General features: G+C 46.0%; 15 protein-coding genes, 2 long non-coding RNA genes, 1 other non-coding gene and 1 pseudogene across 25 annotated transcripts; 9 read left to right on the forward strand and 10 right to left on the reverse strand.

Moving 5' to 3' along the window:
* Positions 1-1,272: 1,272 nt before the first annotated feature.
* On the reverse strand, positions 1,273-6,161 carry LOC112895815 (DDT domain-containing protein DDR4-like). Its single transcript, XM_025963811.1, has 11 exons — positions 5,900-6,161; positions 5,682-5,792; positions 4,632-4,718; positions 4,508-4,545; positions 4,352-4,433; positions 4,097-4,203; positions 3,302-3,464; positions 3,138-3,227; positions 2,852-2,963; positions 2,412-2,454; positions 1,273-2,079 (listed from the first exon to the last, which is right to left on the reverse strand). Exons 1-11 carry the CDS (start codon positions 6,047-6,049, stop codon positions 1,560-1,562), a joined length of 1,503 nt encoding a protein of 500 aa, XP_025819596.1. The 5' UTR covers positions 6,050-6,161; the 3' UTR covers positions 1,273-1,559.
* Positions 6,162-8,745: 2,584 nt separating this feature from the next.
* On the reverse strand, positions 8,746-11,979 carry LOC112895011 (FRIGIDA-like protein 4a). The gene is made up of 3 exons (XM_025962870.1): positions 10,735-11,979; positions 9,625-9,800; positions 8,746-9,341 (listed from the first exon to the last, which is right to left on the reverse strand). Exons 1-3 carry the CDS (start codon positions 11,891-11,893, stop codon positions 8,922-8,924), a joined length of 1,755 nt encoding a protein of 584 aa, XP_025818655.1. The 5' UTR covers positions 11,894-11,979; the 3' UTR covers positions 8,746-8,921.
* A 7,191-nt stretch (positions 11,980-19,170) lies between these two features.
* LOC112895233 lies at positions 19,171-19,846 on the reverse strand. Its single transcript, XM_025963168.1, has one exon. The coding sequence runs from the start codon at positions 19,789-19,791 to the stop codon at positions 19,339-19,341; it is 453 nt and encodes a 150-aa protein (XP_025818953.1). The 5' UTR covers positions 19,792-19,846; the 3' UTR covers positions 19,171-19,338.
* A 2,797-nt stretch (positions 19,847-22,643) lies between these two features.
* LOC112893809 (TSL-kinase interacting protein 1-like) lies at positions 22,644-25,792 on the reverse strand. The gene is made up of 8 exons (XM_025961309.1): positions 25,508-25,792; positions 24,777-24,951; positions 24,358-24,563; positions 24,008-24,246; positions 23,713-23,914; positions 23,254-23,625; positions 23,092-23,181; positions 22,644-22,983 (listed from the first exon to the last, which is right to left on the reverse strand). The coding sequence occupies exons 2-8, from the start codon at positions 24,883-24,885 to the stop codon at positions 22,855-22,857; spliced, it is 1,347 nt and encodes a 448-aa protein (XP_025817094.1). The 5' UTR covers positions 24,886-24,951; positions 25,508-25,792; the 3' UTR covers positions 22,644-22,854.
* Positions 25,793-26,144: 352 nt separating this feature from the next.
* On the forward strand, positions 26,145-28,899 carry LOC112893593. Of its 2 annotated transcripts, none has more exons than XM_025961008.1 (3): positions 26,145-26,444; positions 27,191-27,238; positions 27,911-28,899. In XM_025961008.1, exons 1-3 carry the CDS (start codon positions 26,286-26,288, stop codon positions 28,241-28,243), a joined length of 540 nt encoding a protein of 179 aa, XP_025816793.1. In that variant the 5' UTR covers positions 26,145-26,285; the 3' UTR covers positions 28,244-28,899. The 2 variants fall into 2 exon arrangements, with proteins under 2 accessions (XP_025816793.1, XP_025816792.1); XM_025961007.1 differs by having other exon boundaries at positions 26,146-26,444; positions 27,191-27,271.
* Positions 28,900-29,238: 339 nt separating this feature from the next.
* Positions 29,239-37,962, reverse strand: LOC112893592 (protein GIGANTEA). 2 transcript variants are annotated; one of them, XM_025961006.1, is made up of 17 exons: positions 37,728-37,962; positions 37,038-37,096; positions 35,891-36,121; positions 35,709-35,813; positions 35,529-35,606; positions 35,379-35,433; positions 35,141-35,283; positions 34,783-35,057; positions 34,398-34,456; positions 33,339-33,579; positions 33,117-33,267; positions 32,782-32,991; positions 30,813-32,312; positions 30,627-30,695; positions 30,234-30,452; positions 30,000-30,092; positions 29,239-29,902 (listed from the first exon to the last, which is right to left on the reverse strand). In XM_025961006.1, the coding sequence occupies exons 4-17, from the start codon at positions 35,793-35,795 to the stop codon at positions 29,597-29,599; spliced, it is 3,486 nt and encodes a 1,161-aa protein (XP_025816791.1). In that variant the 5' UTR covers positions 35,796-35,813; positions 35,891-36,121; positions 37,038-37,096; positions 37,728-37,962; the 3' UTR covers positions 29,239-29,596. The 2 variants fall into 2 exon arrangements, with proteins under 2 accessions (XP_025816791.1, XP_025816790.1); XM_025961005.1 differs by lacking the exon at positions 37,038-37,096.
* A 5,837-nt stretch (positions 37,963-43,799) lies between these two features.
* Positions 43,800-46,181, reverse strand: LOC112892849 (annotated as a pseudogene).
* A 1,589-nt stretch (positions 46,182-47,770) lies between these two features.
* LOC112894965 (probable WRKY transcription factor 13) lies at positions 47,771-52,872 on the reverse strand. The gene is made up of 3 exons (XM_025962819.1): positions 52,532-52,872; positions 52,166-52,447; positions 47,771-48,283 (listed from the first exon to the last, which is right to left on the reverse strand). Exons 1-3 carry the CDS (start codon positions 52,864-52,866, stop codon positions 48,109-48,111), a joined length of 792 nt encoding a protein of 263 aa, XP_025818604.1. The 5' UTR covers positions 52,867-52,872; the 3' UTR covers positions 47,771-48,108.
* A 2,030-nt stretch (positions 52,873-54,902) lies between these two features.
* On the forward strand, positions 54,903-56,529 carry LOC112894684. The gene is made up of 3 exons (XR_003229021.1): positions 54,903-55,068; positions 56,065-56,259; positions 56,354-56,529. It is a non-coding gene; the product is annotated as an uncharacterized LOC112894684 (long non-coding RNA).
* Positions 56,530-59,069: 2,540 nt separating this feature from the next.
* Positions 59,070-59,498, forward strand: LOC112892079. Its single transcript, XR_003228660.1, has 3 exons — positions 59,070-59,207; positions 59,307-59,387; positions 59,475-59,498. It is a non-coding gene; the product is annotated as an uncharacterized LOC112892079 (long non-coding RNA).
* Positions 59,499-75,369: 15,871 nt separating this feature from the next.
* Positions 75,370-78,518, forward strand: LOC112891417 (probable choline kinase 2). 3 transcript variants are annotated; one of them, XM_025958265.1, is made up of 8 exons: positions 75,370-75,600; positions 76,268-76,695; positions 76,806-76,927; positions 77,024-77,219; positions 77,397-77,514; positions 77,606-77,653; positions 77,782-77,882; positions 77,974-78,518. In XM_025958265.1, the coding sequence occupies exons 1-8, from the start codon at positions 75,489-75,491 to the stop codon at positions 78,073-78,075; spliced, it is 1,227 nt and encodes a 408-aa protein (XP_025814050.1). In that variant the 5' UTR covers positions 75,370-75,488; the 3' UTR covers positions 78,076-78,518. The 3 variants fall into 3 exon arrangements, with proteins under 3 accessions (XP_025814050.1, XP_025814049.1, XP_025814048.1); XM_025958264.1 differs by having other exon boundaries at positions 75,371-76,695; positions 77,027-77,219; XM_025958263.1 differs by having other exon boundaries at positions 75,374-76,695.
* Positions 78,519-80,809: 2,291 nt separating this feature from the next.
* Positions 80,810-82,321, forward strand: LOC112894557 (cytosolic sulfotransferase 5-like). Its single transcript, XM_025962306.1, has 2 exons — positions 80,810-81,456; positions 81,569-82,321. Exons 1-2 carry the CDS (start codon positions 80,966-80,968, stop codon positions 82,047-82,049), a joined length of 972 nt encoding a protein of 323 aa, XP_025818091.1. The 5' UTR covers positions 80,810-80,965; the 3' UTR covers positions 82,050-82,321.
* A 599-nt stretch (positions 82,322-82,920) lies between these two features.
* TRNAG-GCC lies at positions 82,921-82,991 on the forward strand. Its single transcript has one exon. It is a non-coding gene; the product is annotated as a tRNA-Gly (tRNA).
* A 108-nt stretch (positions 82,992-83,099) lies between these two features.
* LOC112894924 (type IV inositol polyphosphate 5-phosphatase 3-like) lies at positions 83,100-87,489 on the reverse strand. 3 transcript variants are annotated; one of them, XM_025962769.1, is made up of 9 exons: positions 86,872-87,489; positions 86,601-86,709; positions 86,421-86,486; positions 85,719-85,806; positions 85,531-85,644; positions 84,680-85,454; positions 84,387-84,571; positions 84,175-84,283; positions 83,100-84,038 (listed from the first exon to the last, which is right to left on the reverse strand). In XM_025962769.1, the coding sequence occupies exons 1-9, from the start codon at positions 86,950-86,952 to the stop codon at positions 83,691-83,693; spliced, it is 1,875 nt and encodes a 624-aa protein (XP_025818554.1). In that variant the 5' UTR covers positions 86,953-87,489; the 3' UTR covers positions 83,100-83,690. The 3 variants fall into 3 exon arrangements, with proteins under 3 accessions (XP_025818554.1, XP_025818556.1, XP_025818555.1); XM_025962771.1 differs by having other exon boundaries at positions 86,601-86,807; positions 86,917-87,487; XM_025962770.1 differs by having other exon boundaries at positions 86,917-87,484.
* Positions 87,490-100,025: 12,536 nt separating this feature from the next.
* LOC112895428 (nuclear transcription factor Y subunit C-2) lies at positions 100,026-100,861 on the forward strand. Of its 2 annotated transcripts, XM_025963380.1 has the most exons (2): positions 100,026-100,251; positions 100,354-100,861. In XM_025963380.1, exons 1-2 carry the CDS (start codon positions 100,129-100,131, stop codon positions 100,801-100,803), a joined length of 573 nt encoding a protein of 190 aa, XP_025819165.1. In that variant the 5' UTR covers positions 100,026-100,128; the 3' UTR covers positions 100,804-100,861. The 2 variants fall into 2 exon arrangements, with proteins under 2 accessions (XP_025819165.1, XP_025819164.1); XM_025963379.1 differs by having other exon boundaries at positions 100,026-100,861.
* A 790-nt stretch (positions 100,862-101,651) lies between these two features.
* LOC112894755 (noroxomaritidine synthase-like) lies at positions 101,652-103,562 on the forward strand. Its single transcript, XM_025962556.1, has 2 exons — positions 101,652-102,901; positions 103,007-103,562. Exons 1-2 carry the CDS (start codon positions 101,781-101,783, stop codon positions 103,416-103,418), a joined length of 1,533 nt encoding a protein of 510 aa, XP_025818341.1. The 5' UTR covers positions 101,652-101,780; the 3' UTR covers positions 103,419-103,562.
* Positions 103,563-104,764: 1,202 nt separating this feature from the next.
* On the forward strand, positions 104,765-106,683 carry LOC112894355 (alkane hydroxylase MAH1-like). The gene has a single exon (XM_025962039.1). It carries the CDS (start codon positions 104,840-104,842, stop codon positions 106,370-106,372), a length of 1,533 nt encoding a protein of 510 aa, XP_025817824.1. The 5' UTR covers positions 104,765-104,839; the 3' UTR covers positions 106,373-106,683.
* Positions 106,684-107,901: 1,218 nt separating this feature from the next.
* LOC112891344 (60S ribosomal protein L18a-like protein) lies at positions 107,902-110,892 on the reverse strand. Its single transcript, XM_025958175.1, has 5 exons — positions 110,545-110,892; positions 109,405-109,577; positions 108,880-109,012; positions 108,694-108,811; positions 107,902-108,204 (listed from the first exon to the last, which is right to left on the reverse strand). Exons 2-5 carry the CDS (start codon positions 109,412-109,414, stop codon positions 108,136-108,138), a joined length of 330 nt encoding a protein of 109 aa, XP_025813960.1. The 5' UTR covers positions 109,415-109,577; positions 110,545-110,892; the 3' UTR covers positions 107,902-108,135.
* A 3,040-nt stretch (positions 110,893-113,932) lies between these two features.
* On the reverse strand, positions 113,933-116,380 carry LOC112892850 (titin-like). Its single transcript, XM_025959956.1, has 2 exons — positions 114,514-116,380; positions 113,933-114,392 (listed from the first exon to the last, which is right to left on the reverse strand). The coding sequence occupies exons 1-2, from the start codon at positions 116,338-116,340 to the stop codon at positions 114,345-114,347; spliced, it is 1,875 nt and encodes a 624-aa protein (XP_025815741.1). The 5' UTR covers positions 116,341-116,380; the 3' UTR covers positions 113,933-114,344.
* Positions 116,381-117,820: the final 1,440 nt, after the last annotated feature.

Consider the following 117,820-nt stretch of genomic DNA (forward strand, 5'->3'; position numbering starts at 1 on the left):
CCCGTACCACTCCGCGATATCGTCCGCGCCATCCTTCTCTCTCGGCGCCCGCGACGACGACGGCACCGGCGGCGGCGGTGATCATGGTGCCGCGGGCGCCGCCGCCGGCAACTTCGCGCCGCAGGACAGCGGCGTCGGCGCGCTGGCCTCGCCGCGGCCGGCAGCCGAGCTGCCCCGGGGCGCGGTCTCCGCCACCGACCGGTTCTTCGTCTCGCCGGCGCGCACGGCCTCGCTCGTCGACGACGGCGCGGGCGAGGCCCTGCGGGGAGCCGTGCCGGTGGAGGCGTACTCGAGCGACCCCAGGGGCCAGTTCCTGGAGTCCATGGCGGAGATGGCGGCGGCGTACGGCGCGGAGGGGATGCCGGCGCCGGAGTACCGGGAGTTCATGGAGGAGCTGCTGTCCTGCTACCTGGAGCGCAACGACCGCGGCGTCCACCCGCACGTCCTCGCGGCCTACGCCGACCTCACCGCGCGCCGGTGGCCGTCGAAGAGGCGGCGGCCGCTCCGGGGTCTGATGAAGATAAGCCCGTGCGTCTCGGGCTCCTGATGGCTGTGATCACAGCAGTGGAGATTCTTCAAGCTGCTCAGTATAGTTTTGTTACTAGCTCAGAACTACATGCAGTTGTAACAGGCTCAATTAGCAAGCAAAAATGCTTTGTGAAATATAACAGATGATGCTTGTGAATAGTAATTTCTTATGGTGTCAGTCAGATGATGAGGAGATAATTGCTGCCAGAATGGTCATGTTTGGCACTCTGGCAGGCAGAATTCAAAAGAAAAACACTAGCCAACAGTCAAAATCCGAACACCTGTGCTCTTGCACTTAGGTGATTAGTGTTTTAACCGGCTGTGTAATCGAGTAGCTTATTGTACTCGGGTGGCACGAACCTAGATACGCCTCAAGTTGTAAAATCTAACTTTTACTCTTCTTGATACTTTTTATTATACAAATATACTCAGCTCCCGGCATTCTGTGGCCTTTTTCAAGAAAGAAGTCAAATTTGAAAGGAACTTTGGCAGGACGTGTACCAGTGATAGGGGCACCCGGCCATCCAAGAGCTTGCATACACAGATGTGCTGCATGTACCACGGGCACATAGACGACTTATGATACAGTATAAAATCTTGCAGATGCATGAGACTGACCTGCTTATCTGAAGTCGCATAAAGAAGCTGTCTCTCACACAAGACTAGACACCAAGAATAAGCACCATTTTGCTTCAGAGTACAGAATTCATGGATAACATATTTTACGCAGGGTACAAAGAGCAGTAATCAGAATAAACATTCATAAACTAGATTTTTGGTTGGCGTCAGTGGTGATGCGTCGCAGTCTAGACGCATATGTACACAAATCACCACACAAGTGGGGCAGAGGTGCCCACCATGACTTTGTAAAGATAACTCATCAGCAATGGCGAAAATGCTGGTGCTGTCTGAGTCTGATGCCTCCCCCCCAAGCCAGTACAAGTGGAAGCGGCTGGTGACGCTAAACCTACGGAATTTGACCACTTCCACAAGGCAAAATACAAAATATCGCAATGTACCCTCAGCTAAGATTACTCAGATTCATCCTCTGAATCTGAGTAAGACTGTGCAATATCATCTTCAGAGCCCGATAAAGTAGTGTCTGGTTGCTTAGACACCGGAGTGGGCCTTTGCCTCAGTGTTTTCTTTGTCATTGGTGGAGGGGTGAGCTGACCTGGATGCACATCCTCTTCATCACTCTTCACATTTCTTTGACTCCGACGGAGCCCTTGCCTAGGCTTCTCCTTTAGCAAACGGGCAGCAAGACGAGTCCTCTTGCGCGGTACAAACACATCCTCCTCTTCCAAGTCGCTTCTGTAGGTATCAGAAGCATTACTGTTTCCATCACTATCAGCATAGCCACCATCCAGGTCAGTATAGTCTGCGTCTTCCTCATCACCAGAGCTCAGTTCACTTAGGTACTTGGCATCATCCAGTCCATCTTTGTTCTGCTTAGAATTGATGTCAGATCTTCCGTTGGCTCCTTTGTCTCCCAGATGTGAAGCACGCTTCTCTTTTGTTCCTGCCTCATGCGAATCATGTTTTGCTTTCCTGCATACAGGTAAAATAAGTTTTTTAAAAAAGAATGCTTTTGTAGTTGCCTAATAAAGAACGGAACGATACTACAACTTCAAAGATGATTTAGACATTAACTAATTGAGATTGCAATCCATAGTTCATATGTGACGATATTTCTTTGAAATTTAAAAGGCAGCCTTAATTCCCACTTCCTGGAGTCTTCTATACACAATTTTCGCAAACAAATATCTCATCTATCGTGCTTGTTACCATAAGAAGATAACAGATGCTTGTATTTCCACAGTGGTGCTAATGCTATTGATAAGCATAAGACATTATGGAGTGATGGAACTGCCTGAACTTACGATGCAGCTCTTATCGCCTCCTCAATCGAACGATCATAAGAAGCTGCATAAAAAAGAAATCCATGATAAGAAAAAGATGGTCTTTCAAACATTTTTTAATCCAATCATTATAGACACTGTGAGCAACATGCACCAGATATCACAAATGCTACTATATTGTACAGTTTTGTGTTGTATTAGGAGCTGCCAACATTACCGTTCCACTGGACTTGAACTCAATGGTTAAAGGTAGTAAAAGCACATTAATGGATGTATCTATAGAAAATGTCAGAATGAGATTCTGACAGAAGAAACGAGGGATGAAATTGCAACATGACATTCAGCACACCCATCAAGCTGTGACAGTTGGACACCTCTTGGCCAGATAAAAGTAATCATAATAAGATTTGACTTTTGATGCATTTTATATTGATGAAATGATTAACAAAGAAGATCCTTACAGTAATTGTAGTTGACAGGCCTGCGATTACGCAATGAACGGCTTTGTAAACTGTTAGCAAAAGCTAAAAGTTTGTCCTTCTTCTCCTGACGTTTTAAGTCCCTCTCTTTCTTCTGCAGAGTAAATCAGGTAAATTGGAATCACGAAAAAACTACTGGATGCAAAAGTTAGTACAGCTATTTCAAATATAACATAAGCATTCTTATGTTTTTCACCCCTCTTGAACTAATAGCAAAAGTATAGGTGGAAATAATATGAACTTAAGAACTATCTCAGCTGGTATTTACCTTTTGTAACTTCTCCACAGCTGGAATGATTTCTGCCTTAAGATGCTCTGCAATGGCAGATTCAGATCGGCCCTTTCTAGATAACTTCTCCTGTAAATATCTTATGTCAAATATAGTAGTAAAATACAAGTGCACATGAAAAATATATCAGCAGAAACCCTTACTGATATCTCAAGAAACTCCTCCAGGTTAGTTGCAACTGTTTCCCAGTGAATATTGATGTCTGGTTTTGTCAAACGGCCACTCTTTCCCTTCCAATTCTGCTTAAAACTAACCGCTACATCTTCTGTATATAATCTATGGCCAATAGTTGAGTCACCATCATACCTAACAAGCAAAAGGATTTCATATGACAAGGTCAGGAAAAGAAGGATGACAGGATAAGAATTTTAAAATGAAAAGAGTCTATGTCTAGAACTGTCAGATAAGAGGAAGTTTCACATTAGAAGCACATGTATATACAAAGTGGAAGATTTCTCAATGTATACAACTCAAAACTCAGGTTAGCAGCTAGTTGTCTCACTACCGGCCTCATAAAAAGTCATTTAAATTATCTTTTATTTTACCCAAAAAAGAGCATCTTTCTTTAGCATTGAGCATCTGAATCAGCACAACCACATTAACTAAGCATAGAAAACAGAAACACCAGCATAAATATCAAGCACAAATTGATAACCTTTTTGGTGCATTCTAGTTATGAGAATGTGATTAGATCTAACATAGCCCAATCATGATTGCATTTCAAATTCCACCATGAACTTCCTGTTTAAAATTTCTGACGAGTCATCATACCAATCTATTTCACTCCCAGAAAGATACATCATCGCATCAAACTCTACCAATTTTGATTTTGAAACCTACTGATTCTGAAGCAACCTAAATTGTGAATCGCAGCAGCTCATTGACAGGAGATGATAGATCAAGGATTTGGCAATGAAAATGAACAGAAAATGACTTACCAGTATACAGTCCCATTACTGCCACTCCCTAGTTTATCTTTCCGAAAGTAGGAAATATTTGTTCCTTTCTTCATTTCATCATTGACATACCATACTGCATCATTTTGCTGTATGATAGATAATTTCAGTAAGAAAGTGTAGTAAAATACTCACATACAACTTGTGAAATTTTTATTTATTGAACTAGGAAGACTGACTAAAATGCCCAGCTTGCTGAATTTGACCAAAAGAAAACATTTTTCACAACTAGAGTACCTCAGATCGAACTTCGCAAAGCGCTTTCAGTATTAGCAAACGCTTAATTGGATCTTGCTGCTTATACATCTCAACTTCGTTCCTGCATGCACAAATAGGTTGCAACAATAAAATAATCAAAATATTAGATAAATGCATTGGCACACGTACACATACCCTGGATTACTTTTGAATGGGTTTACTCCTTCAGCAACCTGAAACCAAAATAATATCAATGTATGGACAAACTCTATTGCAATCCCATGACAGAAAAGGGTCAAGCCACGCGAACACAACATACCCACGACCACCAATCTGTGAGCTTCTTGGAGGTCACTATAATCCATCCATCCTCATCCTTGAGATGTTTGTTAACTGGAGGTATTCCCTGGCGTATTTGGTATGAAGGTGAGCAAATACCTCAAAGAAACATGACATGGTGCAAGATAAAACAATATAGAGGGTAATTATGTCAGCAACAAGACAAATTGTGCTAAAAATGCCAAGTGACGTAAATGCAGAGCGAGAATACAACATAGAGCAACTGATGCAAAAATTGGTAACTAACATGCAAACAAGGCAAAATGGCCATCATATACACCGAACAGAAACGCTGAGAATGCGTGCATGTTTGGTTCGCAAAACTCAGAGGGCCTTAGCAAAATTGATCAGTTTTGACAGACAGGCAGACAGGCAGACAAAGAGAGGCTATAGTTAGTGGACGACCTTCACCATGCTAGCCTAATTACTTCCAGAATGATGAACAAGGACCTTGCAGTAACTGAAAAAACAGTTACTAAATGCTTTGTTTTTGCCGATGTTTTAGTTGAAATCATAAGTCATCCCACACTATCCCTAGCTTGATACGAGAAGAATGCTCATAACTACAAGGAGTAATCTTGATATCAAATAAATGAAGGCAATCAGGAATTCACGTTATTACGTAATCAAAAAGAAACCTTTCCTGGAATCCATGATATGAACAATCACAACCATGTGCTCTACCACTAGCCATAAGAGAAAAACAAAACATGATGCTTCTGTCTCTGTGAAGTTTATAGTGATTAATGACAGCAAAAACACATCAAGTCATCAACACAGAACTTGTTACTCTAGGCAATCATCAAACCTCCCAGGTCTCTCCAGACAATGATTATGACGATATGCACCTGATTTAAAAGCAAAAATGCAAACACCTGATTTGAAAGCAAAAATGCAAACACCTGATTTGAAAGCAAAAATGCAGACACGCAAAAGCCACACGCACTGGCGGATACCAAATTACGCACACACGAATCTGAAGCAAATATATGAGAGTCCACGCGCACGGGGGAACAGATAAGTAAACCACCTTCAAAACGGCAACGTGGATGCGAGCGAGGTTGCGGTTGTTCGACGCGAGCGCCGTCTCGATCTCCTCCGCCGAGAGCCCCAGGTCCGCCTTGATCACCGGCTCAAACACCTGGAGCCCACGAACGAGAACCCGAATCCCATGAATCGTGCACGGAAAAGCCGAATCGCCCCACGCGATCCGCGGATCGCGAGAGCGGGAAGAAACCCTAGGCTCACCCTGAGGAAGTGGAGCACGGAAGCGAGCTCCCAGCGGCGGCGGAGGAGGACGATGGGGTCCTCGGAGGCGGCTGAGGCCTCATCGGGAGCCGGTGCCCTCGGGGGCTTCGCCGGTGACGGTGCCCTCGCGCGCTTCGACGGCGAGGCCATCGGGGGCAGAGGGGTGGGCGGGAAGGGGAGAAATTTTTGCGTGTGTGAGGCGGGAGGGAGTTGGGTTAAGGGGGATGCTTGTGAGCCGAAAGGGCGAGACGGCACTGTGGGGTTCGGCGGTGGAAGCGGTTTTATCACTCGCGCTCGAGCGGAGGGATGAGATGTCGTGGGCTTTGGCTGGGCTGGATTTCCTCCTTTCTTCAGGCCCGATGTCGGAATCAAATTGATACTGCACAAAACAAAATTCCCTCAAAAAAAAACTACACACAACAAAAAAAAAAGGGGAAAGAGCAAGGGAAGGAAGGGAGCTGAGATCCATTAGGGTTAGGGTTCAGGTTACCTGTGGTGCTGCCGGACTAGGCGGAACTCCACGAGAGGCTGCCAGTCTGGCTGTGTAGCGGATGGCGAGTGGGATAACACGGTGACCCCCACCACGGTGGTGGGGGTTGTGGTACTAGCAGCGAAGGCATTAAGCTTGTTCGGATTCGTGAGCAAGCGATCAAGGAAGGATGGTGGTGGATTTATTAACAGGATACGGTTGTCAGAGCTAATAGAGGCGGCGATGGAGGCGGGAGAGCTCAAAACCAACTGTGGGAGGGGGGAGATGAGGGGAGAGAGCTGGCTTACGGAGGTTAGCGGAGGGGCGGAGGGGAGGAGTAAGGAAGAGCAAATCGGGGAGAGATGGAAGTATGGTTTTATAAATCTAGACGGGAAGGGGAGGGGGTTGTTCTCATGAGAAAGATCTCTCTACCTAATTTGATTAAATCCAGCTGGGTGAGGAAAATCTTAAGAGAGGGATGGAGTGAGACGACACTTGGGCTTCAACAACGGAAGAGGTTTTTACCACTTGCGCAGGAATAAGGTGTCATCACCTTGCTTGGACGAAGTTACAGGTCCAATCAGTGGATACTATATTGAAGAACCGGGCCAAGTCAGTTGGGCTCAGGATTGGACTGGATTTACCATTTTAGGCAGGAATAGCATGCATCATGATAGATAGATTTCTAATCCACGCGGTATCATGTGATTGGCTATAGCAACAGGCTGTCAGCGACGAGTCAGACACAAGTAGTAGCACGGTACTTTTGAAAAGCAACATGCTTATTTATTTTAGAACAACAAACATTCAGGAGGTCTAAAGACCCCTCCGGAGTACATTCAAGAGTACAGCCATATATGGGCAGGAAGCCCCATGAGCAGCAGTATTGCACAAAACCAAGTAGTTGATAAAGAAGCTTTAGCTTGTCTAGCTAAACAATGAGCTTCTGCATTCTGTCTTCTAGAAACCTTCATCACCTGGAATGGATGATTCCTTTGAAGCAGTTTGGTTCAGAGATCTTGGCACGGTATCTTAGGTTCACGTTGGGAGTCCGGGAGAGGATCCTCTTCCGAAGTAGGTGGGTAAGTCAGGATGAATAGGTGTTGCCAGTCGGTCAATGGTAGATAGTCGGCTCCTAGCTAGAGCCTAGAGAGGATGCAACGGTGGCGGTGAAAGAGTGCGGCAGCACCAAGGGTAAAAGGGATGTAAAGATGAGACGAGTAGCTGCAGGCCTGTAGCACAAAAGCAACAAAGGCCGCTCAAAGGGCAAACGGGGGAAAATGAGATGATGCAGCTGTGGTACCAACGGCACGTGGAGCGACACATGAGTGGTGACATCGCTTTTTTTCTGAGCAAATCACAAGAGCTTCGTTAATCATGGCAGGCATTACAATCCTTTACAACTACTTAGAAGTGGACCCGGCCCTCTCGTGCCTCGTGCCGTATCAAATCCAAAACTTCTAGTCACGTGAGGTATATCTGCCGTGCCGCAACGGCACGATAATTTTTTTACTGGACCTAAGTACGTCCCACGGCACGGTGACACATCTTTATGTTGTGCCAGTCTAAACACAACCCTTAGTATATTTGCAGCTATCATTCCGTGGATATTTGTATGTTTAATAACTCGACGCTACGTGAAGAGATCTCTATACATGGAAAATAAAAAATCTTCGTTTTTGAATGATTCTAATGAAGATTTCTATGCATAGAAAATAGAAAATCACCTTTTTAATAACTTTACTGAAGTATGCATAGAAAATAAAAAGTTATCTTTTTTAATGCACTTTACTAAAGATTAATTGTTATTAATTAAAACGTAGCGTAAATTGATTGATATTAGAACAACTGGCTGTGTACAAGTCGACGGGCCATTCTCATAGCGTGCTAGCCCAAGCACGATCACGGCTTAAAATGCGAGCCATGCTATTCGGCCCATCGTGTTAAGATTCTAGGCACGACACACGAGCCATGCTATTCGGCCCATCGTGTTAAGATTCTAGGCACGACACAGCCTCTGTATTTGTATCATGCCGACGCAGTTCAAAAATAGCACGGTCTAAGTCTCACCTCTGCTTCTCATGCCTGCCTGGCTTTTTTTGGAAAATTCATGCCTGCCTTGCAAGGTTGGCTCTAGCCGCACCTTTAATTCTCAATGAAAAAAGAAGGAACAATTTTCAGTTAAAAAAGAAGAAGGAACAATTGAATCCGGTTGAGCCAAACTTTTTTTGGGACTTGGTTATCTCTGTCCAGGCCAGCCCCAAATGCAACCACGGACTCACGGGGCTCCTCAGGTCAAGCTCGGCCTGGCCCGATCAGATCTGCTGATTCCATGATAGAAAAATCTCGCGGCACTGCAGCTTCACCACCACACAAATAATGGACAGCACATAACTCAAGTTTATCAAAGAAAACACGGACCACAGAATGTTTAGTTACTACACATCAATATCTTGCATCCATCGGAAATCAAGAACAAGTATGCAGGCATACACGATCCATCAGCCAGAAATAACGAACAATCAGTAACAACTAACAACAACAGCCCTAGCCCTAACGACGGAAGGGTTGCTGCGCGCCACCAGCTGCGTACGCCCCAGGTCCGCCGAATGGCACACCACCTCGTCGCCCAGGAACATAGTATGGTGGCACGCCTGCTGGGTTTATGTATCCAGCGCGAGCTGAGTAGTTGAAGGAACGTGAGACTGGGTTCTGGAAGGACGGGCCAGAGCTTGAGCTTGAGCCCCTTGCAGCCTTGGCAGCAGGGAAGGGGAAAGGTCCAGCCGCACCCCGTGATCGCTTGTTCTGGAATCTGTTTGGACCACCTGGTTTCTTCCTCTCTGCCTTCTCTTTCTCAAGTTTCGCTAGCTTCTTCTTTATGACCTCGGTGCTAAACACTGACTGCAGTTGGCAGGATTCAACACATCTGATGACGGACCTGTATGCATTGCCATCCAGGTTGTTTGCCTCTTCCTGGAAAAAAAAAGTTGAGTCCACCTTGAGTGTGAGCAATTAATAAAAATTACAAAGAACACAGAAGGGATCACATGGGTTTAACATTAAAGTTTCATTTAAACAGGACTACAAGTAACTTCACAATGAATATTTTTACTTCTCTCATAAATAGACTAAAAACAATAGTATAAGACTCCTGACAGGTACTCAAGCAGAAATGCCTCAGTGCCTCATACTGAATGGTTTATTAATCAATCAAAAACTTGAGTGATTGGAACAAGAGCAGTAGAGAAATTCTTACAAGTGCAGAACTGGAATGTCTTCCACTTTTCAACACAGCCTGAGCCTTGTCATTGGAGTCCCGCAGATAAGCTTTGAGGAGAGGCACAGGTGGAAATTTCTCGAGTAAATCAGACTCATGAGCTACATATACAGCCTCTACAACATTCCCTGACTTTATGAGTTCCTCAACAATATCTGAAAAGAAGCACCAAATTAACTTTTGTCAACTCTTATTTGTCATTTAAACCAGCTCATTTTTAGAGTACAATAAGATGAGTAAAATACTAAAGGAAAGTGTCAGATATTACAAAATCCGAAATAGATTTTAAGAAAAGGTTGGTTCAATTTTCCCCTAAAATAAGAAAACCTCCCTTCAATTTAAAGTATGCACTACTAAGTCTGGTTAACAGATTGGATGAACATATTCTTCAGTAAACAAGACCTAAGACTGGAACAGATTATACTTCAACTTGAAACTATGTAAGCTTTAGTCCATCAAAATGCACTCTTCTGGGAAAAAAATTATTGAAAGCATAAAGCCATAAACACAGTTGAACAGCTTCAATCTAAACTGAGCAATAGCAAATTCCAACCATGTTCTGTAAATGAAGGCCGCTTTGAAATTCACCCTTGAAATCATGATGGCTTTCAGTTCAACTGAAATCTCATGATGATTTCAGTAGTTTACATTTTTCTAAAGCTCTAAATACTAAGAATACCAGTGCTGTTTCAGCACCAATGACAACATTATCACAAAGTAAACTTAGGCATGCTTCACATGGTTATTTAGATCCAGAAATCAAAACACCAAGGCCATCATACAGAGAAGTTGAAAAAATATGCCAGCTAGGCTGACAAGAATCATCTAAAATGTGGTGTTCAGACGGGCATCCTAAACCTGACACATTATGGTTACGTGTCTTTCTCATTCTAGAACAAAGATTATCAATTTGTAAAGTTAACCTAAGAAATAGCTATAATAGTGCTACGCAAATTTCTTCTAACTCTAGCATAATTTTTCAACATGCACACAATCAGTAAATCACAATTCAAAGAACAGCGATCAGGTCCTGAATCAGATAAATAGAACTTATAATCTAATTAACAAACAAGGTTAATTGATCATCACCTCCAAGGCTCTCCTCGAATCCAAGCATGCATGCAATCCTGGCAAGCTCCCTCTTCCGCCCATTAGCAACAAACAGCCTCCTCAAGAACTCCCCATCGAACTTATCTTTCAATCCGAATGCTGCTACCATCTGCAGGAATATCTGTGCCTCAGGTTGCTCTGATGCTCCTTTATGAACATCTCCCTTCTTCCCCTCCTTTGTCTCCTCTCCTGCACCCTTCTCTTCCTCAGGTCCTGTTTTCTCTGCTCCCTCTCCCTCCTCAGACACCTTTCCCTCTGCCTCTTCTCCCTTCGCCTCCTTTGCTTCCTTCTCTAGTTCCTCAGGCTCCTCTGCTTCCTCTGGGTCCCCCTCCTCCCCTGACCCAAGAACCAGATCCTCCGGGTCCTCCTCTTCTTTTACATCTCCACGCTCTTCTTTCTTTTCCATTGCTCCTGAATTCTCTACCCCGTCTACTTCCGCCATCTCCACCTCCTGGTTCTCGGATGCCAATTTGTCCATATTGATCCCAAAACGCTCTTGCCACTCCTTGGTGACCACAACCGCCCTCTCAATCAACGTGTCTCCTATCTCCGGCGGCTTCCGGCTATCAGAATCGAATAAAGAGCGCAGCAGCATGCCGAGCACCCATAATTGTTCCTCGCCGGCGCCCTCGCCAGCGGATAAGAAATCGCTTACCACGTCGAGGACGAGGCGGGGCGGGTCGACCGCGGAGGCAACGGCGGGGCCGGCCTCCCTCCGGAGCGCGGTGAGCTCCCGGCGGCGCGCAGCCATGAAGCGCCAGAACGCGGCTGCGTCCATGCGGCGGCATATCCACCGGAGGGCGCCCCGGATGTCGGCGGGAGGCGGCGCGGCGGACTCGGCCTCGGCCTCAGCCACGGCGGCGGAGAGCGCGGCGGAGGCCTCGGCGAGCCGCGCGGGGACTTCGGCCTCGCGGGCCTCGAGCGCCGTGAGGGACTCGGAGGTGGAGGCGTCGACGGCGGCTAGGGCTTCCTCCAGGGCGGCGGAGCGGGAAGCGAGGTCCTCCTCGAGCGAGGCGAAGTGCGCAAGGGCGCGGGACCAGGCGCCGTGGCAGTCAGCGAGGACCTGCTGCTGGGAGTCGAGGTGGGACAGGAGGCGCCGGACCTCGCCGGCGGCGGCGGAGCCCTCGGTGGTCGCCATGGCGGCGAGGGCTGTGGGTAGGCTGGCTTCAGATTGGAAGAGGCCGTTTAGATGGACTCGGACACTCGGTCTCGTTCCGTGGAGATGAAAGTGGGCTTTGTTTTGGATTTGCCTTCGGATCGAAATGGGCCTAATCATCTTGATATTGTTGCGCGTATCGCGGTGGTAAAGGATTGGCCGTCGTGGATATTTAAAAGGCCCGTGAAGATGGGGGTGTTCCGGGTACGGTATTGGGCTGGAATGGGCTCTTTCTGGAATAACATTGGGCTCAGTATACTGCAGATTTTATTTTTAAAGATCCTGAACCTTGCGGTTCGGCGTACAAGAAAAAAAGAATTGACTCAGTTTATAGGTAAAACGGGTCTGAAAATCATACAACACCTGCAAGATGATAGAACGATATAGGCTACCTGGATTGGGGCATCAGCACGCTCCACACAATACTATCGAACTACTCAACTCAACTTAACGTCACCTGGTTGGATTGGAGCATCAACACGTGCCGAACTTAACTCATCTCCAACAAATATGGCCGATCAGATTGGGACATCGACGGGCACCGCACACTGGTCGGCTTGATTGGGGCATCAACCCGACCATACCACTCAAACATAAAAACAACAACCAGCGACCACCACCTACACATTGATAACCCATCCATGACCGCTCCAGCAAGTAGACACTAGAACTACCGCAGAGGGATCCTCCAAAGCGATGCCTCCAACGAGGGAAACGTCATCCTCAGACGTTACAATCGTTGCTCCGACCGGAGCACAGTTTTCACCTAAAGGACCTCCCGTCGGAAGGAGGGGACAGCGGTTATCAAATCAACTCCTCCAAGGAGGAGTGTGGCACCCAAAGGTGTCACCGCCGCAAGATTTTCACCCGATGCCATGCAAATCCCGCCTGACAATGTATCAGCTACTAACAGAAGGTGGCCCAACATTGCCCACCATGCCTCCACAGCGTCGTTGACGCGTACCCCGCTAAGCCACAGCCAGCAATGCCACCATGGCTCTGCTGGCACACATCTGAGAAGACCACCAGCGGCCACGCCACCACGGCGCAACAGCTCTTTAAGCCTCCGCGTTGCCACACCAGCCATCCGCCACTTGAAACAAGCACATGGCCACCACCTCGCATTGCCAAACTCGCCGCCACCGCTGGGAGCCCCACTCGCACCTGTGTAGGACCCCCACAGGCCACCTCCGTACCAGCACGCGGCCGCCGCATAGGACCGCCACGACCCGCACCTCTGCAGCGCCTCCCGCCAGCACAACCTTCTCCACGCCCCTAGGACTGCCACGCGCCCAGGCCTCCTACCTTGCGACCGCCTCCTGCCCAGCCGGCCTCCTCACGCTCCCACCGGCCACGCTGTCCTGCGGACGCCGTTGCCGTCCACACCTCTGCCGGCGGCCTCCTCATCGCGTTAAATCCAGACCGCGGCCACCAGATCTGGCCGCGGAGGCCCCGGATCTAGCCTCGCTGGCACTGCCACCACCCGCCTGGCGGCCCTCCTGCACCTACAGCGGCCACGCCCGCCAGGCGAAGGGGAGGAGAAGGGCTGCCCCACCGCCGCCGTCCTCACGGCCCGCGCAGGCTTCCGGCGGCCGGCTCCGGCGGTAGCGGCGGCGGGGGCGTCCGTCTGAGTCACCCTATGCGGGGTCGACACGGGGCGAATACACACACTTTCTTTTCCGAAAAACACTACGGTAAGGGGGGTAGGCGTGCAAACTGCAAAGCGGCCTAAACTTCTGTGTCATCCGTAGATTACAAAAGCAACAATACATCGGAATGCAAGAGGGTCACAACAGAGAGTCACGCTAGCAAAATAACACAGCTCCCAAACAAGTCAAAAGGCAAGGCCAACACCAAAAACTACAAACGACTACACCAGTCAAAAAATAATGCTCGTCGACGATAGGCGCCGCTATCGAACAACATACTTCCAGTTTTATAGAGTTATAGTGCTCCATAATACGCCTCGAAAACACACACTAAGACTAGTGCTGATAAATCCTCAAATCATCAAAAAGAAGTTCTCAAGATGACAAAGAGGTTCCCAAACTTCAAATATGTCATATCTTTATAAGTGTTAAGACTTCTAAATTCCCCAACCCTTTTATCGACAGTAGCCCGCACATTTTCTTTTCCAGATTTGTACTTTTTTATAAGTTTGGCGCTCCCATGCCTCGACAAAATGGAGCAACCACCATGAACATAGGCCAAAGATACTGTCTGCTGACGCGTGAGCACAACAGAATGCACTGGCTGCTAGTACTGAACACCGAGTCAGCAGACGCCCACTGCAAGCACAGGACCGAGCTAGCTGCCATCATGAATTCGCAACGTCATTTCGAGCCTGTTCCCAAGTCTCCTCCACCAGATCATGAGCTGTACCTGTGATTGAAGTCTCCAACGGAATCCTCCGCAAAAGAAATATTCAGCGGAAAATCCAGCTATTTTTCTTGACGTTTTCTTCTTGAAGAATAAAAAGGAACAAAGACCAACCTGGTTGCTTATCCAACGCCTTGTCGACTTTGGTGCCGATTCTGCCTGTCAGCTTGGACCAACTGCTGAATTCGCCAACTGTTCAGTTCCAAAACATGAGCTGCAACTTTATGTTAATTCAGAGGATCTTGGTTGTTGCTCAACCCAAGGATAAAAATCTCGTTTTCTGAACCTGAACCCACCCGATCACTTCAAAGTTTCTGAACGCAGGCATGAATCACTGACCAGTCAAAAGCAGGAGCCTTGTGATCAAGCAAAAGGTGGTGATCAGGTGGGCAGGGGGTGGCCGAATCATTGGCGGACGGCGGTTAACGTGTTGCCCACAAGCCGGCCAGAGAGTTTAAGGCATCCAAAGGGGCAGCAGATTCATCAGAACAAGGCTTTCACATGATCACACATGAGAGATCACACAAGCTAAGCTGCGTATATGCGCACCACTCTTGCAGTTGCAGGCATCTGCAAGCAGCAACAGCAGAAGCATTTCCTTATTCATGCAAGTTGCATTTTCTTCACTGCTTGACGACACTTCGTCAGGATTAGCACAGGCCAAGATTCTGATCTCTATTTATTAGAGCAACCGATCAATCGACGGCTTCTGCATTGCGCGTAGGTTTCCCAGTCCTGGGAATTTGCATGGGTCGTGAAGCGAAAATCCCAAGGATCTTTCACCATTTCTCGACAGATTCCAAAAGGAAATGAGATACTATTTTGCTAACGTGTGAACATAACAGCGTACACTGGCTTCTACGGCACACTGAGTCAGCCGAGTCAGCGGAGATACCCACTGCAATCACAGGAGCTAGCTAGTTGCCTAGCCGGTAGGCGGTAGCTGCCATCACAATTCATGGCGTGATTTCGAGTCTGTTCCCAAGTCTCCTCCATGTCATCACTCATCAGCTGTGCCTCCGTGCTCTCCAGCGAAAAAACCTAGCTGGTTGCATTGCCTGTCCGTTTCAGAAGCTGAAGTTCGGATGTCATGCCATGACCTTGATGAACCCAGTTCACTCCTAGGTCAATTGCTGGCATCGTCGTAATCTGAAAAAAATAATAATGACGCTGTCTAAATCCTCCAACCATCAGACAAGAAGATCCCCAGCTCCAACTTCAAAATTTTCAGATCTTTACTAGTATTTCAAAACTCCTAGGTCCCATTTTTCACGTATTTAAAAATAGCCGGCACATTTTCACGCCTCGACAAAATGGAAGCAACCACCATCAACACTGTTGTACTAGCAGGCAGAAATACCCCTATTCGCTGACGTGTGTGCATAACTGAATACACTGGCCGCTAGCACTGTACACTGAGTCGGCGGATACCCACTGCAAGCACAGGATAGCTGCCAGCCATCATAATTCGTAACGTCATTTCGTGTCTGTTCCCAGATCTCTTCCACGAGCTGTAGTACCTCTGACTGAAGCCTTTAACGGAAAAAAAAAGTTCATTTTACTCTTGAACAATTCAATTTGTTCGCTTAATCCTTTGAGCAAAATTTAGACTCAATTTACTCTCCCAACAATTTCAATTAGTCCAATCTACCTTCTAATAATATTTCTCTTTTTTTTTCTCCGTGTATGAATTGACTTTTAAGTTCAAATTTTATGAGTGGATAGATAACGTGATGTCATATGTTAAAAATATATTAAAATTTTTTATGGTTATTTTCATAATTTGAAAATATTTAACACGAAATTAATCACAAAAATAAAGTTCTGCATGAAAAATATTCATAAAAAAATCATAACGTATTTTTCTAGCATAGGGCATCATATTATAAGTTATATTGCAAAATTTAAATTTCAAATTCCACTTGTAAGTGGAGAAATAAAAAAAGAAATCTCATTATGGGGATAGATTGGACCAATTGAAATAGTTTGGGGTAGTAGTTTGAGCTTAAATTTTGTTGTTTAGGGGGTTAAGTGGACAACGTGAATCGTTGAGGGGAGTAAAATGGACTTTTTAAAAAAATTTGCTGTTTTTCTTTACTTTTTCTGAAGAATAAATCTATCTGGTTGCTAATCCAACTCATTGGCGGTTTCAGGAGTTTCAGATGCGACGATAAACCCAGCTCACTCCTTGCGACCGATTCTGCTTTTCAGATTGGACTCAATGAATGAGCCAGGACGAACTTCCTAATTCGTTTATTGTTCATTTCAGAAACATCAGTTGGATGGCCTTCATAACTCTTTCGTCTTCAAAAGAGATGACAAAGGAGACTTTCGTTGAGGTTGCTAGCACTATCAGAAGAGATGAAACTGTTACGGATAGAACTCATCCAATCCGAGAGTGATGCGCATGAACACAAATCTGCAATACGACTGGGGCCTCATCCAGCATTTTCGAAGTTTTTGAAACTGCACTTTTTTCGATTTTCAAAAACTGTTTCTGAACACGGGCGAGCATGATCGCGTAGAGCTGAAGTGAGCACTAACCCCATCAGTGGTCAGTCCATCACTTACCGGTCAAGAACAGGGCACTTTGTTTGATCAAAGGAAAGGTGCTGATAAGGCCGAGAGGATTAGAATACGATGGGATGGATCGGGTGGGCAGGCGGCGGCCGAATCATTGGCGGTTAACGTGTTGCCCACAAGCCGGCCAGCGAGTTTAAGGTATCCAAAGTGGGCAGCGGACTCATCAGTACAAGCAGGCTTTCACATGATCACATGAGAGGAGATCGCACAAGCCGTATGTGCGCCACTCTTGCAGGCATCTGGAAGCAGCAACACCAGATGCATTTCCTTGTTCATGCAAGTTGCATTTTCTTCAGTGCTTTGACGACACTTCGTCAGGGATCAGGATTAGCCAGGCCAAGATTCTGACCGATCTCTATTAATTAGAGCTGATGAATAACTGCTAAACTGATCGACCGGTAATCTTTTTATAAGAACAAGTGAACGATCGACGGCTTCTGCATCGCGCATAAGCTTCTCCCGGTCCCAGAAAAAGTTTGCATGGATCTTGAAGCGACAACACAAGGATCTTTCACCATTTCTCGACAGATAACCAAAGTTCAGCAGAACACCTGAAGTTTTGACGGTCTTAAAATATGGTTCCATTTCCTGGATCAGTCTAGCAGAGGTAGCATTGTGGCCCTAGCTAGTTGGTGAAAAGCAAAAGGGGGAAGAAAGTTGGAAATGGTATGGATCTTTCGTAGGCAATCATGGATGGCGCCGCGCTGATTGCTGATGCACGCGAGCGATCAACATTCAGCAGAGGCACCCCCTGGCCCCATGTGGCACCTGCCTGACCACCTACTAAACTAACCCCAGATCGTCGTCTTCCCCAATCGATTTCCTTGTAATGACGCAGGGATGCATGGGCACACGCGTGGTCACATGCACACCAGTGTGGCACAGGTACTTGCAATGCAACTCCATCATGGCAAAGCTTGTGGCCAGTAGCCGCTGACATGGCTGATGGCTCTGCATGCACTTTGTTATGAGCTTCCTAGCAATTTCTGTTTTGGCTTAATTGTTGTCATCATCTCTCATCTAAAGACAAAATAAGGAGGTACACATAATAGATGTTAACTAATTCATTTCAAAAAGTTAGTTTCAACAATTTAGCAAAAAAAATTCCCGTTACGAGTTGGATACTGTAGCTGGACTTGGGTATCTACAAGATCCTTCGTATATGTTGGGATCGACAATGCAGAACTATACAGTGAATCACTATGCAGATACATGCATGGTTCCTGCCGGTTCACTGTATAGAGTTCATCATGCTGTCCAAGGCAGAAACAAAATTTGAGGTTAGAACAGAAGGACAGAGGAGGGATCCAATGAACTGAACTGGATCAGGATTAATGCAAAGAGTTAACTGAAGAATGCATCAACTCAAAGCTGCAAGTGTTGGAATTTGCGATGAAATCACTCCTGGTTGACATGCACAGTAACGGGCAATGCAAGGTAGTGCCGGTTTTGTGGGGGATAAAATATGTTGTCCAGCAGTTAGCTTGCTCAATGCATGAACGCACCACTTGCAGTTAAACAAAAGACAGTGTACAGAACAGGCACCAAGATGAAGTGCCTACGAAAGGAACAATGAAAGATTCCTTTCTATTGCGTCTGTCTTTTTAAGATGATGGGCACACCAAGATTGCTTCTTCTAGAATATAGGCTGTGACCTCTCGCTTTCAAAGAGAGAGGGACAATTGGTTAAGCAACAACAATGGCGTGATGCTAGGCTCACATCACGTCTCATGAATTTTTCTCAACAAGATTACATTTGGTGAAACTCTGAATTTTTTTCCACTCTACGCTGCGAAAAAGGGAAGCTACAGATTACTCTGATTTGAAGGTGACGGCGTGTGGATTTTTCCTGAAAACGGTCAAATTCTAGCAGCATCCTTTTTATGAGATTCTTAGTATGGTCAAATTTGCAAGCGTTTGGTGGATTGAAAAAGGGGCAAACGGGGGGCAGTGCAGACTCCGATCAACTTCACATGCAGCGACAAAATCGCCAAATGTCCAAGAAATATGTTTGACCAAGCAAGTCTAGAATACTACGCAAGCAGATTAGACAAGTATATAGTATGTAGGTACTTTGAATTTGTGATCTTTTGGATCTTATCACAAAAGATCTCTGAAACTGACAACCATTTTCTGGCAACCTTCAGAAACAAAATGACATTTTTAAAATTCTTTTGAAACGAACTTAACTAGTATTCACATGTTTTCTGTGATTTTGCTGTGTCCGTAAATGCCTCTGTCATGTCTGTGGTTTTTTTTAAAAAAATTGCTGGCAAAGCACGAAATTTACCAAAATCGATGAAAATTTGGTGGATAAATTGATGACATGAAAAAACTGAATGCATTTACAGATGGGATCGATGCTTCTCTTTTCACAATTTACGGCTCCAAAATTGGCGAAGACGAAAGGAAAAAAAAAATTCAAGCCGCCGGCGGCCGTCCGGCGGTCTGTTGGAGCGGAGCCTCTACACGGCGACCCTCTGGAGCACCCTGGAAGGGGCGGCGAAGCGCGCGGAGAAGGATCGAGAGAGGTTCTCTGGCTCCACCCAGGCCGCGCCGTCGTCGAAGTTCTGCGCGTAGCTGTAGGCATCGTAGGGCTCCCGGTGCGGCGGCGCCGCCGCCGGCACGCAGCCGGTGGTGCAGAGCAGGATCCGCTTCTTCTCCCGCATGATGCGGCGCCACAGGCCCCTCAGCCTCGCTCGCGCGGACGGCCGCGGGGCCCCGTAGACCTTTTCGTACGCGGCGGCGCCGCCGGAGGACGATGAGGAGGAGGGGAAGATGTCGTCGTCGTAGTAGTAGTCGTCGCCGTCGAGGTCGAAGCCGGCGCGGACGAACCCGCGGCGGGAGATGGAGGGGGCGCAGGAGCAGGAGGCCTGGCGCTGGAACCGCGGGCTGTAGCCGCCGCCGCCGCCGTCCATGGCGAGGGGAGTGGTTGGAGGGAGGGGAGATTGCTGTGGGCAACTGGGAAGGGAAGAAGCGGGAGGGGGAGTGGCCGCGCCGCGCTCGCCGTGCGTATATATGGGGAGAGGGAGACTGGTGTGGACGGCTGGTGGTTTTCGGGATCGAAATGGAATTTTTTTAGGGCTCTTTAATTATGCGTTGACTAATTTCTTCATCCTAGAGCCCTAGACTAATTACATGTGGGTCCATTTGGCTTGCCATGCAGTTCACAAGCTATGCACATTTCGCCAAAACACTTCAAATACGGCTAGCAAATTATATTTTGTCTCTATGAAAAGTGTTTGATCATTTTTTATAGCATAATAGCTCATGTAGCCTAGATATATGCTCCTTACTGTTGGCTAATCAATGTCTTCTCTATATGAAATCTTCTTGCTTGTACTTAGTCTCTAAGATACAGCTGGCAAGCTACACGCATTACCTAAAATTTAAAATGATTCTTCAGTCAAAAAGATTTCGAGGTATGCTTTGCATGGGTATAAATCCGAATACAAAAAAAGAACATTGGATCCGATTGTTTTTCTTAGAGGTAGGCGCATAGGGTAGAAGAGTGCAATGGGCAGTCTAAAGTTGCAACAGGAGCACAAATCCAAACTCTCTTTCCTGGACGTCACCTTCAAGGAGATCAAAGAACCCAATTAGAAAATTCTTTCACTCGGAAATATATCTATTCGTTTCGAGCGGAAACACGTTCACATAGAAATTTCTTAGTGGAATAAGACTATGGAAAACAGAATCCAAAGGTAAATATATCATGCATAGTACTTCAAGTTGTGAAGTCCTCAAGAACTAAAGAATTTCAATTGTGAGGTACAGAATATCTATTGGTAGCTAGTGATAATTGGAAAACCTTCTTCAGCCACAAGACATAGGTGCAACAGTTGTTGAGAGTAATAGAGTCTGTAGGCAAGAAACTAACCCCATGTGTTTCTTACCTAACATGTTACTCTGTTAGTGCTCAGGCTAAGCTTTTCCCGGAAGAACAAAGCGCATTTTGGCGCGTGCTCAGTCTAAGATTGGCGGTTTGTCCTGACGCTAATCGGTCATCATCACCCATTGAGTACTGGATTACTTTGGAATCAAGAGACTGATCATTTCATGATTGCCAGCTGCCTCCAAATCCAATTCTACCGGATGTACCTTTTGCTCATAAAAATCCTCACCCATGAACACACACACATGCTTGTTTTTTTGCTGTGCCCCTTCTCCTCTGTACGCATCTTCAGTCGTTTTTTTTTGGGCAGACCATTATAGTACTCCATGCTAATCCTTCTCCTGCCAAGTGGTGTAGCAGCTTGAAGGCTGAAGCCTTTTCAGTTAGGCCTACCGTTTGGCAGGTCCAGCTTAGCCAATCATGGGTTTATTTGGGGATCAAATTGATCTTGACCCAGTTGGACATAGTTTATTGCCGTTGCTGTTTCACCGGACAGAAAAATATGGGCACCACCATTGCAGTTGCATCAACTCCATGCTTGGTGCTTTTATATGAAAACGAAAGGCGAAATAGCCAAATACGTCCCTCAACTTTGATCTGCCGGACACATACGTATAATGCACTACGTACTAGCACGTCGTCCACTGACGTCCGTCTGGACTCTGGGTTTATGAATGGCAGGTGAGAGGGAGACGGCAGTTGAGGGTTCCTGTCACTATAATTCTCGATCGCTTTTAAATTCCAGGGAAGTTTGGTTTGGTGAATCACATCATCCAATGTTACTTTGGGCCTTTAAAAACGCGCAAAACGATGAATTGTATCAAGTTTGCCCGAGTCAATTTTGGATGGCATCGGTGATGGATGGGCGTGAGCGAATGCAACCAGAAATGAAAAGAAAAGTGGTTGCTGTTCAGACTCTTCAGAGCGGCGAATTTGACTAGTGGTAGAAGCATGTGTCCCTGCGTCGCATGCAGATCTCCAGGCAAGTTGCAACGAGAGGCTCTCTCTGTCTCTGAAGCTGATTCTGTGTGTGTATTCAATGAGGCGGAGGATCTGAAATCTGATGGTCAAACGAAGCAGGTCAGATTCGTGCAACTTGCCACCAAAACCTTTTCAAACTTGTTTTGACTCGAGATTGCTGGAGTGGAGCCGAGTCATGACATTGCTTTCACAAGGGAGGTGGGGGCAAAGGTGGGCTTCATGATGGATGGCTGTTCAGACCTCTCTGTCCCAGCCTCCCAAGAACTGTCCCCAATCCGGTCGGGCCACAAGGATGAACGGATCAATAGGCGTAAACTAACTTCCGGTCTCGTACAGCTTGAATTTGCTTCTAAAAGGAACATGCATTGCCCAGCGGTGCTCACAAGTACCCCACAAAACAGTGAGATCAAAATATTATCTTCTTTGAAAATATCTGATTTTAAGCATGGGTTATCATGAACTTTCAGTATCCTCTATGATTTCCCCCCTAAAAAAGGGCAACTCCCAACGATATACAATCATACAGGTATGCGACGAAGAATAATTCAGACATCGACGGCATAGAAATATTAAATATGGGCAGCGACCTTTGCATAACTGAAGAGAGCACGAGATAATAGATTTATCATTTACCAAACAGACCAGGCCCTCAGGCAGGCCAAGCTGCTGAAATTGAAAGCAAGGTGCTCAATTTTGAGCATGTTTTGGTTAGATATTTGATTCAAAAGGGACTAACAAACATATGCAACGCCCAACAGTTCACAATTCAACGAAACAGTGAGATTACCACTTAAAATTGCACTAATGCCTCAGCCAACCCATGCTCCCAATATCAGATGTGTACTTGACAAAGAGCACAATGCAATGAAAACGATAAGAGCCAAGACAAACAGATTATCGACATCTTCAAAATATATATTATTTTCCCAAGTAGCAAAGTAGAAATAAGTAAAATGTTTACATGATTAAGATGGGTAATTTATCTACAGAAGTGGCTTCAGCAAAACCAAAATGATTAGTTCTCTCAATTAAACAGAAACCTAGTGAACCTATACCTTCACCTAGGCTGTACTGTATAGCCCCTACATCCTCATGGATGTGAGATTTAAGAAACAGAGAAATTCTGGAATGCATCCAGGCTGTTTGCAAGTAAACCGCTGAGCCCTAAACTGTCAGTTCCACTGAAGGATCCAGAGAAAGATGATCCATGCTCTGGGTCACCAGTGGACTCATGCTGAAAGTAAATAGGTCACAAAATATAAGAACCACATCAGCAGTCGGAGGATCAAAGAAGTTTACCATCTCAAACATAACAATGTTTGCTAGGGGTCTTAATTGGTACCATTGAGATCTCTGGATTTGCATTACGATCACTGCCCAATACTGATGGTTCAGTGGTTGCTTTCCTTTCTTTACCTTTAGTAGAGCATTGCTGCATAAACAAAGGCTGATAAGCAACGCATAACGTTTTTTACAAGACAAAACACTATGAGAACAAGTGTACCTGATCATCATCTGTGCCAGCTTCTGGAATTGCACCCAAGACAGAAGCAGAACCGCTGTTGCCAGGAACTGAACTTGATGTTCTTCTCGAAGCTTGATTCTGGAAGGCAAATGCATGACAAGTTTCTTCAGCTTCCCAAAGAGATGGATTTGACACCTTTGGCTGGTTACTTGCTTGCTGACGAGCAATCAGAGAAGCGATAGCAGCATCAAATGAATCACATGTAGCAGGGATCTGCTGGAAACTCAAGTTATTTTGAGAAGGCAATTGCTTGCTGTCTTGAGAAGGTGCAGCTTCAGATAACAGCGCACCAAAGCTTATATTGGATATGGAGTCAAGCCATGAAAGTGGTGCCACTTTGCTTTGATTATCCTATTTTGGAATCATATACATAATATATCAGGATTCAAGTAAAGATACTACCAGTATTGCAACAAACATGTAACATCTGATACTCACCACTGGTTGTACTGCAATTGTGTTATCCACAATGGATGGTGTCACAAAGTTACTAGGAAATTCACCCGAACCAGCCATATGTTTCTGTTCACTGAAAACAAGATCTGGAGGCTTGATGCCAATAGTGTTGTCTGCAGACTGCACTGATGACAAAGATGGTCCACTCCATTGTTGCTTCAAATTGGGCCCAAACCAACCATACCTTCATAATAGTTAAGTTAAATTAAAAAGTCAAGTTTTATAATTAATGTGGATGGACAGAAATAGAACACTTCTTATGGAAAACAAATTGAACCTCAAACGGAATGTTGAAGGGCTGCCAACCGCAACATGCACATCAGCAGCCGTGCAAGAATCCTTAAGAGTCCATTTTGCACTGTTAGCTATCATATCCACTCTAGCATCATTGGGGAAGAGCATGAGCTCGCCTTTTGCACACAGAGAACTACCCCACTTTGTGTTCAGATGCTGTACAACTGAGGATATCTTCTTTCGAGGAGCCAAAATCAATTCCAGATAAGGGTTGTGTTTTTCCTGCCAAATTAAATGAAGAATGAGCTACTCAAATACAGGAGAGAAAACCTTCAAACAAGAAGATTGTATATAGTGCTTAAATGAAGCTGTTACAGAACCCAAGGAACTCACTTGCTGCATGATCTTTTGAATGGTCTCATCTATTGGGAAAAGTTGAAGCTTCATCTTTCCAGAATGATTAGGTGGCCGAGCAGAAAACTTCATAGAATCATTGTGTGGTGATTCCATAAGACCGCCAGTCTTTGATGCTATCATGCTTTCAGTATATGACTTAGGTGAAAAACCAGCTCCCTTTCTGCGTTTCGCAGCAATATTGCCTGAAAATGATCCCTTGGTGAGCTTCAAAACTCAAAAGTATCCCTCTGACATATTGTCAAGAACTTTAACAAGTCATTCAAATGTTTCAGTTCAATTGCACCTACCAAGAAGCACTTAGTTTCGTACTTCAATTTTGGTCTATGTTTGATTATAATGTCATTATATAACAAATTATGGCAGAGAACAGGAAACTGATAATGCCAACATATCACCTGGTGATTTGTTGATATGAGCACCAACTTTCAGGCTTGGCAATTTATTGCAACAAGATTTGGTATTTGCTCCTGTGCCAGGTGCTAATTGCTGCTTATGAGCTTTCATTGTTTTCCAATACTAGGCAGCAGCTATCCAATCCAATTTTCCTCTTGAAAAAGTCAAACGCTTCTCCTGCAGATAGCAAGTAGCACGATCATTTAGCTCAATAAAGTTTCTTTCTGTTCAGCTTAATATAGGTAAACTTATAGGTCATGCTGTAATGAAACATTGAAGTATCTATTATGACAGAAGTACAGAACGAAAATGCAGACCCCCTACAGTACCAAGGTTTGAGATAACTGTTTAACACAGTTTCTCAATTTTCTTGCACAAAACCAAGCAACTCATCAGAAATTATGATTTCGAACAACCTAAAACTTCCAGGCACTATGGTGTTCGTTGAATAATTCTATAGAAGTTTTCCCCCTCGACAATTCATCTAAGAAATTGTTTCATTTCTGGATGAAGAAAAACTGACAGGGAAAAAAAGAATGAACGCGAAACATGGTTCCTTCACCAGACCACAAATTCGCCAGTCAAAGCCAAAACCTAGCTGCCCTGATCCCCAAGTTATACCCAACATCCGGCAATTCAGAACCCCGAAATCACACGGATCACGCCGGAACCTACCCGCACGAACCCAGCGCCCACACAATCGCAACAATTCGAGGGGGCAGAAGAGTCGTACCTGAGATAGAAACCCTAGATCTCGCCGTCCTGAGCCCAAAGCGGCGAAACCCTAGCTCCGCCCGACGAGACCCAGGCGGGGCGTCGGGCTCCGCAGAGGAAGACGCGGAGGCCACGGACAGGCCCGGAGCGGAACAGGAGACGAGCCCCGCGGAAGGAACCCTACCGCCGGCGGCAGGCCGCCGAAGGATCCAGCGAGGATGCGACGGCGCGGGCGCGTGGACGGAACGGGGAGGAGGCGAGCGAGCCCGCGCGAGAGAGGGAGACGCCGAATTTTTCAGGGGAAATTTTTGAACACTGGTGGCCTCGCTTGCCGCCTCCACTCCTTATCAGCGCCAACCTTTTCTTGTCTGTACGCGTAGACGCGTGCTGGGCCGGGACTCTCTGCGGAGTCAGTGTACGGGCCTACTAAATCAGTGGTCTATTGGGCCTACTTAAATCGTGATCATGGGACTATCTGCTGCGGGCAGAGTACACTCTCTAGGCTTACTAAAATCAGTGATCTATTGGGCCGTTACTTGGGAACCCAGAGAGTGTGTACTCTAAGCCCACTTCAGATTCGGACTCGTGTAACTCGTGCCCACGTGGCGCTTGCCCTCCCCGCCAGCGCGGTGCACCAACACCCGGTCCACGGAGGTGGCGTGGACCAGCGCCACTTGCAATCGCGACACCATTCGCCACAGCCCCCTCCACCCCGGACGCGATTGCTTCCCGTCCGCGGCCTCCTCGCCGCCTCCGTCGCCGCCTCCTCCTCTTCGGCTCAGGGGGGAGAGCCTCAGATGGCGGCGAACGCGTCAAAGAAGCAGAGGCCGGAGGAAGAGGCGGAGGAGGAGATGCACCTGGCGTTCCGGGGCGCCGCGAACGCGCTGTCCCAGGTGTACACGCATGCCGTCGCGCACCAGAAGGCATCCTTCCTCGCAGGCGAGCGCCGGGCCATGGTGCGTTCCCCTGACTGCTCGTTCCCCGGATAATCCCCCTCTGATCGGTGGTCTGCGTCGCGCGGAGGAAGCGATCTTGGCGCGAGTTCTTGGGTCTGGTTGGGGTCAGATTACGAGGAGGGTAGAGGGAGATGAGATCTTTGATCGAGTTCTATAGAGTTGATGGCGGCATATGATGGGGGAATTTGTTGATTTTGATGAATTTTTGCGGAGAATTCAGTATTGGATAGCGGAATGTGGGCCAAACGTGCCGGCTTGTTGTCAGGTTTACACAATGCTATTTTAGTCTGCAAAGCAGATGGGTTTATAGCGCAATAGTTTTGGAGAGTGTTGAGTTCCAAATTATGAGTATGTTGCCCTCAGCAATTTTTCTGCGGTCTCTGCACAATAAAGAGGCAATTTGGTTGGTCAGGCCAGAGTAGGTGTCAATCTTTTGGATGGTGCGGGCAGTGTCTGGAGAGTGTCATAAATTTATGGTACATTTTTGCTCTTTGGATTTTCAAATGGTTAGAAGATATGGTAATCAAGATATAATTGTGGACTGCTTGCCTTGGATTCTTGGAAGAAAAAAGGCTTGCAGTGTTCTACGAATGCCTCTGTCTGAGACTTTTGATTGTTGCGAAGTCATGTAAATTGGTTTTTTTTTAGAGGACACATGTAAATCGTTGGAAGTTGTCCATTTGTATTATTCAACGTAACCACAGCTATCTTTGACTAATCAAATTCTCTTCATGAAACTTTGACAGGAACATATCTACCAGTGGTTGTCCAGTCAGCATGAAGAAGCTACAGAGGTGCCTGTTGCAGCTGTACTTACATTCTTGCAGGTTATATGAACAACTTGTCTCTGCCAATTTTCCTAACACTTATAGTCCTTATCGACACATTATGCGGAGGGAGTATTATGTGTTGAGAGACTGGTTTGTTGTCACAGTTTTCCCCTTTAGGTTCATGATTACAGTTTTCCCCTTTAGGTTCATGATCTGATGCTAGGAACATAAGTAATAGTTGAACTTGGTAGAACTGTGTGATGTGTGCATCACATAGGACCTTACTAGCCACGAATATAATCTGTGACTCTAGTAAGCCTGAACAATATAATTTACAATAAATGTGACTTCCATAGAAATGATTATAGCACATCTTCTACAATGAGACTTGCTCAGATTTTATTGTGCCTGTTAAGCTCCACAAGTGCTAATGAGGGTAAATATGAAACTGTTGCAAAATAATGTTACAACTCATACATAAGCTTAATGCTTACTAACATTGAGGCTCATATATCCATACAGCAGAAAGCTATTATCTGTCAAGTGAAATTTTAAAGCCTTTACCTGTCGGCATTGAAACCGACTCTGCCTTGAGACCCCATGAACCAATAGAATTGTTCCCTTTCTGTGTGTTATTGCTGCTGCTTCGGTGTTATCCATATGCCCCAAGTCCTTGATGCTTTCTACTTTCCACAGAATGAGATTGAGCACCGCACAGAGGAATCCCTAGCATCTCCACAGCATCCAGGCCCACAGCCAGCGTATAATGTTGCTGCTGCAAATGCTCACAGCAATCCCTTCTCATTTGGAAACATAGCTGCTGCACTTGACTGTCGGATGGATGAAACTGACCTGACAAGAAACGCCGGCATCTCAAATGCTCTTCCCTGCCCTTTACAGCAAAATTTCCACTCGAATCATTTGATTCAGCCTTCAGGTTATGGTCCCACGAACTCATTGCCGAACGTAAATGGGCCACGGAACAACCACTCGTCACAAAATCAGGACATCATGCATTACAATTTGTGAGGCCGCTGTGGATATGCACTATGTTGGTCATTGAAGGTGAGAACCATGTGAAGATTTGATAGTTCTTTATGTCGGTCCATTCAAGTATTCAAGATCAGATTTTCACTAGCTGGAGCCATTAAAGTCTCATACTTGTTGGCTGAGGGAGCCCCATCGATTCGTGATGATGTGTTTGTCATATTCTCATATATGACTTGGTTGCCACCAGCGGTGTGTCTTCATGCAAAGCTCCTGGAAAATAGAATTACAAAATTGTAGACATTATCAACCCTTCTGACAGAATGTACATGGCACAAGTCCTCTTTTAAGGACAAATATGTTGATTGCCAGATTGGAAGCAGCATACTGGCAGTTCTGCCGCCTTCAGTACAAGACTTTTCCTTGTGTACCAAGTGCAAAGCTCTTCTTGCAAAGTCATGCTCTGGTTCTGAGTAGTTCGGGCGGTGGTTTGTTGTTCTTTATGAATTCACTTGCTGCATTCTGTAAAGCTGCATTTGCGCACTAGCATTGTTTCATCATTTTTTTTAACTTCATGGATTTTGACCAGGAAGACTTGTACCTTTTTTTATTTCAAAGAGACACTGAAGTGTTGAAATGCAACATATTTAACCAGGAAAATTGAATGAGCATTCTCGAGAACTCTGTCAGAGAAGGTAGTTCCATGATACACAAAGACAACAATTCTGATTATAACAACAGCAAGGACGGAACACCCCAAGATCTGAATCTTTTCATATCGTGAGGGTGTCCTTCCAATAAGAAACGTATGAACGCCACAATCTGTTGGGTTGGTTTTGCGTGAATTTAGCGGCTGATCAGCCTCTAAACTGTGTGGAAGATTCGTAACTTATTAGGCTTCACTTCGGAACTGCCTAGAACCAGTGCTGCAGTCGCATGCCAACTGCTACCGCTGAATCAAAACGGGCAAAAAAACAATAATAATAGCGCATGACCCCTGCTTGCTAATGTGCAGATACAATCGGAAGCTGCGTGGATATATAATCATAGGCGTGTCCTTGCTCATGTTTATAGCAGTAAAACGAGAGGTAAAGATATGTTCCACTTCTCCAGTAACCAGATTGAAACGACGTTACAGGCTTACATGCATACAAGTTACGTACAACACAAGCAGTTACATATGCTTGAACATCTAGCATCTGATCGAAAGCAAATTGCACCTTGGGAGCAAGGCCCTGTATATGCTTTGGAAACAACACCTAATATCAGTATAAATCGCATCATGTAAACAAGCCAGCAAGTCATCCCTGATCGAGAGATTAGCATCCTACTCGCTGACCCTGCAGCGACTGCCTGCACTGGCTGCCGACGTCAGTCCCCGAAAGAATGGCCTTGTCAGCAAGGGAGGGGGCAGCCGAGCTCTTTGGCCGCTGCACTGAGGAAGGCGAGCGTCAGCCCAGTGGCGCGGCGGCTGTGAGCTTCCCACTCTATGCACCTCTCCACGTCCGCCTGCCAGTTGATGGATGCTGCCAGGCACCGGTAGGACGAGTTCTGGATACCGTTCCGTTGCTGTTCCCCTTGGATGATCTTGCTGGGGTTTATGGGTCCGCTGTTCAAGATGTCGCGGAGGACGGACATGCTGAGGGCGCGCACATGTGCACTTGGGTGAGAAAGGCAGCGGATTGTGGGCGATAGACGGCACTGCAAGTCATTCAGTTAGCATGCTATGCTGTGAAGGATGCATGAATCATGAGTGTTATTCTAATGATTGGGAAGGAGATCAGTGAAGAGGGCATGCCTTCAGCAGATTAGAGAGGCCATCAGCAACTGATAAACCTGAATCTCCCCATTCAATAATGAGATGAACTGCTCGAGCGGTTACTTCCAGAAGCTGGTATTCATCGGAAGAATGATAGTCAGCAGGCATATGGAAAATGTAAGTCGATGGTGTTTAATGACAGCAGAACAGAACAGGCAATTTTGTTAATATGATTCTCCAGTGAAGAAATCTGATGACTGAAAGAGATGTCACCTCAAGTTGTGGCAAAGTACAAGCTTCACCGTCGACAAGCATTCCATCAGTAGCACGAAGTAGAAGGTCTGAAGCACTAGCAAGAATAACCAATGCTTCTGGGCTGTCATGGTTCCTCATAAGCTCAGCTATAAGCTTCACTATTCGCTGGTTGACTCTCCACATCTTCTGACCTTGCTCGTCATCTCTAGCAATCCAAGGCTGCAAGTCCTTCTCGGCCTGCGAAACAAATATGCGTCAAAAAGATGACAGAGGATATGGTACATATTCATGTAGGCGTCATTGTAAAGACAATGCCTGTTTTGAAATAAATTAATTGAGAAAAAAAAGAAAACCCAAGTTTTGGACAAAATTTAGTTTTGATCAAACATGCGAATACAGCAATATCTTGACCTGGAGAACAATAGCAGTTGAAGCCTTGGTTGGTGAGGCTGAAACGACATCACAAAGCGCATCTACAACCTACACATTAGAAACAAGGATTGTCATTCATCCATAATGCTAACAACAATACAGATGACTTCATACCGCTATTTACTTATTTAGCTACGTTTATAACTTATAAGCACACATACATACCTTTCTCCATCCTTGGTGAGCTGACGTACTTTCTGCAGACATCTGCATTTCAGGAGAAGCTATGAGCTTCTGCCAGAGCAGTGAGACAACAGAGAAGCACAGTTCTTGTTTTTCTGACAATACAGATCTTAGGAGAGTTTGAGAACCTCGGTAACCCCCATTCCGATCCATGGTAAGGAAGTTTGCCAAATCAGATGCTTCCACTTGTAAGCTTGCAATGGCTTTCCCAGATGTACTCGCAACATCTCCATTTAGTAGAACCTCCTCTGCACATTTCAGGAGTGGTCTTGAGAAACCATTTTTCTTATGTGAGGTTGAACCATTCTTGTTCTCCAACTTGCCACTATCCAATGAGCTGATATTGTTTTCCTCAGAGTGCTGTTGATTATTCCTCTTTACTGGTGTAAGGGTCAGGTGAGCTTCAAGAGGCTCAGCTTTGTTCACAATGGAGGACACTGTTTTACCATGCAAATCAATCAAATGGTAAAGGGACGATGCCCTGGTAGAAATCTCAGTATCCCACTTGCATCGCATCAGTGCAGAGAGTGCATTTAGGCACGGCCTGGATCTACGAAATAACTCAGAAACATGAGCAGCAACCATAGCTGCGGCAACTATTTCATTTGAGCTATAGCTCCACGAGGTGCCAACTGATGATGGCTTCAGGGAGAAAAGAGCTTCCAAGATGCCAAGTATTCTGCGAGTATGAAGAATTGCTGAGCTGATGCTATTGTGCAGCTCGTTATTGATCCCATTGGTTTTTCCAGGTACGATAATCTTCATGGAATCCTTTAAATTTGAATGTGAACCGTTCTTAGAAATGAAAGGGAACAGCTGAAGCTCACAAGACAAGGCACAAACTGCAGCTAAAACATATGAATCAAATGTAGCAACAGGCCCTTGTCTCTTCTTACATCTGTTTCTTCCATTTGTTAATCTTGAATTCTCAGTGACTTCCTCAGAAGAATGGTTATCACTACCAGTTGGTCTTTTGCTGCCCCCTGGTAAAGCTTGATGACTGACACAAACAGTTAACACCACAAATAGTAGCCGGGAGGCAAGATCCATTGAGGCACAGGATTCAACGAAAAGTGAATGTATCATTGTGCGAAGTTCAGCAACAGCAAGGTTCTTAGATTGACTTCTTGGTTTTCTGGATTGTTCTGAGGTTTCGGAAGGAAAAGTTCTCCTGAGTATAGCTTCAACTGTTGCCACAAATATCCTCATCAGGCATGCTTCAGATGGACTTCCACGAGGTAGGTACTCGAATACTTTTAATAATGGCAAGTACAGGCTCCATGATAGTGTAGGTGGTTGAAGCGGGGCAGCTACGACAATTTCAGGTAAATCAACTGCTGATGAACTTAGAGGCAGCAAACCATAGGCAGCTTCCCAGATGGTACATATTCTCCACTCGACATCAGGACCATGAGCACACAACAAGGAAGCAATGCCTTGTGCAGTGGCATCGATAGTGGCTTCAGAAGCAGGAACTTCCAACTTCGAGTAGTTGAAGTCCCAGGCAGGAAAATTACCGATGCAAACAAAAAGGCAGCAACAAGTCAGGGAAGCTAATTTGCAGCTATTGGTTGTGATAACATCATTGTAACTGAATATTGTAAAGTGATATATCGAAGAATATTGGTCACAGGACATCCTAGATCACAAAATAACTTTTTAGGGAACTGATGAAACATATCATATCAATGCATATAAATGTTAAAGTTTTCCATTTGAGATACACATAAACCAAGTATAGACGTTTCTTGACAATTAACAATGTTTTGGCTGATCAAGTACCCTAAATAACCGTATATTAGGGTGTCCTCTGTCTTGATTAGCTGTGCTGTCACTTGACAAGATTTTTAGCATCCATAGTATCATCTTATTACTAGATTTTGAGAAAGCTGACAGATGGAAAAACGAGTTCATAAATATGAAATACGTGGGTGCAGAATTTACTGCATACCTGCCTCTTATAAGATGCTACATAGCCACCCAATGGTTCATGATGTACTTCAACTCCTTCAGCATGTCTCAGTGGTGGAAAAAGTAGTGTTGGTTGGGAAAGTATGCGGAAAAGCAAAGCAGCAGCAGTATCGGCAGCAATACCAGCTCTCATTGACATTGCAGTTCCAATTGCTCTCAAGAAATGCAGATGCATCCAATTCTTTGGAAGCTAAGAAAAACAAATTGCCACAGTTAATGAAGATTTAAACCAAAAGATGATCGTTGGACAATTTTCTATCAGGAGGCAACTTGATAATTCTGCACTCAAAAGATAACCTATTAAATATGCCATACCCGCATGCCAGTAGCATAATCTTCTGCTGCTCTAAGTAGTTCAACTAGTTGCACCGCTGCATCCAGTGCATCTGGAGCCCATGACGGAGGTGCTTCGAGAAGACCAAATAGCAGCCTCTGTGTAGCACTTGGAGTGGCAATTGCATAGTATCTGACAGGAAAATAACCCATCAATAAATTATCTGGGAAGTGGATTAAGCACAATAGTGGATTGGAGCTTGCCTATGGAACAAACGAGCATATGGTTCAAGAGGGGGCAGGCCAGCCACCAAATGCTCATCCAATGGTGTTGTCGGTGGAGGTAGCAGAAGCGCAGGAACAGCTGCCGCGGTTAAATTTGCTGTCTCATAACGAGCTACCTCCTCATCACAGACACTTAATATAACACCAGCTCCATTGGCAACAGCCCATCTGGGGGTGGATGGCATAAGTTGCGGGTGCTTCCCAGATCCTCGGCTGCAAGCTAAATAACCCAAACACATGTTACTCTAGCTTTTTTGCATACATAACAAACATTAGCATCACTTATAAGAAAAAAAAAATGCGCTCCACATTCCAGAGTAAGGAAAGTATGCCCACGTGATTTGTTAGCAAAGCACAGAATCAGGAACATGTGTTGTCACTTAAAGTTCCAAACATATAAAAGGATCAGGGTTATGATTAAGGGATCGAACGAACAGGTGCCTAGACGGATTGGTTAGGTGGCCTCAGTAGCACTCCTCAGGTCCTTGGGTTCGACTCCCGGTGGGAGCGAATTTCAGGCTGGGGTTAAAAAAATCCCCTCGCCTGCCGCCACACCAAAGCACGAAAGGAAGGTCCCAGCCCGCACTCACACGGGTAACGGCACCCCCGTGTAAGGGTGGGGCAGGGGTTCAGGGGTTTTCTCGACCTGCGTGAGAGGTCTTCTCTTATCCAATGCTCAGGGGTTCCTTCCCCCCGCAGGCCAAGTTTTTATGATTAAGGGATCAATATTGTAAAAATATTTCTCAGATAAACAAGAAAGCGAAGAAAATAAGTAACATCTTCCTTTGTATCTATTGATTATTGATCTGTCTATAGTTTAACCTTGTGAGATTTCAGAATACAAAAGTTGTGCTGCAGAATTTCAGAAACCAAATTTCCAGTTAGATCCCAGTAGGGGTAACCCCTACTGTTTTTGCACAAAAAAAATCAAGTTAGCTATGGTATATCTACATAAATGACAATGGTAAGGCAATAACTACTATAATACTGCAAATCCACAACTCAGAGATAGAGCATTTGGTTATTGGTTTTACTAACCAGTAGTTGGAGGCTTCAATTCTCCACCAGCAGCATATTTTCCCATTACACCACCACACCTGAATTGAAAGGAAACAGAGTGATTAGCCTCAATTACAAAGTAGACATGTAATATAGCAAATACTTAATTTTCAGCAGAAAATACATATATTTCAACAGCTTAAAAGCATTTCGCAGCAGAGAACTAAAACTCCCATCATTGTATCTATATATACATCACGGTCACCATTTATTTCAGAAGTTTGTGTCTTGCATAGTTCTGGTTTTTCTTTGTTTCCTCTTTTGCATTGTGCAAATATATTTCTTATAAATATAACATGATCAGGATCACATTCTCCAAGGAAGTTCAGCAAACAGAAAATGTCAAATATAAATATTTACTCACCATCTAAAGTAGTCGCTTCTAATGCCCAAAGGTGCAGCGAGCAATATGTCAGTGATCCATGGAGTTAGTGGCCTCAATGGCTTCCTATCAGGTTCATTTCCTGGGGAATCATCAGATTTCTTATCCGTGGAATCACTGGATGTTGCCTGATCAGATGTGCTGCTACATTCAGCTTCACAACGTTGGCGCTCAACATTGAATATTGGCCTATTGTAGTGAGTCAAGACTCTGAGAATTTCGCCACATGCCAAGGCCCACTGCTCTGAGTACTCTTTCTGCAGTGAAAATAATGTTCATGAGACAGTATAAAAGTAAAAGTGAAATGCACTTGAACCTATCAGAATAGTAAGGGCCTCACCTCAGAAGTATGGCTAAACAAAGAGATGAAGGAGCTGAATGGGGGACCATGTCTATCATAGCACAGCGTCCCATCTATGATACGTGAAAGAATTGGATGTACAACTGCATGACCATGCTCGGGATGATGAAGAACAAAAGTTGCTGCACAGATGTAAGGAAAAATAATATGTCAGACACTTTGTTGAATTTTTCATGTTCAGTGACATTTTCTATCAGAACTCAGAAGTTTGTATTACCCAACACTTCATCTACCAAGCGTTTTTCTTTCGATGGGTAGCAACTTTGAATGAGCTGCATAGAAGCAAAAGGGAAAGATACACAAGTTAAACACATTTGGCATATATTTCGCCACAACATATACTAAGTTACTGTACAAGATGTCGTACCTGTGCTAAATCTTCGGGGAATTGCTCGCTGTCAGCTGTAAACTGGCCAAAGTACTCAACATAGGCCAAAATTTGTGCCTTCACAAAAGAAACGTGACCAAAGATGTTTGCAATCTACATTAGGTATCTTGAAAGTTATATCATAGATAACAAGAATGAACTATAGCATACAAAAGATACCTGCTTCTGTTGCACATCCTGGGGTGGAGGCCAGAACAGTGATGTGAACTGGAGCCCATCAATCCACTTCTCATTTGAAGCTGACATACTTGGTAACTCAAGAGCCTGCCCAAGAAACTAGAAACGCTCTCAAAGGGAAAGAAAGAAGCTACAGAAACTGCTCCAGTAAGAAATAAGAGCACCTGTAATCAACACCGTGTTGAAGTTGTCAGTCAGTTCATCCATCTATGCCACCAAGGTCCTACTCTTAGTAATGCTACTTGCCTCGAAACCAAGAAACTTTCAGTAAGACACAAGTTCGCCTAAGAGTACTGTTAACTTCTTCAATCAACCCCCACAGAGGGGGGGTATGCATCCCCCAACGTGAACAAGTATCATATCAACTAATCCCAAACATAGTTGCTTCAAAATATCTGCATTAGAAAAAAAATAGGGGAAATGATTAATATTAATAACTGGTGCTTAATATTGAAGCAACTAGATAAAAAACTCAGGAACTGATAAAAGAACGAAGAAGGAGCTAACAGAGCAAATGTCTAGAAATGCTAATATAACCTATTTTATTATTGAATACAAATAAAAACATGAGCAAACAAAATTCTTACCAAGATAAAGGATTAGAAATCCTCACCGAGTCTTTTTTAGGTAATATACATGATACAAACCGGAAAATTTGAGTTCATTTACATGTACTTTATCTGTTTTTTCACATTAAACTAACTTCTATATTTTGGTTGCCACAAAGTGCAAGGGACCACGAGTGGAAGGTGGAAACTAAATTTGACTAGTAGCAACACTGATAATTTGTTCTTCATTCTTGACATTTCATATCTACTAAAGTGAAAAATGATTAGATATTTAGATCCATTCAATCTGAATAGCAAATAGTCTGTAAAATGTTACATTTCAAATTTTCAATTAAGTTGAACTGCAGCAAAGCATATCAAGTTATCAATCTCTCATCTGCCACATCCTTCGAGTAACTGTGTATGAGATCAATTATGTGTTAAGATAAACACGTACAAAGTTTCAGAAAGATGACTCCACAGAAATATCAATTTGATACTTTCTTTTGATATTTCTAATTCTAGAATTCTATGTGGCTGTGATTCCAAAAGGGCGACAGCAATTTCCCCATACTAGAGCAAGATGAGATAGTATTCCGTAAACCATTTTCAAACAGCAATTACTATCCTGCCTGACATTTCAGCACTGCAATGAAAAAAATGGATGCTTAAACTACAATTCTGGATCACATAAATGAAAAACAATTTGGTAAACATGTCTTTTAAAGATATTCAAGGTGAACTGGAAATCGACAATTCACACCTCAGAAAGTTCATGCAGGTACCTCCGTGCCTGCATCTAGAAATTTGTCCATGAAGGGCCTGGAATTTTGAAAACACAACTTATCACCCAAGTCCCTGTACCGTTTAACAAATCCAGAGGAATAGGATGACGATTTGGATATCCAAGATAGTTTTTTTTTTCATTTTGGATACAATCCAGAGAACAGATTAACCAAAGGAGATAAATTAAACAAAGGATTGCAAACTGTAATTATCTCCGCGCTAATAAATTTCACAACAGGAATTACCAATTCTGCACACTTTTTTTTCGGAACACAGTTTTACACGCTAGGCACATCTCAAGCCCACACTATTGTCAATCAACAAGCTAAGGCGCTAGTAGCCAAAATAAAACCTCCAAAAAATCGTAATAAAGTGCATCCCCCACGCGTCGATCCGCCGAGTACGGTAACAACAATCAGCTCAACCTCGCCGCCAAAATTTAAAATCTTCATCGTGTTATCCTCATCGTCTCTAGTAAATTTATCAGCGGAACCCCGCCCAAACTACCTTAACAAAAAATTATCCACAAAACCCCCCGACCAACTCGTACCAGTAACCGCGAACAGATAGCCGTAAATCAACGGGCAAAACCGCCGTAAATACTAAATACAGCGCATAAAGCACGAAACCCGACCAAAAAAATCCAGAAAAAAGTCATGAGCATTACCTCGACGGGGCGCGCTCTAATTCGAGGCTCTCCACGGCGAGCTGGCGGCGTCCGCGCGCAGATTTCGCGGCGAGCGGCGGGTGAGGCGGAGGGGAGGAGAGAGAAACGGGGAGGAGCGAGGAGAGGCGAGAAAAAGATTTTTTCGCGATGCGGGGTGGTGGTGGTGCGGCCGCGTTATTTCACCCGCTCGGCGCAAGTGGAGGCCCACGAGGAGCGCCAGGGTCACAGACAGGTGGACACGGGGATTTCCAGGGCCCACGCGTCAGTGGGATCCTCGCGGGCGGGTGCGGCCCGGGTGGTGGGGAGGGAGATACTTATTCGGGAATGCCGGGGCTGGGGCTGTGGGCTGGGGAGAGATCGCCTCCTGGCGCTGCTGACATGGCCTTGATATTTTCGGGGGCGGCATGGCATGGATGCATGGTGCCATGGGACCATGGCATGCGCCATCGCATGGCCATCGGAATTGCGGTTTGGACCTCCACCTGTGAGGAAATTGTGGATAGCCCCTGCGTTTGGTGCTCCGCCACCTGCCCACCTGCCTTTTCAGTGGTTGAATTGAACCGGGTGATTGAACTTTGTGATTTGGTGGTGGTGAATAATGCGACGTAATGGCAGGAATCTGTCTGCGCCCTGCATGTGGACGCGCGTGCTAGGTTGTTTTTCGATTTTCATGGCAAATATTTGGTGATGGTAATTTGAAAGTTGTATGGTTAATAGAGAGCATGCGTCTTGAACTTGGAAATAAACGTTTCTCCTTATAAAAAGTTAACACATCCTCTCCTAAGCATCAGCTCAATCGTAGCAGCCACTTATGCTTTTTAAACAAAAGTCGATTCATCCTCTTATGTGCATTACTGAAAAAGATAACACTTCAAAAATCTGCAATTAAATCGTGAAGGGGAGAAAATGACGTCTATACTAGGTTTCTAGCTGTCCCAAACAAATTAACATAATTGTATTTAATTTTAATTAAAAATGTTTTTTATATTTGGTGCTATTATTTGGACGCTGAAATTACCATGCGATGTGGGGGCTGCATACCAAGACAGTGAGACCGTAACTAGACTTACCCGGCCGGTGTACATGTATTTTCCATGTGTTACGAAGGGCAAACCAGCAAAAAGAAAAGGACCTCATAAGAAATATTGATAATGACAAGAGAACGTGAGGATTGGCTTGTTAGGCCGCCGGCCGTTGGATGCACGAGACGCCATCCGACGGCCAAGACGAGAAGCGTGCTTTGACAATGGGAAAATGGCGGATGACGTCAGGGGGCGGCAAGCTGGAAAGATTTGCAGATGGCGAGTGGTGATATAATTGGACGGTGGTGCGGTGCGGCCATTAGCGCTTTTCTATTATTCGTCCGCTATCGTGGTGGGCCCCTGCCTTGTCTAATTGCGCTTAGATCTCCGATTAGCTTTCCCCCGGAGGTTTAACAAAGGCATGAGCTGGTTGTTTGTGTGTTCTTGCTTTTTGAGGGTGCGTGTGGTGGTTAGCACACTGCTGCGCGAGAAAACGCAACGGGCTGATGGATGGACCTGTCAGTGGAAACGATGCGTGCTTGTTTCACTTGCCATCGTAGAGGCAGGAGGAGCTAAGCCTGGCAGGTAAATTAGCTCTGACATTGCACCGTGAAGAACAATGGAACGTGCTTGAGCAACTGCTTAAGCATTAGGCTCCCAAACTAAGAATACAGTGGATTGGGACTTTGGACAGCTGGACCGGCTAGTGACGGGCACGTGCCAAAGCAGGCAGGCTAGTACGGAGTTGAACACATAGGGACCTTCATCATCCACGGCAAAACCACGTACTGCACGACACTAGTAAGGATATCCGACGGCGACGGGGAAATAAAACAACGGAGGATAAATAATGCATCAACGCAGTTACGTGCGTGCTAAGACTCCGCTCCACTACGCTCCGGGAGAATCTGAGGTCAAATATCCCAAGGCACCTTCTCCTCCCGAAGTGTCTAGAACCATCCGGTTAAGCCGTTCAGCTTGATTGGCGCGCGCGTCACCGCGTGGACTCCGTCGCCACGCTGCGAGCTGCCACCTCCGAATTCGTCCGATCAGGAATGGACGGCCGCCGAGGCGTCCACGGCTCCCGGTTGACCCGTGGCGGGCGGCCGCGCGGGGCCCGCCGGCGGGGTACGTGTCGAGGAGGTGACGGCCCAGGTGGGCGCTGTCGCGGCGTGGCCCCCGCCAGTGTGCGTATCTTGCTAGGCAGAAGTGAAAGCTGGAGAGTGGAGACTATCTTTCTTTGAGCTGGCGAGCTGGATCCATTTTTTCTTATTTTTAAGACAAAAGGAAATGGAGCATATCTCACCGCTTGGCTGGAGAGTTGAAACGACGCTCAAGTGCAGGATCCGCGCGCCAAAACGCCTTTCCGGCCGGCTCGCGCGCGATGCCGCCGCCGCCGCAGCGCCTGGTGCGGCGAGGTCGCCGGCCGCCGTGGCGTGCATGTGATAGAAGGAACAGCCCCGGATCGTGAGGAGCGGATCGGCAGCGGCCAGGTCCGGTCCCATCCCGTGCCAGGCCAAAACCGCTCCGCTCCACCAGATATTGATGTTAGGGAAAGGCGGCCGTAATTTTTGCAATTTGGTTTTTTAAAAAAAATTACATTTAGATTGCTAGGCGAACTAAACTCAAATTTGGACCCTAAAGATCTTTGTCATGACTCTCGGTGCCATAGATCGTGGTATCGATCTGCTTTGTGTTGCATCGAATGTGATTGTGATCTAGCGCTGATACATCAGCGCCGTAGATCTTGGCGTCGAAGTCGGTCGTAGATCTCGGCGTTGAAGTCGATACTATGGAACTTGATGCTAAACAGGTAATCTTTATATTTTTGGCATATGATAAACTGAAAAATAATTATTCCAACAGAACGTTCTTGTCCAGTTGGTGAAGACACTCTGTTGAGAGGTTCCAGGTTTCAACCCTGTTATTGCAGTTTTTTTAATTTTTTAGTTTCTTTTGCAGCGCTCGGTTCCAGTTAAACTAATATTACCTAATAACAAAATGTAGATTCACAGAACAGTAATAGTTTTTTATAGACAATACGAAGCTCTACGGAAACACTAATAGTTTAACTACTCCCTCCAGACCGTTTTCTAAGGCGTCAGGAGGAGAAGTCCACATACCAAGGAGAGCCTCCGAAGTCCGATCAGTGTGCATGCCAATTACTCCAACTCCATTAACTTCCTTTTGCATGGCCTCATGCAGCGATTACTGCAGCAAAATGATTTAAACCAAGCTAATTCACCAATGCTTTAATCACGCACGCATGCAAAACAGTTTCGTTTTCTGCCCGCGAGTTAATTATCGTCATTGGAACATGCACACGCCTAACAAACCGGCCAAACTAAAAAAATCACAATACGCCTAACATATGGGTCCGGAGGGACTAATAGTTTAACTCTATAAAGCTAGCATTGGCTAACGTGTATAAAGATTTTGGTGCACACAAAAAAAAATCATTCGAAAATGATGCAAAAACACATTCACTGTTAGGGCTCCAACCCAGCCCTTCTGACCAAAAGCCAAGTACCCTGCACAACAGACGTGTTGTTCCACAAAATTCAGAACAATATTTGTTGTATTTTATGCCAAAATTTGTAGGATACCGGTTCAGTGCTGAGATCCACGGAACCGACCTCGATGCCGAGATCCATGGCACCGAGGTATTGTCCATGTCAGCACCAGATCGGCGCCGAGCTTCTAAAGTTGAGTTTACTTCTCCCAGAGGTCCAAATATGAATATTTTTTAAAAAAGGATCAAAATGCAAAAATAATTTAGGAAAGGTGGGCACGCTCGCACCCGCTTGGTCGGAGAGAGGCTCGCCCCTCCCTTTCATGGCTGACAGCGATGGCCACGGCCATACCGGGAAACGCATGCCAGCATTGCTCGAAGGGCCACCCCGACCCCCCTAGAAATGGCGGTCGGTTCCTGCGACCGGGACGCCGCGACGTGTCCACACTCACGATCGGCTGATCTCGATGCCCGCGGGCGGTGGTGGACGTGTGCGCGCCTGGCCGTGGTGCGGGCCTGGAGCTCGGCCGGCGGTTGCGGGATTTCGCCGATGACATCACGTGGGTAGTGCTGGAAGCAAAAGTGGTTTGCTAGCGATACACGTAGAGCCTTTTTGGCACAGCTTCTCGAAGAGCATAAAAAAGCTTCACATAAAGTTGTGCCAAAGGTATTTTTCCAGCAACTTCATCCATGAAGCACCTCATAAAAGTTATTTTTAGCTTACACTGGGAAGAAGAAGCCGGAAATCGAAGTTTCTTCTAACTTCTTCTATAGGCCCACGTTTCATCGAATAATTTTGAAAATAGATTCAGATTTAACAGAGAAGCTACTTTAGGAATCTTAGAAACCGTTTTAAAAGAAGCTGGAGCTGTACCAAACTATCCTAGCCGGCTGGTGGGTGGGGCCGTAGTAGCACATAGCTTCACCGGAGTAGGCAACTAGGCACGTGGATAGGCCCGGTTGGTGGGCGCGGGGGGCGGCGGCCAATGGGAGAGGAGGAAAGGATATTACCTCCCGCCGGGGGACGTGTCAGCCCGCGCGACGGGGGCGGGAATATTTTTCTTTTATTCCTCGTGGGGATGCTGCCATCTCGGGCCTACGCGCCAGGGTCCCGGAATGCTGGCTCTGTATGGGCATGGCATGGCAACGCACGGCGGGCCGACTGGCCGCATGGGCAGGGGAGCGGGGTCGGGGCCCACGTGCGGTCCAAGAGGAGATTGGTGGACTGGTGGAGGCCTGGAGGGTGTCCGGTGTCCTGTGTCCACGAGCACGGGGTAAGATTTTGTCACGCGGCCCCTCGTATTCGTACTTATTTTCCATTGTTCTTCATTCCTTTTCCCGTGAAACTTGAAAGCCGGATTAATTCCCAGAAAACCCCTTTCGATAAGTTCTTTTTACATTGTACAGTAGACTCATTTTTGTTTTCCCCTTATAAAAGGAGCTGGGGAAGGAGAGGAGATCGCCAGACAAATGGACAGCCAAAGTACTCCTGATCCAAGCAGCACGACGGGATGAAGTTTGGTGGTGCCCTGCCTTGTCGCCTGCTCAATCGACGGAGCCACCAAAAGTGCAGGTTCTGTACTTGCCATTTCTCTGAGTAGCCAAGACAAGGGCCATCCCTGGTAAGAAATGAAAACATGGTCTGCATTTTTTTGGTGACCGTGTAACTATCGCGTCTATGAAAAAGGGCACTAAATCAGTGCATGTTGCTTTCAAAGAGTTGACTGGGCCCATGTGATGATTATTCTACCGTGCATAGCGTATACTGTTATGCAAAACAACATGTGCAATTTATCAGATGCCTTTAGTGCCAAAAGAAAGAAAAAAGGCCAATCGAATACTCTTGATTTCAGACAGCAAAAAACGAGGGTATCCCCTCCTCCAGACACAAATAACAATATACTATTTAGTGCTTCAACGCAACTTTAGCATCAGCAAGATCTTCAAAACACAACTCCAACCACTACCTTCTATTAGAAACCAATAATTTTACAGCACTGCAATATTTGCGTAGCAAAAAAAAAAGTTGCTGCCCGTTGATCTCAGTGGAGATGTTACCAATTGAGGGGATTAGTATTAGTCGGCCTATCCTTTTTATTTGGAGTTACTTGAGGAAGAGGGTTCTCCTGATAACGGTTTGATCAAAAGTCTCCATCACCCCTGCCTCAATGCCCTTCGTCTAGAAAAACTCAATCCTATCCTCTCCTTCCCCATCGGTCAGCCCTCCGTTTGCCTCGCTGGCCCCATCTCTGTTCACGACGCGCGATGAGCCAGCAGCTTGCTCCCTGCTTTGCAGCAGCGTCACCGCCTCTTGCCCAACTCCCAAGGCCAAGCGCCACCACTCCCGTGCTGACTCCAGCGGTGCCAACGCCCTTCAGAGAACAACACATCTTGACATGTAACTCAACAGCATGGCACTTGATGCAAGGCTCCACGACATTTAACTCAACCGGGGGGGGGGGGGGGGGGGGACTTTTCCCATGATATATGTTCTCACATCCCAAAGCGCTCTGTGGGCTTCCACGATACCAGTTCACATCATGGGGCATTTGCTAGATTTGCCGAGGTAACACCTAGCGGCGCCGTCAGTGGTATCCAGTGTAAGACAAGTGATGGGGCATTCTCAAGGATATGATCTGTTAGCTCAATCATGCTCCTTGCAGAGCAGAAGCCACTTATCTTCATAGTCTTGAGTTTCTCATGACGATATTCTGGCATCTGTCTCGGATGAAAGCGGCCTTCAAAGACTGAGTCGTGCTTCATGCGTCGCTGAGATACCTGCATAAAACCAGTGACAATATAACTGCTGCTTAATGATAAAACAGATGAAAACTAACATACTCCGATAAGTGGTTGCACCAAGAAGCTAGGCATGTATATCTGCAATATGAACATTAACTTACAAATAATATGAAGGTGTCCAATAAAGGAGAAGCGTCAAAGAAAGAAACCAGAGAAAGGTAATCATAAGCCGGGGAAAAGATCGACCCGGCAAAACAAACCTGCAAGTACTTGAGATGGAGGAATTTATCTGGCACCATTGGTGTGTTGTCAATCTGCACAAGAGATGCCTCAGAGTAATTATATTCCAGGTACAGTCATAAGCATACCAGTGATCGTAATCATCTAAAGTTTCAGATTGTACCTCATCAAATGGTGAGTGTTTCAACATTTGGAAACATGGACAGAAGCTTGGTCCGAGCATAAGAGACAACGTTCGCGTGATACATACACGACATTTCTAAGTTCTTCACTAGCAAAAGATTTGCAAATGAGAACCCTACAAGGAAACCCTCAAAGCGAAAAGAGGATAGATTTCGAGTATTGCTCTCTATGGCTCGCAGCCTGTCACATTCGACCACCTGCAAGCTGTTGAGCTGCTGAGGTAGACAAGGGATAGTCACATGAATTATCTCATGACAATATGCGATTCTCAAACACTCCAGAGCGAAGGATTTGGAAAGGAGGAGTTCTAACTCATCCCCGGTAATCGTCTCAGACAACCAAGAGCAAATGTGGGGCGGAAGGTGCAGTCGTCAGTGAGGTGAAGATATTGAACTGAGTTTCCACCTCAGTCAAATAAAAGTGGGCACGGGAAGTTGTATCTCGCTTTCCAGACATGAGGTAACGATAGGGTGAGTTCTTCAATCCCTGGTGTAACAGCAATGTGAAGCCAACTATCGAGGTAGCACAAGTCGACCTTGCTACAATGAAAGAGTTCAAGGTTTAGTGCCTTGACGCCGATGCCAACGTGATTATGTAAGATGTTCTCGACTTTATTGATGAAATACCTTGAAAGATCATCCTTTGTAGTCGTTCTTTTATCCAATCCCAATATTTCCAAAGTGAAGGTAAGGTTGGGATAACATCTCTAGGATGGCAGAAAAGTGTGCGATATGCAAGCAGCGCGAGCATCATCCTGCAGTGGCATTAGGGCATGGATATGTCTCATGATATCCTGCATGCAAAGGCATGAGAAAATTGTAACACAGGGATTATAGAAGCAAATGGTTGAGTCAATGGGGGTAAAAAACAATTAAGACCACATGAAGTAGCATTCCTTTCTTTAGATGCTCCGAGCATGATTGTACCAGTGTCCAGTGTGATGCATTATATACTACTCCCTCCGTACCAAATTGTACACGGACTAAAGAACCCACATCCACTTGTTTTTTTTTTACTAAATCTCACCCATAAAATCCCCCACAAACCAAACAGGCTGCAATGCAGCAGTAATAAACAAAGCATAAGACAAGTCTTGCCATGAATTTACGTCTTCCATAATCTGCATTTCATACCTCTGGCAGGCAGGCTCCTGATCCTATTCCTTTGCGGCCTTGAGTATTATCATCATGTTGGCATTTCAGACATTTTCGTTTATCCACTGGAGTAATTGATCCATCAGTAATAACATCACAGTTAGATCGGTTGAAGCAACCATGGACGAACAAGAAGCATATTTATGTGTACGCACCCTATATCCAGAAGCATATTCATTTTTCGGTAAGAAGAACACAAATGATTTTTATTAGCATAAGATTGTTACTGTCGAGCTGAGGAACAGAAAATTTCTAAATCACAATTAAATGTTAGGAATACGTGTTTGCCAAACATTATCTTCCCCCAAAGTCCAGACGATCGTGTTTAATCCAACAGAATAACTCCCCAAACACAGGGTAATCAAATTAGATATATGCAAACCATCTGAAAATGTTTATTCGTTTGTGCACAGTGAACACCCAACCGTCAAAACAAGAAGACGACATTTTCCCCCATCCACATCGAATATTAGTCGCTAAACAAAGAGCAAAAGGGAGACAAGAATTGGTGCATACGGGGTCGTCGGATCTGCCGGTGAGAGAGATGCCGCCGCCGCTCCCACCTCGCGGACAGAAACCTCGTCAGCGTCAGGCCCCCCATGAAGTAGACGACGATACCTCTGATTGGTTCGCTGGCAGTCTGGCATGGCGTTGCGTCAACCAGCCCACCTTTGGCTGCTGCGGGACACGCGGGCCCGTGTGGGGCTCGGCCACGGCCTGACCCAATGCGGCCAACCACCAGATCCGTATTTGGGCCTCGTTTCCTCTTCTTCCTTCTGGTGGGCTGACTTTTCTTTCTTCGTGCGGCCCGCTGCATTCCAACGGGCTGATTTCCCGTTGTGTCCGCCGGCCGTCTGCGTTTTTTTCCCAATCGTGGCCACGCCGACACCGCGGCCGGCCCGGCTTGCTCGCAGGCGGTGGCCGGGAACGTGTGGCAACGGTGCCACGACTAGTTTCCTCAGCATTGCTATGGTCCACTACTAGCTTTTTTTTTCTTTTAGAATTTTTCTAAGCAGCAGTAGTTGTAACGGTGCCTGCATCCATTCTACATTCATTTGAATTCGAAGATCATTCCAGCAGCAGATTCTCTAAGCCATTTGATTCGCACGACCATACTGATTACTCTGAAAAGTATTTGATGAACATCGTCTATCACCTTGCTTCGTTGTTCGCTGCACGTTGTTCGTATCGGCCATGATTCTTCTCCAGAGAACACTGCACGGTCGGAATGATGTTCTGCTCTTCCCAGCGTATATAGGAACGGACCCTTTCAGGCCAGCTTTCATGATCGACTGCATGCTGCATGCACGGTTGCACGAAAGGAACAAAGAGACAGATCGATGGGAAGAAAGAGAGGATGAGAGAGCGCGGCACAGGACACACTGGACACCGGAAGAGGCCACCAGCTTTTACACTGTTTCACCTGATCCCAAGCTGCTCCTAGCATCACTGATCACCCTATGGGCTAATCGAACTAGTCGCCCACCGGCATGAACACGCTCCATGCAACCGGGCCCTACCGCCGTGGCCTTATTAGCAGCACAAAGCCACAAACTAGTAGTTGTTGGTATAAATTTTAAACCTAATCAGAACATGGCGCAGGAAATGCAAAAGGAAAAGAAACCTGGTGAGTACTACAATGCAAGTCACTCGAAGTTCGTTTGATCAAGTTTATAAAATAAAGAAAATGCTAACATGTGCAACAGCAAACCTCTTCCATTACCCCCATCATAAAATAATCCAATAAAGTATGTCTTGATATTGCATTTATTTGGTATTTTATATATGTTGATATATATTTTTTCTATAAACTCAGGCAAAGTTTAAGAGAAGTTTGACTTAGAATAAAACTAAAACGATAATGGAGTGGTATGGTACAGTATATATAATAGCTAAAATCATTCATAATGCACAAACTAATTAAATGTGAAATTGTAAAATTCGGTACATATATACACATCAGAGTGAAAGCAAACAAAAAAAATCAAATAATCACATCATACAAGCATACACATTATTACATCCTCCACCGCCGAAGATTCCACATGTTGCTCCCACACCCATCTAAAGATGATCCTTAAGTGACGATGGAGGTGGAAGAACCTAGCACCATCAACACCAACTTAACCTTTTTTTTTTCTGAAGTGGCAAGTATCACGAAGAAGGGCAGTAAAACATTGCTAAATCTAGAGCAGTTTCTACTATATATATAGATTATCAGTTCATAATTAACCTGGATGCGCTAATTAATTAACTACAACAGTAGGAGTAGTAATAATTCACACAATGCATGTAATCTATAACAGCGACGACATCAACGCAAAGATCCATAGATATTGCAATGCATTTAGACTCGAGTTTGATGCATGGATGGAATCAGGATCCAGCTAGCTGACGAAGCTTGACCGGCCACTGCACGCGACGATCGATGTCGTCGACGACGGCGCGGCCGGCCGGTGTGTCCTCCGTCCCACTGCCGGCGACGCCTGATCGCAGCTGCTAGGCCGGCAATGGAAGCTAGCTACTAGCTACCAGATGAAGCTCATCTCGGCGTTCGCGCGCGCGGCGTCGTCTTCCTCGTCGCGGGATGGGGAGTGGACGTGGCGGCCCTCGTAGGTGGTGATCACCATGCGGGGGTCCTCCGCCAGACGCTCCACCCGCTTCTTCACCCGGCAGTTATCCTGCGTGCACCGGTAGTAGCTCCTGCATATCATGCAATATATTGCCGATAATTCAGGTTATTTCTTCTACATGTACATGTACATGCCAATAAAATTAAGCGTAAAAGTGTCCGCACTAATTAACTAGTACGAATTGTCCTAACCTAACCATGGTCGAAAGAAACTCTCATGGACATTTGCTTAGAGCACTGTTATCTTTGTCATAGACTAATAGACATGGACACATGCACGACACATTAACAGTAGACTAGCTGGTGTAGCCAGTAGACTCCTGTTGATTTGTTCACTACAACTCCAAGTCTACAACTAGCTACTAGTAGTACTGTTATAATTTTTTCCTTACTTTTTGACAAACATATAATTCTATATAACCGTTTATACAGAGGTAGCACTGCCTGTCGATCGCTGGTGGTTAAAGTACACCGATTGGAAATCTCAATCATGGCCTGACACATCAACAAGGAAAAATGTAGTAGAGAGATAATAATAATATTCCAGGCTACCCAGGTAGCATCATTTCACTCAGCCTAAGGGCCATAGATTGATAAAGATGCGGTAATAATTACAAGAACAAAAAAACTTGGGCCCTTTGCAAAGCTCAAATCCACCTTTTCATCATCATCCTGCCCTTTGCGAAACAGTAAAGATTCTCCCCTCCCAATGCAAGGCCAGCCAGTTCAAAGCAGATATATATCCCATGGGGAAAGAAGAAAGTGAATTGGAGGTTGTAATAACCTTTAATTTCTTGTGTAAAAGTAGCATGGTTTCAATCCCATTGACCTAATTTAAAGTTATTATCCAGCCAAGGTCATCAAATATTCTTCTATTGAATCGATAATACATAAGGCTATTTCACAAGTTACGGTCCTAAAACCAATGAGTTACGTTAATAGTTCATCTGGAGCGGATCATAGTGTCATTATTCCACTTCATCACTTGCTTTGTTCCTTGGGTAAATATTTTTTCAAAGTACAAACGAGTAAAAGATAGTTGATTGCCGAGATTTGCCAACTGATTGGAAAAAGGCATGGGTATGGTGAGATTCAGACACCAGAGGGGAGGAGGGTTTCTGAGTGGCATCATTGCGAATGGCCAATCAGATTGGACTGGATGCTGGGCTCATGTCTGGTGCAGCGTGTGGGTCAATGCTTTGGCATTGCCTGCCATGATAGCCCTTCAGAGGCCGATGGACATCGGATTCACACGCTTCTAGGTACGTGTGGACGTGTGGTGGTTTCATGATTTGATCTGGTCACGGAGAAGATATAGATCATGTCATGTCATTTCCAGTTCTTGACTAACTACGTGTCTAAGCAGGTGAATTTTTTAAAATAATTGCACATTTGTTTATGCTATATAGCACTTTTTATTGGCTAACATTGGTATTTTTAACACTAAAATTTCATACTTTTAGTAAGTTCGTTGTGTCGATCGTTGTTGCTTACGCTAGTACACATGGATGAGTGGACGTTAGTGGAACTATTAGATGCTGCAATGAGTATTCAACCTACTACTACTACTTGTTAGGATGAACGTCATTCTCTACTGCACGGCGCCGCAATAGCCAATACACAGGACCCACATGAAAATGGACTGGTTGATCCTTAAGCTTAGCAGATTATTTGATACTCCCTGCATTCCAAATTATTAGTCATTTTGATTTTTCCATATTCATATTCTAGAAAAGTTAAATTTGGGACGGCGGAGTATGTTCTAATTGCGGCAAATTAATAGTCATGAAAAATATCATATCTAAGACACGTGATGGGAAAATATCATATTCTCGCAAAGTCGCAACACATGGTTACCTTCTTCTGGAAGAAAAATAACTTATCCTTATATTAATAAGAAACTACACAGTATTAGGGATCAAGTTTAATAGGTGGTATAGGCAGGAAGGGACCAGGGACACAGCAAAGTCATCTTAGGACCAACTTTGCGAACACTTTTTCCTTTTCAGATCCAATGACTAGCACTTTAGGAAAAAGCAACTGTGGGAGTGTGGAAAGGTTTGTGAGAATGCTCTCTGGTTTACTGCTTGCAGAAGTGCACTGAACTATTTACAAAAGCGAGTTTTCTGTGGAGAAGGTTTCAGCATTTTATTAATTTCGCTCCCCCCCTCTGTTTTCTTTACAATAAAACCTTGAACTAACACTATGTGCACTAAGAAATTATTGCACTGAAAAAAAATCAAACTATGCACAACAAGATCATAACTACATATTGCAGAAATAGTTTTACAATTGGTTATAAACTAGATATATAGCAGACGAATTAGTTTTATTACATTGAAATATATTTTAATTTTCTATGCAATATTTCCCATGGTCATTATAATAAAACTGGATTGGTCCTTAATGTGGGAAGCATCGATGTGGATAATGATTTTTCTAATGTAACAGTTTGTATCTTCTAAAAATAACAACAAAAGATTGATGGGTATTATTTTAGCATTGTATATAAAATCAATTATGCTCATAATAGCAAGATGTATAAACATAATAAAAATACTGTAAAGAAGACTGATATAAACATACTTTCATGAATCTGGTGGTGATGCAACAAAATGAGTTTGTGATCTTTTTCATTTGTTCGCTACATAAATATATTAAGCAGGTTGTTTCAAAAATTTGTGTTGCCATAGTTAAATCACAATTCTGATTTCCATTGCCGTTTAACGATGGGTATTAAAGTAATTATTGGCTGCATCTGTATTGTTTTTTCATAAAAAAGATAGTTGTCTCTAATTAATGTCCTTCTTCCGTAGTTAGGACCAAATGAAACATTTGCGGTAAATTTGATGCATGTGATCAAAGTAATTATACAATGATCTAGCATCAATAACATATTTGAAATGGATATATCTCTGCTGTGAAATGTATAATATGTCATCTGAGTGTCTATCGTGATAGTTTTTTGTACATAAAACATTAGGAGTTTGTGGGGAAAATAGGATTGTTGGTCCAAAATTAAATTGTCTGTCACATTGCCCTATATAAATAGAAAATGCATAGTTTGAATCTGCTTATTGGTGAGCGTAAGATCAAGGCAATTTTATCAGTTGAAAAGGCATAAAAGGAGGTATGGTTTTGTGCATTATGACATAGATGAATGATCTTGTTCACAGTACCCTTAAGCAGAACAAACACAAGAATTAAGGTAGAATCCATATCAAAGTTAATCCAGCAAGCCAATCCCTAGTATAGAGAAAGAGCAATGGCTATAGTTTATACTCTAATTGTATGGGCGCTCTTTTAATTTAACTATATACAATCTACTGTAAGCAGTGTAGACCTTTTTCTTCCCCTCTGTTTATTGTTTATTTAACAATATCTTTTGAGGTGCGACTCGATGATATGTTGAGGTGTATTAAATCACAAGCAGCATTGCTTAAATCACAAGAATATTTTAATCCATCTGAAACACATTAAAATCTATTTAAGCTTGACCTGTTATCGTTTGGACAAACAATCTGGAATCAGAATTAACTAAACAAGATTCTAAGATTAGCCTGCTTAGGATTAAAATTAATCCACTAATTAAATCCATACTATACGCATATCACTAGACATATGCTACTGGACTCAAAATCGGTCGTAGTTACTTAAGTTTTAAGTTGATCTCCAAACTGAACACCAATTTCCCCTTGCCTTACTGAAATCCACGACTCCTCACAAAATATTCCCAAAAATCTTAAATTAACTTTGCAAAGGAAAACGATGATCTCATGGAACCAAAAGGCCGGCCTGATCGATGTGATCATTCAGCCATGGCATGCATATAAGGAACCTATGGGAATTGGGAACAAATGTGCAAGTGCATCGACGTCCGTGCACGGTTGCACATGCATGCCTATGCGCAGATGCAAAGGAAGAAGCGGCCAGGGTGTGGTAGCATGCTATACCTGGGGTGCTGCGTGTTCTTGACGACCTTCTGGCCGTACTTGCGCCACTTGTAGCCGTCGTCGAGTACGTCGACGTCGCTCATCGTCTTGAAGCAGAACCGCGGCTCGCGCACCTTCCGCCGCGCCTTCCCTCCGCCGCCCGCCTTCTTCATCCTCACCGCGCCCACCCCCAGCGCCGCCGCCGCGCCGTTATGCCCGGCAGCCAGCCCCTCGCCCGCCGCAGCGCTGCCCTTTCCCCGCTGCCTGCCTTGACCTTGATCATGCCCTTCGTCACAGGTCGACCTAATTGGCAAGGGGGAAAGCGACAACGTCACGCACAATACACGCAAGGAGCTTAGTTTCTTGGGGAGAGAGATCTGATCTTACCATGGGTGAGGAGGAGTCGACGACGACCTCGTGGGAGGGGAAACGTGCGCTGCATGGAGGTGGTGGAGGTTGGGGGGAGGGATGGCGGACGACGGCGCGTGCGAGGAGGAGGACGAGGTGGTGGCGGTGGGTGGGTGCTCTAGGAGAAGCGAGCTGTAACCTAGCACGCCATGGTGGGCGAGGGAGCTCGTTGGCGGAGGAGAGGGCTGGAAGGAGAAGGTTATGGAGGGGGTGGACGAGGAGGCCGCCGCCGCCGCCATGGCGGCGCCGGCTGTGGACGAGGTGTGCTGGCCGTGGCCCAGCGCCATCACCGGCCTCCCTGGCGACGGGAACATCTCTCTCTCTCTCTCAGCTTCCCTTTCCGTTGCGTCTCTCTCTCTCTAGCTTTGCTTTCCCAACTAGGAGCGAGCAAAGCGTGTGTGCGGCCGGGGATCGTGGTGTGTGATATACTGCCGGGTGTAGGGAGTTAGGGACAAAAAAGAAAAATGGCGAAAGCGGTGGCGCGTCTGTTGGAGAGTAAAGAGCGACATGGCTGGACCTGTGAGCAGTGCCGCCATCTTATCTGCCCTAGCTAGGATAAGACTTGGAATTCATTTAACGGCGACAAATCACTCTTTAACATTTACACTACTGCACGCCGAAAATTCAGAAGTTCTTAGCTTTTCAATTGTCAACATGATCGATCAAATTGAGCTTTTTCTGTTAATTCGAACTTTATATGGCATGGAACACTTAGCTACTGTTTGGCGGCTACTGGTCAACTTAGACTAGCCGTCGTACTTCGTACTGATGATTACTGAACAATTCAGTACTAGAGTTCCTGTGCGATGGTTTGGACGTATGAGCAGAAAGAAAGCCAGAAACACCAGCATCCCAGATAGATCGACAGGTCAAATCTGTTCCGCGTAGGCGGGGCCACGGTCGCTCGCTCGATCGCGACCTTTGAAACCAGAGGCCTGGCGGGCGCACCGATCGATCGACCGGCTGTCTCCGCTCTCCATCCGCGCGCGATCCCGATCGAATTATTCTTTCGTCTCCCTGCAGAAAGCTCTCCCTCGCTCATCAGTAGTACTCCTGCTAGCAGCTGCTCCATGGTTTTGTCAATTGATGGCAAAGGCTGACCTGGTGTGCAAAAGGCTCCCTTTCTGCAAAGCCAAAAATTATTCGCGGCCTTTTGGACACATCTGGTCGATATTCTTTTGAACCGTGGTAGATATCATTATTCGATGATTTTTTTATTTTATTTTGTTGTTGCGAATACATGGTGGCCTTTTAGTATGATGAGTGCTGCAGATGATCAGAAACATATGCTCTCAGGCATTTCTAAATTGGAGCTTTTTTTTGTTTCTATGAATCCGTCGGTTTCTTTTGAACAATCCTTAGAATTTGGGAGATCCTAGCTAGCTAAGCTTGTAGTATGAATACGCTAGTAATTTAGCTTGGGCGTGTAGATGAGTGCTCAATAATTGAACAGGAGATTTCTAGACGATAGAGGGGGGCAACGCATGCACGCAGAGGATAGCCATGCTCCTGCAGGCATGTGCGTGTGCACTTCGATGGAGCCGGCCGGCACTCATCTCCATCCCACACGAGCGAGCGAGTGTGCATGCCATGCCCTTTTTCGCAGTGCTCGCAAGATGGCGCCATGATGGGCCTCTACCTCTCGTCTCTCCCAGCCCTGCTCTTGGCAAGGCCATCATGATCTATCCGTCCGTTTGTATCAAGAGGAGACGGACGGATGAACAGTGCGTGCGTGCATGCCTCTGCCTTTCTCAATCAAATCTACAGTTTTTTTCTTTTACTATTTGTATGGTACTGGCACCAGCATAGTGGATGGCATGATGCATGCAGCACTAGCTGAGGTTTTCTCCTTTTGTTAGCTACAGTACGTTTCTACAAGCAGGACCATGCAAAACAAAGTTGGGTGTAGTATAGCCGTATCTCACTTCCAGTTACCGAGATTAAGCAACAGCACCACCTGTTCGATCGAGCAAGCAATCATAGATAGATCGAGCACGGATCGATCACTAGCTTATTACGGCCGGTGCTGCTGCCGCGAGCGAATTATGAGTTGATTATGGCCCTGATTATAGCTGTGTTCATGCAGCACGTGAGCCTGATGATGGCCGCCCGGATCTCGCCAATCATGCCAGCCATGCACGTACGATCTCCATTCTCGGGCATCATGCAGCCATGATCGTCTATGCATTTCCGTTTTAAACCCCTTTTCCGCCCGTCCTGCTTCTTGCTTCATGGGCCGAGCAGAACTTCACGGCACGCCCATGCGAGTTGTGGGCAACGGCCCACAAATTACTAACCGAAAGCCCACCAGATCGCCAGCCCAGAGAGCATCAGCCCCGCCTCACGTGAGAGCACGTGCCGGAAGCCCAGCAGCGAAGAGGAGGGGAGAGGAGAGGGGAGGCGGCAGGCGAGGACACCACCCGCGGTTCGCGGCCACCAGCCGACCCGACCACGGCGCGCCGCCGCTGCCATCTCCGCCTGTCGCGGGGGGAGCGCTCGCTGGCTCGCACTCCGAGGTGAGCTCTCGTCTCCCGCCAGTTCCTCCCTCCTTCGGGGCGATCCCGCGCGCTGCGTGCTCGTCGCGGCCGGGGAGACGTAACTCTGGGATGGTCAGGTGGCGAGGTTTTGGTCGGTGCTGGATCCGGGGCCTGCACCGTTGCGATTTGCTGCACGGATTGGGCTCATTGGACGCGCCCATGTCTTCGCGCTGTAGACGTACGTGGTACGAGTTGAATAGTTCGTGCGGAGTTGGGATTGTTTAGGCCAGGATTCAGTCATTCAGAGCTTCGAGGATTAGGCTCCTTTCTTTGGAGAAAGGATTAGGCTCCTCTTGGGTAGGGTGCTTGTGTTTGCAGCATGATTCCTCCATTTTAGGTGCAAAATTTTACCGAATTGGGTGTGAACCATGAGTTCGTCTGCCTCACGTGCAGGTCTCGATTAGGGAACTGTTGCTGTTGATAGTGATAGCAGACTCTTTCATCTGCCCATTTCGTACTTTTTTGTTAGATTAAGTAATTTCAAGGAGGTATAAGTGGTTTTGCTGGGGATTATGGACTTCGTCTTGTAATTATGCTACCTTGTGTGCCAGTATTTTGGTAGCCTCCTATCTGCTCCATGGCTCATAAGCTAATTGCTCTCCACATCAGCTTGGGATTTCGCTTGAATGTGGAACGTGTTGGACACTGTTCTAAGTTCTGAGTACTAATGTTGGTGTTCTTTACCAAGCCGTATTCTAGCTGTCCTTTTTTAATTGTCCTCAACCTAACTATGTGCTGCATTTTGTCATATTTTATATGCTTTATTGTTACTGAGACTCTAGTTGTTAATTAGTGATAACTGAGATCTTTTCAAAAATGAAAAGGCCAAGTAAGTTTATCTTTCTAAGCTTTTTTGTGTCTCGATCATTTTGAAGGCATTTCTCTGGTCGGTAGATTCCCTTTCTGTAAAACCTGTCCATGCTCTGTCCAGCCGTTGGCTAATTCCTTCCATTTCCTGCCGTCTTTTTCAAGCAGTGTTGCTTGATACCATCATTAGCAGTTGAAGAGGAGCATACAGGCAATGTACACATCTCGTCTGGTAGATGATGGGCCTTCTGTACTACAGTTATGCAGATGGACATTGCCCACAGCCCCATCTTAAACTATCAAAATTTTGAGAGGCTTTTACATCTCCAACAAGGCGTGTTTTTGAACTGCTCGCAGACCATGGTGAGGCTTTATTGCTTTCCATTGTTCCCCGTCAATCATGTTGGAGCCCTTGTTGCTCTGCTGTTTCTTTTCTTACTATGGGTTTACAATCCAGGATATCTTGTCCTGGCAACTGCTGAGGCCAATCTGACAAGTGAATCAACTAGAGCTATCCCAGATACCTGCACTTACGCAGTCTTTGAAACATTTTCTTCTATTTCTAGAGGGAAGTCTTTAGCATGGGGATATTGTTCTGGTGCTTCTAGTCAAGTTGAGGATTCAAGTTTCTAATGAATTTCTTTTCGTACCTGGTGATGTTTCTATCACAGTTCATGCATTCTGTCATTCTCACAAAAGTACGCAGTTAATTCCACATCCGATACTGAAGTATTGCATGGGGAGTGGAAAAGGTGGCTCCCTACTGAGTATTCAGTGTTGGAGGAAGGTGACTCAGGTCCAGAAAACTGCTTTTGTTCTTTCCTGACTACAATCACTTAGTGGAAAATACCAAGTCAGATTTCCAGCGAAATCATTATTACCTCATTCAGAAGAAGTGTTATCCTTAAGCATATATGTCATTACTCTGTCTTTCTTGAAGTTTTGGTATCACAAATGTTCTTCATAGACTATGATGGAAAGTGGAAACTGACAGTGAAACGCCACAAAGTTTCCTTATTTCTTTACCTGTAGATGAAGCATGATGCAGCTGTCAGTGGGAGTGTCTAAAAGTTTTGTCTATCTCTTCAGAGATCAACTTAGTGTTGTCTAGCTCTTCAGTGATCGGCTTACCATTCATTGACTCCTAATAAACCAGTAATTTGTGAGGCTCATCCATGCAACGCAGAGTGTATTATGCTTGCTGTTCTTGTGATAAACCAGTGGGGTATGCAATGGAACTTTGTGGCAGACCTTCAGGATGTGCATGATGGTATAAGGTCCTGCCCAAAATGTGTTGATTTTCAGGTGTCAGATATGTTTCTTGCCTGCCTTAATACATCAGGTTTTGTTGCCATTTGGAATGTGAAAATTGGTGGCCTTGCCATGTCATTTAGTGCCACCTGAGGACCTCTGTTTGCATTGTAGTAATTTTGGATGGATGAAACAGCTCTGTTGAGCACTTTGTTGGCAGAATATTTAAGCTTTTAGTTTTGGCATGGTATTCTCATCTTCTTGCTATCGTTGATGCGGTTAGAGTAGTGTATGTGTCCTGTGCTATGGACAAAAGGCTTCTATTTAAGAAGGATTATGCTTTTGTAAGAGATTCTGTTGTTTGCTTTTGCCAGGGATATCTGTTTCTAATTACCTCTGTGACCTTTCTGTGGTCCTTCCGCCAATTTCTATTTCACCCTTTTCATCGCATGGATGCTATCAAATTATGGCAACGGGTTTGCTGGTGGTAGTACAATAACAAGGTGGTAAACCTGTCAACTATAGAAGTTTTGGATAGAGCCTTGCTGTATGATTATGAAGGGCCTGCACTAGGCCCCACTATAGCAGATAGGCTCTGCTGGGAGAAATAAAATAACTTATTCTGTTACCGTAAGAGACATCCTCAAAAAAGTTCAGTCTGCTGTGATATCTGATATGTGACTTGTTTCAGTGCTGCATTGACAGTCTTGTGGCTCGTGCATGGCACTACAGGCTTAACTTAAGACGATTCATTTGTTCTTATAAAAAAAAGACGATTCATTTTTCCTTTAAAGATTCCAGTCCATATCTAACAGTCCATGCACCTGCCTACAACCACTCCTTCACGAGTATAGTTTTCCATCCGGTCCGAGTTCCGTGGGCCAGCCCATGACCTGACTTTTTGGACCGGCACAGGCACGGACTGGTACAAAGTTAATCGGGCTGTGCTTGGGCTGACACCTCGGCACGTGGGCTGGCCCGGCCCGGCATGATTAAGCCTCGGTCCGACCAAACACGTAGGCCGACCCAAGCATGGAAGGCCTGCTGAGGCCCGGGAGTCTGTGTGTATATGTATATTTGAATGTATATGTGTGAATGAAAGTATTTGAATTTGAGAATGTGTTAAGATTTCAATAAATTTTTTATCAAATTTAAAATTTTGAGATAATTCTAGATTAATGAAGGGGTTAATGGATACATGGGCTCACGAGCTGGCCTGGCACGTATAGCTTGTATGGGATATCGGGCCGGCCCGACACGGATAACAGACCTTCGTGCCGGGTCTGGACCGAGACCTCGGCATGTGGATCGCCCAGCCTGGCACCAATAATTAATTGGACCAATTGGATCGGGTCTAATCAAGAAGGGCCCGTGCCGGAGTCGGATCGGGCGGTCCATGGCCAACTATATTTACCAGCTCCCATACCATACTCGGCGAAGCTCAGGCCCCCGTAAGGCCGGAAAAAAATTCTCTACATCCGGCTGCAGAGAAGCGGCACTGCAGCCTGGTGCCGATTCGTGACACGCGTCCAGTCCACGCATCTTAAAGCAACGGAGCTCCCAGGCCCATTAACCTCGGCTCGGCTCAAAGAAACAGTTTATTCGTACGGCTCGTTTTCTCGTTTATGCAGAACAGAAAGACACAATCACGGAATAGAAACTAGGGGCCTAGGGCAGAAAAAAAAACAACAACGCAGCGCCGCCGCCGCGACCGTTGCCTCTCCTGCGTTGCTTCGCAGCCATCCGCACCTCCTCCGTCAAGATAAAGGTAATGTATTCTCAGTTCAGAAGTAGCAGCTCTCACACATGTTTTAATTAGTGTAATCATCGAGCACCGTGAATCCATGACCACCATGGCAGGAAAAGGACACGAGCACATGGCAGGACAAGAGGACGTGGCAACACAACCTGGGCTTCCTTCTGCACATGAAAACACCGCAGTAATAATTGAGGATCACGAAGCCAACGAGCAGCGGTTACAATCTCTTATGCTCCCTTTCGCATGTGAAGACTCTGCAACCATTGGTGATCATAGAGCCACTGATCAGCAGAAAACACAGGTAGATTTATCTATTTGTTTGATAATATTTTGTTAATTTACGATTTGTTCATTCTTGATATGCGCAAATATTTAGTACTTATTATACGTGGAAAAGCAGACACTGCACACAACATCATTGACTATTGGTGAAAATGCTCAAGGCGATGACAACACAATCCCTGAATCAATGGCATGTCAGGTAACATGATTATGCATAATATTTAAGATAAACACATTAATTTGTATTGTGATAATATGACTTTGCTTACGACACATTTTACAATAGGCTAATGAGCATGGGCCAACTGTGATTGTTCCTGAAGTTGGAATGTCTTTTGAGTCCGGAGAAAGTGCATATGAGATGTACAACACATATGCCGGTATGGTTGGGTTCAGTATCAGAAAACATGACACAAAGCGTAGAGCGGATAAAACAATATCATCAAAAGTGATAGTTTGCAGCCAACAAGGGCATGGAGATGCTAGTTCATCAAAGGGCAGTTCAAGGACAGGTTGCAATGCTCGTGTTTTGTTCAGTATAAGCAGAGAGGGAATTTGGACAGTGCAACATGTTGAGCTTGAACATAATCATTATATGGCTAGTCCAGGTAAGACACACATGTTGAGATCCCAGCGGCGGGTTATGGAAGCTGACAGAAAACTCATTAGTCAAATACGAGAAGCCGGGATGAAGCCGTCACAAGTGTACGAATTTATGAAACAATTCTATGGTCGTGCTGAAAATGTTCCATTCTTGAAGATTGATTGCTGTAATGAAATTGGTCGCGAACGGAAGAAGTATTTAGAATGCAATGACGCACAAACTTTGTTGGAATACTTGAAGAACAAGCAGATGGAGGATCCCACATTTTTTTATGCCATTGAAATAAACAAAGAAAATGGACGGATAACCAATTTTTTTTGGGCTGATGGTCAGTCTATTATGGATTACAAATGCTTTGGTGATGCTGTGTCATTTGACACTACATTTCAAATAAACAAATTTGAAATGCCTTTTGCTCCACTACTTGGAACCAACCACCACAAGCAGACAATCATTTTTGGTGCAGCATTGTTATTTGATGAAACTATTCCCTCATTTATCTGGCTCTTTGAAACTTTTTTGACAGCAATGTCGGGTAAGCACCCAAGTACTATTTTCACTGATCAGGATGCAGCCATGGCAGGAGCAATTGCTTATATATTCCCAAATACAAGTCATCGTCTTTGTTTGTGGCACATTTATCTTAATGCTGCAAAACATCTTAGTCATGTAATTAATAAGCACCCTAAGAAGTTTTTACCTGCTTTCAAAAGTTGTGTCTATGAAGATAGATCAGAGGAGTGTTTTGAAGAAAAGTGGAATAAATTGTTGACAGACTACAGCCTGCAAGAGAATTCATGGATGCTAAATTTATATGATTTAAGAAAAAAGTGGGCTGCAGTTTATCGTGATTCTTTTACAGCTGATATGACGACAACCCAAAGGAGTGAAGGTATGAATAATGTCTTTAAGTACATCCCAGATTTTCCAGTTAAGTACATCCCAGATTTTCCTTTGTTGAAGACAGCTGCTGAATCTTATACAAGAAGGATGTATAAAGAGTTCGAGGAAGAATTTAAAAGTCAGTTTTCATTTACCTGCAAGTTAGTACAAGCTGAGGGGTCTATATCAACATTCATGGTTACACATAGGGACTCAAATGTTGGAGCAACAGTTGTACTCAACACTACAGATAAGACTATTACATGTTCTTGCAGGAAGTTTGAATCCATAGGTATGTATACAGTATTTGAATTAAAATTTTGGTTCCAATACAAATTGCTTACTAGTGGTTTCTATACATTGTAGGTATATTGTGCAGGCATGCCTTGAAAGTATTCAATATGACCGATATTTTCATGTTACAGTCTCAGTATATTCTGAATAGATGGACAAAATATGCAAAAAGAGGTTTTTATGTTGAGAAAAAAGGAAAGGAGAAAGAAAACTTGAAAGCACATGCCGCACGACTGTCTCGAATGGCAACATCTCTTGCACTGAAGTGTTCAGTGTCAAAACCACTTCTTGATGATTTGGAGAGAGCATTACAGAAGCTGGAATTGGAGGCTGATGAAAGGATCGATGGACCAAGAGGGGGGGTGAATTGGGCCTTTTTTAATTTCTAAAACAAGATAAAGCAACCTTATCCTATGCAAAAACTAGAAAGGCACCAATTCACCAACCGGATAACTAAACAACTTACACAAGCTAGATAAGATAAAAAGAGATAAAGCCTAGCAAGGTAGAGCTAACTAGTGATCCCTAAACCAAGCACATGAATGAATTGCATGAAAGATAATGCTTGAATAAGTAAAGTGGACAAGAGACAACCGGATTTTTTTTCCGTGGTATCGATGTGTTGGCACACACCCCTAATCCACGTTGTGACACTCACAAAGAGTATTGTCACCTCCCAAGTCACCAAGACGAGGGCGCTCACTAAGAGTCTCCGTTCACCATCCTGGTGTGGTGGAGATCAAGCCACGTACAAATCTCTTCTCCGGACTTCCACAATCCTTGGCAAGCTCCGCGAGAATCACCTCGATCACCAAGATCGCCTAGGTGATGCCAATCACCAAGAGTAACAAGCTAAGCCCTTCACTTGAGCAAGAACCAATCACCAAGAATGGATGCACACAAGCTTCTCTCTACTCAAGTCCTTAATCTTGCTTCTTGAATGATTGAATGAACAAGTGTATGAAATGTTGAAGCTCAAGGTGGCTCTTGACCAAAGTATGTGTGTTTGGGTGTTGCCTGGTGTCAAGAGTGGTAGAATGACCCATTGGAGGGGTATATATGGGCAGCTCACACGAATAGAGCCGTTGGAGAAAAAGCTGCCAGAAAAAAACTGCGTATCGTCGGTTAAACCGATGTCCCTCCAATAATCATCGTCGGTTTAACCGGTGAATGTAAACTCCCCTTCTGAAAACTAGCCGTTACTGTTTGGGAAGATCAACCGTCATTGCATCGGTTTAACCGGTGAATGTAGTCATCCATTGATCAACTGAAATACCAAGTCACTGGACAACTGCACCGACGTCCAATTTCATATAGCGTCGGTTTAACCGGTGAGTGTAGTTGTCCACTGATCAACTGAAAAACCGAGTCTCTGGACAACTGCACCGACGTCCAGTTTCAAATAACGTCGGTTTAACCGGTGTATTGACTTGTCCTGACCTGTAGACCATGTTTAACCGACGTAAAGAAAACTTAAGACGTCGGTTAAACCGGTGTTAAGGATTTTTCTGATTTTGCCTTTTCTGACTTGAGTCTTGAATGAAATCCAAATATTCTTGAGATATAAGTAGAGAACCACTTATTTGAGCTTCTAGAAACCTGAGTGACCATTGTGTGCATCCATTTTCAACTGACCATGTCCATGCTCAAGTTACTAAGCCTAAACCCCTCTTAATAGTGCGATCACTACAAAACTATAAAACCTATACTAACCTAAGTGTCCTTCTCAACCTTATGACACTTAGGACTAGAAAGATCCTTAGTCTTGACACATAATTGAGTTGAATGCCGAGATCGCCTTTTTGAATAATGAAAATTAGGGGCCTCTTTTGACATATAACCAAATGAGCGATAATGATCTATAAAGCTGCACAAACTCATTAGTCACAATAATGGTTGTCATTAATCACCGAAACATACCTTGAGGGCCTAGATGCTTACAATCTCCCCCTTTTTGGTGATTGATGACAACATAAACATAGATAACGAGAGAGCGAGAAAGATAAGGCACGAATAAACACAAGCAAACTCGAAAAGAGAGAATCAAAGAACTCAATGGCTCAAACGAAATCCATAGATATGTCGCAAAAAAGTCAGCATGCTCAAATGACAAATGTACATATCCATGAACTAATACCAAATATAGTACAATAAGAAGCATAAAGGTCCTGATCACGAGCTCTCTCTAATGCTACCCTCCCCCTGACTCTCACTCCCTCTCCCCCTTTGGCATCAAAGCACAAAAAGGCTAGCTACTGATCCGGGTGCCGCGGGACGGCGAGGAAGCGATCCGGGTCATCATCATCGTCGTCATCGGATGGTGGATCCTCAGTGACGGAGGGGAGCTGCTGATCTGAACTGCCGGCTGGCGCTGAGCTGACTGGAGGAGTAGCTGTCGTGGAGGCACGTGTGCTAGCGCTGCCTGGAGGAAGGTCCGTAGAAGTAGTAGCCGGCTCAGCTGAAGATGTATCAACATTTGAAGTAGTGAGTGCTGATGCTGCCGGCTGGGACGACTGCTGAGCCAAAGAGACCTCTCCTCCTCCCCCTGAAGGTAGTGACTGTGGTACGACGGGGAGGCCGGCAGACTGCACTGCAGAGGGTGACTCCTGGAAGAGTGAGGTCGCAAGCAGTGGAGAGAAAAGAGGACGACTCGCAGACCCAAGCAGTGCTGACAATGAGAACATGATCTCTGGGGTCGCGGAGGAAGCTGGAGCAGTGAAGGCCGGAGCTGGTGTAACTGCAAGTGGTGGTGCTCCAGCGCCCTGAAGGCCTGACTGTCCTGGCTGCTGTGGGGCGAGTCCGGTGTGAGAGTATAGCTGTGAGATCATCCCGAACATCGCCATCATGCCCTGCTGCATCTGCTGAAACTGAGCGTCTGTCCTCTGAGATACTCTGTCAATGAGGCCGACAAAACGCTCCTCTGTAGCAGCACGCTCTCGGGCGGCCTCTCTCTGTATCTCTGCAAGCTGAGCCTCATGGGCTCTCCTGGCCTCCTCCTGTGCACGGCGGTCCTCTCTCTGCTGTGTGACCAGCTGCTGCAGAAGTGCGGTGAGCTCAGACGGCTGAGACACCTGTGACTCTGAGACTGTAGCGGCAGCAGCTGTCACTGGAGCTGGCTCTCCGGATCCCCCTGCCTCATGATCATGACTCGCTGGAGCAGGTGCAGGGAAGTACTCCTCGTCCTCGGAGGAGTCTGACTCAAGGTCTGACCAATGTATCTCATCATCTCCTCCGGGAAGCTGTGCCTCAGCGGCTAGCAGTGCCTCGTCCTCCTGGGCAACACGGGCCTGAACCTCAGGTGACAGCCGTGCCATGGCAGCACGATCTGCCTGTCTCCCTCTCCTCCTGTCTGAGGGTGCTGTCGGTCGGTAAACTGGAAACCAGGGGACCTCGTCCTGCCTGTAGACTGCACTGATGGGTGACTCAGCTGGCACAATCATGGAACAGATGAAGCTGATCCAGTGAGCATAAGGAAACTGACGCACGACTCCCATCCCATCAGTGATAACATCCTCAATCTCAGCAAAAATAAAGTCAACAATATCAAACGGCTCGTGAGTGAGAATGTGAAGCAGTAGCAGCTGCTGCAGACCTGTGAACCCCTCTGGGTAGCCACTCCTCGGGAGCAGAGTCCTCCGGAGTGCCATGTGAACAGCATAAGCCTCTGGGGTCAGCAGGCTGGGGACCCTGGCGTAGGAAGCTGGAAAGGGCTGGCGGAAGCACTGTGAGATCGCCTCGTGAGAAGGTGCAATCCCGCCAATCATGGCCCTGCGAGGTGGATCTGCATCACCATATACCATCTCGTGCAGGGAGACGTCAACCAAATCAACTCCTAGAATCCCTGCGAGTGTCGCTCTGGACAAACCAAACACCTGCCCTCCGAACATGAAGTGAACAGCTCTGCGCTCTGGGGCTATCCAAGCTGTGGCATAGAAAACTCTGACCCAGTCCTCAATATATCTGTTCCTCTCAATCGAGAGCAACCTGGGCAGACCCTTGAAGTGATCAAAGTGTTCCCTGACATCGGCTCCCCCTGCAGCTGTCCTCAGTGAAACCCAGTCGAGAACTCTGTGAGGAAAGATCCTGTGGCCCCGCCGCTGATAGGTCTCGTAGAAACTGGCCTGAAGGAGTGTCCAGAATCTACGATCGACCCTGCTGTCTCGTGTCACGGGAAACCACTCCTCCTCCTGTACACTCCACCTGAGCCTCTTGACCTTTGCCGCATTGGCCTTGGTCAAGTTCTGGAGCAGCACACCTGGCTCCAGACGCACGACAGTGTCCATGCGGAACACTGCGCGCTCGGCCGCTAGGGCCTCGGCTCGACGAGCTGCTGCTGCTGCTGCTGTGGACCTGCGAGGCTCCTGTGGCTGGTGACCTCCTCGCGTCCTAGGTCCAGTGCGACGCTCGGTCGCAGGTGAAGTCTGCTCTGCGGGGGACGTCTGCCGGGTGCGGCCAGAACGTCGTAGAGCTGGTGACTGAGTGTCCTGCCCCTGAGACTGCTCGGACTGCGCTGTCTCTGAATCTGAAGCTGTCTCCGACTCTGCCGCTGAATGTGACTGACCAGACTCAGACTCTGCTGCTGCTGCTGTCACGGCTCTGGTGGCCCTGGCACCTCGGACTCTGCCCATACCTCTGCCTCTGCCTCTGCCTCTGCCCCTGGCTGGCGGATCTCTGATCGCGAACGGACGAGCACGGCCTGACGCCTGCTCCTCGGCGGCCTTAGCCACCATCTCGGCCCTCTCGGCCTCTCTCGCTGCGCGAGTCCGCTTGCGCGCGGGCTCCTCAACCACGATCTCCTTTCCTTTCCTCTTGTCACGACCCATCTCGACAAGTAACAGAAAGCGGTGCGGTGACGGTTTTGCGCGGGTGGCACAAGACGATGACGCGGAGGTGCGAGGGCAATGTACGGTCCGCAAGCGACGCAATGCGGTGCAGGTGATGCGCGGAGCAGCAGTGGTGGTGGAATGGTGATGAGCGAGTGGCACGGTGGCGCAGGGTTTAGGGTTTGCCCGGGTGCAGGAGAGGATGTGGCTGCGCATGCACGCGGGCGACAGACGGTGGCGGTGCAGAGAGTGCGGGTGGCGGCGCAGCAAGCGGCGGCGCGACGGGCGGCTGAGCGACGGCGGTCGGCGCGGGAATGCGGCGGGCGGCGGCGCAGAGAGCGGTGGAGCAAAGCGGCAAGCGGGCGGCGCACGGCGCGCAGGTGACGGTGCGTGGACGCGGACGGGTGCGGGCGCGGGAATGCGGCGGACGGTGAACGGCGGCGAACGGTGGCGCGGGAACGGGAGCGGCAGTAGGTGAACGGTCGGCAAAAACATGAGCGGGAGTGAGGTCGTGACCGGTCAAGAGAGGAATATGACATGTGGACCCCGCAGTTTTTCTTATCGCCGGTTGATCCGACGCTTAGGTTTTGAACACCGGTTGATTGCGTCGGTGTAGTTTACCAGAAACCTTGCCAAATCTGTATCTGTACGCCGGTTGAACCGATGATCTGAAATGTGAACTCGTCGGTTGAATGATGCAAATAACAGTTGATTTTCAGGTCAGAATTGTGTTCTGTTCATCGGTTGATCCGATGCTGCAAACTTTGTATACGCCGGTTGAACGCCTGAAATGACTGCGCTGTGGCTGACACTTAGTAACGCCGGTTAAACCGATGGGTATAGATCCATTGAACGTCGGTTTAACCGGTGAACCCAAAAACCCTCTCTCAGCTCACTTTTCTATGCTAAGTCCAATGAACTTATAAGATTCAACTAAACTCAAGTTAATGGACTTGCATAGGCGACTTTACCCCTCAAAGTAAATAGGATAGTTTAATAACTTAAATAGGTTTTCTTTTCAAAATCAAGGAAAAGTCGCAAGAGAGACAAAGCGCCAAATTAAAATGTGTGAGCCATGTCATAGGAATATTGAAGGAGGAAAGCTTCATACTCATCACGACATGGCTCACTAGGCAATAACGCACCTAACACTTTACTCTTTTCACTTCTCATGAATTAAGATCTTGCATGTAAAACAAGTCTCATTTTCATCAAGTGATCTCCTTTGTGACATTTACGCATGCAATGATAATGCAAACTACAATCACATGCGAAAGAAAGGTAAATATGAAGTGCACATCTATATGACAAGAAATGCATAGCGATAATTTAAATTCTACTTGTCAAGTTTGATCCCACGGAAAGCTTCATCATGATGAGCCTTTCTACAAGCCTAGAGGAAAACAAGTGGACCACCACCTCTAGCTAAACCCTTGCTCATCACTATCTTACCATGGTTAGACAAGTGTCCTATATGTATGTATTTTTCTATATGACATGGCAACTTACATGACGTTTGCCGCATCTAACACATTAAGCTCATTTCTTAGCCTAACAAAGGTACTTTCGTCTAAAGGTTTTGTGAAAATATCCGCCAATTGCTCCTCGGATCTCACACCTTGAAGGGAAATGTCCCCCTTGGCTTCGTGATCACGCAAGAAGTGATGGCGAATATCAATGTGCTTTGTGCGAGAGTGTTGAACCGGATTCTTGGCAATTTTTACGTCACTTTCATTGTCACAAAGGAGTGGTATTCTTCCTAGTTTCACACCAAAGTCCAAAAGGGTTTGCTTCATATATAGAATTTGGGCACAACATGCACCGGCAGCTATATATTCCGCTTCCGCGGTGGACAAAGCCACGGAATTTTGCTTCTTACTCGACCAAGAAACTAGAGAACGCCCAAGCAAGTGGCAACCCCCGGAGGTACTCTTGCGATCGACACGGCTTCCGGCAAAATCCGAATCCGAGTATCCCAAGAGATCTAAGCTAGCGCCTTTGGGGTACCACAAGCCTATGCTAGGGGTGTGCTTGAGATACCGAAGGATCCTATTCACAGCCGAAAGATGTGATTCCTTAGAGTTAGCTTGAAAACGGGCACACAAGCACACACTAAACATTATATCTGGCCTAGATGCGGTAAGGTAAAGCAAAGACCCTATCATTGAACGATAGAGGGATTGATCAACAGGTTTACCGTCCACATCCAAGTCGAGATGCCCATTTGTAGCCATAGGAGTCTTGATTGGCTTACATTCATCCATCTTGAACTTTTTCAGGATATCTCTAGTATATTTTTCTTGATAGATGAATGTCCCTTCCTTCATTTGTTTGACTTGAAAACCAAGGAAGAAAGTCAATTCACCAATCATGGACATCTCGAATTCCCTAGACATCATAGTAGCAAACTCATGGCTTAGTAAATCATTAGTTGAGCCAAAGATAATATCGTCAACATAAATTTGACAAATGAAAAGATCCCCGTTGACGTCTTTTGTGAACAAAGTGGTGTCCATCCTCCCGATCTTGAAACCTTGCATGATTAGGAAGTCACGAAGCCTCTCATACCAAGCCCTTGGTGCTTGTTTGAGTCCATAGAGTGCCTTGTGCAACCTATAAACATGGTTAGGATTCCTCGGATCTACAAACCCGGGAGGTTGCTCAACATAAACAAGTTCGTTAATAAAGCCATTTAAGAAAGCACTTTTCACATCCATTTGATATAACTTGATATTATGATGTGAAGAGTAAGCAAGAAGAATGCGGATAGCTTCAAGTCTTGCGACCGGAGCAAAAGTTTCACCAAAATCCAAACCTTCGACTTGAGAAAACCCTTTTGCCACAAGTCTTGCTTTGTTGCGTACCACTACCCCATGTTCATCTTGCTTGTTTCGAAAGACCCACTTTGTTCCGATGATGTTCTTGTCTTTCGGAGGAGCTTCGAGGACCCATACTTCATTGCGGGTGAAATTGTTCAACTCTTCTTGCATGGCTATCACCCAATCCGAGTCCTCAAGTGCTTCCTCTATGCTAGTGGGTTCAATACAAGAAACAAATGAGTGATATTCGCAAAATGAAGCATACTTAGAGCGAGTTCTTACTCCTTTGGAAGGACTACCAATGATTTGACCGATTGGATGATCCTTGGAGATGCGACCATGCTTCACTAGCGGTATTTGCGTGGATGCTTGTTGGGGTGGATCATGAGTGACTTGTGCTTGTGGTGGAACATTTTGCTTTTCTTGTTCTTGGACTTGGGGTGTTGGCGTTGACACATTTTCTTGAGGTAGTGGATCAACTTTATCTTGATCTTCATTCACTTGGGGTGCCGTGGAGGTGTTTGGCAAAGATGAGGAAGTTCCTCCCCCTTGATCATTGTCTTCATGCACCTCTTCCGGCTTGATATCCCCAATGGACATCTTCTTTAAGGCTTCTTCAATCTCTTCATCCCCTACATTTTCATAGCCAACAACCTCCTCTTGGGAGCCATTAGATTCATCAAACTCCACATCACATGTTTCTTCAACTAACCCGGAGGTTTGATTGAATACTCTATATGCTTTGGAGTTTGATGCATAACTAAGAAAGAAACCTTCATCACATCTACTTTCAAACTTACCGAGCCTTTTTTTCTTATAAATGAAGCATTTGCAACCAAAGACTCGAAAGTATGATATATTTGGTTTCCTCCCGGTGATGAGCTCATATGGAGTTTTCTTGAGGAGTCGGTGAGGATACACTCGGTTGGATGCATGACACGCCGTGTTGATTGCTTCCGCCCAAAACTTCTCGGACGTGCCATAATCATCCAACATTGCTCTTGCTAGGGTGATGAGTGTCTTGTTCTTTCTTTCCACCACACCATTTTGTTGGGGCGTGTAGGTGGCGGAAAACTCATGTTTGACTCCTTCTTCATCGCACCATTCTTCAATTTTCATATTTTTGAACTCGGTGCCGTTGTCACTCCGGATCTTCACAATTGGGGAATTGTATTCCCTTTGAGCTTTTCTTGCAAATGACTTGAAGATTTCCGGAGTTTCACCCTTATCGCCTAGAAACATGACCCAAGTGTAACGTGAAAAATCATCAACAATTACTAGGCAATAGAGGTTACCGCCAATGCTCTTGTATGAAGTTGGACCAAAGAGATCCATGTGTAGTAGCTCGAGCGGCTTGGAGGTAGACAACATCGTCTTGATAGGATGATGAGTTGCAACTTGCTTCCCAGCTTGACATGCTTTGCATAGCTTGTTCTTGTCAAAAGTGACGTCCTTTATGCCGGTGATCATCCCTCTCTTGTGGGCTTTCTTGAGGTTGCTCATGCCAATATGAGCAATTCTTCTATGCCAAAGCCACCCAAGAGACGACTTGGTGAAGAGGCAAGTCATGGTGCTTGTTTGCTTTGAAGAGAAATCCACCAAATAGATATTGCCATGCCTAAACCCCGTGAATACCAATGACTTGTCTTTTTCATGAGTTACTACAACACCATTCTTGTCAAAGGCACATGTTAGTCCAAGATCACACAGTTGAGCAATAGAAATAAGATTAAAACTAAGTGCTTCTACAAATAAAACATTTGAAATGGATAAATCTTTTGAAATTGCAATTCTACCCAAATCTAAGACTTTCCCCCTTGAGTTATCACCATAGGTGACATGTTCATGATCGCCGGGGTCTTCAAGTGAGGTGAACATGCTATCATTGCCGGTCATATGTTGAGAGCAACCGCTATCAAGTACCCAATGTTTTCCACCGGCTTTGTAGTTCACCTTGGTGTTACCTTTTGCCATGAGGCACATAGGAGGCGGTGGTAGAGATGGTTCTTCATTGGTGAGGGCGATGGTGACAATGTCTTCTTCATCACTTGAGTCTTCGCTTGATGAGACATCGGTCACCCACTCTTGTTTCTCCACCAAGAAACTTTTCTTGGTATGCCCTTTCTTCTTCGGGAAGAGCTTGGTCTTCTTGTCATGGGTCTTCTTCTTCCCAAATCTCTTGTTTTTGTTCTTTCTTTCCTCTTCTTCATCATCGCTTGAATCATGGCGATGCTTACTCTTGTTGTCCTTGCTTCTTTTGTCCGGCTTGGGGCAATTTGGACGGATGTGTCCTTTTTCGCCACAATTGTAGCAAATCTTGTTCTTGACATCCATTGGCCGGAACATTCCCTTCTTGGAGTCAAAGTTGAAACCCTTCTTATTGATCTTCTCATTCAAGCGTGTGAACTTTCTCATCATGAGAGCAAGCTCTCCATCATCTTCAACATCGGATGAGCTCTCATGATGATCATCTTCTTCATTGCTTGAGCTTGAGTCTTGTTTGACCATCTTGAGCTTGCGGGATTTGTTTGTCTTGGTCTTTAGAGCAATTGACTTGCTTGATGTTGGCTCTTCGGTCATACCAAGAATGCTCATTTCATGAGCGCGAATTTCCCCCACAAGTTCTCCTACTTCCATTGTGGCGAGATCCTCCTTTTGAAGCATAGCATTGATAATGTTATACTTGGGCTTCGGGAGGAGCATGAGGATCTTGCGGTTAATGGATGCACTGTCAATTTTGGATATTTCAAGTGCATTAATGTCCTTGACAATGACATTCAAGCGAGAATACATATCATTGCAATTTTCATGAGCTAGCATTTTGAAGGAATCATACTTAGCTCTAAACAAGTGATATTTTTGCTCACGAACTTTGGTGGAACCTTCATGTATCTCAATGAGCTCCTTCCAAATATCACTTGCTAGGTCCATGCCATTAACTCTAGCAAAGACCTCCTCACTAATAGCTTCGAAAATTGCATTTCTAGCTCTAGCATTCCATTTTAATTGGTCGGGGATGGGATCTCCGGTGAACCCGACTTTAGTTGCCAACCATACTTCGGGGGCAATCGCATCAAGGTATGCGGCCATGCGAACTTTCCAATAGGCAAAGTTCTTGCCCTCGAAGTGCGGCGGCGAACCACCTATCTTGGCCATAGCTCTAGGCGGTGAAGCCTAATGATCCAAATGAGCAACGAGGCTCTGATACCAATTGAAAGGATCGATGGACCAAGAGGGGGGGGGTGAATTGGGCCTTTTTCAATTTCTAAAACAAGATAAAGCAACCTTATCCTATGCAAAAACTAGAAAGGCACCAATTCACCAACCAGATAACTAAACAACTTACACAAGCTAGATAAGATAAAAAGAGATAAAGCCTAGCAAGGTAGAGCTAACTAGTGATCCCTAAACCAAGCACATGAATGAATTGCATGAAAGATAATGCTTGAATAAGTAAAGTGGACAAGAGACAACCGGATTTTTTTTTCCGTGGTATCGATGTGTTGGCACACACCCCTAATCCACGTTGTGACACTCACAAAGAGTATTGTCACCTCCCAAGTCACCAAGACGAGGGCGCTCACTAAGAGTCTCCGTTCACCATCCTGGTGTGGTGGAGATCAAGCCACGTACAAATCTCTTCTCCGGGCTTCCACAATCCCTGGCAAGCTCCGCGAGAATCACCTCGATCACCAAGATCGCCTAGGTGATGCCAATCACCAAGAGTAACAAGCTAAGGCCTTCACTTGAGCAAGAACCAATCACCAAGAATGGATGCACACAAGCTTCTCTCTACTCAAGTCCTTAATCTTGCTTCTTGAATGATTGAATGAACAAGTGTATGAAATGTTGAAGCTCAAGGTGGCTCTTGACCAAAGTATGTGTGTTTGGGTGTTGCCTGGTGTCAAGAGTGGTAGAATGACCCATTGGAGGGGTATATATGGGCAGCTCACACGAATAGAGCCGTTGGAGAAAAAGCTGCCAGAAAAAAACTGCGTATCGTCGGTTAAACCGATGTCCCTCCAATAATCATCGTCGGTTTAACCGGTGAATGTAAACTCCCCTTCTGAAAACTAGCCGTTACTGTTTGGGAAGATCAACCGTCGTTGCATCGGTTTAACCGGTGAATGTAGTCATCCATTGATCAACTGAAATACCAAGTCACTGGACAACTGCACCGACGTCCAATTTCATATAGCGTCGGTTTAACCGGTGAGTGTAGTTGTCCACTGATCAACTGAAAAACCGAGTCTCTGGACAACTGCACCGACGTCCAGTTTCAAATAACGTCGGTTTAACCGGTGTATTGACTTGTCCTGACCTGTAGACCATGTTTAACCGACGTAAAGAAAACTTAAGACGTCGGTTAAACCGGTGTTAAGGATTTTTCTGATTTTGCCTTTTCTGACTTGAGTCTTGAATGAAATCCAAATATTCTTGAGATATAAGTAGAGAACCACTTATTTGAGCTTCTAGAAACCTGAGTGACCATTGTGTGCATCCATTTTCAACTGACCATGTCCATGCTCAAGTTACTAAGCCTAAACCCCTCTTAATAGTGCGATCACTACAAAACTATAAAACCTATACTAACCTAAGTGTCCTTCTCAACCTTATGACACTTAGGACTAGAAAGATCCTTAGTCTTGACACATAATTGAGTTGAATGCCGAGATCGCCTTTTTGAATAATGAAAATTAGGGGCCTCTTTTGACATATAACCAAATGAGCGATAATGATCTATAAAGCTGCACAAACTCATTAGTCACAATAATGGTTGTCATTAATCACCGAAACATACCTTGAGGGCCTAGATGCTTACAGCTGATCATTCACTAAACAAGATGGAAGAAACTGATTTTCCTGTAATTTCAAATGACTGCAGTATAGATACAGTAAATAGTAAAATATCGTTTAGAGTTCCTGAGGTAGTAAAAGGTTCAAAAAATAAACGAGCAAAGAATGCTGTTGAAAAGAATACAGGGAAGAAAAGGAAAAGTTCTTCTGATAAAGATACTTATCCTCTTATATCACTTCTTTTACTAGCTGCATTTATATTTATAGATGCACCTATTCAATCAAAGAGCATATATTGCTGATTATATTTTACTCCTCTGTATGCTATAGGGAAAGGTTCACGGAAAATAGACCAAAATACAAAACATGATCAGGATCCAAAACAGTTGAATGTACGACATACTAGCCTATACTATTTTCCTTTTTTAATAATTCATTTATCTGAATATTCTCTGAAGGTTTTGTTTTTTACACAGACATCTTTTGATGAAAGTATTGGTGCTAATATGACAGTACACAATGTTGTAACCAATGATGTGTATGCGGATTTTCCAGCCATGGTTGCTCCATTGATGCCAGGAGGATATACAAGCCTTTTACTTGGAGTTGATCAAGAAGCATCAGCTGCTCGAAAATTGCATTTTGATGAAGCACATAAGCAGTAGACACTCTTTGTAAATTTCGATGTAACTGGAGCTGTAATAATCCATTTCCGTTGTTTTTGTGACAATAGAAATCAAAACTGATCACTACAGAAAATTGATCACTGGCTAATAAAAAGTATAGAGGTTACAGACCAAAGATATACAATCAGGCTACCAAGCACTGAGCAATACTAGCATACAGAGTACACATGCTTATCTTTGCTTCTCTTCCAACCTAAAAACCTCATATGATGTTTTCTTCATTGTCCAGAAATTTTCAACTCATTTTTTTGTTGCACATATCAGCTTCAGATTCGCCTGTATTGATGATAACATGTCCATCTTTGTCAGCAGTGCACCGAGTCTTGTTGTTCTCCCTAGCACTGATTGTTTCCAATTGCGCAACATTGTCAAGGCCATGATGTTACCTGTCTCATAACCTGCTAAGCTTAGTTCTGAAAATAAATGTCATTTCATAAGCGTTAGCAAACTATTTTTGAGATTATCCACACCTCTAAAACTCGTATTAGGCAAACAGAATACTACACTTCACAACTCTACTATGAGCTCAAAATACATGAGGTTCAGGAGCTCCAAAAACATATTGATGGAGGCCATCTCAAAATATTAGTTGTGATAGTGTTTAAATATTTTGGTCAGCTGCTCCATCGGCATTAGACATACTAATACAACAATCTGTTTATAGCACAATGTCTATCGATTGTCCTCTTCAGTTTGCTTCCAGGGGCAGTTTCAACGTGAATCTGGGGGGAAAGGTTAAAAAAAGAAAAAACTCAATCACAACACAGCTACACACTTCTGCCAATTTCATGCAAGAATCAAGATTTTGAATGGAGACCAAAGAAAGAACGTACTGACTTAGCTTGATTCCTTAAGTCAGTTCGGAGGTGACTCCGGCCAGCTGCCGGCGGCGTGCGCGACCACCACGAGGGCAGGCCGTTGGGGACGGGATGCCGCAACCGCAGGAGCTAGGAGGTGGGAGAGGACTCGGCAGTTACCGCCGTAGGCGTCGTCCGCAGGCAGCGCGGTAGTCGGAGCCTCGGAGATTAGATGCGAGATGCGGCTCCGACGGCCATGGCTTGGTCTCTTCCGATCCGACCAAGCACCAGCCACTGGAACAGGAAACGAGCCGAAGCCGTACAAATAAACTGTTTCTTTGAGCCGAGCCGAGGTTAATGGGCCTGGAAACTCCGTTGCTTTAAGATGCGTGGGCTGGACACGTGTCGCGAATCGGCATCAGGCTGCAGTGCCGCTTCTCTGCAGCCGGATGTAGAGAATTTTTTTCCCGTAAGGCCATAAATCACGATGCGGAATCTTTGCCTCGTGCTTCAGACCTGCTAGTTCGGAGCACCCGCTCCCACCTGCATCGTCTTCGCCGGCGGTCGGGAGCTCACCAGCGGGGCACACGGGCCGGCGATGGCTCCGGTCACCCAGGCGCGGTGGTCAGCGCTTCCTCCTCGCCTCCGGCTGCCACCACCGGCCGGCGCCGACGGAGTCGCCGCCGCCGCCTCCTCCTCCAGCTGCCGTTGTAACGTCACTGAACTCGTTGTTTTCTCTACTCCTCTACTCCTCTAGCGCTTTCCGACGAAGTAGCGTGCGAGTGGATAAGAATTTGGATATGATTGCTCTTGCTCCCTGGATGGTCCGTAGTCTTCCAGCAATGGCAATGAATGGTTTTAGATGAATTATTTTTTTTACCCGGGTCATCATAAATTTGCTAGCAACATTTTCTACTACTGTTCATCTTTAGCCCCCCTTCCGTTGACTCCCAATAGTACTTTTTTTCCTTTTGTTTGGCAGTGGAGTCTCACCAGTATTGGGTGTACAAAATGACAAAAATAAAACACACTTTTGGTTTATGAGTAGAGGTCAACAAAACACGAAAGCTCAAAATCATAGAAAGTGTTGAAATCACAATGTTTAATAAAACTTGAAGAAAGACCGCAACGCTCCTTCGAGCACCCACGTGTGCACTGCGCGTTCACACCTGGCACCTGACGTGGCGCCTGGAGCTGAGCTGTAGCCGGCATTCGCCCTGAAGCTTCCTGCCCCCGCCTCTGCCTTTTCCCACCGACCCCGATTCGCATCCCGCGATTCCGCGGCATTCCCGACCCCAAATCCCGTTTCCCTCGCGCCGCATCGAGCGCAGACCGAAACGACTCGCCCACGCCTCCTCACCTCTCCGGCCTGCGCAGATCGCCGCCGCCTCCTCCTCCTCCTCCGCCCGCCGATGGCCGCCGCCGACCCGCCGCCGCGCGGGGGTGCCGCGGCCCCCGCGCCAGTGCTGCGGCGGAGCCCCAGCATCGAGCGCATCCCGGAGGACGCGCGCCGCATCCTGCTCCGCCTGGCCGGCGAGCTCTGGGGCGGCGACGTGGACCCGGGCGCGCTCGCCGTGTCCCAGCTCAAGGGCGCCATGACCAACGAGGTCTTCCGGATCACCTGGCCCGGAGGCGAGGGCGACCCGCGCAAGGTGCTCGTGCGCATCTACGGCCAGGGCGTCGAGGTCTTCTTCGACCGCGCCGACGAGGTCCGCACCTTCGAGTGCATGTCGCGCCACGGCCAGGGGCCCCGCCTCCTCGGCCGATTCGCCAACGGCCGCGTCGAGGAGTTCATCAACGCCAGGGTACGCGTGCCTCCCCCTTGTTAATTTCATAATTTGTCTGTTGGAATGGTGAATCGGTAATGGATTGGTGATATCTTATTCTCGTATTGCCTGCACTCTTGCTTTCTCAGACGCTGTCTACGGCGGATCTGCGTGACCCGGAGATATCAGCGCTGATTGCCAAGAAGCTGAGGGAGTTTCACGATCTCGACATGCCTGGACCCAAGGATGTCTCGTTGTGGCAGAGGCTCAGGCATGCATTTTTTTTTATGTCACCTTCTCTTATCATGGCGAGAAATGTTAGTAATCGCTGATCAGAGGCTGATTTGCTTGGTGTTGTCTGAATCAGAAGGTGGCTTGAGCAGGCTCGTGTCAGGTGTTCCGAGGAAGAGTCCAAACAATTTCAGCTGAATAAGCTTGGCGATGAGATTGCCTTGCTGGAGAAGGCGCTGTCGGGGGTCATTCAGTCAGTAGGATTTTGCCATAATGATCTGCAGTATGGGAATATTATGATATATGAAGAGACCAGACAAGTCACCTTGATTGTAAGTTCCGAATTTCTGATTAAATGGAGTCACGAGGCGTTCTGATTCTTGATTTAAGCATTGTGTGGTACCTGTTTGCATAATTATGTGGTGCCTGTTTGCTGGGGATGGGGACAACTTGGTTGGTAGCCATGCCTTCCTGTTCCTGACTGCTATTTTGTTGATCAAATCCTGCAGGACTATGAATATGCCAGTTTTAACCCTGTTGCATTTGACATTGCTAATCACTTTTGTGAGATGGCTGCTGATTACCATACATCAACACCTCATGTGCTGGACTTTGCAAAATATCCTGGTTAGTTTACTTATAACCATGTGTGTTTCTAAATTGTATCGTGCTCTTTTAGTTGTGTTTGATGCATCATTTCATTTCTCTATACTATCAGACATTGAGGAGCAGCGAAGATTTGTTCAAACATACCTTAGCTCTTCAGGTAATTGCAAAGCAAACACTGCATACTCATTCTGCGCTAATCAAGCATTTAACTTTATGAAATGCTCACTCGCATTACATGGATATATTGTGAGAATTCTCTGTTCCTAAGAATTTATATGTCATCAGGTGAAACTCCATCAGATGAGGAAGTTGAAAACCTACTAGGCTTGATTGCAAAGTATACTCTTGCAAGCCATATCTTTTGGGGCCTTTGGGGAATAATCTCGGTGAGCTCGCTAATACTAGTGCCAAATGCATATGTACCTATTCGGTGAATAATAACCTGTCAAAGATTAATTTTGTTTCCTACCCCCCCAGGCGCACGTGAACAAAAATATTGACTTCGAGTACATGGAGTATGCAAGGCAACGCTTCGATCAGTACTGGCAGACAAAGCCTAGAATACTTGGATCCAACTGATTAGTCATTTCTTTTTCTTGTTTTACGGGCTCTTGGCTAGCTAGTCCTGCGAATTCTATTCGTCAGTAGCGTCTAGTTGTTGCCAGTTCTTTGCTGCTGATTGTTCAGCTCGTTCCGTAAGTTTTTAATTATAATGTATTTAACCGATGATGCAAGCAATGCGATTGAAATATAGGGAGGAGGGATGTGTTTATAGCTACAAGAGGCGCCCGATCTGTTGAATTAATGGATCATCTCCAGTAACATTGTAGATTAAGGCAGTTCTCCCTTACACGCCATCATTGGTCTTCTCCGTACACACTTGGTCCATTTAAAAGTAAACCCCTCAGGCCCTCACAGCGACAATCACTCCTCTTCCAGATATGTTTGCACCATGGGTGCCATCATGCTCATTTGGTTGTAAATTGTAGTCCCTCCACTTCAAAATATAGCACTGTTTGACTTGCCATGTTCTCTAAAACTATATGTTGACTCATTATTTTTCTTATACTATAATGTTTCGTCACAAGAAACCGTAATCATAAGTTAGTACTTTCAAATATGAATACAATGGTATCACTTTTGTACAATAAAATTTTCACTTTGTAAGACTATTTGTTGGTTGAAGATTACGAGGTTTGGATGTTGATATTCGTGCGTGCTTGCCTTAGAGAAAGAAATAAAGGGAGTACTAAATACTACTCGTCCTTATTGCTTACATGACTTTTAGAAAGAAGCCGCCGAGCTAGTACTACTAGCTAGTATGAATTACTTGGTCATTGTAGATGTTATGACTCATTATATTTGTTTGGTAGAACTAGGGATGCAAGTGAGTACTGTTTTATAGATTAATTAAATAATTACGATGGTATGCTATCCTAGTTTATTTTCTCTTCTAAATTAATTACGCACAATGTATTTCTAGTTTATTTTATCAAGTGTTTAGATCGGTCCAATAACCTAAAATAAATATAACTAGCATTCTTAGGTAGAACTGAGCTTGGATTTTCTAGGAAAAGAAAAATTATTAGGCCTTTAAAAAAGTTTATTGTAAAAAAGCGATAGCTGGTCGTGTTTTTTCTTATCGTTACGTACGTGTTTGCTCTTTCTTTTCGTCACATACTCACTAGGGAAATCTAGGTCGCCGAGCATGACGAATAAGTTCATCCGTGATCTTGAGTTCTTGACAAGGGAAACTAAAGTGAGTATTTGCTTAAACTAATTAGATTATTCTAGACATCATATTTCTAAAAGTTAAAACGAACGGAGTATTTGCTTCAGTTGGTGCACATTTCTCACGGTTGGTTAGTCGGTGTGGAATGGGCAGTGGGAAACTGGGAAGTGGAGGCGAATAAGCAAAACGAAAGTCTCATTTCATTTATGGGCCTAGCGTGATTTAAGACGCTCACATTAAAAAAATACGGACAACAAAAGTCTTTGTATTTCATATGTAGGTCTAGGGTGATTTAAGATGATGACATAAAAAAGAAAAAGTAAAACAAAAGTCTTTGTATTTCATTTATTGGCGTCGTGCGATTATGCGATTTATGACGATCACAGTTATCATACTAAACTTAAGGAATTAGAGTTCATGCGTACAGATTTTGTTTCTAGCATCTTGGTGTGCATTGCTCTCAATAGTCAGCTCTGTAGACTTGGGAGATTCCAAAAATTCTAAAAGAAAATCCGTAGGCGTAGAATATGCATGTTAAAGCAGCACGTTCATGTTTATTTGCGCGAGCATAATTATGATCATTTATTTATGAGCTGTACAACTATTAAATTGATGAGGATGTTACAGTCAAGCTGCCAAGATGGTCAACTTGAATTGATACACCGGAAAATTTCAGGACCAAACTCCATCCCATTCGTGTGATTCAAAAAACCACGAAACACATGTAATGGACAAAAACAACATTTTTTTCCTTTCGTGCTTTTAAATATTGTATTTGTAATTCTTGTGTACCTCAGTCCTCAAATGATAAGGAGGTTGCACTAGAAATTTTGTATGGCATCATATCATAACATCATCTATAGAAGCTGAATTTTTTTAAAATAGACCTTCCGAATACTAATTTTGGTGGAGTTCTTAAGTTGCCAACACTTAGCTAGTTTTCAGCGGACATGTTCCTCAACTTGTATAACGCAACTGCATAGCTCAAAAGATGGTGAATGCAATTGTGGGAAGGTAAAAAGGTGATCCATATATACTTCTTCCTCCGTCTGAAATAACAAAAACATGCTTTATTTTGTGATAACAAAACTTTGACAAACAATTAATTTATTAATTTATGATATATATGATAAAACAATTTAATTATAAGTAATTTTTTAGTACAAACGAAACTTGCGAACATAAGTTTCAATCAAAAAATTACGTGTTGTTTCAATTCAGTTAGTCGCATTCTGTATATCTAATTATGCAACTAGATTTATATTTTAAAAATGTTTCACGCTGCTATTATTTATATATTGCTTGAGAAAAGATCAAATCCTAAATTCGAACAGGGAGTTAAAATAAAAGATGTCTTCTTGAACGTAGAAAATATATGTCCCAAAACTAAACAAAATAAATTAATGTGTTACATAAACCACATAGTTAGCGTGCTTTATATTCATATTGGTTGAAATCTTTGAGAATTCTCCTTTGGACCTCGATGACCTGATGCTATATAGTCAAATAGTTTTTTTTTATCACTTTTCTTGCTTTAAGACCCGAGCTAGTTCATTTTTCTGAGCTTTCGGCCCACTCAATGATCCAAAGAAAAAAGAATTTTCATCCCTAGTTGCCCGAATGCTTGTCCAACTCAAGAAGCTGTTGTAAATTAAAGCCCATGCATGGATGCCTCTATATAATTAGCGCCTATGTTCATAATCTGCACACCAACAAAACACATCTCCAAGCAGCAGCATGGCCGCCACCACCACCAATCAAGCCGGTGCTGTCGGTCCAGAGCCGTTCCTGAAGAGCGCCGAGGCCGTGCCGGCGATCCCCGTCGCGGGCCTCACCGACGACCCCAAGCTGTGGGTGTGCTTCTACCAGGGCACGTGGGTGCTGGCGACGGTCGTGCCCGGGATCATCTCCATCCAGCGGAGCTTCACGCCGCGGCGCGGCGACGTCGTCCTCGCGAGCCCGCCCAAGAGCGGCACCACGTGGCTCAAGGCCCTGGCGTTCGCCACCATGGCGCGCGGCGCGTACCCGCCGGCCGACGCCGGGCACCCGCTGCTCCGCCTCAACCCGCACCAGTGCGTCCCGTACATGGAGAGGCTGTTCACCGCCGGCGAGGAGGGCCTGATGGAGACGCTGCCGTCGCCGAGGCTCATGTCGACGCACATGCACCACTCCATTCTCCCCACCTCCATCACCAAGAACCCTGACTGCAAAATCATCTACATATGCAGGTAATCGAGCCCGACTTCGACCAGATAAATGATCGGAAAACTAATCTTCTTGCTAGCTATAAGTCCTTGTCACCGTAAACATCATAACAATCAACCACGCACCATTCTTCAGGGATCCCAAGGACATGCTTGTTTCCTTCTTTCACTTCGTCAGAAAAGTCAATCCCAACATCTCGTTCTCCGACTTGTTCGAGGCTGCCTGCAACGGCACGTCCGTCAGCGGGCCCATCTGGGACCATGTCCTCGGGTACTGGAACGCGAGCAAGGCGAGCCCGGAGACGGTGCTGTTCCTGCGGTACGAGGACATGCTGCGCGACACCAGGAGGCTGGCGCGGTTCGTCGGGCAGCCGTTCTCGCCGGCGGAGGAGGAGGCGGGGGTCGTCGAGCAGATCGTGAGGCTCTGCAGCATCGAGAAGCTGAAAAACCTGGAGGTTAACAACGCCGGCTCGTACGGGGCCCCCTTCGCGAACGACTGGTACTTCAGGAGGGGAGGGACAGGGGACTGGGCGAACCACATGACGCCGGGCATGGCGCGGCGTCTGGACGCCATTGTCGAGGAGAAGCTCAGTGGATCAGGCCTCTCGTTCGCGTGATTGAAGCATTTGGTACTACGAATAAAGATTCGCCGAAGCCGAGGCATGCGCGCGTTTTTTTTCTCTCTCATCAGCTACCTACAAGTTGTCCTGAACACAAAGATGACTCGCTGTTCAGGTTTTGTTTTCTCTATTATCGTACTACTGCTGTGTGATGCTCACAGCCTATGATTGCAACCATGTAATAAGGATGGTCTGAGATGGCTGATGCTCCCTAGGAGACTGAAGCCAAAATTCCATATTCTAAGGACCTTTTATTGATACCAAGACAATTGCATTATCTAAATATGTCCAATCAATACTATTAATGCAAAAGGACCTGTTCAATTTGATCTTCCGCTGACCCCCTGTCCGTGTTTTTATTCCTGTCTGTGTGCAAAAGGATTTTCTTATTGATCCATGTCATGCAGAGGCGTCACAAATGGTGCAAGTGTGCACTGAGTCTAACACACTTGTTAGTTGCTGATGGCACACTCATCATTCTGATGAAAGCTGATGCAAACAATGCCAATCATCTGCAAGGAACTTTTGATCTGTATGAGGAATGTTCAGGGCAAGTGATGAATAAAGAGAGGTCTTCAATCATGTTCAGCAAGAATATGTCAGGAGCCTCCAAACGTGTATATTAATTGATCACTCAAAGAAGGCCTTTGCTTACATAAAAGGAAAAAAATGATCTCATCAGCAGGCTACGGAATCCTAATTAGAACAGTGGCACAACCGCACAAGCAATTCCAGTTCCAACCTTGGCTATGTCCTGTTTTTACATGCTGCGCCTGCTGACGACGATGTGCACGGCGCACGCTGCTCTGTGTTGGCCAACTTGATGCTACTGGATTTATTATTTTGTGAAGTCATCTTCATTCGCAAAGCACCAGTGGTCTAGTGGTAGAATAGTACCCTGCCACGGTACAGACCCGGGTTCGATTCCCGGCTGGTGCAATCGTCTTTTTTCATTTTTATTTTTTTCTCCTTTCCACTCTTTGTTTTGTGCGTCATGCCACTGAGGAAAGAAGGCACACGTTCACGCATAAACAAAACAAGACTATCTTAGAGATAACTGGCATTTTGAAGCAGACTACCATTCCCCTCATGCTTCGATGGAGATACACGCGATCAGCCGATGCATTCAGAGGCTTACAAGTTACAGCAATTTGCCAATATGGTCAGAGGATCACAGCTACTCATACCCGTATTTACACGACCATTTCGCCCAAAACACAAGGAGCAGTCGCAAGCTCTCCCGGTTATCCTGAACGATCAGCATGGAGCAGGCAGTCTGGCACCGTGCGTTCGTTAGCCTTCAGAAAGTTCTGAACTTCCCGCAGGCACCTCTAACCGGAAAAGATGTTATTCATAGCACGTGTGACCAGCCGCTGTATCATCGTACATGTTCACTGGAAATAATAATATTTTAGAATAAAATAAAATATTTTAAAATAAGATAAAAATATTTGAACCATTGTTATCCCTAATCTTTTATTTATTCTAAAATATTTTATTTTATTCTAAAATATTTTATTTTATTCTAAAATATTATTATCTATATTTTCAGTGGATATGTACGATGATACAACAGTTATAACAGTTAGTCGTATTTAATAACATCACCCAACCCGGAACGGTGGCTCCGAACCCCCGTCAAAAATCGAGGTCTGGCACGACCTGCCCGCCCTCCACCTCGGCGTCCGTCAGCGTCAGCGCCTTCTGCAGCTTCCGGCTGCAGAACACCTCCACCTCCGCCGCGTACGTGGCCGTCACCGGCCGGTGGTCCGACAGCGCCTGCTCCGACCGCCGGTAGCTCAGCAGCCGCAGCCCCTTCCCGTACGACAGCACCCGGTCGCACCACGCCGGGGTCCGCCGCCCGCCCTTGTGCTCGTCGCCGATGTACTTCCCGGAGCTCAGCGCGTACTTGTAGGTCGGCGCGAACTCGAGAACGCCCTCCGTCCATCCGTCGAACGCCCGGCCCTTCTTCAGCTCGCACTTCAGCTGCACAATCGCAACGGCCCCGGATCATCAGCATTTTTTTTCAAACGGATCATCAGCATTGTCGGATAGAGTTCAGATTCAGAATCAGAGAGGGTTGAACAATTCATCCACAAAATGGAGTCTGATTTTCACTCACCTGATCCATCTCGGCTAGCTTGGACCAGCTCGTCGTCGAGATCAGCTCGTGGGCTCTCTCGTACGACACGTCGAGGCGGTAGTTCAGATCACCCAGCCAGAAGATCCGACTGCAGATATCACCGAGAAATGTAAGATTTCTGAATCCTGATGGGTTTGATGCAATTGCAATGCATTGGAGTCCACAGTGTAAGTTGTGTGTACTCTACTCACTCATGGTCGTGAATGTCTCTGAGCAGCTTCTGGTCACCCGGGGCAGGGAAACGCGTCCGCCGATGGATCTCATGCACGTCGGCGTTCCGCTTGTGGACGTCGCCGGGCTTCTCGCCGGCGGTGAGGTGGCTGCACACGAAGCAGAACATGGTCTGGTAGATGGACATGCTCACTGACACGGCTCCCTGCGCACGTCCAAAAGTTGCAAAATTAATAATTCAGACTCCTCCTGAAGCAGAGGCTGCAAGAATTCCAATGCTGCAGAGAAGAAATCGATCGATCCCGTGGCGAACCTTGTTGCCGATGTAGCCCATGGCGCCGACGCCGACGGTGGAGACCTTGAGGTTCTGGACGCACTTCCTGAGGCCCCTCCTCACCCAGACCGTCAGGAAGATGCCCACCATCTGCTTGCTCACGATCCTCACGAACGGCGACTGGCTCTTCTTGCGCAGCGCGCCGTCGAGGTCGGGAATCATTGGCAGATCGTCCGCCGGCGCGTCGGCGACGCGGGACGACCCCCTGAACGACTTGTAGGCCTTGAACGACTTGGACGTCTTGAACGACGCCGACGACGCGGCGTTCAGGGCGCGCGCGGGCATCAGGTCCAGCGGCTGCTCCGGCCAGACCAGCCCGACCCTGTCCGCCCTGCTCAGCGACCTCAGAAGCGTCCGCTGCGGAGCACCCGGCTGCGGCTCCTGATCGAGCTCGTCAGGTTCGTCGCCGTTGACCTCCGAGTCATCCACGACGCTGAAGTGGTTGAGCCTGCTCAGCTTCCTCGGGGTCGCCGCGGCGTACTGCTCCGGCCGCACGGGGAAGCCGAACGGCGCGTCGTCATCGGTGTCGGTCTCGGTGTCTGTGCCGGGAAGGAGCTCGCCGGCGGCGGCCGCGGCGTCGACCGGCGGGTCGAACCGCGACGGCGAGGGCGGGTTGCTGTAAAACCTGTACTTGGGCTTCGACGGCTGGGCCCGCCTGAGCGCGCCGCGGATCACGGACTCCCACGCCAGCGCCGGCCGGCCGTCCTCCGCGCCGAACACGTTGCCGGCGTTCAGCGGCACCACTTCTTGGAACCTGCATTCACGCATCAGCCGAAGAACGGCAGGTCGCTGACGAATCGCACCACGAATCCGGGGGACGAGCAGCTTACCCGAGCACGTAGATGTCGGCGGGCTCGGCGTCGCCGCCGGTGCCGAGCCACTCGGCGATGTCGAGGTCCTCCGGCGGGGCCCTGCCGCCGGCGTTCCAGGTGCCGACGCAGACCCTGCAACCGCCGAACAGGTTCAATCGAACCGCAAAATTCGTGGACGCGTCGCTGAAACCGATCGAACAACGCACCTCAGCTCCTTGGTGTTAATGTACTGCGCGCGCAGGGTCTCTGAGTTCGTCCGCCTCAGCTTGTACGGCGCGCTCTCCAGGATCTCATCTGATGCAGCAGAATTCAGCACGAAGAAATGTTAGTGAATCGTCAGAAGCAATGCTGATCGATCAATGCAGTGGGAATTCCAAACTCGAAACACAAACGGCTAATATGACTAGTATCAAATTATTTTTTCTTGAAAAAATATACAAATTTCATTATTTTACACTTATTGTTGGGTAAAAAATGTTACTAGTAATTTCGTTTTTTTCACATGAAAATGTGGATATCATGATTTTTGATCCATGGAGTAGGATCATGAAGGCCCGGCCGGTCTTCCAGATTAGGCAATTGTTGGGCACCCATTTTTGTGATAGGAGATAAGGAGATTCAAGGTTGCCGGCTCCCGGCCGAGCCATGATGCGACGCACCAAACGCACTAGTGGCGGCACGAGGACCAGTTCATCCTCCTTCCCCACCAAAAAGGGGGGGACGAATGAATAGTCCAAAGCTGCCCTTTCTCTTCCGTAACACGACCCACTTGTAAAGAAAAACACGGCCCACCGGATAAGATCACCACATAGACGGGAGAACCGGAACGCGGCTTTCACTTTTCAGTTATCAGCCTACACACTAGCCGCGATTCAAATTCAACACGTAATGAACGGAATTAAACTCACCGGTGATCTGAACGCCGCCGTCTGCCGGCCGGCGAGCGCCGTCGCCGTTGTCGCAGCCGCAGTTCTCTGAGAAAAAGCGGGAGAGGAAATGAGAGGTGGGGAAAAGAAGTGATCTTTCGGCTGCGGAACTCCAGGACGACGCAGATGGGTGTCGTCCGTGAAGAGGAAAGTCCGGCCAACCTTGGTCGTCAATGTCGCTGCCGTCGTCCTCGTCCTCGTCGGCGCCGAAGTCCAAGTCCTTGCTCTTGAGGTTGAGCCACTTCTTGAGCACGATCTTGGGCCAGAACACCTGCACCAGCACAGCAACGGCGCCTATCAGCATCATCCTAGCGAAGCTCTCAGTTGCAACTTGTTTTTCTTTGGCAAACAGTTGCAAGTTGTTATTGCCTGAAGAAAAGAAAAAAAAGGAAATCTAAAAAGAAAGCTCGGGAAGCTCTCAATTGCAACTTGCCAAGAACAAGTGAGCTGAGCAAGGAAGGCGAGAGCCGTCTCCTACCTCTCCCGACACCCTCCTCTGCTTCAGCACCACCATCTCCGCTCCTCTCTTGCTTGCTCCACGCGCCTCAACCCCTTACTAAAATTCAGGGCGAAAGCTTACTCCGCCTCTCCCACCAAAACTCCTTCCCTTCTCGTCTCTCGCCTTCCTCCTCCCTTGGCTTCCTATCCCCTCCCCGCCCGCTCCAACCTCTTGCTGCGGCCTCTCCAATGGACCCCTCGCGCTCGCTAGACCCGCCCGCGGATTTCAGTTGCCGAAGACTAGCGGGAGAGCTCCTGCACTCGGCCGTACGGGGCAGTCTCGTGAGCTGCGGATCGGTTAGGCTTGGACCGGGCGAGCAGAGCTAGCACATGGCGCGTCTCCGCGGTGGCGGCAAGGGAGGGCCGGACGGGGAGCTATATAGCAAGCGGGAAATGCGGGGCAGAGCAGAGGCGGACGAACGGGGTCCGCGGCCGGGCCGCTGCCCCCTTGGCCTTGACTCTCCCTTCGCGGAAACCTTCTGCGCTGCCGCCCCCGCCGGGCCCCGCGTGTCCAATCTTTCTTTGGTCGCCGAGCGAGACGGCAGTTGGGATGCTGTTCTACTGCGGCTGCGGCTTGACGTCCCACCTCCGCTGCCGGTGGGGATTTCTGGGGAGGAAACCGCTGACCGTTTTACCTGGCCGTATGCTCTGGGAACGGTCAATTGTGTTGGAATTCGTTTTTTTTTACCTTCCCAAACGCCCGCGCACCACACGTATGGTTGAGAGCCTAACAAAAATGTGACGTGGGATGAGTCCACGCGCCATGCATATTTAGGGGTGGTAAAGTATTATAGGCATAGTATTCTTTTTACAATTTAACTTGACCCTTATATATTTTTACGATTTAACATTTATATACTTTTAGCTTAAAATTATATAAAATTAAACTCTTTTAGAATCCGACCCTTAGATTATCTAAACTAAAATTTAAATCCTTTACCACCCTACGCGTACTACTATTACTTAATATGTAATCAATCTAGATGGTACTGACAAAGATGTTGTTGGCTAGAAACTGAAGCATTTTTTGTACTCGCAAAAATGAGTCCATCTAATCTGGTCCGAAGCCAAAAAATTAACCTATTACTATGAATATCTAAAACTTTATACGGATCGATAATATAAGGTGGCATTACTAGATTCGTTATGAAAAATATTTCTAAGAAACAAAAAAACTGATATAAATATATAATATTATATATCTTATAGATATTATTAATCAGAATATCTCTTGTAGACCGTGATTGATTACATATATTAATCAGAATAGCTCGGGTGTGGCATCCCAGCTATATCTTGTAGACGGTGTTTCTATCCCAAGTGTGCCATTTATAGTTCCAGAAACGTTTTAAGATATATAGACATCATAATCACCTGTTCCCTCAACAAAATATATTGCACTAACCACAGTTTTGTCTTGAGCCATGACACGTGCCGAATTACGTGCAGGGAGACGTTGTAAGCGGCGCAATTTGATGCGGTTGGGCTTCACAGCGATCATGCGATGGCATTTTCTACGCCGTTCATGTTGACACCTGTATCCCTTAGGGTTTTTTCCCCATTTCTGCTCGCCCTCCGTGTTTGACTTGCTCTGCAAAAATACTTATTATGTATGTACTGAGTACTGTATGCATCATTAGTTCGTAACGACCTCAATCTATGACTCATGATGCAGAGAATCAAGTTAGCAGTAGGGCCTCTATTAGTCTATTGCATGCTCCTCTGGTAAGGTTCTAGGTACGCGTTTGTTGCGCTTGCCGCCAAAGTTGTCACTCCACCTGACACTTCATGTTTGTCCAGGTATATATGGAGCCACGGTCCAGCTGCAATGCAACGCCCAAGCCAATTTGATGTTGTCTTTTATTTTATTTTCTTGAGCGTCGCGCCGCATCTAATGGTGTTTGATTCCGGAACTAATTTTTAGTCCGGCCATATCGTATGTTTAATACTAATTAGAAAAACGTAAGTTAACTATAAAACTAATTTTATAAATAGAGACTAATTTACGAGATGAATCTATTAAACCTAATTAATCTATTATTAGCATATTTTACTGTAGCACAACATTGCCAAATTATAGACTAATTAGGTTTAATGGATTCGTCTCGTGAATTAGCCTCCATTTATGCAATTGGTTTTATAATTAGTTTATATTTAATACTCCTAATTGATGACCAATCATCCAATATGACGGGGACTAAAGTTTAGTCGGTAGATCCAAACGGTCTCTAAATTTTATTACACCACGGGGGGCGTTTGGATCCATGGACTAATTTTAGTCCGGTCGGATGTTTGGATAACCAATAAAGAGATTAAACACAAGCTAATTGCATAAGCTGGTGCTAATTCATAAGATGAATCTGTTAAGTCTAATTAATCCATCATTAGTACATGTTTACTGTAGCATAATATGATCAAATTATGGACTAATTAGGTTTAATGGATACGTATCGCGAATTAGCCTCTATTTATGCAATTGGTTTTATAATTAGACTATATTTAATACTTTTAATTGGTGTGTAAATATCCAATGTGATGGGACTAATATTTTTTCGAGGGCAGAGGCTGGGTACCCTCCTGCTTCATTGAAGCGTATTATGGAGGTTATGTTCTCTCATCGATACACCTGACCGATGACACCCCCTTACTCCCAACAAGGTGCGTTACCTAGGATTTGAGCACCGGCTCTCCTTTGGGAGGTTGGCATCTAAGCCAACCGGGCACCCACCCTCCTGAGAAACTAAACAGACTCTATATTTAGATACATGGTAAAAGCTAGATATATAGTTTGCTAATTCCTTAGAAATTAAGTTCATAGCAAAAGCTAGATGTCCAAATTATAACTAATTCGTTCGAAAACGAAGGATTATTAGTGGAACCAGTTTATCCTGGTTGTAGGACTAACACGAACAGTTGATAGGGATTAGTACTGGTTGCAGGTTTGCTCATCACTTTACTGCACAGCACGCGCCATGAGGTTTTGCGTTCACCGGCTCACCGCCATGTGCGGGCGCGGCTAGCGATGGATACCCGTGCCACTTGGCGCCTTTTTTGTTCTGCTAGCACTCGTGCGGCCACAGTTTTGATGCGGACCGTAAGCGTGAAACACGTGTTCGTGGGCTACTTTGTTCAGGTGTATGCACACTATTGCACAGTGTGTGCCATCCTACTGTTCATCGCTCTAGGTGGCCATGCAAATTAAACAGGAGTACTTACTACTCATCCAGAGACACCAAGATCGATCGATGATGACTACATGGCACGAGCTAGGAAATATGAAGCCATGTGCATGTAATTTTCCATCGAGAAACTGGCCATTGTTCTCAGATCTTCATTATATATATTTTTCAGAAACGATTAATGTGGCTAGCTGCTTTCAGCTACAGATGAAAGCTACGGAGAATACGAATAGTTCCTAGCCGACAACAGGCCGGGTCAATTCAAGCCACCACCCTTCAGCTTCAAGGGATACTGCAGGTGCAGGATCGACCATCCATGGCTCCTTCGAGAAACAGTGGACGACTACAAAAGAAGTTTGTAGCAGCAGTGCCAGATGTCGTAGATGGCTGCCACTAGTTTATGTGGAAGCTCAAGTGCATGTGACGTTTACATGTCCTTTGGGCCATTTTCCTGCTAGCTAGCTTAATCCTGGTCGTCACGTTTTTTTTCTTTTTTTGATTAGAGGTGGTCACGGGTTGATCGCATCAAACGGACTGGAGCGAGCTGGACCATGTATTTGCAGATTATATTCCAGTCGAGCGTGACTCTTAATAAATTGGCATACGCATTCATCCACACATATGGCCGTTGAACATGCTTTGGTGATTGACCATAACGACCAAGTAGAAACGACAGAATCGGAAAAGCGGAGTCCTAAAAAAGGGTTGAAGACATGTACACCCTCTTCCTTTTGGAGACACGCTATTCAAATGCTCACACGCATCCACAGTCACGTTTCTATGAAGTATGAACACGCGCATACTCTACCCCTGTAACACATTTACAGAGATTACCAGCAGATTTTAAAATTGATAAAGTTATCACGAACGTTTCCTTGTTGATAAGATGCCGGATCAATTGCGTTTGGTGCCATTTCGAAATAAAAATAAATAAATAAATACTACCTCCATCCTAGAGTATAACAACTTTTTAACTTGGTCAAAGTCAAACATTTTCATCTTTAACCAATAATGTCTTTAAAAATAATTACTTTTAAATAGAAAAGTTACATATTACGATAGTTGGTTTTATTATAACTAAACTAATATTATTTTTATGTTGTCAATTTTTATGATTCTTTTACCATCTACAGTCAAAGTTTAAAGGTTTAATTTCGAGAAAACTAAAAATAAATATATTCTCGGACAGAGGTAGTAGTGTTTAGTGCTACCTGGCTGCACCCGGTGGCACCGTCCTTGCATTATCAGCTGATAATATAGATTAGATTAGACGACGAGGTCTCTCAACTTTCTCCCTGTTGTACTTGGTCACAAGTCTCAGTACCACTACGTACATATCCTATTCACCGTCCATAGGAATTTATTAGAATAGGTGCAGTTCACAGCAGTGTTCAGTATATATAATCCACGCAAGATGGCATCATGTAATAATCAACCATAAAATAAGATAAAGTAACCTCCTGCTTCTTGTGTGCAGATAATTAATTAACAAGTTGACTTTGGTGTGGTGTTGGGCTTAATGGTGAAATAAACACCAAAGCAGAAATTTCACAAACAACAAGTCGTTGATCATGCTGATAAGATTCCTCGTGGTGGAACCTGTCTACCTAGGTTTGAATCCTAGATCAGCATGGGTGCTCGTATTTTTCTAAATTTATTCTAGGAATTAACCGGCGCTATTCTTTCAGTGGTAGGCGACATGCCCTGGATGCGTCTGTGGTGACTTTGTCAATCTCGAGAACCTGCCGGCTCAGTTCCTCGGAGATGATCATATGGGTAGGGTTACGTGCGCGTCGGTGTCTCTATTATGTTTTAAAAAACGATTCGTTGATCATGCCATTAGACCATAAAGTGCTGCCACATCTGAATGGGCCCCTATGAGATTCGTAAAAAGGAGCAAGATCCAGTGAGTTTTTAAGTCAGTTGTGAATATCTATGTCCAACCACAAACTTATTTGACATTTGTGCTGGATGAATGAAGTCGCAATGCGAGAGCCAGAAAAATGCCGATGACCTGGCAGCTAATAACCCACTCGTTGGGGTCGCAATCAGAGAAAGCGATCGACGCACACCGTGTAGTTTAATTGGCCAAGCGAAAAGAAATGGCACTTCAGGTCTGGTGCTACTCGATTGTTCCATCAAAGGAAACAATATAGAAGCAAAGTAAAGGAAATTCTTGTGTGTTTCGTCATGGTCGTCATCTGCCAATGGGCTCCTGAGCACGCGTGCGTGCGTGCATGACACGTCAGCGCGGCAGCTATTGCACCCGTACCGTTTGATGTAGCAGCATCAACGGGGTGGCCCAGCACTACTAGAGCCTCGTGATCGGCCAGTCGATCACACGTGCGTTACGGATTTGTTTGCTCGATCGAGTCATGCATGCATGACAGTGCACACCTCTGATTAACCTCTGGATTCTCAGTCAAGGTTCGGTCTCCGTTTAGATCCGAGGACTAATTTTTACTCCTTGAATTTGGCACGGACTAATTTAATTAGGACTAAATATGGACTAGCTGGCAAGCTTATTGCATTGATTATAGCTAACTGGTAGTTAGAATCCATTAGCATTAGCCTTGATTAGTTCACCATCATTTTATATTTTATCAAACATAGTCCATCCAAACAGGATCTAAGCCTGAATGTGAAGCTATCTTGTCAATGTCAGTGATGACAAAATTAGACAAAAAAAAAAACACACAATCAACAGCGCGTGAATAATCAGAAATTTCTATCTGACAAAACTATGCATGGCCACATGGTCAGGTGTCTTTGTTCCGACTAATGAAGCGCCTAACTGCTCGATCAGAGTCTCAGAGGCCAGCACCGAGCTTAGGTCAATACTCAATAGCCAGTGGCAACTTTTAGTTGAGAAGGTTGGGCGGGGAAAAAAAAAAGGCCTCAAGTCAGCTCTGTTTGCATTGGTGCCTTTTTCTTACAAGAAAAGAAATGTTTGGTGCTTCCTAGCTGCACTGATCGCGCCGTCCTTGCATTATCAACCGATAATGTGGATTAGACAACTAACGCCTTTCTCCCAAATTGTTCAACACGTACGCATGGTCACCGGCCGGCCTGATATACAGAGAACAATAGTACTGCGTCCTACTCGCCGTCCACAGGAACTTAGAACGGGTGCATCTCAGAGCCTCAGACCACTGTAGTCCACAACATGGAATCTGACTATGTAATAGACCATATCTCTCCGTTTCAAAATGCAGATCGTTTTGGTAAATTTAGTTTTTTCTATATATCTGGATATAATATTTATCTAGGTGCATAGCAAAATTTATATATGTAGATTTGCCAAAACGATCTTAAAATGGAGGAAATAGTTAAGTAATCTTCTGATCCAATTCCAGTCAGGTTACCCCCTTTAAAAATATGTGGATTGGAACAACAAGCAAGGGCCAACGCGGGGGGTGCAGGGGTGGTTATATCAGAGTTTTCTCACTATGGTTGTGTGGATGTCGCACAACCAGCCAAGCCAACAAACTCTGGATAATTCAAAGTTATATATATCTCTGAATGTCCATGTCATTCCGGTGATGTATTACTTACGGTAGCGGAATGCCTGCTGTAAGCGTGGAAAATATTTAAACACCTGACTAAGCATTCGCTGAAATTGCCATCAGATTGTGACGCCAAATAGTTTAACCACGAGGGAAAACAATAGTAAACACGCTTTGCTACTTCATCGAGCAATCAGCCGGCCATATAAACTTCTGGAACAACACAAAGTTGGTAGCACAGCAATTTTATTTCAGATCACTCAACATGTATGTACCAGAGGCAAACACGCTCAGTCAATTTTGATAGTTTCGGCCAGTTTTCATTTAGCATGCGTGGTGCTCCATCATCCAAACAAATTAAACCAACTACATATTTATATGTGTTCAAAATGTAAAAAAAATAATTATGCCAACAAATTAACTTTTTGTATCTTTTTCTACAATCAAGTTGAACATTCATGAAGATATTGTTGACCAAAAATAAGTGCTACCTAAGTTAGGATGTCACTTGTGTCTGCAACGTCCCAAAAGTTTTGCACAAGTGTGACGTTTGTATTTTTATATTTATAGTGTAGACATCATAATTGCAATCAATTTTCTGTGTGAGTGTCAGAGTATGTATTGTGTTTTGCTAAAAAGAAAAATGATTGTTCCCTAAATAAAACTATCAACCAAAACTTGTGATGGGTAGTCTTGTCGAATAATGTGCAGGAGACACTGCAAGCAGCGCGATTGATTTTGGGTTGGCCTTAACAATAATGCTGAAGCGATGACATATTTATGCATTATTGTATATGTTTTGACACCTACTGTCTTTTGCATTTTGATCACTTTTGATTGCCATAAGTATTTGAACGAAGGGGATTATTAGTTGCTAACAACCTCAATCTATGACAAATGATGGAGAGAACCACTTTAGTTGGGACTCTACCCTATGCTTGGTGGCTGGCGCTAATGTTCTCGGTACTTATTGCCGTTAGACTTGCCTGTCGCTCCACCTGACTACATTCCATGTTCATGCATGGAGCTGAGCTGAGCTGAGCCACGGTTAGCCTGCAATGCTAACCCAATTTGACGGGTTCGTTTTGTTTCTTGGCCGAATGGGGGCACCACACGGCATCAATTATTGAAAGCCAACATTTCCCTGGACTTTTCGGGGAACCCAATTGCTCCATGTTGAAATTATATATCATGCTACAGAGTCCTTAAATAAATTTGACCTATTTTTATGTACAAATTAAAAAAATTTATATGTGAACTTAATTATTGTTTTCGGCGTTGGTGTCCCTAAACCAAAAATCTACAGTTAGGAATTAGGACCCGTTCAAACACAGTCTCCAATAAATGACAGAGCAAGTTTCTCTCACAGGGAAAAAAAAGGACAGAACAAATCACTTTGAATGGCGAAGAATAATTTAATTTTTAATTCATTATTATTCCCGCTCCATGCATACATGGTTGGTATACTCTGGTTCTTCTTTCAAACAATGGGTACTTTATTCTTTTCATCACTGTACATCTAGTTCATTTACTGTGTTCTAGCCCAGCTTCAGAAGGACCCCCGCGTCGCTCCCACATGCGACTCGAGGGGGCCATTGCGCCGTCGCCGTCGGGCCTCCGCCCCTCGCCCTCTCCTCCTCGCCGTCGCCCGAGCAGAGGGCCGGAAGCCCGGCGCCTGCAAGGAGGGCGGCGGTGGGGTGACTCGGGAGGGCAGCAGGCGCGCGCCATGCAGGCACCTCCGCTCTACTGCTCGACGCCGGCGGGGCTCCTCCGTGGACTTTGGCGGCCGGATCGACCGTCCCCATGGCCGGATCCGTCACCCCTGTAGGTGGATCACCGGCCATGGCGGGCGGACCACGCGCGGGCGTCGGCAGCCGGCACGCCGTGCACCAGGCGCACAAGAGCGCGGGACGGCAGGCAGCAGATGTGCGGAGGCCGTGCTGTGCGAGGCGGCGGCAGCCAGCACGCGCGCGAAGACCAGCCGCGCGCGGAGGCAGGCACAGCGAGGGCCGGGAATCGGGCGGGCAAGCGGCCGCGAGCGGAGGTGGAGTAAGCGCCGGGCTGGCGGTTGCCTGGCCGTGCAGTAGCGCGGGGCGCAGGGCGGCTGCGGCCGGCCGGCCGCGCAGCGCCGGACAATGGTGGACGGTAGGCGTGTGGAGATCAGCGTCGGGGAGAGGACGGCGGGTGATGGCGGACAGCGGCTGCGTGCGAGCGTGCGCCCGGCCGATCGTGGGGGCCACCAGCGGCGGCGGCCGCCCCGACGTGATGGCATGTGGTGGCGCGGAGGCCCTACGGGGCGGCTTGGTCCTGCCGAGGGCGCGGGCTCCGACGGCGTGGATCTCCGAGGGCGCCGGCCGACGGCACGGATCTCCGTGGGGCTGGCGGCACAACGGCAAGACCGCGACCTTGGCGCACGAGTGACGCCGGCGCGGCGCGGAGCGTGGAGACCGCACAAGGCTTGCGCGGCAGCGGCGGCAGACGGGGGGCCCGCGTCTGCGTGAAGGAGGGAGTTCGCCGCGGCGAGGGGTGCCACGGCGGCGGCATGGAGCCCGAGAAGGTTTCTGTGCATGCGGTCCTGGTATGCCGAGGTTGTGAGCGTACAACTAAGGATGGGTGTCTCCGCGCGAAAGCCTTACCGGCGTTGGTGCTTGTGGTGATGACCACGGCGCCTTAGGGCATCGTTCTCCCTGTTGGGGGCGTCACGTTGGCCTGGCGGCGGAAGTTGTGAGCGCGGGTGGTGCAAAGAGATGATGTTGACCTGCGGGCATGGTTTCGGCGGTTGATGGGGATCGTGGGGAACGGGGCAACACCGTTCATTATCCTGTTGCCTATACAATATACGGATCCGCGACACGGAATACTGCAACGGACGTGGCGAGGCCCCGCGTGTGGTGTCTTCTGTGAGGCAACGAGAGCGAGGTGGAGTCCAACAGCGGACGTGGCGAGACCCCCACGTGTTGTGTTTTTGTGGTGGCGACTATGAGGTAGCCTGCGAGAGGTACGGATTTGGCGATTTCACTCTGTCGGATGGTGTATGGTGCTGCAGTAGCACTACGGCGATGGGTCCCGCATGGCGGTCTGTTCTCTCGTCTACCTGTTGGCGCGGAGCCATGTCCTGATGGCAACTACATGAGCCGGAGAAGGTTGTTAGCCGCGGTGAATAGACTCCTTTCCGCCTCTGTTGTCCTGTGGTATGGTTTCGGTTTGTATCGAGGTTCCGGTCCACCCGGGTGGAGTCTCCTTTGAGGTCCGTGTGGATATTCCAATCTGATTTGACAGGGTTGTCTCGTGGAGATATGTTTGTGTGGCTTGCGTCGATATCTCAATCCGACCAGCTTGAGTCCGACCAGCTTAAGTTGTGTTTTAGTTGATTAAGTTCGGCGTGTGTTGATGCTCCAATTCAATCCGCCAGTATTGTTTTCGCGTTTTTTCCATAATTATAGCCTCTCGGAGACATAATCTTGCACTTTTTCTGCTATATTTTCTGCCATATCAATATAAACACACTCGTTGAGTATAGTTGGTTTAAAAAATTACTGTGGTATGGAGCGTGGGCACCAACAGCGACACAAGCTGATGAAAAAGGTACGTCCTCTGTCATGCACCAACAGCACAACAAGCTGACGCAAAACAGAAAAAGATGCCAGCCGGAGAGATAGCTGCTCGCCGGTACGGTGTATTCCCTCCATCGTAGAAAAAAATACAACTCTCGTGTTCTGAGAAATCAAACAGTTTCAAATTTAATTAAATTTATATAAAAATATTAATATTTATATCTTCAAATAAATTTAGTATGAAAATATATAATTAATATAATAATACTTATTTTGTAATATAAATATTAATACTATTTTATATAAATTTGGTTAAATTTGAAATTATTTGACTCCTGGATATTCAAAAGTTATATTATTTTTGGGATGGAGAGAGTGAAATTTCAGCCTCAGACCATCATGTTGCGAAAAATTGTGAATATAACTGTTTTCATTCTTTTTTAGAGTTTTCAAGAAACTACTGTTCTTTTCACCTTCGAAATAGAAAAAGATGCCGGCACAAACCAAAGGTCCAGGAATTAAACTGTCACTTTTCGGCTTGAATTCAGATCGAGCATCAGTTTGTTTCTTTCCGAAAACACGCTATATATTGCAGTCATGAACTCCGGATCGATCAGGCACACATATCCCTTCCTTGGAGTCATCTTCGAGGGGTGTTTGGTATCCTGAGATTTATTTTAAGCTCTGCCACATCGATGTTTGAATGCTAACTAGAAAGACTAAATATAAACTAATTATAAAACTAACTGCATAAGCTTAGGGCTTATTCACGAGACGAATCTATTAAATCTAATTAATCTATGATTAGTATATGTTTACTGTAGCATCACATGGACTAATCACGAACTAATTAGGTTTAATAGATTCATCTCGCGAATAAGCCTAGAGATTATAAAATTTATTTTATCATTAATCTATATTTAATACTCTTAATTAGGCTTAAACATCTAATATGACGAGGTTTAAAATAAAACTTAAGCAACCAAACACCCCAGCTGCTGCTAGCTTGGTCCTGCGCGACGATGGTCGTCACGGGTCGATCGCGTCGAAAAAGACTCGAGCTGGGAGTGCTCTGGACCATGCGGATCGTATCGCTCCAAGTGCATGGCAGATGGGGTTAGCACGCGTACGCTTGCATGTACTACCACACTATGAGCATCAACCATCCATGTGGATCGAGTAGAAACGACAGAGGATCGGATGCACGCATGACACGTGAGGAGTCCTAATAAAAACAAGTTTAGTATGTTCAACATGCTTGCCAAATATATGAGACGAGGCGTGATATAGTTCCTGGGCTTTTTATGAACTAGTAGTACATAAGAGCAGAAGAGATGCCGGTCTACGTACACATACATGCATCTACTCTACTACCTCCTCCTGGAAATTCAAACGAAACGGAATGGAAACATGCGTACGTCTGTGACGGTGTGCAGCCTGCAAATGGTCAGTTCTGACCACAGTCAACACGTTGGTTTAACATCATCTTACACACACCCCCGAAGCGAAATCAAATGGAAGATTGAAATAGCATTACATCATCTTACAAGGAATCAACCACTGTGCCAGGCAAGCTCTGATAGTACAGCTCCTTTAATTTCTTTGAACGGGGAGGGCTCAAAAACATTGGTTCCTTGTAGCAAACTTTTACCAAACCCCTCCCCCATCCCCCCCCCCCCCCACAACAAAAAAAAACATACATGTACCATCCATAAAAATAAAGCAACAAATAAATCAAACATGCATCGTCTAGGACAGTGCTGTAGCTAGCTGGTCGATCAATTCTGAAACCACGGCCAAACATTCGTCTAGTCGATCACTAATAATAATAACCTTTCTTAATACTTCAATTCTTTGTGCCTTGGTTGTGATGTGCTGTTGTATGAAGCAAGTAAATTCCATCCACATGCGCAAAGCTGTGCCCAGAGCAGGCGCATCAGTGTGCCCAACAATTCTTTGTGCCTTGCTTGTGACTGTGGCTCCACTGGCTTCTCCAGCCTCTCTGCGAGAGGGACGGAAGAGAAGAGAAAAAACTGACTCCGATGAATAATGCTTTACTAGGAGCAGCTGGAGCCGGCTGAAGTCCTCCCAAACAGGCCCTAATACCTATATTGCGTGCATGCGTCAGCACAACTAACCACACCAAGAAGATCTCCGTGAACAAACCGAAGTCAAATCTGAATGTCAGGCCGGCCACATCGTGCGAAATCGGTGCTAATGACGACGCTCTTGCAAGGGCAACGCCGCCAAACACATTCTTCATCAACCATTGGGCGAGATCACCATCAACTCTTTTTTTTTTGGAGAAATTTGATATCAGACAAGATAGCGACGCCTTGGTAATGTAACCTCGCAAAAAACAAATACGGTTGGCTTTAGCTACTCGATTGATCCATTAGCCGGCATAAGAAATTAGAACTTGCACAGTTGCTTGGCGCATGACGTGGCCACGCATCAGCACGACGTCAGGTGGCCATGGATCTCCATCAAAAATAGAAAAGAAAAATAGAATACCTTTCTTTAGGGCGAAGAGAAAAGGAAAATACGTTGCTGATTTTCTAGACGAAGATGGCTTTGCTATTTATTTATTTTATTTTTTTTTTTTGAGAGAGAGGAGATGGCTTTGCTACTTGACGACGACACGACACATGGACCTTTTGGGAGCATCATTGGCCCAGTGGGCTTAAACGCGGAGTCTGGAAAGGGCCTTGGTGGGCTTTTCTGCTCAAACGGAACTTAATGGGCTTTTCACTCGGCTCGTCAGCCCACTACGCCCCCTTCTTTTACAGTTGCTTTCGCCCGTTAACGGCGCCGCCCGCGTCGATCGGAGTCGGAATCGCGCGGGAAAGCTCCCAAAATTCCCCGCCATTTCTTGCCAAATCCAATTACACCAGCGAATCCAACGGCGGATCACACCGCCACCAACACCCACCTCCAAACCCAAACCCTAGCCATGGCTACCGCCGCCGCCGCCGACGAGCCCACCGTGGTAGTGGAGGAGCCGCTCGGAAAGGAGGACGAGCGGATCGACGAGCCCGCCGAGGCAATGGAGCAGATCGCGGAGGAGTGGGAGGAGACCGGGGAGCCCGCAGAGACAATTGGGCAGATCGAGAAAGAGCAGGTGGAGGCCGCAGAGCCCGCCGATCCAATGGAGCAGGTCGAGGAGGAGCATGTGGAGGCCGCAGAGCCCGTCGAGCCGATGGAGCAGGAGGCGGCGGTGGCGGAGGCTGAGGCCGAAGAGGGGGCGTCGCTGCGGCCGACGCTGCCGGTGGGGAGGGTCAAGCGGATCATGCGGGTGGACCGGGACATCAAGAAGGTGACGAGCGAGGCGACGCTGCTCATCGCCGCCGCCACCGAGCTCTTCCTGGGCAGCCTTGCGTCGGGGGCTTACACGGCGGCGGCGCGGCGGGGCCGTCGCGCGGTGCGCGCCGCACACGTCCGGGCCGCAGCCCGCGCGCACCGGCCCACGGCGGACTTCCTCCTCGACTGCCTCCCCGCCGAAGTGGAGGCTCCGCGCGCTCGCCCGGCCGCCGGATCCGCTGGTTGCGGTGGCGGTGGCGCAAGAGAAGCAAAGCCGCTGCCGCGTGGGACCCGCCGCATCGACGCCTTCTTCCAGAAGGTTACCTAGAGACGTCTCTCCGAGTCTCCCTGTATGTGCTTTCAAATTGGTGTTCTAAATGTTTACTTCAAAAGGCGCTATGCGTTCTGTGATGAATCTATGAACTAGCAATTAAATTATGCATTTCTCTTATCGGGTTCATTGCTGTTTGTTTCAATGATATGTGTGAGCTCATACCTTAATTTAACCACTGCTGCAACGCAAACTTGATTGCTAATTGGCTCTTTTCTTCCCTTGTTAGACTGTAGCACATGATAATAACTGTAAGGTTGCTTCTAGCAAGGTTCTCCCATGGAAAATTGATGAGATCCTTGCCTTGTAGCTAATGTGTTGCTAGACTCTAGTTAGGTAGCCAAGCCGTGTCGGTATCAGTCGAGCAAGCATATAGCATCCCTCCTGCAGTGGGACATGCTGCAGCATCACAAAATTTGCATGAGGAGTTCTGCATGTGCATCTCGGAATCCCACACTTTTTGGGTGTTTGCACAGGAAACAAGTTGAGCTTATGTTTTAGGTTCAGGAAATGTTCTGCTCCCAGCATCAATAAATTACCAGTCTAAGTAGAATTAGAATCAAACAGAAAATTAGAATGTTTATTTATGTATTAGCTCATAAGGCACTGTGATGAGTTAAATTGAGTCTTCAATGCATACTCTCATATCACATTGTTTACCATTCGCTGAGTAACATTTAGGGAATATCAAGGTATAAAAGATTAATAATTCATCAGCAATCCAATGCCAAAGCCAAAATTATATAAATGTGACATAATAGATAATAATTTGACCCCCATAATTTTTGTATGGATATTAGGGCATATGAATGTCATGAGTCCTGAACTCAAGGGATACCAATCCCACAAGGTACACCGGTATCTTCTTATAGTACACCAAAACCATACATTTGAAATTTGCAAACCCAAAGGTGAAGCCTAGGCCTATTGCTGCATGCACTTCTTCCCTGTGCAACTCATAACCTTGCACTACCATGGGCCCCTTTTGGAGCTTCATTCCTTCCTATCCAGAGGTCTTCCTAGCAATCATCTGCTTTTTCGGGCTTTCCATCTTCCGCCTCATCAGACAGAGCCAGAAGAGTAGCCTCCCACTGAACTGGCCTGTTGTTCGGATGCTTCCCTTCCTCGTGGTGAATCGACACTGCATTCATGACAAGGTTGCGGATCTGCTACGTGAGGCTGGGTGCACGTTCATGTTCTTCGGTCCATGGTTGCTGGACATGAACATCTTGATAACCTGTGATCCAGCCACAGTCAACCACTGCCTTAACACCCACTTCGAGAAGTATCCAAAAGGTAGAGAGTTTGCTGAGATGTTTGACATTCTTGGCGATGGGCTCCTTGTGGCAGACTCTGATTCCTGGGAGTATCAGCGCCGTGTGGCGACAACCATCTTTGGCGCCCGTACCTTTCGGTCTTTTGCGATGTCCATAATTGCAAGGAAGATTGGTACTGTCTTGCTACCTTACCTTGACCACATGGCTAAGCACAGTTCAGATGTTGAGCTGGAGGGTGTTTTCATGAGGCTCTCGCTCGATGTCTCGTACTCTATGGTGTTTGCAGCTGATCTTGACTGCTTATCAGTGTCTTCTCCGATGCCTGTGTTTGGCCGTGCCACAAAGGAAGCGGAGGAGGCAATGCTGTTCAGACACCTTGTTCCATCAAGGTTGTGGAAGCTCTTGAGGTGGCTCAATGTTGGGTCAGAGAAAAAACTTGCCAATGCAAAGGTGGTGGTCAATCAGTTCATCTACGAGGAGATCGCCAAACGGATGGCACAGGAGAGCAATGGGAGCCAGGCAGATATACTCTCCATGTACATGAAAGTGACCTTGGATGCCAGCATGAGTGAGCAGCAGAAGACCCAGTTCCTGCGTGACACTGCAGTGGGGTTCATCCTTGCTGGGAAGGACCTTATTGCCGTCACGCTCACATGGTTCTTCTACATGATGTGCAAGCACCCGAATGTCGAGGCAAAGATACTCGAGGAGCTCAAGGGCCTGAAGAGCAGTACCTGGCCTGGGGACTTCTCAGTCTTTGAGTGCGACGAACTGCGGTCTGCCATTTACCTCCAAGCTGCACTCCTCGAGACACTCAGGTGATACATTTTTACCTTGTCCATTGATCTCCCGGGCTACTATCTTGAAACCAAGCCAGTGTCCCCTTAATCATCTGACTGGATGAGGCATTGCTGATGTTTCAGGCTTTTTCCGGCAACACCATTTGAGGAGAAGGAGGCCCATGCTGACGACGTCCTACCAAACGGCACCAAGGTGACCAAGGGCACAAGAGTTATCTTCTCGCTCTATGCAATGGGGAGGATCAAAGGGATATGGGGCAAGGACTGCATGGAGTTCAGGCCAGAGCGGTGGATATCCAAGAGCGGCCGCCTCCGGCACGAACCGAGCTACAAGTTCCTGTCCTTCAACTCGGGGCCCCGGAGCTGCATTGGGAAGGACCTCGGCCTGAGCAACATGAAGATGACAGCTGCCTCCATCATACACAACTTCAAGGTCGAGCTGGTAGATGACCACGCTGTGATGCCACAGAGCTCCGTCATACTGCACACACAGAACGGGATGATGGTTAGGCTCAAGAGAAGGGTGGCAGCGTGATGCTTCCTATCACTTAGTTCTTGCTGTATGGGGTTTTGTACCCGTTTATGAAACGATATGCATTACTTGGAATATTTAGAAGTTTGTATCCATGAATTGTATGGTTATTGGTGTTGGTATCTAAAAACCTTTTACTTGATTCTATGTAAATTCTAGACCTGTTAAGTACATTATATCTTATATTCCTATCTCCATGTCTGTGTGTAGTGTATCCTATTTTCCGACCCCAACTGAATTGGTTGGGATCATGTCAGCATACAACTACCGATCACATCTTTTGTCACAGGAGGGTACACACGGCATACGCATGAAAGAGATGAACTATGCTGACATAGGGACACGATCATACTCGTAAGGGGTTTTTTATTGGACATTTCCTTTTCAAGACCTGGTCTGGAGTATCATATCCAGATGCTACCTGTCATCGTATCACAACTTTTCTTCACTTCAAAAGAAACATCACCTTGCCCCCACACACATTTGCGTGTGCTCTCGCCTTCATCTGGCAAGCAAAATGCATTGGTGAAGCACAACCTAAGTTGGTGGCCTTGTTTTCAGGCGCAGAGTGGTTGGTAATTGAAGTTAACCCTGAACTTTCCTGATGAGAAGATCCTCCTGATTGAGGTGTTTTTGTCTGCAGTTTTTTACCCACAGTATGCTTACTAACTTTTTGAATATAATTCGGCCAAAAAAATGTTCAGAAGTAGCACATCACCTCATGGTTTTGTAACTTTTCTAAAAGCACTTTATCTTTACCATTGGCTTCAGAGTTCAACTTAGGTAGACCTAGGTGACATATACAACTGAAGTACTAATATATTTTGGGACCATTAGGCAGCCTTTCCTCATCACAAAGAAGCTTCATTTGGTATACCAACAAGGTCTATTGTAGCACCACATTCAGACATAAATAAATCTGGAAATTTTATACTTCTTACTGTGGATTTGAGGAGTTAAACTGTTAAACATAGACTGCAGTTTTGGCATCTGCAATACACATTAACCAATCACTTGTGCCTTGCAATTGCAAGGTGTACAGTATGCATCAACCAAAACTCCAGGAGCATGCTTGAGCAAATGAATGTCTACGTGTACATATTTGGCAACAGCCCAGATTTCTGCAGATCTCTCTTGATGGTGAATTCAATATGATCTGTGGGTTAGAAGAAAAGGTTAGTCATCTCTCCTCTTGCCATGTCAGATTGTCACCTCAGATGCCTTGCCGTGCACCAGATGACAAAAACTCTACTCCCTTAGTCTTTCTCTTGCACACCCAAACCAAACCCCTCCGAAGTCACCTATATAAACCTCACACCTATCTTGCTACCACACTAGTGAAAAATCGATTTAAAAAAAGGTTCCCAGAGAACTCAAAGTCGTCATTAGCTCACAAGACACTTCAGCTTCGAGAAAGAAAAACAATGGAGGTCTTGTCATTGCTTCTCGGCTTTCTCGGCAGGTACCCGGAGCTCATGGTGTCACTTGCTTGCTTTCTCCTGCTATTTCATAGGCTGAACCGGCGGCGCGGGCTGCCGACGAACTGGCCGGTGATCGGCGCGGTCCCGGCGATCACCGTCAACGCCGGGCGCGTGCACGAGTGGGCGACGGAGTTCCTGAGCGCGGCGGGGCTGTCGTACGTCATCAAGGGGCCGTGGGGCTCGCCGGTCGACGTGGTCATCACGGCCGACCCGGCGAACGTGGCGCACGTGTTCACGACCAACTTCGGCAACTACCCCAAGGGCGAGGAGTTCGCCGCGCTGTTCGACGTGCTCGGCGACGGCATCTTCAACGCCGATGGCGAGTCGTGGGCGTTCCAGAGGCGCAAGGCGCACGCGCTGCTGTCCGACGCGCGGTTCCGCGCCGCGGTGGCCGCGAGCACCGCGCGCAAGCTCCGGGAGGGCCTCGTGCCGCTCCTCGACGGCCTCGCCGCGTCGGGCGCGGTCGTGGACCTGCAGGACGTGTTCGTGCGCCTCACCTTTGACCTCACGGCGATGTTCGTGTTCGGCATCGACCCCGGCTGCCTCGCCCCCGACTTCCCGTACGTCCCGTTTGCCGCTGCCATGGACACCATCGAGGAGGTCCTGTTCTACCGGCACGTGACGCCCGTGCCATGGCTGAAGCTCCAGAAGTACCTGAAGATCGGGCACAACAAGAGAATGAGGAAAGCTCGGCGGGTGCTCGACGCGTCCATCGCCGAGTTCATCTCGCTCCGGCGAGAGCGCGCCGCCGTGTCCACCGGAGAGGCCGATGCCGACCTGCTCACGTCCTACCTGGCGTGCCAGGACGAGGTAGGCAAGTCGGGCACCGCGTTCGACCGGTTCTTGCGCGACACGACGTTTAACCTCATGGTCGCCGGCCGCGACACGACGAGCTCGGCCTTGACATGGTTCTTCTGGCTACTCACCAAGCACCCCGACGTCGAGGCGAAAATCCTCGAGGAGCTCCGCGCGAACCCGCCGTCCTCGGGGGCCGGCCACCACACCGCCGCCGAGCTGAAGGGCCTGGTGTACTTGCACGCGGCGCTGTCGGAGTCGCTCCGGCTGTACCCGCCGGTGCCGTTCGAGCACAAGGCCGCGGCGCGGCCCGACACGCTGCCGAGCGGGGTGCCCGTGGGGCCCACCCGGCGGGTGATCGTATCGTTCTACTCGATGGGCCGCATGGAGGCGGTGTGGGGCAAGGGCTGCTTGGAGTTCCGGCCGGAGCGGTGGCTGACGGCGGCGGGGCGGCTCCGGCACGAGCCGTCGTACAAGTTCGTGGCGTTCAACGTGGGCCCCCGGACGTGCCTCGGCAGGGACCTGGCGTTCGCGCAGATGAAGGCCGTGGTCGCCGCCGTGCTGCCGCGGTTCAGGGTGGAGGTGGACGCCGGCGCTGTGGTGCGGCCCAAGCTGTCCATCATACTCCACATGAAGGACGGGCTCAGGGTGAGGGTGCACAAGAGAGAAGAGATCGCTTAGCTTAGCTAGTACGTTAATTACTATATTAATCTTGTTACTAATAATGTCACGTTTAGTTTATTAATTGTCGTGTCAAGTGTCAAAAAGCATTAAACATGTACGAGTGAGGGTGTATATGCACATTTGCAATGCTGATGTGTTGCATTGCATGTACCTTTGAAGATGTCTTTCAGTCTTTGCATATCATGCACGTGATATGCAGACCAGTCAGATGTGGTGTACATACATACGATCGAGATGGGCAGTACTAAATGATCAGTGCATGTGTATTTTTACTGCACCGCACTAAAAATATAATCGCTTCAGTCGCAGATAAATGATCTTTTAGATAAGTTTCCGGTCTATGTTTTGAATTTGAGTTTCAATATTTATCAAAGTACATAGATTTGGAAATATGAAAAATATATGAGTTTCAATAAGGGAGATGCTATATTTTAGGCGCTTGAAGTTTAAGGTTTGTTCAGGCAATAGGGTCAAAATGTTCCACTCTATAAGAAAAATTGTTCCGGTATCATGACTTATATGTTCCAAATTATTTGTTCTATAGAATATGGCCAGCAAAGCCATCGACTATAATTTGTAATGTTGCAGGCAACAATATCAAAGTGCTTCAGTCTATTAAAAAACTGTTACAACTTAATAATATAAATGTTTTAGGAGTATATTTATATTAAAAAAGCCAAAATGACTTATAATTTGGAATGGCTGGGAGTAATGTTGAATGTTGTTTGAGATTAAACCAACATATTGAATGTTAGTCTCTCTATTTTTTGAATTTTTTTTTGAAATACTCCTGTGATCCTACATCTCATATGAGCAAGCAACATTTTAGTACCTAGTTAGGCTCCGACAGTTATGCGAATGTTAAATTTCTCATAGTGAAATCTATCTATCAGGATCAAGTCCTCAACTCAGAATGTGTGCTCATATTTTTCTGAATTTATTTTAAAAACTAAACTTTCAACAGTACGCGGCAATAATATTTTTTGAAAAAAAATGCTGACCACCACTTGTCGCGTTGTTTTCTGCATTCTCGGGTATGAGATATATAAGGTGCATCAGGATAGGAGGTAGAGAAGAAGAAAAAAATAAGTGTGGCACAATTTTCCAAATTTGTGATGGATCCCCTGATGCAAGAGACTAGCTCAAAGTGTAGATCTAATCTTAGATAGTTAACATGGTACCATCGCAAAGATGTGAATAAAAAATCATCGTATTTGAGGATGGCAAGTTAGCTCTGAAGCACAAGTCACTGAGACAGTGATCTTTGCGATGGCAGTAAACGAATTTGTCATCTTACTTGTATCACGCTGTAAGCTTCTTGCGTAAACCATCAACTCTGCGTCGACGACGGGGAGAGATCGATTACGTGAAGAAACATAGAAAGCTAATGGTTCGTCCTCTGATAGATGGGTTGGTTTCAGTTATGCAGCGTCACTCGAACGCTCTTGAGCTAGTAATTTTCAGTGAACGAATTGGCAAGCTCGTTGCAGCATCGTGTTGGATCAGTGAAACAGGCCAAGACATCAGGAATTCAATAGAATCACAGATTCAAGAACTTGGACCATGGCGAAAAATTAAGCCGGGCGCAGAGTTTGCGAAAGAGCAATGGACATCCTAAATTTCTCGTTAAAACAGAGGAACCACGAGAGATGGTAACTACGTTTCAATAAAGAACTTGCTACCACTTAAAATACAAGTTCCTCCTGAATGCCTGAGCTACCAACAACAGGTCCAACCGCCATGTTTCCCTGCTCTGGAGGTTACTTGTGTGCACAGATTATCAGCGTCACTGTGAGAGCGATGATTGCCAGAACTGTGAAGATGAGTGCCTGCTCATAACGATCAAAATCAAGGTGTTAGACGGAATTGAACTGTATCAGGCTCAAGCAAGCTAGTTCATTGGAATAAAATCTAAAGAAGTGGCGTGTCACAAAGTCAGTCATTTAGATTTTAAGTTTTGCATCATAGACAAAATGATATGCGAATAGCCAAACAAAAGCTGCAAACCTCCCAGGCATGAGGCATATATGCCTATTCTGATAAAATATGAGAGAGTACCTACAGCATAGGGTGTTTTCATTTTTCTTTGGGAAAACTGGCTTAATCCCCAGTCCCCAGCTTTGATACAGAAAACAATTTGCAGTTCAATGCATTAGAAGAAATGGCCGGCACACTGTCAATGCATTTGTGAAATCATAACAGCTGTCAGGACATTTGATGTTTTACAGACATGAATAGCTGCACTTCTACAGGGGAAGACATCAGATACCTATTTATTTTCATACTGGAAAGTAACAACATCAGGGATTAGGACTAACCGCAACAGCTGAGGCAGCAAGACCAGGGCGCTCTCGAGGATCCCTATTGTAGTACTTGCAGCAGTAAAGAGTGGCTGCAAAGTACCATATCAATGGGCACACGAAACCTAAAAGAAAACTGCAACAGAAGCATGTTAAATGGAGAATCTTTAACCAAAATTGATAAGGGAAGTGAAGTATACGTACGAAGACCACCCTATCCCACAACCACAGCAAGGAAGCCGTCTCTCAAAGATTGCCAGCCTTGGGTTTTCTTCATCTCTGAGTAGCGTATACTTGCCAACACACCCCTGGCACTGGCAAAATTCATCCGAGTGTGCTGTGCGGAGCAAGGAAATCATATGATCAGCTAGTGCAATCTAAGATAAGTATACCTACGTCATGTCCTGAAATGTTAATGAAATGCACATTTTCACAAGTATGAACCGAACTTTATATTTGAATGGAGTTAGCTTATGTCATGCTGATGTCTTTATTTGACAAGTATACCAACATCCTGTTCTGAAGGTTACAGAAAAGCACAAATTCACAATAATGAAGGTGTTACAGTTGCAAAGTTTCCAATTAAGATACGCAGTGACAAGGGACAGGCAGCTAAACATGATGTTCCATCTTCATATCCCTCCAGAAAAGAAGAAAGGAGAGTCTTTGCTTTGGCAAATAGAGAAGGAGCATTTCACAAGAAACAATATAAAGTTGAAAAACAGTTACCTTCTCCCATTTGTTCTACAGCTATAAGGAAAGTGCCAGTGGCCTTAATACCAATAACTGACCAACAGATCCACACTGCTGTGAATACTTCAACCAACTTGATCACAACAATTTTTCGTAACGAAAGTAGCTGGGTACATCAAGCATGCAAGTTTTCCAGGATGCTCATGATACTGCGGAAATCAAGAATATGTATAAGATTTCTATTCAAATACAGGTACAAGTAAATTGATAGGAACAAAAGCATGAAAATTTGCATAAACAGATAGGATCATAGGAAAAAATGTATGCAAAATTGCATAAGTGCTTTTTAACAGATAGATTAATAGGAACTAGTCCTGCATCAGTAGGTAGTACATCTAAATTTCCAAACACCAGTACACAGAAGTTTAATAGTAGGATATCATAACATAGCCCTGTCACCTACTGTCGTTACAGAATTCGAAGCAAGGATTACTTCCTCATATAAACATGTGATTTCACTGTTGGAAGGATAAGTGTGTCAGAACACATTCAAGCATACTATCTATCAGTTAAAGGCTTAGAGGTAGTGCAGATAACAGAAAAATAGATGACTGAACTCCAAGAGTTGAATTCTACCAACAAAACCGCAAATCAAGTGCCAATACAATAGAAGACGTAACTGCATGCCTCCTATGCTAGTCCTCACAATGGCAGAGTGTTAACTTAAAGCACTTGTCATTGTCTGTACCCAAGCTCTGTGGACAAGAGGCAATACACGCTTCTCTTGCCTGTCCTGCCGTAAGATTGCAAGCTTGCAACCACGATTGCTAGTCTTATGAACTTTAAGCCGGAATAGCCACAGACGATGTAGTTCCTCGGATAACTTGGGTCAATAATTTCAGCGAACACATCGAGCTCATCGGGGTATCATCAATTGGGTAACACTAGGAACCGACCATCCAACCTAACAGCCAACTACCCGCAAAAGGAGGCCCTCCGGATTCGATTACTCGCCCCACCACGCACAGACGATTACTAACTTCAAACCCGCAGCTCGAATCTAATCAACCCCGCGCTAGAAATCAGGAACCTACGAACCCCAGCCCAAAGGGATCGAAAAGACTCGCCCGCACGGCAAGCAACGGAACCGTGGGGGGAAAAGAAGAGCAGACTCACGCGGTGTGATCGACGGATACCGCAAGGGAGAGCGAGCGATTCGCGGCGGGGGGTTCCTTGGATGCCCAGCGCCGCCAGGTCCGGTTCCTCTTCCTCCCCGGCGTCGGGGTTTGAGTGGACGGAAGGCAGTGGGGAAAGCGCGAGGGCTTTCTCGCCCGCTTGCTCCGCTTGCTGGAGACCCGGCGTAGGATTCAGACCATGGAAAGCCTCTGCTGAAAGCTCGGCGGGCTGGATGGTGGAGCTGCTCGCCTCGCCTCCTCTCGCCACCGCAGTTTTTTACCACCGCTTTGCTTGCTCGTTGCGTCCCTTCCAAGGGGAGGTGTCGGGTGTCCGCCGCTATTCTCCTATTTTTGCAATTTTTTGCCGATTAGCGCCCGTAGTTCTTTTTAAAAGCAACAGTGTCCATTGTTATCCAATGGCGTTTTTCGTAGAAGTCCTTCTGAATTACTCCAAGATGGTGTTCGGAAAAAAGGAAATCTGAGATGACCTTTTCCAATATTAAATGGCGATGTGACCTGATTTTAACATATGGCCTTTCACATAGTACACAATAGATGGAGATGGCCATGACGCTGTTCTAGCAAAACTTCTCATAATTAGAATCTTGGGTTGGGTTGTGACCTTGATCGGTTCCAGATCATACGTATTTGTGCCTGCCAGAAAGGGTGATTTGTCACTATTACACTGTTGTTAGCTCTGCCATATTTTATCTTACATGACAAGAAGAACCTATCTTAGTATTACTAATTGGAGGGTTTTTTTAAGCCTCCGAACACTCTAGATAATAGAGAAATTCTCATAAAAAACGGAAACATCGGCAATATATCCAACAAGCCATTGAATTTGTTATTTTTTCTGATAATTACCCAGCTTTGCTATTATAAAATAGGCTAAAGTAACCCCTAAACATATATCTAAATTACCACCTATGCCATTATAAAAAATAATATGAAGTAACCCTCTAATCTTGATGCAAATTAGCCACATATGCCATTATAAAAATAATATCAAAAAACCTCTGAGTTTGTATATAAATTGTCTAATTATATCATTATTAAAAGTTAATAAGTAACTCCTAAATCTGAATTTAATAAGTTATATAATTATAATAAAATCTTAAAGTGCACTAATATAAAATTCTAAATTACTATGTCTATCATTATTAATATGTTATTTATGTTATTGCCTTATAAAAATACTACCTATGGTGCGTGTCATGCATGGGAGAAGATATAAGAATACCAATTTTTATATTGTTCATATAGCTTAAACAGATGATTCAATTAAATACATATGGAGATATCAGATATGATATGAAGTGAAAAATATTACTACTAACTAAACATATTATAACTAGATAATGATGAGTATATATCTTTAAAGTATGGTATGTTAGAATATTTAATAGATTAAAGAGAGCATGTGATAGATAATTATAATTATTAGTTATAAGTTTTGTATTTATATTAATTCTAATTAGCTCATGTGGGTGTAAAGCTAGTAAATATAGTATTTCCAGAGCACGTGGAGGGCAAGAACCGGCACGTTGTTTGGTCGCCCAAGTTGCCCATTGGCAAGGGACAAAGAGCGGATTGTTATTTACTTATTTAGCTAATCTTAGAGGAAGAGAACAAGGCTAGATTATGCTTGGCGGCAACTGTATAATCTAGTGCACACGCATCTCACTCACGGGTCACGGCGAAGGTAGGCCATTAGTTTATGCAGGACACGGTTGTTCAGATGTTCAGTTTTTTTTTTCTTTTGAGGGGTATTCAGATGTGCAGATGAGGCGTGCTCATTAGTGCAAGGCTTGGGCCGTGCAATCGGCTGATGGGCTCTGATGAACACTGTTCCATCCCTCAGCAGCAGTCCATTCCTCTCCAAAACAAAAGAAAAAAAAAAGCATGGTCAACAAAGTAAATCAGTGATTGTACCGCTTATTAGCAGTCGTATCGAAATATCTCACCAATAAAAGGAAAGCAATTAGCCGAGGCCATTCAATATACGAAGTTATTAGTCAATTACTGTGGGCTGTAGCCTGTAGGTTCTACCATACCACTACATATATGGAGGGGCGACCTGTTTTGTTTCCCCTCGTTGCAGAAGCGACTCACTCCTCAGTGCCCACATCCAACCATACTACTGATATTCACCAGCAAAAATCTAACATGAGGGGCAATACTCTGATGACCATGCTATTCTTCGTTATGCTTTTTGGATCTCTAGCATTGCCTGCAAAGTGTAAGTGTTTATGATCATCCCATACGACTCTAAAAGAGTGTACTTTGTCTCTAGGAGTGTAGGACATTGTAATTGTGTTTGGTTTCGGATGTAAGACTCTACAAACACTGTGGTTTTTGTCTAAATAGGACATTAGAGGATCAGACCTAATTTTTTTTCTTCTCCATGCATATATTATAATTCCTCTTGCGTGCATCTTTATCAGATTTTTCACAAAAGTTTTGCAAATGTAGCTAGGGTACAATACCCTTTTGTCCCTCCAATTGTGCCCCATATACAAAATCACAAATTTAAAGTGATATAACGATGTTCCTAGAGACAAATTAAAGCCTCGCAAATTCTCCTTAAATCTACTAGTTTAGAAATATTTTTTTAAGAAATTTATATTTAACGCAACGAACCGCAGTTCGTCCTCAAATTCTGGATTCCAGGACATGCTAGCATTGTCAACTCCACGTCTTTATTAGATGAGAGAAAGCTCACCCTTATCTTTTGCGCCCAGACATTATGCAATTATTTTACTCCTGATAAATTTACTGCTTGCTACTGCTGCCCCGATGTAATCCGGAAAGAGTATTGCCATTTGAAGTTGGAAGACTGTAGGGCCAACTGCGCCACTTGCAAACCTAATTGGTCGTGAAGCTACATCGTTACTCGGTGATGGAAGGTTGATCATCCGGATGCAACATTGAGCACAAGTTTGAAGCATTATCAATTTTTTTCTTCTAAATTTTGGAATAAGGCGTCACATGCTGCATGCTGTGGATTATGTTTGACGCATATTGTGTACTATTTTTTGTGTCAATGATTTCCCTTGAGATAAAGACTGATTAGCGCTCGATTGCACCTTTCTTTCACCTGTATGTTTTGATTTGTATAAAGAAAATTCGTGTTTAGGTAATAACAAGCTCAAACCTGAAAGGAAAAGTTTAGGTAATAACAAGCTCAAACCTGCAAGGAAAAGTTTTGAAAACACATTTTTTTCAAAAAGAGAGAAAGAAAACACACAAGGAGGAAGATATAACTTGAACAATGATGAACAGGTCTACTCAATTGGCTGATATTGATGAACAGAGTTGATCACACGAAGCAAAAATTAGCAAAAGGAGTGGGAGGAGAGAGGGCAGCTGGCCGCCGAGCATGAAGCTGACCCAGACGGGATCTGGTTGGACCCGTACTGGTAAATTTACAAATTACACAGCTCTTGAAGTACAAAATATGATCTAAATCTAGTTCTGAAGCTCAGTTCTGCTTCTTTTTTTGCGAGGCAGTTCTGCTTCTGCATTTAACCTTCTGGCATTAGCACTCCTGATCTTATCTGGAGGCCAACGTGAAAGTTCCAAAAAAAAAGAACGAGAAATCGGACCTGCAAATCCGTAAATTTCTAAGATCCAAAAACAACTTATTCAATTTTCACGAAAGTTTTCTACAATCTAGCAAAGGAGAATTGAGTACTACGGAGTAAACCGTAGATCATAAATCCTAATAAGTAATAAAAAAAACAAATCTTCAGCGTTACAAAGCAACTGCACACCATATTCTTTGTCCTCTTGATCATATCATTCCTCCCCTCTTGCCACAATCTTGTACTTGCCTGTCAGTTGTTGCTGCAGCAACAGAAACACAAATCCAGACAGGAAATTTTTCATTATACTGCTATTTCCAAATTTCTACAAAATTTGATTAACATTGATTTCCACAACTACTAGAGGTTATGCAAGATTTTACCTTCTCCCAGAGCTCGGTGTGCTCCCTGCAGAAGCCGGCGACGATGGCGCCGCCCTTCCCCTCCCGGTACTCGATGCACAGGCTGGCGTCGAGGCCGCAGGAGACATGGAAGCCGAGGGCGCACTTGGGCTGGGAGCACTCCAGCGCGCACCCGTTGTTGCTCTCGCAGATGTAGCAGTCCTTGGCGAACCGGTGGGCCGGCACGAGGGAACAGTCGACGCCGTCGCGGCCGTCGGGGTCCCGGAAGAACACCTCCGGGACGAGCAGCGCGCAAGAGATGTGCGCCCACTGCCCCTCCGTCGTGCGCTTCATCGCGCCGCCCCTGGCCGGGCACAGGCAGCAGCTCGGGCGCGCCGCCGGCATGCTCTTCTTGACGGTGCAGAGCGAGCAGAACCAGTCGCCGTCGGGGATGGCCTGCGCGAGCGGGTTGCCGTAGCAGGAGGCGTGCACCATGAGGTCGCACCCGTCGCAGAACACGATGGGGTCGGACGAGTCGCCGTCGGTGCTCGCGCACACGGCGCAGAGCACGCCGTCATCCTCCTCCACGGCTTCTTGCACCACTTCGTCATCCCAATTCCTCAACTCCTCCTTGAGTGCTGCTCCCTTCGCATCGGCCACTTTATCGGATTTCTTGCGCACTTCAACCCCAGCTTCAGTCTGCTTGCCATTGACGATCTTGCAGGCTTTTGTCTCCAGATCTTTAGATTCATTCGGAGATCTTGGTTTGCTTGGTTTCATGGACACTTGCTCCTTGGTTCCCTTAGGATTGATGGGCATCTCAGGTTTCTTGAACTCTTTGCCTCTCACGCGACCTTCAGCATCAGCCGCTTCAGCAGGTCCATTTCTTGACTCCTCTTTGAGTGCTACTCCTTTGGCATCAGCCGCTTTGCCAGATTTCTCGCGCACTTCAGCAAAAACTCCAGACTGCTTGCCGTTGATGATCTTGCTGGATTTCTTCTCCAGATCTTTAGATTTACTTGGAGATCTTGGCTTGCCCGGTTTCATGGACACTTGCTCCTTGGTTCCCTTAGGATTGATGGGCTTCTCAGGTTTCTTGAAATCTTTGCCTCTTGCGCAACCTTCAGTGCCATTTGCCACTCTGGGAATGATGGCGCCGCCGCCGTGTTTGTTGGATCCTTGAGGCCTGGCTTCTTTGGCAGTGCCGAAGCGAGGACCATCTGACTCCACGGATGGAGGCGGCATCACGCGCTTGTTGGCCGGCAAGCACACCGGGACGGAACGCGCGGAGTCCTGCCGAGGCCCTGGAGCGTGGATGCGCTTCTTGGCCACGACGCCGAGCGAAGCAACCGTATCCGCCGGCGGCGCCGCGCACACGCGCTTGTTGACCGGTAGGCGCACCGGGGCAGAACCGGCGGCGGCGTCCCGCGGCGCCGGCGCGTGGACGCGCTCGTATGTCGAAGCGACCACATCAGGCACCGGCTGCGCACTCGCGCATTTCTTGGCAGGAAGGCACACCGGCAAGACGGTATCCGCCGGCGGCGCGTAGGCGCGCTTCTTGGCGGGGAGGCACACCAGGGCCGCGTCCTCCAGCGGCGTCGCCACAATGGCTCTTTTCTTCGCCGGGAGGCAGAACGGGACGGCCGCCGCCTCTGCCTCCGGTGGCCGCGCCACAGCGGCCCTCTTCTTTACCGGGAGGCAAACGGAGACGGCGGCATCCTCCGGCGGCGGGAACATGCGCTTCTTGGCCGGCAGCAGCACGCACGGTGCCGACCCGAGCTGGGCGCCGACGTACTTGAATCGCTTCGAGGGCGGCAGGTCACGCTCACGGACGCTGCCGCTCGCAATGCCGTTCTCGGCGATCTCCATGGACGGCGGGCGGCGAGACGGATGAGCTCAAGATTGGAGATTTGGGATGAGGAGAAGACCCTTTTGGCGCGGGGATTCGGCCCGGAGGGAAGACGGGTTTAAAGATCTCGCGAGCTCGAAAAAATTTCGCGAACTGTTGGAGGGGTAGAGCGCGGAGGAATCTGAGGAACATTTCGGTTCGGTGGGAAGTCGAAGTGGGAGTCATGGGACTATGGGAGGCGACGGCGTCTTCTGTTTTGGTTTTGAAATTTCGAATCGGCGGTGTGTTTCGGCCGCGGCGCGCCTGCGGTTTGCGGGGAAAATTTTGTGTTTTCAATGGGGGAGAAGAAGCAGCATGTGGCGGCGGCGTGGCGCCAAACCAGTACCCCGTGCGCGCGCCAGATTTGGGGGAAATTGCGAAGCGAGCACGATGGATTGCTTCGGCCTGATTTGTTAAAAGTGTATGGGCCTTCCTATGGGCCGGCAGCGCACGGACATACAAGTACCTAAAAATCCAGTCACTTATTTTATTTTTTTGGGTAAATCTCAACTTCGGAACTTTCATGATCATCCTGTCATCCAGCAGTGCGACACCGACTATATGTAACACCACCATCCCGAGCAGCGTATGATGCTCATTAGGCCCCAATCACGGTGGTACGCGACGCTTTTTTTATCGTTTGGGGCTAAATTTGTTGTTGACAGTTTTCCAGAAAAATTGTCGTTGATATGATAGTATATAAGAAATGATTATTCATTATTTTTCTTTAAATAAATCCTTATTCATATATGCCATCCACATTTCCCTTAATTCTCGTATATGAAAGTGTATAGTTAGTAGTAGTGTTATCAAAATAGGAGCCCAAAGAGACGAAAGTTGGAAAATGAATTTTGATGGGAGAATTCAAGTGTACCATGAGGCCTACATGTCAATGACCAAACAGACGTACCTTTCGTGCTAATTCCACTACATAAAGTTAGGAAAAAAATATACTACAATGGATTACACGCGGCACCAAATCTACCACCACCATGAAAAAGTTGTTAATCCCTAAGCCACTCTTTTTTTTCATATATACTGTTTACATAAATATAAATGTCATTTTCAGAACCATTATTATGACTGAGTAGTGCCATACATAAGCCGTCATCATCCTACTAGCATGGGTCCCAAATAGATCTTGACTTGCTTGGAACTTGTGGCTATTTGGATCCAAGTGCTAATGCCTCAAAATGCTAAATTGTAGTACTAGTCATCCAAACAAGAGTGCTAATAAAGTAAGCTAAATTTTAATCAAGACTTAAAAATTTTAGAAAAAATATAAGTGCTAATAGGTGCTAAAGTTTAGCTGTCAACTTTAGCCCATCCAAACAGATTTTTAATTTTTCTCGTTGACACGGTACATGAGAAATCCTCATTCATTCTTTGTCACCTAAAATTTCCATATTTCTGTCTATAACAATGCATAATTAGCGAGACATTTTAGCATGAAGTTAGCTT

This window comes from Panicum hallii, chromosome 5 (genome assembly GCF_002211085.1).
Source record: "Panicum hallii strain FIL2 chromosome 5, PHallii_v3.1, whole genome shotgun sequence".
NCBI classification, from domain to species: domain Eukaryota; kingdom Viridiplantae; phylum Streptophyta; class Magnoliopsida; order Poales; family Poaceae; genus Panicum; species Panicum hallii.

Excerpts from the sequence above, each read along its gene's own strand:
- LOC112895815 (XM_025963811.1), bottom strand. The coding sequence starts at position 6,049 with ATGGCCTCGCCGTCGAAGCGCGCGAGGGCACCGTCACCGGCGAAGCCC. Across the intron at positions 3,228-3,301 it reads AGGAGTTTCTTGAGATATCA|GAGAAGTTATCTAGAAAGGG; the intron begins GTAAGGGTTTCT and ends AGATATTTACAG. Across the intron at positions 2,080-2,411 it reads GAGGCGATAAGAGCTGCATC|GAAAGCAAAACATGATTCGC; the intron begins GTAAGTTCAGGC and ends ACCTGTATGCAG.
- LOC112895011 (XM_025962870.1), bottom strand. The coding sequence starts at position 11,893 with ATGGCGACCACCGAGGGCTCCGCCGCCGCCGGCGAGGTCCGGCGCCTC. Across the intron at positions 9,801-10,734 it reads ATTCGAGGAGAGCCTTGGAG|ATATTGTTGAGGAACTCATA; the intron begins GTGATGATCAAT and ends GCTTCTTTTCAG. Across the intron at positions 9,342-9,624 it reads GACATTCCAGTTCTGCACTT|GAAGAGGCAAACAACCTGGA; the intron begins GTAAGAATTTCT and ends TTTTTTTTCCAG.
- LOC112895233 (XM_025963168.1), bottom strand. The coding sequence starts at position 19,791 with ATGGACGGCGGCGGCGGCGGCTACAGCCCGCGGTTCCAGCGCCAGGCC.
- LOC112893809 (XM_025961309.1), bottom strand. The coding sequence starts at position 24,885 with ATGAAAGCTCATAAGCAGCAATTAGCACCTGGCACAGGAGCAAATACC. Across the intron at positions 23,915-24,007 it reads CCTTCAACATTCCGTTTGAG|GTATGGTTGGTTTGGGCCCA; the intron begins GTTCAATTTGTT and ends ACTATTATGAAG. Across the intron at positions 22,984-23,091 it reads CAAATCCAGAGATCTCAATG|CATGAGTCCACTGGTGACCC; the intron begins GTACCAATTAAG and ends ATTTACTTTCAG.
- LOC112893593 (XM_025961007.1), top strand. The coding sequence starts at position 26,286 with ATGGCGGCGAACGCGTCAAAGAAGCAGAGGCCGGAGGAAGAGGCGGAG. Across the intron at positions 26,445-27,190 it reads CAGGCGAGCGCCGGGCCATG|GAACATATCTACCAGTGGTT; the intron begins GTGCGTTCCCCT and ends AAACTTTGACAG. Across the intron at positions 27,272-27,910 it reads CTGTACTTACATTCTTGCAG|AATGAGATTGAGCACCGCAC; the intron begins GTTATATGAACA and ends TACTTTCCACAG.
- LOC112893592 (XM_025961005.1), bottom strand. The coding sequence starts at position 35,795 with ATGTCAGCTTCAAATGAGAAGTGGATTGATGGGCTCCAGTTCACATCA. Across the intron at positions 34,457-34,782 it reads AGAAGCGACTACTTTAGATG|GTGTGGTGGTGTAATGGGAA; the intron begins GTGAGTAAATAT and ends CTTTCAATTCAG. Across the intron at positions 29,903-29,999 it reads GCCTCTCTAATCTGCTGAAG|TGCCGTCTATCGCCCACAAT; the intron begins GCATGCCCTCTT and ends AATGACTTGCAG.
- LOC112894965 (XM_025962819.1), bottom strand. The coding sequence starts at position 52,866 with ATGTTCCCGTCGCCAGGGAGGCCGGTGATGGCGCTGGGCCACGGCCAG. Across the intron at positions 52,448-52,531 it reads TCGACTCCTCCTCACCCATG|GTCGACCTGTGACGAAGGGC; the intron begins GTAAGATCAGAT and ends CTTGCCAATTAG. Across the intron at positions 48,284-52,165 it reads AAGAACACGCAGCACCCCAG|GAGCTACTACCGGTGCACGC; the intron begins GTATAGCATGCT and ends CATGATATGCAG.
- LOC112891417 (XM_025958265.1), top strand. The coding sequence starts at position 75,489 with ATGGCTCCGGTCACCCAGGCGCGGTGGTCAGCGCTTCCTCCTCGCCTC. Across the intron at positions 76,696-76,805 it reads AGGAGTTCATCAACGCCAGG|ACGCTGTCTACGGCGGATCT; the intron begins GTACGCGTGCCT and ends TTGCTTTCTCAG. Across the intron at positions 77,220-77,396 it reads CCAGACAAGTCACCTTGATT|GACTATGAATATGCCAGTTT; the intron begins GTAAGTTCCGAA and ends CAAATCCTGCAG.
- LOC112894557 (XM_025962306.1), top strand. The coding sequence starts at position 80,966 with ATGGCCGCCACCACCACCAATCAAGCCGGTGCTGTCGGTCCAGAGCCG. Across the intron at positions 81,457-81,568 it reads AAAATCATCTACATATGCAG|GGATCCCAAGGACATGCTTG; the intron begins GTAATCGAGCCC and ends ACCATTCTTCAG.
- LOC112894924 (XM_025962769.1), bottom strand. The coding sequence starts at position 86,952 with ATGGTGGTGCTGAAGCAGAGGAGGGTGTCGGGAGAGGTAGGAGACGGC. Across the intron at positions 85,645-85,718 it reads ATTAACACCAAGGAGCTGAG|GGTCTGCGTCGGCACCTGGA; the intron begins GTGCGTTGTTCG and ends CGGCGGTTGCAG. Across the intron at positions 84,572-84,679 it reads TGGGCTACATCGGCAACAAG|GGAGCCGTGTCAGTGAGCAT; the intron begins GTTCGCCACGGG and ends GGACGTGCGCAG.
- LOC112895428 (XM_025963379.1), top strand. The coding sequence starts at position 100,129 with ATGGCTACCGCCGCCGCCGCCGACGAGCCCACCGTGGTAGTGGAGGAG.
- LOC112894755 (XM_025962556.1), top strand. The coding sequence starts at position 101,781 with ATGGGCCCCTTTTGGAGCTTCATTCCTTCCTATCCAGAGGTCTTCCTA. Across the intron at positions 102,902-103,006 it reads GCACTCCTCGAGACACTCAG|GCTTTTTCCGGCAACACCAT; the intron begins GTGATACATTTT and ends CTGATGTTTCAG.
- LOC112894355 (XM_025962039.1), top strand. The coding sequence starts at position 104,840 with ATGGAGGTCTTGTCATTGCTTCTCGGCTTTCTCGGCAGGTACCCGGAG.
- LOC112891344 (XM_025958175.1), bottom strand. Across the intron at positions 108,812-108,879 it reads TGTGGGATAGGGTGGTCTTC|TTTTCTTTTAGGTTTCGTGT; the intron begins GTACGTATACTT and ends CTTCTGTTGCAG. Across the intron at positions 108,205-108,693 it reads TTGCTGCCTCAGCTGTTGCG|GCACTCATCTTCACAGTTCT; the intron begins GTTAGTCCTAAT and ends CGTTATGAGCAG.
- LOC112892850 (XM_025959956.1), bottom strand. The coding sequence starts at position 116,340 with ATGGAGATCGCCGAGAACGGCATTGCGAGCGGCAGCGTCCGTGAGCGT. Across the intron at positions 114,393-114,513 it reads ACACCGAGCTCTGGGAGAAG|CAACAACTGACAGGCAAGTA; the intron begins GTAAAATCTTGC and ends CTGTTGCTGCAG.